The sequence below is a fragment of the Bubalus bubalis genome, chromosome 1 (genome assembly GCF_019923935.1).
Source record: "Bubalus bubalis isolate 160015118507 breed Murrah chromosome 1, NDDB_SH_1, whole genome shotgun sequence".
NCBI classification, from domain to species: Eukaryota; Metazoa; Chordata; class Mammalia; order Artiodactyla; family Bovidae; genus Bubalus; species Bubalus bubalis.
Genome location: NC_059157.1, coordinates 142649481 through 142792470, shown reverse-complemented (window position 1 = coordinate 142792470; position 142990 = coordinate 142649481). Strand labels below are relative to the sequence as shown.

General features: G+C 40.9%; 5 protein-coding genes, 1 long non-coding RNA gene and 4 other non-coding genes across 21 annotated transcripts; 7 read left to right on the top strand and 3 right to left on the bottom strand.

Annotated features, from left to right (window-relative positions):
* The first annotated feature begins 25417 nt into the window (after positions 1-25417).
* Positions 25418-25524, top strand: LOC112587348. The gene has a single exon (XR_003111843.3). It is a non-coding gene; the product is annotated as a U6 spliceosomal RNA (small nuclear RNA).
* Positions 25525-44617: 19093 nt separating this feature from the next.
* On the bottom strand, positions 44618-50211 carry ACTRT3 (actin related protein T3). Of its 6 annotated transcripts, XM_044945061.2 has the most exons (5): positions 49946-50088; positions 49546-49692; positions 47119-47262; positions 46314-46551; positions 44618-45739 (listed from the first exon to the last, which is right to left on the bottom strand). In XM_044945061.2, exons 2-5 carry the CDS (start codon positions 49559-49561, stop codon positions 44821-44823), a joined length of 1317 nt encoding a protein of 438 aa, XP_044800996.2. In that variant the 5' UTR covers positions 49562-49692; positions 49946-50088; the 3' UTR covers positions 44618-44820. The 6 variants fall into 6 exon arrangements, with proteins under 6 accessions (XP_044800996.2, XP_044800993.2, XP_006056032.1 ...); XM_044945058.2 differs by lacking the exons at positions 49546-49692; positions 49946-50088 and adding an exon at positions 50105-50211; XM_006055970.4 differs by lacking the exon at positions 49546-49692 and having other exon boundaries at positions 46883-47262; positions 49693-50037.
* TRNAV-AAC lies at positions 48185-48257 on the top strand. The gene has a single exon. It is a non-coding gene; the product is annotated as a tRNA-Val (tRNA).
* MYNN (myoneurin) lies at positions 50110-68000 on the top strand. 4 transcript variants are annotated; one of them, XR_327348.4, is made up of 9 exons: positions 50110-50245; positions 51208-51504; positions 55157-55947; positions 56926-57085; positions 60757-60935; positions 61792-61875; positions 62757-62843; positions 64493-64811; positions 66612-68000. XR_327348.4 is itself a non-coding variant. In XM_044945051.2 (8 exons), the coding sequence occupies exons 2-8, from the start codon at positions 51239-51241 to the stop codon at positions 64753-64755; spliced, it is 1827 nt and encodes a 608-aa protein (XP_044800986.2). In that variant the 5' UTR covers positions 50110-50245; positions 51208-51238; the 3' UTR covers positions 64756-68000. The 4 variants fall into 4 exon arrangements, 3 of the variants coding, with proteins under 3 accessions (XP_044800986.2, XP_006056024.3, XP_006056025.3); XM_044945051.2 differs by having other exon boundaries at positions 55160-55947; positions 64493-68000; XM_006055962.4 differs by having other exon boundaries at positions 64493-68000.
* Positions 68001-71846: 3846 nt separating this feature from the next.
* Positions 71847-74113, top strand: LOC112585646. Its single transcript, XR_003110141.3, has 2 exons — positions 71847-72485; positions 73727-74113. It is a non-coding gene; the product is annotated as an uncharacterized LOC112585646 (long non-coding RNA).
* A 2176-nt stretch (positions 74114-76289) lies between these two features.
* LRRC34 (leucine rich repeat containing 34) lies at positions 76290-91460 on the bottom strand. The gene is made up of 9 exons (XM_044945038.2): positions 91169-91460; positions 85635-85755; positions 85035-85153; positions 84874-84938; positions 83673-83756; positions 80274-80402; positions 78264-78359; positions 76830-76984; positions 76290-76467 (listed from the first exon to the last, which is right to left on the bottom strand). The coding sequence occupies exons 1-9, from the start codon at positions 91266-91268 to the stop codon at positions 76290-76292; spliced, it is 1047 nt and encodes a 348-aa protein (XP_044800973.1). The 5' UTR covers positions 91269-91460.
* Positions 91461-92415: 955 nt separating this feature from the next.
* On the top strand, positions 92416-114623 carry LRRIQ4 (leucine rich repeats and IQ motif containing 4). 2 transcript variants are annotated; one of them, XM_044945006.1, is made up of 5 exons: positions 92416-92587; positions 96716-97766; positions 103084-103257; positions 104485-104623; positions 114486-114623. In XM_044945006.1, the coding sequence occupies exons 2-5, from the start codon at positions 96747-96749 to the stop codon at positions 114488-114490; spliced, it is 1338 nt and encodes a 445-aa protein (XP_044800941.1). In that variant the 5' UTR covers positions 92416-92587; positions 96716-96746; the 3' UTR covers positions 114491-114623. The 2 variants fall into 2 exon arrangements, with proteins under 2 accessions (XP_044800941.1, XP_044800936.1); XM_044945001.1 differs by lacking the exon at positions 114486-114623 and adding an exon at positions 111968-112044.
* Positions 93488-93577, top strand: TRNAY-GUA. The gene is given in 2 exon segments: positions 93488-93524; positions 93542-93577. It is a non-coding gene; the product is annotated as a tRNA-Tyr (tRNA).
* Positions 113890-142749, bottom strand: LRRC31 (leucine rich repeat containing 31). 3 transcript variants are annotated; one of them, XM_006055959.3, is made up of 10 exons: positions 142578-142749; positions 140237-140482; positions 133735-133874; positions 131620-131791; positions 126429-126596; positions 125746-125913; positions 124800-124964; positions 121430-121597; positions 117750-117917; positions 113890-114842 (listed from the first exon to the last, which is right to left on the bottom strand). In XM_006055959.3, the coding sequence occupies exons 1-10, from the start codon at positions 142747-142749 to the stop codon at positions 114487-114489; spliced, it is 1923 nt and encodes a 640-aa protein (XP_006056021.2). In that variant the 3' UTR covers positions 113890-114486. The 3 variants fall into 3 exon arrangements, 1 of the variants encoding a protein (XP_006056021.2); XR_006551921.1 differs by lacking the exons at positions 117750-117917; positions 124800-124964; positions 131620-131791; positions 140237-140482; positions 142578-142749 and adding an exon at positions 123196-123547 and having other exon boundaries at positions 114707-114842; positions 133649-136040; XR_006551922.1 differs by lacking the exons at positions 113890-114842; positions 117750-117917; positions 121430-121597; ... (3 more) ...; positions 140237-140482; positions 142578-142749 and having other exon boundaries at positions 130408-131763; positions 133649-136040.
* On the top strand, positions 141301-141372 carry TRNAC-GCA. Its single transcript has one exon. It is a non-coding gene; the product is annotated as a tRNA-Cys (tRNA).
* Positions 142750-142990: the final 241 nt, after the last annotated feature.

Here is a 142990-nt window from a genome sequence, read left to right as displayed (position 1 = left end):
CAAAATCAGTAAAACTTCTGGAAGAAAATACATGTGTTTCTCAGAAAAGTATCCTTGGGAGAATTTATCCTTAGCAAATTATATATTTTGTTAATTGGATGAAGTAGAAGAATTTCTTAAGATGTCATATAGGACAGAAGAACAAATCTTTCCTTTTATAAATGTATCCTTACTTTGATATCCAATTCAATTAGATTAGTCTGGATGTTTTTGGAAGGGACCTGACTATAATAATACATAAAAGTTTGTCTAATAGTTGTGCATGAGCTTTTGCTGATAATGAAATCTGTTTAATTACTCTAGCAGCTCCTATATTGGCTGCTATGCTAGGGTCATTGGCGAACTCGACCCTATGGTACTTGGGATACGAGAACATCTTCTGCTGATTGAAGCCTGTACCCTGTGGAAATGTTTTAATGTGATCCTTGAAGCATGTCCTAAGAAATGCTGTCAACACATATTCTTCCTTGTCAGGCCTTTATTTGGTCAGGAATACTCAAGAGCTCTGTCTTTCTGCCTGTGGTTTACCACACCGTCTCCCATTTGCTTTCAAATCTGGTGTAAGCTGTGTTCAATGAAGCAGAGGTGGCTGAATTAGAGAGACATCAGCAACACTGCTCCTCCAGAGAAAACTTCCCATCAGATAAATCACTAAACTAGCTACCATGTTTTGAAGCACAGAAGCCACATCCTTGCACTCTGATCAAGCACTTGCAGAAAAACATGTTCTCAACATAGTGAGTGAAGGGGCATGCCCAAAGGACCATGAGGAAAGCTGGAGTTGATCACAAATGCCCAGTACAAAGAATTTTCAAAAGAAGGAAAAGGCAACAATAAAAGGACAACTTTTTTATAACTCATGCTATCACAGGTGATTTTTTAAATAACAAAAGTTTTTTCCAGCTACTATTTTATATAAGTGAAAGTGAAGTCGCTCAGTCGTGTCCGACTCTTTGCAACCCCATAGACTGTAGCCCATCAGGCTCCTCCGTCCATGGGATTTTCCAGGCAAGAGTGCTGGAGTGGATTGCCATTTCCTTCTCCAGGAGATCTTCCCGACCCAGGAATCGAACCCAGGTCTCCCTCATTGCGGGCAGACGCTTTACCGTCTAAGCCACCACTATTTAAATAAGCTAAAAGGAATGCCGTATCTTCCTGGAAAAAAGTCAAACAAAAAGATTATAATTATTCACAGTCCTGATAGCTGTGACTATTCGTATTTCATTTCTTTGCTTCAATACATTTATGTTTGTTCATGTTTATATTTGAAATAAAAAGAAAATGGAAAAAGAAAAAATAAATAAAATGTATGACATAATCCTTAAAAATCTATAACTGTATATATAAACAGACTATTGTATATTATGAATTGATAAATTAGGGTAAATAGGTATTGAAAAACATAAGAATTTGTCATTACCAAAAGTGTGTTATTTTTATTTGTTTTTAATGCATAGGAGTTCCCAAGGAACAAGAAATTGCTTTAATTGGTTGATGATCATCTGTGCAACTAAAAATCATAATGACATTTTTTTTTTTTACCAGTTCTGAGATTGGAGATGGAGAAGGCAACGGCACCCCACTCCAGTACTCTTGCCTGGAAAATCCCATGGATGGAGGAGCCTGGTGGGCTGCAGTCCATGGGGTCGTACAGAGTCGGACACGACTGAGCAACTTCACTTTTCACTTTCATGTATTGGAGAAGGAAATGGCAGCCCACTCCAGTGTTCTTGCCTGGAGAATCCCAGGGATGGGGGAGCCTGGTGGGCTGCCGTCTATGGGGTCGCACAGAGTCGGACACGACTGAAGTGACTTAGCAGAGATCGGAGAATTTCTAGCTCGCTGTGCTGCCCAAAACAGCTGAAATTTAGAATAAAATTAGGGCTTATATTTCTTTGAATAAGGGGTAGATTTCTTAGAAATGTGGTCATTGGAGAAAAATCTTGATTTCATTAAAGAAATTCTAGTTTTACAGTCTATATTAATCCAAGGGAAAACTTGAAAACCACTATCTTAACCTATTTTAACCCATTTGACCCATTTTAACCCACTTGAAGCAAACTGGAATAACTGTACTGCATTTACAATCAATTTTAGGCATTGATTAGTCCTTTCATATTGAGGAGTAACACTTTTAGAGTTGGAACTTTCCTTTGAAATCACAGAACGTTACAAGGGAATGAAACTTCTCAACTTGACTGTAATAAGAGCCACACTGGCCTTTCCCTTTTATTCTTCTTCAGTCACTAACGACTACATGGGGCAGGATATTCCATCTCCAAAACAGCTCAGAACAGTTTAAGAGTAATAGACCTACATACCAGAACCCTAAGACATTGAACTAGAGAGAGATGAAAGGATATTTCTGGACCAAAAAGAAAATAGTCACAACAAAAATTCATAAAATGCCTAGAAATAAGCACAAGAAATGTTTTGGACTCCTGTAAACACAACAATAAAGCTACCAAAAAAAAAACAATAAACCTAAGACAGACCTCATTCCTAGATAGGAAATAAGCAATTCTCAAAAATTTTCAAATGATACCTATTTAATCTATATGTTTATTCTGAAGTCAAACTGTTCAACTCCTTGATTTTACCTCCAAGGAGTTGAAGTCTCACCCATGTAGTGAATGTGCTGCCTGGGACCCTTTTCCAATTGGGATTCCAGATGTGCTGAGACACAGGACTTCCCAGTGCTGATTAAGTCTGGATGTTGGTCAAAACCCAATTTGGTGCTGCATTCTTTGCTTTTTCTATTTCTCTGTTCTTTTAATGTTAGTGTGTTGAAAGTAAGCTAGATAAATTGTATATAACAAGTAGCTTATTTTGTTAACAAATCCTTTGAACCTGAGATGAAAGTGAAAACTTTTGGCAAAAAATTAATTGGCGCTGTGAGCAGGATTTGTAAGACAGAAAGCCACTCTTTAAGAAAAAAGAGATTAATGTTGATGGAGTTTTTATTCCCAAATGGGAAGATTCACCTTATTGCTCCTTAGCTAGTGAATGAGACGTATTCACTGGATTATGTGAGATTGGAATCTTAAAGCAGGCCAAACCTTTAGAGGGCTTCCCTGGTAGCTCAGCTGGTAAAGAATCCACCTGCAATATAGGAGACCCCTGTTCTATTCCTGGGTTGGGAGGATCCGCTGGAGAAGGGATAGACTACCCACTCCAGTATTCTTGTGCTTCCCTGTGGCTTAGCTGGTAAAGAATCCACCTGCAATGTGGAAGACCTGGGTTTCGATCTCTGAGTTGGGAAGATCCCCTGGAGAAGGGAAAGGCTGCCCACTCCAGTATTCTGGCCTGGAGAATTCCATAGACCATATAGTCCATGGGGTCGCATAGAGTCGGACACCACATAGCAACTTTCACTTTTCCGAGGAGTTGAGGGCTTCTGTGGTAGCTCAGATGGTTAAGAATCTGCCTGCAACTTGGGGTTCAATCCCTGGGTTGGGAAGATCCCTTGCAGAAGGGAATGCCAAGGAGTTGAGCTGAGGAAAATACTTGCAATATGTATGATAAATTTCCTGAATAGTATTGATAAGAAAACTAACTCCATAGGAAAACACAGACAAAATATGGGACAGGTCACAGAGGAAGAAATACATATTGGTCTTAAATATATGAAAAGAAGCTTAGCTCATTCATAGGAGGAAAAGGTAAAATACGCATCTAAGATACCATTTTTCACTTATCAAATTGGCAAAAACCAAAGTTTGATAGTGCCCTTTCAGTGTGACTGTAGAGAAATAGGAACACTTGTATGTGAGCTGAATATTATGACATTCCTTGCATATTATAAATTAGTTACATTTCTATGGAGGGCAATTATATGTCTACTAAAATTGTAAATGCATATATGCTCTGATCCAACAATTCCACTTCCTACAGATATACTCACATACATGCAAAACAACACAAAGTTAATAGCTAAAACACTGTTTAAAAGGGCAAAAGATTGAAAACAGCCAAATAACCTTTGATTGGGGACTGAGTAAATGACATATGGTACAGCTATACAACTGAATATTATTCAACTGAAAGAAAAGGGAAAAATTCTTTATAAACTGACATGGGGAAAGTTCCATGACATATTATTAAGCAAAGAAAGCAAAGTACAAGAGAGTGTTTAAATATGCACATATTTATGTATGCATGCTCAGTAGCTCAGTCATGTCTGACTGTGACCCCATGGACTGTAGCCCGCCAGCCTTCCCTGTCCATGGAATTCTCCAGGCAAGAATACTAGAGTGAGTTGCTGTGCCCTCCTCCAGGGAATCATCCCTACCCAGGGATCAAACCGGCGTCTCTTATGTCTCCTGCTTTGGCAGGTGGGTTCTTTACCACTAGTGCCGCCTGCATTGCCTACTGAGAAAATTTAAACTAAAATTTAATTGGACTATTTTTTCCTCTATGAATTATTTGGAAATGAGCCTTTTTATACCAGGAAATGATTTTGTAAATATATTTATGACAATCCCTATTTTTTAGGAGAACCATATTACAGAGCATCATATTTCATTTAGAAATGGTCATTGTTTTCTCATATTTAATTTTAACAAAGTTTATCACATTACTGTAATTTGGCAAACAAAAAATTTCCAGATATTTTGAATATACCAACCCCTCTTTATACTGAGACAGGTACAGGAAGATAAAGAGGAAAATAGATGTCATATTATATTATATATATTATATATATACACAAAACATATTTTTATAAAGAAAGAGAGGTTAATTTTTAGACAATATTGCATTACCTCAATCCCTTATCGTTGATTTAAACTTGTCACAAGGCCAACATATCCCACAACAAACTGATTCTTGTTCAGGTATAAATAAATAGTATGTGTTTAAATAATGCTGTCTTTACTGACAAGGTGGGGAAATTAGCACATTGAAGTCAACAGACTTCTGCCCTTGAAGAAATGTATTGAACTTGTGTATGGAGAAAAGTTCCATGGTGCCTAATGATGAAAGGCACCGGATTTTGAAGTAAGACCCATCTAGATTGTCCACTGCCTATGTGACCTTGGGTGAGTTACTTCAAAGGGGACTATTTCCAAAATTGCTGCAGATGGTGACTGCAGCCATGAAATTAAGACACTTGCTCCTTGGAAGAAGAGCTATGACAAATCTACAGCATATTAAAAAACAGAGACATTACTTTGCCAACAAAGGTCCATCTAGTCAAAGCTATGGTTTTCCCAGTAGTCATGTATGGATGTGAGAGTTAGACCATAAAGAAGGCTGAGCACTGAAGAACTGATGGTTTTGAACTATGGTATTGGAGAAGACTCTTGAGAGTCCCTTGGACTGTAAGGAGATCAAACCTGTCAATCCTGAAGGAAATCAGTCCTGAATATTCATTGGAGGGACTGAGGCTGAGGCTGAAGCTCCAATACTTTGGCCACCTGATGTGAAGAGCCAACTGATTGGGAAAAGCCCTGATGCTTGGAAAGACTGAAGGCAGGAGGAGAAGTGGACAACAGAGGAATGGTTGGATTGCATCACTGACTCAATGGACATGAGTTTGAGCAAGCTCAAGGAGATGATGAAGGACAGGGAAGCCTGGCATGCTGCAGTTCATGGGGCTGCAGAGTTGGATATGACTGAGCCAGTGAACAACAATTTCCTATCACACAAGTTCCTCATTTGTGAGTTTTTATTAAATAAAATAATGCATATAAATAGGTAGCATAGACATCGACTTAAACTCTAATTATGAACTCTCTGTTCTTTAAATGTCTCCGCATTCCTTTCTATGCTTGCAGAGAGAAAAATAAGGAGACCACAAGACAGGTAGAATATTGGAGAAATCAGTGGCTTCTATGATACAATTTGTGGGGTTTAAAAAGTTTCTCCTAATCAGACTCCTCTCACCAAAGGGAGAGAGGTGAGATTCTTACCTCTACTCTTATGTAGTCTAAGTCAGCCAGTTCCTCAAGCTAATCCCCTGTGAACATGCAAATATCTCCAGAAGGGGATTATCCATTAACTATTCACATTCAGCATAGCACATTAAACAAACACTGCTTTTACTGCTAGTATCAGAAGTCATCTTAGAGAACAGACTCTGTTTAGTGAAGACAGCCATTTCGGCTGTGAACAGAATCCTTGGGGCATGGCGTTAATGAAGCAGGAAAAGACCAAGGAGCAAGTCTATCCTGCATAAGAGCAGACAGGGATTTGTGGACTTCTGGAGCAGGCACTGGTCACAGGAAAAAAGCCACTTAGAAGAAGGGAGAAAGGGAACTTTGCGTCCTCCTAGTCTGGAAGACTGCAGCTGTCCAGAGGCCACATAGCCAATGGGTTTTGAGAACAGGAACATCTGCAGTTCACTTGTAAGTGATTTGCATGCCTTCATGGCCCCAAGCCCTTCATAAGATCTTATGCACAAACTTGAGTTGTCAGGACTTTAAGCAGAAGATTTGAGTGATGTCCAGGAAGATTACACTTACAAAAGCAGGCAGAAAACACAGAGAGAAGGATAAATGTACAGTGGAGAAAGTTTCCAGAAGCAGAAAGGCAAAAATCCAAGGGCCTCTGTCTGGAGCTTAGGCCCTGTAAGAATCCTCAGACACGGCAGGGATGGGGTGGGGCTAAGAGATGCCTGCATTCCCTCCACGTATGGGGTTAGAGGTTGAGTCCATTTAATTAAGTCTCAAATGATGGAGTGATCTGGCTGCGTGTCAGTTGCACTAGCTCTTTTTCTTTCCAACTCTTTAACTGCTGGTTTATAGCTAAACACAGGACACAGAGGGCCTAGAACCCAGGGCTAACAGGACGAGGGTAACACAATTCGAGGTTAGAGGAGAAAACATGGGAGGGATATGTAAGGGACATAAAATGTGGACACCTTGGCAGGAGATCAGATCAGATCAGTCGCTCAGTCATGTCCGACTCTTTGTGACCCCATGAATCGCAGCACGCCAGGCCTCCCTGTCCATCACCAACTCCCGGAGTTCACTCAGACTCACGTCCATCGAGTCAGCGATGCCATCCAGCCATCGCATCCTCTGTCGTCCCCTTCTCCTCCTGCCCCCAATCCCTCCCAGCATCAGAGTCTTTTCCAATGAGTCAACTCTTCGCATGAGGTGGCCAAAGTACTGGAGTTTCAGCTTTAGCATCAGTCCTTCCAAAGAAATCCCAGGGCTGATCTCCTTCAGAATGGACTGGCTGGATCTCCTTGTAGTCCAAGGGACTCTCAAGAGTCTTCTCCAACACCACAGTTCAAAAGCATCCATTTTTCCGTGCTCAGCCTTCTTCACAGTCCAACTCTCACATCCATACATGACCACAGGAAAAACCATAGCCTTGACTAGATGCACCTTTGTTGGCAAAGTAATGTCTCTGCTTTTGAATATGCTATCTAGGTTGGTCATAACTTTCCTTCCAAGGAGTAAGCGTCTTTTAATTTCATGGCTGCAGTCACCATCTGCAGTGATTTTGGAGCCCCAAAAAATAAAGTCTGACACTGTTTCCACTGTTTCCCCATCTATTTCCCATGAAGTGATGGGACCCGATGCCATGATCTTCGTTTTCTGAATGTTGAGCTTTAAGCCAACTTTTTCACTCTCCTCTTTCACCTTCATCAAGAGGCTTTTGAGTTCCTCTTCACTTTCTGCCATAAGGGTGGTGTCATCTGCATATCTCAGGTTATTGATATTTCTCCCGGCAATCTTGATTCCAGTTTGTGTTTCTTCCAGTCTAGCGTTTCTCATGATGTACTCTGCATAGAAGTTAAATAAACAGGGTGACAATATACAGCCTTGACGAACTCCTTTTCCTATTTGGAACCAGTCTGTTGTTCCATGTGCAGTTCTAACTGTTGCTTCCTGACCTGCATACAAATTTCTCAAGAGGCAGATCAAGTGGTCTGGTATTCCCATCTCTTTCAGAATTTTCCACAGTTTATTGTGATCTACACAGTCAAAGGCTTTGGCATAGTCAATAAAGCAGAAATAGATGTTTTTCTAGAACTCTCTTGCTTTTTCCATGATCCAGCAGATGTTGGCAATTTGATCTCTGGTTCCTCTGCCTGTTCTAAAACCAGCTTGAACATCAGGAAGTTCACGGTTCACATATTGCTGAAGCCTGGCTTGGAGAATTTTGAGCATTACTTTACTAGCGTATGAGATGAGTGCAATTGTGCGGTAGTTTGAGCATTCTTTGGCATTGCCTTTCTTTGGGATTGGAATGAAAACTGACCTTTTCCAGTCCTGTGGCCACTGCTGAGTTTTCCACATTTGCTGGCATATTGAGTGCAGTACTTTCACAGCATCATCTTTCAGGATTTGGAATAGCTCAACTGGAATTCCATCACCTCCACTAGCTTTGTTCGTAGTGATGCTTTCTAAGGCCCACTTGACTTCACATTCCAGGATGTCTGGCTCTAGGTCAGTGATCACACCATTGTGATTATCTGGGTCGTGAAGCTCTTTTTTGTACAGTTCTTCTGTGTATTCTTGCCATCTCTTCTTAATAACTTCTGCTTCTGTTAGGTCCATACCATTTCTGTCCTTTATCGATCCCATCTTTGCATGAAATGTTCCTTTGGTATCTCTGATTTTCTTGAAGAGATCCCTAGTCTTTCCCATTCTGTTGTTTTCCTCTATTTCTTTGCATTGATCGCTGAGGCAGGCTTTCTTATCTTTTCTTGCTATTCTTTGGAACTCTGCATTCAGATGCTTATATCTTTCCTTTTCTCCTTTGCTTTTCACTTCTCTTCTTTTCACAGCTATTTGTAAGGCCTCCCCAGACAGCCATTTTGCTTTTTTGCATTTCTTTTCCATGGGGATGGTCTTGATCCCTGTCTCCTGTACAATGTCACGAACCTCTGTCCATAGTTCATCAGGCACTCTATCTATCAGATCTAGGCCCTTAAATCTATTTCTCACTTCCACTGTATAATCATAAGGGATTTGATTTAGGTCATACCTGAATGGTCTAGTGGTTTTCCCTACTTTCTTCAATTTAAGTCTGAATTTGGCAATAAGGAGTTCATGATCTGAGCCACAGTCAGCTCCTGGTCTTGTTTTTGCTGACTGTATAGAATTTCTCCATCTTTGGCTGCAAGAAATATAATCAATTTGATTTCTATGTTGACCATCTGGTGTCCATGTATAGAGTCTTCTCTTGTGTTCTTGGAAGAGGGTGTTTGTTATGACCAGTGCATTTTCTTGGCAAAACTCTATTAGTCTTTGCCCTGCTTCATTCCGTATTCCAAGGCCAAATTTGCCTGTTACTCCAGGTGTTTCTTGACTTCCTACTTTTGCATTCCAGTCCCCTATAATGAAAAGGACATCTTTTTTGGGTGTTAGTTCTAAAAGGTCTTGTAGGTCTTCATAGAACCGTTTAACTTCAGCTTCTTCAGCGTTACTGGTTGGGGCATGGACTTGGATTACTGTGATATTGAATGGTGTGCCTTGGAAACAAACAGAGATTATTCTGTCATTTTTGAGATTGCATCCAAGTACTGCATTTTGGACTCTTTTGTTGACCATGATGGCTACTCCATTACTTCTGAGGGATTCCTGCCTGCAGTAGTAGATATAATGGTCATCTGAGTTAAATTCACCCATTCCAGTCCATTTCAGTTCGCTGATTCCTAGGATGTCGACATTCAGTCTTGCCATCTCTTGTTTGACCACTTCCAATTTGCCTTGATTCATGGACCTGACATTCCAGGTTCCTATGCAATATTGCTCTTTACAGCATCGGACCTTGCTTCTATCACCTGTCACATCCACAGCTGGGTATTCCTTTTGCTTTGGCTCCATCCCTTCATTCTTTCTGGAGTTATTTCTCCACTGATATCCAGTAGCATATTGGGCACCTACTGACATGGGGAGTTTCTCTTTCAGTATCCTATCATTTTGCCTTTTCACACTATTCATGGGGTTCTCGAGGCAAGAATACTGAAGTGGTTTGCCATTCCCTTCTCCAGTGGACCACATTCTGCAAATCTCTCCACCATGACCCGCCCGTCTTGGGTTGCCCCACGGGCATGGCTTAATTTCATTGAGTTAGACAAGATAGTTGCTCTAAATAGAGAGGGTGCCTGTGGTTTGAGTATGATTTGTGCAGATTACAAATTAACATTTCAAATATTATTCACTTAGAGTTAAATTTGGTATATGCCATGTGGTAAGTGACCAAAAACCAAATGACTGTGATAAATTACTGAGGAGAAACTACTAAATCTATTACATGGCAAATACAATGGGAGAAAAACTGGATCAAACAAGCAAACATGAAAATTGTACTATTTCTTCCCCTGCTCTCTGTTTAAAAGAGATAATTTAAGCCATGAAATGATTGTATCAGTCTTAATTCTTTTCTGTTATTAATTGAACACCTTCTTGGAAACATGCAGATAAAAGTCCCATCTTGGAGAATTTGAGATAAGACTGAATGGAAAGAAAGTGAAATTAACAGGCTTTACCAGTTCACACTCATAATCATCACTCTTAGTTTGTTCAAAGCTGCCTACAAGTGGGTAATATTAAATCGAACCTTTAATGTATTCTGATGTGGGGAGCTTACAATCATAAGGCCTATTCTTAGGTCCACACTTTTCTTTGTACATAGTAAGGACCATAAAACCAGGTGAACAGCAAAAGACTGTTGTGAAACAGGATAGATGAGAGTCTCATATGTTATAAAGAAATTCAAGCTGCTTCTTGTGATGAAAAATATATAGATATACACTGCAGATTGTGTTCAGCTACATGCAGTAGATCCCATAATGCATTAGTTTACAAGCATATTAATATGATAAAAGAAAAGATGAAATGTAGTTTTTTGCCTGGAGGAAGACTTCTCATAAATTAAAAAATTGGCCAGATGTCCAGTGATCCTAAAACAGGTAAGTTTCTGCTGTGAAATCCATCACTTCACAGGAAATAAAGCATAGCATCTTCTATGAAAAAGATCCACCAAGAAATAGCCAAGACAATTTCCTTCGCTTGACCATAAACCCATCAAAACTCCATGGAATGTGGTCACTTTATTTATGCAGTAACTGCGTTCAGTTAACCACACATGCCATAACCTTCTTAAATAATAAGAGAGACAGACAACCATGGGACCTGTTCTTTAATAGGAATTCAAGTATCAATGTAAATCTCCAGAATCCTAAGGAATTTTCTTCTGAAATCAATAGTCACCAACACAGACTGACCTAGAAATATTGAGATTATATCTTATTTCTCCTTGGCGCCTCAAAACATTTATTTCCAAAATCTAGCTACTTCAAGTGAGCTGTTTTTTTCTACTTTATTTGTTTATTAACTGAAGGATAATTGCTTTACAGAAATTTGTTGTTTTCTATCAAACATCAATAAGAATCAGCCATAGGTACAAGTGAAACATTTTTTAAAAAGAATCCAAAAGGACTATAATCAGATATTGATTCTGAGAGGCTGATTGTCAATCACAAAACAAGGAAACAGTCATTTCCTCTGTTATGAAAATTGGCCCAATATTAATGTGGGCCATAGAAACATTTGAAGTCTGGGTCAGTATGATGTCATGGGAGTTAGACCTATTTGACACAAGGTATACCAATGCAGAAGATTCAAGAGATGCAGCTTCAATCCCTGAGTTGGGAAGATCCCCTGGAGTAGGAAATGGCAACCCACTCCAGTATTCTTGCCTGGAGAATCCCATGGACAGAGGAGCCTGGCGGGCTATAGTTCATGGGGTCGCAAAGAGTCGGACATGACTGAGCGAGTGAGCATGCGTGCATGACCCATTTTGTCTTTTTCTTTGTATGTCATATATGGCTTGATGCTTGGTGGTGCAGTAGTAGACTCTTGTCACGCTTCCCAGCAGTCCTGTCTGAAAACAGCTATCTTCATATCCACAGTCCTCCAAGGTGCAAATTCTCAATGGCACTAGTTTGACAAAAGGACAACTTATTTTAAAATACAAAAAGGAAAGTTACAGGGACTTTCCTAGAAATCTAGTAGTTAGGACTCTGAGCTTCCATTGCAGGGGGCTCATATTCAACCCCTGACCTGGAAATTAAGATCCTGCATGCCATGTGTGGTAAGGCAAGTTCAATTCAGTTCAGTCACTCAGTCGTGTCCGTCTCTTTGTGACCCCACGGACTGCAGCACACCAGGCTCCCCTGTCACCAACTCCCAGAGCTTACTCAAACTCACGTCCATTGAGTTGGTAATACCATCCAACCATCTCATCCTCTGTCATCCCCTTCTCCTCCCACATTCAGTCTTTCCCAGCATCAGGGTCTTTTCCAGTGAGTCAGCTCTTTGCATCAGGTGGCCGAAGTATTGGAGTTTCAGCTTCGGCATCAGTCCTTCCAAAGAACATTCAGGACTATTTCCTTCAGGATTGACTAGTTGGATCTTGAGAGGGTAACAAGCAGGAAGGCCAGGGGTCTTCAAACGGAGGAAATAGGCTACAAGTGGCAGACATTTTTTTTCCTCTCTCTTAAGTGGCAGGAGAAAACAAACAAGTGTTAGATTTTTTTCCCCTTCTCTACAGAAATTTAAAAAGAGGTTTCTCTTAAAATTCTGTGTTGCCATAAGGACACCGGGTTCCACATGAACTTAACTTTTCTCAAACCTTGAGCTAACCAATGCTTTTTTCTTATGGAAATGTTTGTCTTAAGCTACTTTAATGAAGTTTAAATTTACCCTAGACTCTGTCTTTCTTCAAGTCAGTTCCACCTAAGACTCAGAACCTACTTGACAAATCTGCATATTTTACTCATACATTGTTCTCCTAATCTATGTTAACGAAACTATATATTTACTTGGAAACCTGCCAAGTAAATCTTGAAGAAATTCAAGATTCATGTCAATCATGTTATGACCTGGGATGACTCACCTGGTGCCAATGTTATCTCAAAACGCACATTGTGGCTGAGGGGCCTGTTGCCCCTCTGAGTTTTGAGACATCTCCTTTCTATAATTAATATCTTGGTAGTTACATATAACATCCGGCTAAAAACTAACAGGGGGGCACTCATTCTGCCCCCTTCTGATGTCTATGTCAGAAGTTTTCTCTATCTCTTTTATACTTTAATAAAACTTTATTACACAAAAGCTCTGAGTGATCAAGCCTTGTCACTGGCTCCGGATTTAATTCTTCTCCTACAAAAGCCAGGAATTCCGGTGTCTTTTGTAGCTCAGCAACAACCTTTCAATCTCTTTGCAGTCCAAGAGACTTTCAAGAGTCTTTCTCCAACACCATAGTTCAAAAGCATCAGTTCTTCAGCACTCAGCTTTCTTTATAGTCCAACTCTCACATCCATATGTGACTACTGGAAAAACCATACCTTTGGCTAGACAGACCTTTGTTGGCAAAGTAATGTCTCTGCTTTTTAATATGCTGTCTAGGTTGATCATAGCTTTGCTTCCAAAGAGCAAGTGTCTTTTAATTTCATAGCTGCAGTCACCATCTGCAATGATTTTGGAGCCCAAGAAAATAAGGTCTTTCACTGTTTCCACTGTTTCCTCATCTACTTGCCATGAAGTGATGGGACCAGATGCCACGATCTTAGTCTTCTGAATGTTGAGTTTTAAGCCAACTTTTTCACTCTTCTCTTTCACTTTCATCAAGAGGCTCTTTAGTTCTTCGCTTTCTGCCATAAGGATGGTATCATCTGCATATCTGAGATTATTGATATTTCTTCCAGCAATCTTTATTCCAGCTTGTGCTTCCTCCAGCCCAGCATTTCACATGATGTACTCTGCATACAAGTTAAATAAGCAGGGAGAAAATATACAGCTCTGACATACTCCTTTCCTGATTTGGAACCAGTCTGTTGTTCCATGTCCAATTCTAACTGATGCTTCTTGACCAGCATACAGATTTCTCAGGAAACAGGTCAGGTACTCCCTTCTCTTGAAGAATTTACCACAGTTTTTGTGATCCACATAGTCAACGGCTTTGGCGTAGTCAATAAAGCAGAAGTAGATGTTTTTCTGGAACTCTCTTGCTTTTTCTATGGTCCAACGGATGTTGGCAATTTGATCTCTGGTTCCTCTGCCTTTTCTAAATCCAGCTTGAACATCTGGAAATTCACGGCTCACGTTCTGTTGAAGCCTGGCTTGGAGAATTTTGAGCATTACTTTGCTAGCGTGTGAGATGCGTGCAATTGTGCAGTAGTTGGAACATTCTTTGGCATTGCCTTTCTCTGGGATTGGAATGAAAACTGACATTTTCCAGTCCTGTGGCCACTGCTGAGTTTTCCAAATCTGTTGACGTATTGAGTGAAGCACTTTCACAGCATCATCTTTAGGATTTGAAATAGCTCAACGGGAATTCCATTGCCTCCACTAGCTTTGTTCACAGTGATGCTTCATAGGCCCACTTGACTTCACATTCCAGGATACCTGGCTCTAGGTGAGTGAGCACACCATCGTGGTTATCTGGGTCATGAAGATATTTTTTCTATAGCTCTTCTGTGTATTCTTGCCACCTCTTCTTAATATCTTCTGCTTCTGTTAGGTCCATATCGTTTCTGTCCTTTATTGTGCCCATCTTTGCATGAAATGTTCCCTTGGTATCTCTAATTTTCTTGAAGAGATCTCTAGTCTTTCACATTCTATTGTTTTCCTCTATTTCTTTGCATTGATTGCTGAGGAAGGCTTTCTTATCTCTCCTAGATATTCTTTGGAACTCTGCATTCAAAAGGGTGTATCTTTCTTTTTCTTGTTTGCCTTTAGCATCTCTTCTTTTCCCAGCTATTTGTAAGGTCTCCTCAGACAACCATTTTGCCTTTTGTATTTCTTTTTCTTGGGGATGGTCTTGATCACTGCCTCCTGTACAATGTTACAAACCTCCATCCATAGTTCTTCAGACACTCTATCAGATCTAATCCCTTGAATCTATTTGTCACTTCCACTGTATAATCGTAAGGGATTTGATTTAGGTCATACATGAATGGTCTTTGGCATTGCCTTTCTTTGAGATTGGAATGAAAACTGACCTTTTCCAGTCCTGTGGTCACTGCTGAGTTTTCCAAATTTGCTGGCATATTGAGTGCAGTACTTTCACAGCATCATCTTTCAGGATTTGAAATAGGTCAACTGGAATTCCATCATCTCCACTAGCTTTGTTCGTAGTGATGCTTTCTAAGGCCCACTTGACTTCACATTCCAGGATGTCTGGCTCTAGGTGAGTGATCACACCATCATGGTTATCTGGGTCATGAAGATCTTTTTTGTATAGTTTTTCTCTGTATTCTTGCCACCTCTTCTTAATATCTTCTGCTTCTGGTAGTTCCATACCATTTCTGTCCTTTATTGTGCCCATCTTTGCATGAAATGCCCCCTTGGTATCTCTAATTTTCTTGAAGAGATCTCTAGTCTTACCGATTCTGTTGCTTTCCTCTATTTCTTTGCATTGATCACTGAGGCAGGCTTTCTTATCTCTCCTTGTTATTCTTTGGAACTCTGCATTCAGATGCTTATATCTTTCCTTTTCTCCTTTGCTTTTCACTTCTCTTCTTTTCGCAGCTATTTATAAGGCCTCCTCAGACAGCCATTTTGCTTTTTTGCATTTCTTTTCCATGGGGATGGTCTTGATCCCTGTCTCCTGTACAATGTCACGAACCTCTGTCCATAGTTCATCAGGCACTCTGTCTATCAGATCTAGTCCCTTAAATCTATTTCTCACTTCCACTGTATAATCATAAGGGACTTGATTTAGGTCATACCTGAATGGTCTAGTGGTTTTCCCTACTTTCTTCAATTTAAGTCTGAATTTGGCAATAAGGAGTTCATGATCTGAGCCACAGTCAGCTCCTGGTCTTGTTTTTGCTGTCTGTATAGAGCTTCTTCATCTTTGGCTGCAAAGAATGTAATCAATATGATTTTGGTGTTGACCATCTGGTGATATCCATGTGTAGAAAAGGCAGAGGAACCAGAGATCAAATTGCCAACATCCCCTGGATCGTAGAAAAAGCAAGAGAGTTCCAGAAAAACATCTATTTCTGCTTTATTGACTATGCCAAAGCCTTTGACTGTGTGGATCACAATAAACTGTGGAAAATTCTGAAAGAGATGGGAATACCAGAGCATCTGACCTATCTCTCGAGAAACCTGTATGCAGGTCAGGAAGCAACAGTTAGAACTGTACAAGGAACAACAGACTGGTTCCAAATACGAAAAGGAATACATCAAGGCTGTATCATGAGAAACACTGGGCTGGAAGAAGCATAAGCTGGAATCAAGATTGCCAGGAGAAATATCGATAACCTTTTAATGCAGACAACACCACCCTTATGGCAGAAAGTGAAGAAGAACTTAAAAACCTCTTGATGAAAGTGAAAGAGGAGAGTGAAAAAGTTGGCTTAAAGCTCAACATTCAGAAAACGAAGATCATGGCATCTGGTCCCATCACTTCATGGGAAATAGATGGGGAAACAGTGTCAGACTTTATTTTGGGGGGCTTCAAAATCACGGCAGATGGTGACTGTAGCCATGAAATTAAAAGACGCGTACTCCTTGGAAGGAAAGTTATGACCAACTTTGATATATAAATATGATAGCATATTTAAAAGCAGACACATTACTTTGCCAACAAAGGTCTGTCTAGTCAAGACTATGGTTTTTCCAGTAGTCACGTATGGATGTGCGAGTTGGACAGTGAAGAAAGCTGAGAGCCAAAGAACTGATGCTTTTGAACTGTGGTGTTGGAGAAGACTCTTGAGAGTCCCTTGGACTGCAAGAAGATCCAACCAGTCCATCCAAAAGGAGATCAGTCCTGGGTGTTCATTGGAAGGACTGATGTTGAAGCTGAAACTCCAATACTTTGGCCACCTCATGCAAAGAGTTGACTAATTGGAAAAGACTCTGATGCCGGGAGGGATTGGGGGCAGGAGGAGAAGGGGACGACAGAGGATGAGATGGCTGGATGGCATCACCAACTCGATGGATGTGGGTTTGGGTAGACTCCGGGAGTTGGAGATGGACAGGGAGGCCTGGCATGCTGCTATTCATGGGGTTGCAAAGAGTCGAACACGACTGAGCAACTGAACTGAACTGAATGGTCTAGTGGTTTTCCTTACTTTCTTCAATTTAAGTCTGAATTTGGCAATAAGGAGTTGATGATCTGAGCCACAGTCAGCTCCCAGTCTTGTTTTTGCTGAATGTATAGAGCTTCTCCATCTTTGGCCACAAAGAATATAATCAATCTGATTTTGGTATTGGCCATCTGGTGATGTCCATGTGTAGAGTCTTCCCTTGTGTTGTTAGAAGAGGGTGTTTGTTATGACCAGTGTGTTCTCTTGGCAAAACTCTGTTAGCCTTTGACCTGCTTCATTTTGAATTCCAAGGCCAAATTTGCCTGCTACTCCAGGCAAATTTCTTGACTTCCTACTTTTGCATTCCAGTCCCCTATAATGAAAAGGATATCTTTTTTGGGTGTTAGTTCTGGAAGGTCTTGTCAGTCTTCATAGAACCACTCAACTTCAGCTTCTTCAGCACTACTGGTCGGGCATAGACTTGGATTACTGTGATACTGAATGGTTTGCCTTAGAAATGAACAGAGAACATTCTGTCATTTTTGAGATTGCATCCAAGTACTGCATTTTGAACTCTTCTGCTGACTATGATGGCTACTCCATTTCTTGGAAATTCTTGCCTACAGTGGTAGATATAATGGTCATCTGAGTTAAATTCACCCATTCCAGTCCATTTTAGTTCACTGATTCCTAAAATGTTGATGTTCACTCTTGCCATCTCCTGTTTGATCACTTCCAATTTGCCTTGATTCATGGACCTAACATCCCAGGTTTCTATACAATATTGCACTTTACAGCATCAAACTTTACTTCCATCACCAGTCAAAAAGAAAAACAAAAACAAAAAGATATAGCCAATAAGCAATCAAATTAGTACCAAATGGTAATTATTAAATATAAATTTTAATGATGATAATACTCATCCTGGGAATTCCTAAAGTAAAAACTGGAGAGTATATCAGTATGTTTCTGTCATCATGGTGCACAACACTATACATTAGCACTTCCAAAGGCACAGATGATGCTAGATGCTTGGGAGGATACAACTGCATATTATCCCTATCTTTAAGAAAGCTTGAGGACTTCCCTGGTGGTCCAGTGGTTAAGGTTCCAAGCTCCCAAGGTATGAGGCCCAGATTTGATACCTAGTTAGAGAACTAAGATCCCACATGCCTCAGATAGAAGTTCACATGCTGCAACTAAGATTCAGCACTGTCAAATAAATGAAATTAAAAAAAAAAAAATTGTAAGAAAGCTTATCTATTGACTTATCACAGAAGTAGCGCTTGGAACCTGTAAAGCACAATTCTGTTAGGCCATCAGTTGGAATTTTTGAAATTTTTGAAGCTGCAAGGCCTTTTCTTCAAATAAACATTAGAAACCTACTTTATAAGAAATGTTCCAGTTGAGGGGATCAGAGCAGGGTTGGATCTGAAGGAAACCTCTCCCAAATCCTAGTCTCAGCCCCCTACTCCTTTTCTTTCTGGAGAAGGACAGTGTAAATGTGGGCTTTGGGTACAAAACTGGCATTGTTTTCTTTCTTTATTTCTTACTTAATTCCCTCCCCCGCAAAAAAGTATGTTTAAAAATTTCTAAGCAAAACCACAGTTTGAAATTTTTTAAAAAAAATAAGCAAAAAACCTTTGTGGGTATGTAACAGGATCTGAGCATAAATTTTAACAGAACTAGCTAAAAACTGTTAGCTTAACCTCCTCATTCTTGCCTCAGATTCACTGCGTCTAGCAGCCTTTTCTTGGTGCTGCCAGCTTCTCTACCCTGGAGTGAAAAAAGGCATAGTTTCATCTACTCATATACTTCTGTACCCCTTCAACCAAAATTTTTAAAGTAAGATTATACTGGCATACAAACTGTTTCTGTGTTCAGTTTTACCATTTTAAATAGACTGATTTCATTCTACACGGTGAGAGAAAAATATAAACGCTAAGTCTATAATCATTACTATGATTGAGGTTTTTGCTACAGGTGAACAGATATTGCCATCTACTGTTGAGAAAAAATAAAATGGCTAAACTCAAAGTTTTCAGCCTTAAGGTTTTGACAGGGCATAAATTTAAAACAGAAAAAAAAGTGACCTTATGAAAATAGGATTTGGTACTCATAAGTCATTTGAAAGCTAAGGAGAATAGAAAATATAACAAACAAAACTTTCTTCCCTAAAATCACAAAAAGTGCTATGTGCAATTATTCTTATTTCTGCTTAAAAGTTAAAAGCAAATCATTGTTTTATAGATTTCTATTTGGCTCATCATTTTAGATACTAACGTGAAAAATAAATATAAATATCATCCCTTTTTAATCATCTTTCTTCATTTAAAAATTTAACTTATATGTGTTCTTAGACTCTCAGTTGTGTCCAACTCTTTTGGACCCTTTGGACTGTTGCCCACCAAAATTCTCTATACATGGGACTTTTCAGGCAAGAATACTGAAATGGGTTGCCATTTCCTCCTCCAGCAGATCCTACCAACCCAGGGATCGAACGCACGTCTCCTGTGTCTCCTGCACTGTAGGCAGATCGTTTACCTGCTGACCTATCATGGAAGTTTTAAGGTACAGATTAATTTATTTCCTTTGTTTTCTCATAAAGCCACTGGAAGTGCATAAGACAAAGTCAGTTTTAACTTCAGATTTAGCTATAAATATTCTTCAGAAAAATGGGGTAGTTAACAATTCAGCCTTTTGGGGGGCCTCTAACAGTACATAGTTAACCTCAAATGTTGGAGGAGGGCATGGCAACCCACTCCAGTATTCTTGCCTGGAGAATCCCACGGACTGAGGAGCCTGGAAGGCTACAGTCCACAGGGTGGCAAAGAGTCGCACACGACTGAAGTATGCAAGTTCAAATGTAGAGAAAGCCCTTTTAGAGCAAAAAGCTACCACAAAGGAGCTCAGCTCTGTGCTCTGTGATGACCTAGAGGGCTGGGATGATAGGAAGGGAGAGAGGCCAAGAGGGAGGGGGTAGAATGTATGCATATAGCTGATCACTTTGTTGTACAGCAGAAACTAGCACAACATTATAAAGCAATTATCCTCCAATTTAAGAAAAAGGAAAAAAAAAAACCTACCAGGAAAGCAGTGCATCTGAGTCAAGAAATCCAGACACATTTTAACTCTCCTGCTGGTAAGGGGAGATAGAGCTCTGTGCCTCCAGGTCCATCAACATGAAGAATGACCTGTCGTTTTCCTGGTGACAAGTTGGAGGAAATGATCTGGTAGCTGAAATTCAGTTGTTTTTGCACCTAAGAAAGTATTTTTCCCTTTAAAAAGTATTTATTTAACTGTCAACAGCTGAGCACTATGCGATGGCCTATGTCAGCTATCTCCCGCTGAAGAGGAGTAGATGTGAAGGGTGATACGTGGATGGTGCCAAGCAAGCCCCCAATAAACGAAAGGAAAAGAGACCTTTACTCTTTGCAGTGTGTTAATCCAAGTATGAAAGCTGACTACACACCATCCACTGTGTATGATGTATATCTATGTATATTTGTGTTGTGTATGTCTGTAGAGGACTTAACGTTTGTAAAAACTATTAATTGATTTTGCTTTATCAACCTTTCTGGTTCCAACCATTATGGTTTACTTTGCTGGATTCTTTAAGGTATTTTCATCATGTTTAATATTGGTAGAGCCTTTACTGCTTTTGAGGGGCCCTCATTCAAGTCACAATTTATTTGTTCATTTAACAAAATGTGTACTGAGCACCAGCCAAGTGCAAGCCTCTCACAAGCATCAGAAATGCAAAGCTGGAAGACAGGCTTGCCTGTCCTTCAAAGAGCCTTGAAGTCCAGGTGAGGTAAGAAGGAAGCAACCTCACAGCTGGGTCTACAAAACACTGTTAGAAATTTCCTGAGAGAAGAATGAAGAAGCACTAGGCATTAATAACATGAACAATACCAGATCTGTTTCTGCTTAGTGGATGCAGCAGAAATCAGAAAGGTGCGGGTGATAGAAAATTGAACAGTACATGAGCCAGCAGAGAGGACACTTTCTGAGAACTGAAGGTCATTGTGGCATGCCACACGCTCAGCAGGCACCAGCAGGTGAATCTAGGGAGGAATTGTCATGTGGGAGCCCCAGGCATATATGCATAGTGTCTTATATGCAGGGAAGATATAAAGTGTATAAGGAGAACAGATTATAAGCAGAGAAGTGGTGTAATGTCGTAATCCCTTGGGCTCTCATTATCCCAGAGGTTAGGCCCTGCATAGAAAGTCCACCTCCCCAACAGCTAACATACCACTAGAAAGGGGAGTCACCGCATAATGTTCTGGGTAACAGGGAATGTCTCTACTCCTTGCATGCTCCCTGGACAGAGAAACGACCTTGATGGAAAGGGAGGGCCTCCAAAGCCCACAGGTTGGTATCAGCCTCTTATGCGTGCAAACTCTGCCTTGCTAAACCAACCATCTACTAATCTACCAAAAACAGAGTGGAGAAGAGCCTCCAGGACACACAGATTTATTGCTCCTAAGAGGAGCAGAGAACAGGAACTGAAGGCTCCTGTTGGCCACACTGAGTTGATTTGAAGCTATGGGCATCAGGGAACTACCAACTGTTCATGGGCAGAGAAGTAACAGGATCTGATTCATAAATTACAGAGGACACCAGCATTGAGAAAGACAGGTAGGGGATAGGAGGCCAGTCCAAGAGTTATTTCAAAAGATCAGACTAGAGGATCTGACACAAAGCAAAGTCAGAGAGGGTGGGAGGACAGTCAGAATACAGAGATGCACACTCAGGGTGGAACCAACAGAACTTCAAGGCTGATTAGATCTGGGGGGACAGAAAGAAGAGTCTAATGTTACCTAGTCTCTGACTGAGTTACAAGCTGGATTGGAGAAGAGAGAGTCAGGAGGAAGATGAAAGAAAATCTGGCTATTTTTTTAGCTTTCTATTTTGAAATAATTATAGATGCACAAGAAGTTGCAAACATAGTACAGAGAGCTCCCATACACTCTTCACCTAGTCTCCCCCGATGGGACCATCTTGCAGAGCCCTCATACACTCTTCACCTAGTCTCCCCAATGGGACCATCTTGCACAGAGCTCCCATACACTCTTCACCTAGTCTCCCCAATGGGACCACCTTGCACAGAGCTCCCATACACTCTTCACCTAGTCTCCCCAATGGGACCATCTTGCACAGCTATAGCAGAATATTAAAACCAGGCAATTGATATTGGTAATGTATGTGTATAATTCTCTGTCATTTTATCAAATATGATTTGTGTAGCCACCAGTGTAATCAAGATTTGAAACCATTTCACAAAGACGTCCCTCATGCTACCCACGTGCAGATACATCTACCCTTACTTCCCTCCATCACCCCTATTTTTGGCAACCACAAATCTCTACCTCTATAATTTTGTCATTTTTTGAAGGTCACGTAAGTGCGATCATATTTCTATGACCTTGTGTTACTGGCGTCTTTCACTCAGAATAATGTCGGAGATATATTCAAGTTGTTGCAGGTATCGGTGGTTCCTTTTTACTGCTGAGTAACACCCCATGGTATGGATGTACCACAGTTTGTTTAATCATTCACCCAGTGGAGGATATTTTAGCTTTTTTCCAATGTTTTGGCTCTCAAAAATACAGCTGCTATGATGCAAATCTGCTCAATGTTATGTGGCAGCCAGATGGGGTGGGGGGAGTTTGGGGGACAATGGATACATGTGTATGTATGGCTGAGTTCTTTCCCTGTTCCCCTGAAACTATCACAACATTGTTAACCAGCGATTTGTTGTTGTGTTTAGTCGCTAAGTCGGTCCGGCTCTTTGGCGACCTCATGGACTCCACTCTGCCAGGCTCCTCTGTCTATGGGATTTCCCAAGCAAGAATACTTAATCAGCTATACCCCAATACAAAATAAAAAGGTTTTGTTTTGTTTTGTTTTAAATAAAGCTGCTATGAACACATGTACTGGTTTTTGTAAAAATATAAACTTTCATTTCTCTGGTATAAATGTCTAGGAGTGTAATTGCAGGGGCATGTGGTAAGTATGTTTAGTTTTTTAAGAGTTATCTTTCAACATAAATGTAATTTTATTAACTTTTTGAAAGTAAGAAATAAGAAGCATGGTAATTAGCAGCCCAGGCTTTAGAACAAATAGACTTGGGATTCAGTATGGCTCTGACATCATCAACTGTGAAACTTGGTAAAGTAATTAACTCTGCTATATTTATGTCATTTTCTCTCATGTGTAGATTTCTATAATCTTCGAATGGCTTCAGAATAGCACCAGATTGAAAATTTCCTGCTTTACTTGAATACCAGACAGGTAGAGTTCCTAGGGAAAGATTGAAGGCAGGAGGAGAAGGGGACGACAGAGGAAAAGATGGTTGGATGGCATCACTGACTCGGTAGACATGAGTTTGAGCAACCTCCAGGAGTTGATGATGGACAGGGAAGCCTGGTGTGTGCTGCAGTCCATGGGGTCACAAAGAGTCAGACTGAACTAAACTGAACTGAGAATTCCTAGGTATGAAATGTAGAAGTGTGCCAATTATCAAGTAAGGAAAAGAGAAGCTGGGCTGAATGCAACTGAGAATCTAGAGAAGATGAGTCAGTGTTTATTTAAGATGAGCAGGGAGTGTGCTGGAGACAGACAGGAAAGGAGAATGAGGGGTTGGCTAACTCATAACTGGGCAACTGAAAGAGAATCTAGAAAAGTCCAGTCTCAAGACTCACTCAGGAGGGGAAAAAAAAAAAAAAAGGAACTTCCCAGGTGGTGCTAGTGGTAAAGAACCGCCTGCCAATGCAGGAGACATAAGAGACATGGGTTTGATCCCTGGGTCGGGAAGATCCCCTGGAGGAGGGCATGGCAACCCACTCCAGACTTCTTGCCTGGAGAAACCCATGAACAGAAGAGACTGGCGGACTATAGTCCATGGGGTCACAAAGAGTCAGACACGACTGAAGTGACGTAGCATGCACACATGTGATTTAATGAAAGACACACAATCCAGGAGGGTTCTGTGACTGGTGGTTTTTTAAGCTACAGATGTTGTAAGGAATTCAGGTGTAGAAGCAATGGGGAAGAGAAAATATTTGTATGTATGATCAATACAGCAAAATTGATTTTATTTATTTTGGCCATGAGACGTGGCTTATGGGATCTTCCTTGACCAGGAATCAAACCTGTGCCCTTGACAGTAAGAACTCAGAGTCCTAACCACTGGACCACCAGGAAATTCCCATCAACAGAATGTATGACTCATGTTCCATCTATGGTTAAAGCTAAGATAAAAAATAACTGAACTGGAGTGGGGATAGCATTGATGAGATGATTATTTAAGAGGGGCCAGATCTAGGTGGGAGTCTAGACAGAGGGGTCAAATTGAAACAGAGGTCAAATTGACAACATATAGTCAAGTTCAAGGAGGCCAGCAGAGGCAAAAAAGGCATAAATATACCTAAGTCCAGGCAATGAGAAGCGACTATCAGGAGATCGCAGAATAGATAAAGCACGTGGGGTGGATGAATTTCTGATTCTAGAACATAAACTTTTTGTTTTTCTCTATTTTCTGCTGTGTGCTCCTTCTGTGAAGCCCTGTGCCTTTGGGTGTTATTTCTAGCCAGGAAGAGCTTGAAGACCTGCCATAATAGCCCAGCCTGGGACTTCCCTGGTGGTCCAGAGGTCAAGACTCCTCACTTCCACGGCAGGTGCACAGTTTCCATCCCTGGGCTGATAACTAAGATCTCAAATGCTGTGCGGCAGAGCCAAAAAAGAAAAGAGTCCAAAGGAGAAAAGTTAAATAAATTACGTGGGGCATAGTGATGTTGGAAGTACAGAGGCAGCATTAGTTAAGTGAGGAGCTCACAGACCTTGCTCACCCTCAATTTTATCCTATATAAAATCCAGATAGTAGTAGTTACAATAGTAGTTTTTGTACAAATAATCATTTTAAAGTATTCAACAACCATTAGTCTTGTACTAACAAAATAATTGTTTTAAAGGATTCAACAAAGTGTTGTTTGAGTATGAGAAGAATGAAGGAATGCTTGCACATAACCTAGGCTGTGACATCTTATGGAGGAGTCAAGGGTGGTGGGACTGAAAGTTTCAACCCCCTAATCACCTGGTTGATTTCTGTAGCAACTTTAGGTGTTTTCCAAAGATCAACTTATTAACATAAGCTCAGGTGTGGCTGAAAGGAATTTCTTGTGAATATCAAGACATCTTTGTCATTCTTACCACTTAGGAAATTCCAAGGGTTTTAAGAGCAGGAACAGGAAGGAAGACTAAATATAGGTTTCTAATTCTAAATTACAATATCATACTTCCCTAATCCACTGAAACTACTTTCACCAACACATGGGATGACTGTGTAAATATATATAAACCAAAACTTTTGAGAGTGAAAGGTAACATTAATAACTACACTGGATGGTACTCGCTTCAGCATCACATATACCAAAACTGGAATGTTATAGAGAAGATCAGCATGGCCCCTGCACAAGGATGACATGCAGATTCATGAAGCATTCCATAATTTTTGATGTATGGTGAAAACCAGCACAATATTGTAAAGTAATTAGCCTCCAATTAAAATAAATTAATTAATTAAAAAATAATTACACTGGTTGGTGGAAACAAGCAGGGCCTGTCCTACACACAAACTAAAACTAATGACAACTGTCTAAATATTTTCACTTGGATGTTTCACATCTCACTCAACATAAAAACACGGAATCATTGACATTCCTACGAAACCTAATCTTCCTCATATTATTAAATCTCATCTACATTCATCCCACTTGCTCAGGCAGAAACCTAAGATCATGACCAATTCTCCCTTCCCTTCTCTCATATGCATGTCATAAAATCCCTATCACAGACCTATCTACAAAATATCATCTGAAAATACGCAGTCCTCTCCTCCTCCATCTACTACCTAAGTCCTTCTCCCCTACTCATTATTCTCTAGCATAATCCCCTGTTCATTTTCTTTACACTCTGTAATTATATATTTATTAGTTTATTTGTCACTGTCTGTCTTCCCTAGTTTACTGCCTGGGACCCTGAGGTTTGGTCACCCAGTGCCTGGCATTCCTAGCACCCAGCATGATGATGACACATAGCAGATACTCAATAAATATTTATGGGATTAATGAATACATGAATAAACAGATGCAAAAAATAAGCAAATACCTGCAAAACACCTTCAAGAAATATTAGCATAAATAGTGTGAAATTCAAAATAATATAGCTGAGTCTTTGTGCCCTATTAAAAAATCAGCATTTGAATCTCCAAGACAAAGACCAAACAACCAAGTAAGTGGGGAAAAGCAAGAAAGAAGACAGGAGAGGAGAAAAGCAGAGAGAACTGGTAAATTCAAACCATTCCCTCTACTTACTATGATAACTCTGAGGTCCATCCATGTTGCTGCAAAAAGCATTATTTCATTTTTCTTTATGGCTGAGTAATAGACCATTGTATAAATATACCACATAATCTTTATTCATTCATCTGTCAACAGACATTTAGTTTGCTTCCCTGTTTGGTTATTGTAAATAGTGCTTCAGTGAACATTGGAGTGCATGCATCTTTTCAAATTATAGTTTCCCCCAGATCATATGTCTAGGAGAGGGATTATAGGATCATATGCCAACCCTATTTTTATTGGGTTGGCCAGAAATTTCAATTGGGTTTTTTCCATAACAATAGCTTTTTAAATTTAAAAAAAGAAACAGCCATCCCCTCTAGTCTTCTCCTTTGCCTGTCATATAACTCTGTTTTAATTCCATATCTTGTGCTAGCAGAGAAAATTACACTTGAACAGGTAAGAACAATTTTTCTGGAACAACCATCCTGTCTGATGGAGAAGGGAAGATGTGTTGACTTGAAAGTCAACAATTCAGAAGCAGTATCATCAACAGTGCTGTTCTCTAGACTCAGGTTGTTGTGATGAATGCCAAAGGAAGATTTGTTCCACACAGAAATAGCACATTAGACAATCATCCAACAGCATGTATTAACTCTTTTTAAACATTAACTTTTGTTTTTGTTTTTTACCTGTGCCGGGATTTGTTGCTGCGTGTGGACTTTCTCTATTCGCAGCAAGCAGGGGCTGCTCTCTAGTTGCAGTGCTCGGGCTTCTCACTGTGGTGTCTTCTCTTGTTGCATAGCACTGGATCTAGAGCAGGAAGCCTCAGTGGTTATGGCACACTGGCTTAGTGGCCTCGAGGCATGTGGAATCTTCCCTGCCCAGGGATCGAACCTGTATCCCCTGCATTGGCAGGTGGACTCTTAACCACTGGACCACCAGGGAAGTCCTAAACATTAACTTTTAGGTAAAAATTAAAGTAGATGGATATCCTGACTTCAGATATAACATTATTCATAGGAACTTCTCTATAATAAGCAACCAGCCAATAAAGGGACAGCCTATTCTGAGAAAAGGAAGGAATGCGATTGGGAGATGGAAAAATTCAAGTTTTCATTACTGTATATCTCATTATTGAAAAGCTACACATCAACACACAAGACACACACAGAGAAGAAAAGATTCTTGCTTCTCTTAGAGTAAGCAGTCTAAGCATTCTTAGGAAGTTGGCTCCAACTTCCTAGTCTTTAGGCTTATATCCCTAAATAGCATAAGTCTCTTGTCAAGATTGGGCTGCCTCTGCATTCCAGCATCTGTGCCTCTGCTGTTTGATATTATAAATAATCACATGCCACATTCATGGTAGTGGTAGCTACAAAACATCCCTAACAGGAGAAAATTTACTTGCAAATATAGTATCTGAAAGTTGCAAGTCCTGTCTTTAGAAAGGGCAATGCCCTCATTGCTGGGCATCCAGGCTGTGGGGGTTCCCAGTGCAGGAAGAACAGGCCCCAGAGATCTCCAAGGCAGGCCTCCTATGTCATGGAGAACATTTCCTTCTAGGACAGAAGCCACCTAGAACAGGAACACAGTACCATTACTTGGCAAGATAGCAATCATACTGCAGTCATGCCAGTCCTCCTGCATCATTACACTGATCTTAGTAGAAGCAACAAGAACCTCGACTCCAACTGACTTGAACAATAAAGTGATTTATCAGCTCATGTATATGAAAAGTCCAGAAGTACAGTACAGTCCAGTCCATTAAGGACTCCACCTTTCTCTCTGTGTGTCTCTGGGTTCTGCTTTTCTTTATGTGTTGACTCTGTCCTCAGAATGGCTTCCCTCTTTGTTGCCAAGAGAAGCAACATCAGTTTCTTGCTTCTTCGTTCCCATTGGAAGAGACCCTTACTTCACTTAACCACTAAACTGAAGTGCGGGACTTGTATCAGCTGGACCATCCTAGAACCATGATGATGATAAGGGAGATGGGATTAGAACCGTTCCAGAAAGAGGCCAGGGTCAGTCTATCCCACCTGCAGTGCATGGCTGCAGCTGAATGCATGAGTCAGGTGTGATGTAGGAACGGCATCATTGTCTCCCTGTCCAGCCTCTGCGCCGATGTTCTTTGTCCCTGTAACTTAGAACGTCAGAGCCATCCAAGAAAGAGACGCACTCTGTTCTTGGTTATTCTCTCTCTTTCTTTCCACTCTTTCCCTCTCTTTCTTTCTCTCATTCTCCATATCATCGTTACCTTCTGCCTTGTGAAAACTGATTGGCAGTGAAAGCAAGGTGGGAAAAGGGATGAGGAAAAGACAAAAAAGATACATGTCCTTCATTTTAGTAGAAGGACTCTAGAAAACTTCTAGACTTGAGAAATGAATGATTAAATCGACACAGCTACCCAAAGTCTGAAACTGTGGTCCAAACTCATGCCCTACATTAGCAAAGTGTGTGGTGATCCAGAAAAAAATTTATTATGGAAACTTTAGACGAGAAAGCAAAATAGGTAGATTACCTAGAGGTACTATACCAGTTTGGACAATTCTGCTTCAAACCAATACTATTGCTTGTGTTAGTCATGCACTCTCAGTAATTAAGTAAATGAATAGCCTAAAAATATGTCAAGAAGTTCCCTGGTGGCCTAGTGGTTATAATTCCAGGCTTTCACTGCCATGGCTCAGGTTCAATCAATGGTCAGGAAACTGAGACCTCACAAGCTGTGTGATACAGGCAAAAATAAAAATAAAGGTAAGATAGTAGGGACTTCCCTGATTGTTCAATGGTTAAGACTCCATATGCAGAGGACACGGGTTCAATCCCTGGTCAGGGAACTAAGATCACACATGCAGTGCAGTGTGGCAAAAAGAAATTTTTTTTAAAGAAAAAAATCAAAATATGGCAAATGTGCATAATAATTACTCACAATAGCAGGAAAATAGTTGAAATTAACTTAAATATCCATCAGTAGATAAAATGTCATGTAGATTATGGTTCAACCATTCAATGGACCATTAAGTAACAGTATTAAATAACAGTTCTGAAGGATCTGCAATATCAAAAAGCAATGCCTGTGCTGCCTTTACCACCAAGTGTAAAAAGCAGAATTTGAAAAATAATTCTGTAAAATTTACATGTCAGATATAATTATGTAAAATATACAGTCAAAAAGAGACTAAAAAGAAATATACTGAATGGTACTTGAGTTTTACTGAAATACTGTCATCTAGTTCTCAATGTTTTTTTTGTAATACTGTTACATTCATTTATAACTGAAAAAAAATTAGAAAGCATTATTACTTGGCAGATACCTACTTAGCATTTGGCCTTTGTGCTGATAAAAGAGCAGTTACAACTAGTGGTCTGCGGTCTGTCCCAACAGCACTCATTCATTTACTCAACACTACCTGCTATGTACTAGACACCAGGGATATTTCAGTGAGGTAAATGACTTTGTCCCTGCCCCTGTCCCTATAGCCCAGTGAGGAAGACAGACAATAAGCAAATAAGTTATTACAAATCAGGAAAACATGCTATGAAGGTAACCAACAAAATGTCGTACAAGGAAGGGGACGCTGCTTTAAAAGGGGGTCAGAGGCTTCCAAGGAGTCAGTATCTATATCGAGATGAGGCTGAGAAGGTGTCCAAAATTCCAAGTGCAGGGACAGAGCAATGCAAGCAGAGGAACTACAGTGACTAAGAGCTTGGCAAGTCCTGGGAACTGAAAGGAGGAGGGCCCTGGGGGGCTGGAGCACAGAAAAAGAGAGAAGAGGGGAGAAAATGAGGTTGAAAGGTAAGGAGGGACCAGATCATGCAAAACCATGATAAAAATTTTGGATCTTATTCCAAGTGCAATGTGAAACTATTGAAGAGAAGAAACATAGTCTGGTTTGCATTTTAATAAGTTCACTCAGGCTGCTTTGTAAAGAATGATTTGGTGGTGACCCTGGTGGGCTGCAGTCCATGGGGTCGCTAACAGTTGGACGCGACTGAGTGACTTCACTTTCACTTTTCACTTTCATGCATTGGAGGAGGCAATGGCACCCCACTCCAGTACTCTTGCCTGGAAAAGCCCGTGGGCGGAGGAGCCTGGTAGGCTGCAGTCCATGGGGTCGCACAGAGTCGGACACGACTGAAGCGACTTAGCAGCAGCAGCAGGTGATGATAAGAAGCAGAGAACTAGTCAGAAGGTCTCTGCAGGAGAAACAGTGAACTGGATTAGGGTGGTGGTAATGGAATGAATTAGAGATAGACCAGAGGATATGGTGACGCGAGGGGAGAATGAGTCAGGGGTGAGGCCCAGATTACTGGTTTGAGCAGTTGAGTGTACAGCAATGGCACTTACGGAGATGGGGAAAGTGAGTAAGAATTAGGGAAATAAAATGAAGAATTTAGTTAAACTTAGATAACACTGTGGGAACTCCCTGGTGGTCCAATGATTAAGATTCCACTTTCTTAATGCAAGAGGCATGAGTACAATCCCTGGTTGGTGAACCAAGGTCCTACCTGCCATGTGGCATGGCCAAAAAAAACAGATGCAATATATTACCTGTTTATATAATCTTACCCTCCAGGAAGATCTTTGAGGAGGGGAATATGTTTTTCACCTCTGAAGTCTCAACAATGCAACACGTTACAGACAAAGCATTTAGTAAGTGTGAAATGAATGTCACAGTTTTGCAAATATTTCATTCCTTCCAGTGTAAAAGTCTATTTATTGTGAAAAGCCTGATTTTAGACAGTTTCCCTTACCAAGGCAGACAAGGAAAAAGTGGTTGACCATTAATTATTCTTTAATTGAAAAAGAAAAAGTTTAAGATGCTTATTTTTGTAATTCTTTGTTTGTTTAGTTTTCTGTAGTTAAACTAAAATGGGAGTTAAAAGCTTTAGTGTGTATGTTTAAATTCTTGGGCCTGCTACTGACCTTCTTCAAGTGATTTTTACCTCCCAGTGTTTTAGTTTTCTCCATTTGCAAAAGGGAGATAATGGTAGTTGCCTTATCTCACAAGGATGTCATGAAAATAAGTCAGATAAATTGCTCTGCCCTCCTTAGAGAGGGGCTCTAGAAAGTAAGCATTATTACATATGATGATGAATACCCACAACTTCAAAGATATTTTTAAATTGCCCCCCAAGTCTTTGAACATGTTAAGCCTATGAATAGCACTGTGTTAGGTGTTTATACATTTCTGGCAAGCTTTCACCTCTTGTTAAAGCAGTAAATGGTCTTTGAACAAATGTATTTCTCATTCTTTGATAACTGTGCTTCCTTGTTTGTACACTTGAAAGATGATTATCACCTGGCATATGAGGTCAAGTTGAACTCCTTGGTGCCATTACAGTTCAATTGCAGCTTTAATTGAGTTTTTCTCCCAAGGTTGAAAATAAGTCAATGGTTCACTTTAGTAAGCTACTTACATCTTAAATAATTTTGAGATAAACTCAACTATTTTCTTCAAATGATATGTACAAATAATGCTTTTCATTTTAGCTATAAAATCCTCACTCAGAACTTGATATAAAAATTCAGTATTTTTATTTCTTCATTTGCTGTATTTTTTTTTCTGATGGGTTCTCCTAAAATCGGGTTTAATAGCTATAATTATTCTTTTAACATTTCTAACATAGACAGCCATGATGCACACATAAATATCATTGAAGTAAAGACCTACAGCCCTCAAGACAAAACATAGGATAGTAAACATCTTCTAGAACAACTTCTTTTCTTTTCTTTTCTTTGTTGGTCATGCAGCATCTTACTTCCCCCTGTTCAATCAGGGATTGAACCCATTCCCCGCTGCAGTGGAAACATGGAGTTATAACCATTGGACCACCAGGAAAGTCCCTAGAAAAGTATGTCTTATTGCAGATGTGAATCAAGTTCATAATCAGTGTGATATAAAAAACCTGACATTAGCACTTCCACCCTTATCCGTACATCCTTTACCTGTATACCCAACACGAATCAAAACCACTTTCTGCTGGAGTAGACACAATGCTCCCAACAGAATGCTATAAAATCATTTCTTGCAAACTATGAGAATAAGACCCATCTCTCCTCTTAAGTAAAACCATTTAAGTCTTAGTATATCCATTTGATAAATGTCGAGTCTGCAGTTAGATGACTTATACTAGATTCTTTCCGCCAGGTTAGAACCCAGGCTTAAAATGTTTGAGTATTTCTTCCTGTTTCCTTCTTCTCTTGGGGAAGAAATGAGAATTTGAAGATACTGTAACTCAACAAATTTCATGTGCCTGATGCAGAGTGAGATCAAATAAACCAAAATGTCAGAGTTTGGAGCAGAGAAAGGTTTACTGCAGGGCCAAGCAAAGAGGATGGGTGACTTGTACTCAAAAACCTCAAACTTCCCAATGGGTATGGGGGGAAAGTTTTTATAGGCCAAGTTTGGGGTGAGGGCTGCAAGGTGTGTGACTTTCTTCTGATTGGTTGGTGAGGTAACAGGGCAGTACTCCAGGCATCTCATGGTGAGCCTGAAGTTCCCGCCCTCAACCTGGGTGGGGGACTTAGTTCTGCAGAAGAATTCAAAGATATTGTTAGAAAAATTCCTTGAGGACCCTGCCCCAGGGCCACAGAACTCTGCCTCCAGGCTAGACTATTGTTTCTTGACTGCCCCTCTATTGTTTGTGCATTCCCTCTCCTCCCTGATTAGCCCTATGAAGCTCAGGGAAGGTCACAGAGGCTGAATGAAGCCTATTTCCTACAAATTAAAAAAGGGCGACCCAGAGAGGAGTTGAACCTGGGAGCCCCACAGAGTTCTACTCGGTTTCAATACTGCACACTTTGATGACTTTCTAAGAAGGAAGATCTAAACCAAGGTGGAGAAAGGGTAAATAGCCTCAACCTCACCAAGACATGGTAGAAGCCTCCTCACACCCCACCAGGATCTGACAGATGGACACTGAAGGACAGGCCTACCCCTCAGGCTGATTCACGAAACAAATGTCCTTGGTATCCTAGGTCCTAAGTGGGGAAGGAGTTCCAATTCTATTTTCACAATGTTATTAAAGTTTTATTTTGAAATTTCTGTCTTTAGTGATATTTCCGGGGGCCTATAAAAGTTGCCACGAGCATAGCCTCCTCTCAAATACAATTATCTTGCATAGGCCTTTAACTGGTGGGATGGCCCAAACTGCCCTAGTTAGGAAAATCATTCCTAACTTCTGGTATTGTTGTAGCCACACATTCCAGGAAACAAACTCACTCAGAAGGACAATGCAGATAGTGGAGTACAGTTTATTACACCGGCGGGCCCAAGGCAGAGTCTCCTCTTAGCCAAGGATCCTGACGAGTTTTTGTGAAAACCTTATATACCCTAAGTGTACTTGCTCAAACCCACCTCCCCAAATTCCCTGACAATCAAAGTTAACCTGTGCTTCATATGCCCTAAGCCTAGGTAGTTAACAGTGGACAATTATCAATAGACCTGTGGTCATACCCCAATAAGCATAATAGAATGTATGATTCTATTCCGTTACACAGATAATTAGGGTATTCTTTTAGCCCCTTCCCCGGGCCTGGTTTTCCAGTTGGTATGTCATTTCCATAGATACTGGGCATATAGCTCAAAGTCCACAGTCCGGCCCAAGATGGAGTCCTGCTTTCAAGATAGAGCCTTTTGTTTCCTCCTTCAGTATTGTTGATTTTACCTAGGCCAAAGGTCACAGATTAGTAGGTACAGTGGGCCAGATTTTTCCTCAAAATATTTTTGAGTGGCCCATTGCAATGACTTCTGACACCAACATCCAAGTTAGGCCAAACTTCACAGGTTAAGGGCACAGTTCTCCATAAGGCTGCCCTTAGTGATATAAGGGGTGATACAGGGGTTCCCCAAGCCATCCTCACTTCTGACGAGCTGGCTACAATTCAGTCAACTACTCCTCAGGTTAGATAATTCATTAGAGTGACTCACAGAACTCAGAAAAGTGCTCTACTTACGATTTCAGTTTTATTACAGAAAAAAGATTCAAATCCAAACCAGTCAAAGAGAGAGCTGTGTATGGTGAAGTCTGGGAGGGTCCCCAAAGTGAAGCTTCCTTGCCCAAGCTTCAAAATGTCCAGAGTATTTATTGGGACTTCATTATGTCAGCATGACTGGTTGAGTCATTGGTCAGTCTCTAACCCCACTACTCTCTTGAGAGGTCTGGCTGATGAGGACATGTTTGGGATCGCTGGTGTAACCAGCCTCCATCCTAGGTCATCCCATAAGCTATCAGGTGTGGTCTGGGGGGCCCACCATGAATAAGAAAGGCACTCCTAGGAAATCCCAAGGATATAGGATTCAGGAATAAAAGCCATCCAAATTCTTTATTGGGGCTTTCCCAAGGCTCAGATGTAAAAAATCTGCCTGCCAATGAAGAAGACTCAGGTTCCATCTCTGAGTTGGGAAGATCTCCTAGAGAAGGGAATGGCAACCCACTCAGTATTTGGATAGAGGAACCTGGCGGGCTACAGTCTATGGGGTAGCAAAGAGGCTGATATAACTTAGCAACTTAACAATAACAACAACAAATTCTTTATTATACAACCGTACTGAAATGGAGCAGGACCCTGTGGTCCTTCCCCCCACCACCCACCCCCGCATGTCTTCTGGTTGCCTTATGTCTGTGGAAAACTTTAGTCAAAGAATAAGTTTAATCAGAGAAGTGAGAAATGCACAAACAAAACAGAGAAAGAAGACCAAGTAATAATAACGTAGTCATTAAGCAAAGTCAAGGACCTTTAGTTCTTTCTCAAGGGCTATAAATAATATTCTGAGCTATATCCTGTGAGCTGTCTTGTAGACAGCAAAACACCAGGTGGAGAAGTTAACTACAAGATGACCAGACTGTACCCACGACATGAGCTGCCACAATTCTGAGAACTGGCTTCAAAGAAATGGGAACAAATGGACCCTGGAACCGAAGATATTAACTGTACCTAAAACAACCAAGATTACGCTGGTCAGACCACGGATGGCCAATTTGAAGATGACTGTCAGAGCTGACTGTTCTGTTTTTGCAGGTAGCCCCTTCCTTCAGTCTTTAAAAAAAAAAAAGTTCTTGCCCCATGGGTTGCCAGAGTGGGAGTTGGCCTTTGGACAGATATTTGCCTTCCCCGCCTTCCTCCCCAGTTGCCAGCATATGAAATAAAGCAAATTTTCCTTTCCACCAACCTGCCTGTTTATGAGTTTTTGAGCAGTGAGCAGCTGGACCTCACACTCTTTCAGTAACAATATTTAAATTTTATTTTAAATTAGCTATCAACATTTTGAAATCAGTCTTCACATAAATATCTCTACTTTTTGTCTCCCCCTGAAATATTTGCAATTTGGGCACTCCATTCCCACAAGGCCACCTCCCCTTTAAAAGGGATAGTTTCCCCACTATATCCACAGTCTATTTTCTTAATCTTGATGTGATTCATTCCTTTTGTTTCCTTCTGGTGCACTGCTGCTGCTAAGTCGCTTCAGTCGTGTCTGACCCTGTGCGACCCCACAGACAGCAGCCCATCTGGCTTCCCCGTCCCTGGGATTCTCCAGGCAAGAATATTGGAGTGGGTTGCCATGTCCTTCTCCAATGCATGAGAGTGAAAAGTGAAAGTAGTCTCTCAGTCATGCCCAAGTTTTCGAGACCCCATGGACTGTAGCCTACCAGGCTCCTCCATCCATGGGATTTTCCAGGCAAGAGTACTGGAGTGGGGTGCCATCGCCTTCTCCAGTCTGGTGCACTGCAGAGATTTTAATTGCGAACCTTGGCCTAAGTCTTGGATATTTTTGCTGTTTTTAACTGCCATCACACATTATTACCTTAAAAGAATAAATGGGGAAGGAATGGCAGTTACCTTTTGTCATTTCATTCTCACCTGAATTTAAAACCACTCTTTCTCTACACTTCGTGTGAGTGTGGATGCAGGTATCTTCTGTTTGTCTCTTACATCTTGAGCCAGGCCAATATGAAATTTTTGACTGCAGAATCAGGACAAACTAAATTAACACTTATGACATCCTCAAATCAAAAACTATAGCCAACCTTAGAGAAGAAGACTCTCTTTCTAAAGACAAAACAAAACCCATGTTTCTCAGTAATTTTAAATTCTCACATTCCCCTTTATAACGTGAAATTCATCATAAGTAATTAAAACTAAGGTCATAGGTAAGGAATCTTTAAGGCTATTATTTTATTTTAAGCCAGAAAATGATGGTGGGGCTAACACTAATAATCTTTGCCAGCAAGCCAATGAAGCATTAAGGTGGCACATAGTAAATACAACACTGGACTTGAAAAATCCAAGGGGCTAGTTGCTGGTCCCAACTCAGCAAAAAATAAACTTAGATACAGGAGTTTCTCCATCTGGTGAAGGGACTAAAATCTTGTAGGAATAAGAAGTCATATTTGTCATAATTATTATCTACAAAGCATTGTCATGTAAATGATCTCATCGGCTATCAAATGTTCATACTACTGAGAATTTTCCTTTGGAATGTTTATAAGACATTTGTCAAGGAGAGGATTTCAAGTGTAAGAACAAGAAAATAGCTGTAGTATTTTTTGAACTGTACTTATTAAATCACTGCTGCTGAGTCACTTCAGTCGTGTCCGACTCTGTGCGACCCCATAGATGGCAGCCCACCAGGCTCCCCTGTCCCTGGGATTCTCCAGGCAAGAACACTGGAGTGGGTTGCCATTTCCTTCTCCAATGCATGGAAGTGAAAAGGGAAAGTGAAGTCACTCAGTCGTGTACGACCCTCAGCGAACCCATGGACTGCAGCCTACCAGGCTCCTCCGTCCATGGGATTTTCACTACTTTCCTTTTTAAAAATGAGAGAGGAGCCTATTATACAGAGTGATGTAAGTCAGAAAGAGAAAGATAAATATTGTATACTAATGCATATATATGGAATCTAGAAAAATAGTACTGAAGAATTTATTTACAGGGCAGCCATGGAGAAACAGATGTAGAGAACAAACTTAAGGGCATGGGGAGAGGGGAGGAGAGGATGAGATGTATGGAAAGAGTGTCATGGAAACTTACATTACCATATGTAAAATAGATACCTAATGGGAATTTGCTGTATGCCTCAGGAAACTCAAACAGGGGCTCTGTATCAACCTAGAGGGGTGGGATGGGGAGGGAGATGGGAGGGAGGTTCAAAAGGGAGAGGATATATGTATACCTATGGCTAATTCATGTTGAGGTTTGACAGAAAACAAAAAATTCTGTAAAGCAATTACTTCAATTTACTGTGAGTATGGTTTCAGTGTGTCTGCCCTCTGATGCCCTCTTGTAACACCTACCGTCTTACTTGGGTTTCTCTTACCTTGGACGTGGGGTATCTCTTCACGGCTGCTTCAGCAAAGCACAGCCGCTGCTCCTTACCTTGGACGAGGGGTATCTCCTTGGACTGTGTGGACCACAATAAACTGTGGAAAATTCTTCAAGAGATGGGAATACCAGACCACCTGACCTGCCTTTTGAGAAACCTGTATGCAGGTCAGGAAGTAACAGTTAGAACTGGACATGGAACAACAGACTGATTCCAAATAGGGAAAGGAGTACGTCAAAGGCTGTATATTGTCTCCCTGCTTATTTAACTTATATGCAGAGTACATCATGAGAAACGCTAGGCTGGAAGAAGCACAAGCTGGAATCAAGATTACCAGGAGAAATATCAATAACCTCAGATATGCAGATGACACCACCCTTATGGCAGAAAGTGAAGAGGAACTCAAAAGCCTCTTGATGAAAGTGAAAGAGGAGAGTGAAAAAGTTGGCTTAAAGCTCAACATTCAGAAAACGAAGATCATGACATCCGGTCCCATCACTTCATGGGAAATAGATGGGGAAACAGTGGAAACAGTGTCAGACTTTATTTTTCTGGGCTCTAAAATCACTGCAGATGGTGACTGCAGCCATGAAATTAAAAGACGCTTACTCCTTGGAAGGAAAGTTATGACCAACCTAGATAGCATATTCAAAAGCAGAGACATTACTTTGCCAACAAAGGTCCGTCTAGTCAAGGCTATGGTTTTTCCTGTGGACATGTATGGATGTGAGAGTTGGACTGTGAAGAAAGCTGAGCGCCGAAGAATTGATGCTTTTGAACTGTGGTGTTGGAGAAGACTCTAGAGAGTCCCTTGGACTGCAAGGAGATCCAACCAGTCCATTCTGAAGGAGATCAGCCCTGGGATTTCTTTGGAAGGACTGATGCTAAAGCTGAAACTCCAGTACTTTGGCCACCTCATGCGAAGAGTTGACTCATTGGAAAAGACTCTGATGCTGGGAGGGATTGGGGGCAGGAGGAGAAGGGGACGACAGAGGATGAGATGGCTGGATGGTATCACTGACTCGATGGACATGAGTCCGAGCGAACTCCGGGAGTTGGTGATGGACAGGGAGGCCTGGCGTGCTGCGATTCATGGGGTTGCAAAGAGTCGGACATGACTGAGAGGCTGAACTGAACCTTCAATTAAAAAATAAAAAAAATTTTGAAAGAAAATTTACAAAAAAGAGAGAGGGACTTCCCTAACTGTTCAGTGGTTAAGACTCTGCACTTCCACTGCAGGGGGCATGGGTTTGGGGAACCCCACTGATTTACAGAGCAGCCAAACAGAAAAAAAAAAGAGAGAGAGAGAGAGAGAGAGAACCTCCCCAGCAAGAGGCTCACTTCAGACCAGCCTCCATCACAAATTTTGTAAATGTGGAGCAGCAAAAGTACCACTAGATGGAGCAGGAACAAAAGGCATCTATTTATTTATAGTTCAAGGAACACTGGCAGCCTTCAAAAGCAATCTTAAGAGATCCCTTTCTGAGTAAATGCAAGCTTAGTAAAGCTAGCTGAGTTACCTCAAAAACCTAGAAAAATCTTTAGCAAAATCAGAACTAGAACCTCATTCACTAATTTACTCCATGTTCTTTCCACAAAACCATGCTGATGGGAAGATTCTTTTTCCTTCTTACACAGAGAACATTACCAAGAACGGTGCAGTTTTCCCCACATTTCTTAACTGAAGGATAAGAATTGTATTGGACAACACTGAGCGACCTACTTACTTCAGGCAATAAGATGAAATGCTAGACACGTTCATAAAAACATATACTCCCATGGTCCTCCTGATCTTTCAGGGTCAAGATCCCAACAGGGTATCACACTGATTGCCTTTGTAATTCAGGCTGCCTGCTACTCTCTCCCAGCAACTGCTACCAGAATAGCTGTCTTAAGAGAGTGGCCTCTAGTCAAAATGGCCCTCATCAAAAAGTCTACAAACAAAAGCTGGAGAGGATGTGGAGAAAAGGGAACCCTCTTGCACTGTTGGTGGGAATGTAAATAGATACCATCACTATGGAGAACAGTATGGAAATTCCTTGTGAAACGGGGAATAAAACTACCATATGACCCAGCAATCCCACTACTGGGCATATACCCTGAGAAAACCACAATTCAAAAAAGACACATGTACCCCAATGTTCATTGCAGCAGTATTTACAATGGCCAGGACATAGAAGAAACCTAAATGTCCAGATGAATGGATAAAGATGTGGTATATATATGTGTGTGTGTGTGTGTGTGTATGGAATGTTACTCAGTCATAAAAAGGAGCAAAATTGAGTCATTTGTAGTGATGTGGATGAACCTAGAGTCTGTCAGAGTGAAGTTAAGTCAGAAAGCGAAAAACAAATGTCATATATTAACATATGTATGATATCCAGAAAAATGGTACTGAACCCGTTTGCAGGGTAGGAATCTGGACGGAGTGGGGGTGCAAACTGAGAGCAGCAGTGACACACACACACTACCATGTATAAAATATCAATAGGTGGGTAGTGGGAAGCTGCTGTATAGCACGGAGAGGTCAGCTTGGTGCTTTGTGGTGACCTAGATGGGTGGGATGTGGGGCCCTGGGGGAGGTTCAAGACAGTGGGACCGATCTATACATATGACTGATGCACTTCTGGACAGCAGAAACCACTACAACACTAAACCAATTACTCGCCAATTAAAATGTTTTTATTATTATAGAAGAAAAAGAAAGTGAAGGCATTGATTTCGGATGAATCCTCACATAACTTGAAAGTTAGGTTTTATGACAGGAGGGCAGGATGACTTGTTGGTTGTTTCCTAATGGGCCTTTTTCTCTTTTTTTTTTTTCCTTCCCTTTTGGCAAAGAAACCTAATTCTTGCGCGCGGGGGCATCGATTTCTTCTTAAATTCCTATCGTCCCTTAATACTTTGCATCCAAAGATGGAGACAAAGATGAAAAGCAACGACCATTAAAGAACATGACTTCCACTGTTTTGAGAACACACTAGATCTTCCTGTTAACAAATATGAATTAATGATCTCACACACACACACAAAATCACCGCTGTTCCACATCCCAGGAGTGATGGGGATCAAGTTCTGCAGAGGCAAAAAACCTGGACAAAATCTGCAGAGCTGGAACTAGGTTGCGATACACTGATAAAGGGCAATAAAACCAAAGGAGGGGAGGAGGAAAAAACCCTGTAAGATAGCCGACTACTCGGCTCATTGCCCATTCATTTGGACGGATTTTTGAGCTGCCTCCCCTTGTCCTTCTGACACTTTATTTGCACGCTCTCCAGTCCAATCTGCAAGATTCGAAGTCCACTGATGGCAGGGAAGACAAACGAACAGAGACGGACCCCCTCCATTCAGGGAGAAAACAGATCCCCCCGCTACCCTCCCCCTTCCCGCCCCCTCGCAGTCCCTCAGGCTGCAGATGTCTGAGCCGAGTCCCGGGTGCAAGTCCCACAGCTCAGGGAAGCGCACCGCGCGCGGGGACCCCGCTCCGTTCCTTTCCCTGCGGTTACAGCCATGCCTCGGCCCACCGAGCGACCCGCGGCTGACAGAGCCCAACTCTTCACGGCGGCAATGGACACCTCCGGAGAAGCACCGGGCCGACCGCGGCCTCAGGCGGGGCACTGGGGCTGGGCGGGCGGACCACCGCAGGTTCCCGGGAGAGGTGAGCGAGCCAGCGGCTGACATTTTTTGTTTGTTGCAGACTGGATTGTGGATGGCGGTAGGCCGAGGCTTTTCCGCCCGCTGAAAGTCAGCGAGAAAAACAGCGCGCGGTAACCAAAAGCACAGCGCCTACGCCTGTCTCAATTAGGGTTAGATGAGAAATGGCTGCCACCAACCCGGGGCCCACCCTCCGCAACCCGCCGCGCCGCCGGCTGCGTCTCCTTATGAATGCAGCAGCCGGCGCCTACGCGGATTGGCCGAGCCTGTCCACCGCGGCTCTCGCGATAACCGGTCTCGCAATTTTTTTTTTTTTCAAAAGTTCTGTTTCCGGCCAAAAGGATAGTCACCGCCCCACCCCACGTTTTTTATCCGCAGATTTGAATATCTTTACTTCCGACGTCTGACCTTGTGACTTGAAAATTAACTTGAGTGCCTCTGAGCGCTGTTTTCCACCTCTTAAAAACCAGGTACGGCGCACGATATCATCTTAAAGAAATGGAGTTCTTAGAAAAAATTTAGGGCCAATACAATGATACTCAGTTCTGATCATCGCATTTGATAGAGAAGTTTAATAAATTCCCTAGCAGCACCGAGTAAATCAGAATCTTGGTTCGGCTCATTGGGCTGCTTCTGAGATCCTAACCTGTTCTCTCCTCCTCAAACTGTCCTCTCAACTTTTTGAGCAGAGGATGTTTTTATTACATATAACTAACTACTTCATTCTTGATCTTAACATTAAGAACTGAATCTCCCTTTTATTAGGAAATAAAGGCTTTTCAATCATGGACTTTGCTTTAATGTGTCATGATCACGTTAATTAAGAACAATGCACCATAAATTGCAGCAGGTTTTCATATTCGCTGGCACGATGCTGTTTTTCACATAATTGGCTGATCTTAAAAGTTGAACTTTTCAAATGGGTAAACTCCATGGAGCTGCCACTATTGGCACCTCTACATAAGAGAAAAGTAAAATGTTATGGGGATTGATTTGATACGGGAACAACAAAAACTACTAAATGAAAATTTTCACATTTCCCTTGCCTCGATTTCCTGAAAAGAATCCTCCATAAACCTAAGAGGCTGGAGTCTATACCAGGCTAGTTGTTGGGTTAACTGCCTAAGAAGCCACAGTTAAATTAGTTAGTTAACCCAGTAAGCTACTTTGGGAATCACTTTAAATTTTTATCTCTTAATCTCTTTAAATCTCAGCTTCTTAATTTGTAAATGGGAATACTACTTGTCTTGCCCATCTCTCTGAGCTGTTGAAGTTTAAATTAAGGTAATGCGTTGGCTGAGATTTCTTATAGGAAAAAAGCACTTTAAGAACTCTGAAGTGAGGGAGTTGGGATCATTCTCTCTACAGTGCTTGTGAATCTAGTGAGTACCTCACCAAATGTTCAAAAACTGCTCTCAGATAATCATTTTCTACACCATATGCAATCTAGTAGTTTGGCTTACAATCACTATTAATTAAATGGGAAACACATTTAAATGAAACACATTTCAAAAAATGAAATGCACCTCTTCACAAATGTTTCCTTCAGGCCAAACTGAATTACTTCCTGCTGCTTGTACATACCATCATTTGTACACCTTGGAGCCTTTGCCCTAATGTTCCCTCTGCCATCAGTGTACTTTTTGTCAGTTCTCTATATCTGCATACCTACTATAGAAGTCATGAGGGAAGGGGACAGAGATGAAGAGAAAGCCCACAACTCGTCTTCTAAGAACATATCTAGTAAGGGAGAAAGACAAGCAAACCAAAAGAAAAGCCTGCATTAAATTGTGATCAATGAAAGTTCAAGTAATATAATGTGCACTGAAGGACACAATCGATTTTTGACTCTGCGAAGGAATTAGCATGAACTGGACCTATAAATTGTCTAATTCTATAAGCAAAGTAACATTTTGAAAGCACTTATAGAATCATTATCTCGTTTGTATTTCATAAGGACCCTGTGAAACAGATAGGGATCAGGATTAGCAACCCCACTTACCAATGAGGAAATTGATATTCAAAATGTTTAAACAATTTGTTGAAATGCAGCTGATAGGCTGGCAGGGCCTGGACCTGAATCCACATATACTGCCCCTAAATTCAGAGGGATGGGCAATCTGTTAGATTTATATTCCAGCTTCAAGTTCAGCCCCAAAGCCAAATCTATCAGAAAGTCTTCCTGAGCACTCAAGGTGTTTTCCCTCCTATGAAACCCCATTTCACATTTCTCTTAGGACAGTAACCCACTTTGCATCTTATTGTAGTAGGTATGAATTTCATCTCTTACACTGAACTGTTGGATTCCACAGGACACAGTCTGACCCCTGATTGAGCACTTACTGCACTTAGCACAGTGCTTTGCACAGGGCAGGTACTACACTTTGAGTCATGTCAACACTGCCAACATTCTCTCAGCCATCTTGGTCATTTCAGACCCTTCTTTCCCCTTCATAACTAATTAAGCACCAAGACTTGTCAGTTTTTTATTTCTTGCTTATAATCTTGAGTGTGAGACTTCACTTCTTTATATCTAGACTAATAACTTTTTAATTGATCATTGAATCTACAGGGCCTTTCCCAAGGCAATTTATCCTCCCAACTACCACCACATTCATCTTAATTTCTTTATGTCTCCTGTTTTCAAATCTTTTGCCTATACAACATTTAAAACAAAGCCTTCCAGCCTCTGGCCTTAATTTACATTCCTAGTCATTGCTCTTAGTCTGCTCAATAAGAGCTCTTCATTTTAACTAAACCAGTGTATTAAACATGCCTTGAATATGCTTTGTTCATCCTCATATCTAGACTCTTACTCATTTCCATTATGCTGTTCTGAATATCTGCCCTTTTTTTTTCACCCTGCCATGCCCATCCTAATGCTACCTTATTCATGATGGCTTCCCTCTGCTATGAAATCTTCCCTCATAGCAACCTTCCTTTCATAAACTTCAACAAACTGAAAGCTATATCACTCATTTGGCACATACTATGTTGTACCACAAATTGCTCTCTCCCTCTAAAGGAAATGTGAGATCTCCAAGGCCAAGAATAATGTCTCCTCTAGCATTTAACTTGCTTCCCAGGTAGCGCTAGTGATAAAGAACTGGCCTGCCAATGCAAGCGATATGAGACATGGGTTCAATCCCTGGGTCAGGAAGATACCCTGGAGTGGGGCATGACAACCCACTCCAGTATTCTGGCCTGGAGAATTCCATGGACAGAGGTGCCTGGTGAGCTACAATCTATGGGGTCATGAAGAGTGAAGACACAACTGAAGCAACTTAGCATGAGCATTTTATTTGGTTCAACTCAGTAAGTATCTGTTATTTGACTGCTTCTCCATTATTTCCCCCCATTATAGAAATACAGGAGAGACCTGGACATTCAAATAACTGAAATATTTTGTTTTCCCAGAAACATATAATATCCAAAGTTTTCTATCACATATACTCAAAACATTTTCTCCTAACCATGTTATCTGTAGTCAGAAGCATCTCTGGTGTACTATATTGGGTCCAACTTCTTTATATTCTGCAGCAGTGATCCACATGTCCTGGAAGGCAGACAGGGATGCAAGAATAGAGCCTCCCATCCACACTGATATTTTCCTTTCTGGGGGAGCAATGACTTGCACAGGGGTGTTGGCAGGCACCATCTTTGCTATGTCCTTAACTAAACGTTTCTCTAAACCAGGGAAAGAGGTTGATCCCCCAGCAAGGATAATATTGGAGAAAAAAGCATTCCTTAGATCTGCATCGCATTTCATTATGCTGCTGAAGCACATCTTATCAATGCCAGGGGTCTCAAGGTGCATAAGACTTGGAGAGAAGAGGGCCTCTGGACAATAAAAGAGCTGGTTATGGAGCTTGAACCTCTTCCCGTCAGGTAGTTGGTAAATCTTCTGTATACAGTCAGCTTTCTTGGCCTTTTCTTCTTCAAAGTTCATTGCCACATAGCAATAGGTTTCCTTAATGTCCGTGACGATCTTTCTTTCTGAAGTACGAAGCAGCATGATGCCATTCTCCTTCAGCAGCATCATAAGGTAGTTGGTGAGGTCAAGACCTGCCAGATCTAGCTGCTGGACACCATGAGGCAGACAGTAACCCTCAAAGATGGGTACACACTGGGTAACCCCAGCACCTGAATTCAGCACAAAGCCAGTTGTGAAGCCAGCAGCAAACAGAGCTAGCACCCCCTGGATGGACATAAAGAAGGCAGGAACCTCCAGATGCTCAAAAAACACCTCAGTGACCCGTTGCCGATTGGCCAGTGGGTTCAGTGCTGACTCTGTAATCAAAACTGGGCCATCACAGGGCTTTAGCCTGAGGTTGTCATCATAGATATGCTTCCACATGATCTCCATGTCCCCCCATGAAGTAATGAGACCACGTTCCACTGGGTAGCTGTAAGAAGAGCAATAAGATAAATGGAAGCTTTAAATGTTTCCAATTTTTACTCTCTTCAAACCTGGGTTAATCCTCATATTTATTAACAGTATCCCTTTATGGGCGGTGACTGCCAGCGCCTCTAGAGATGGTAACTGCCAGCAAAAGATAGCCTAACTACCTTCCTCTGAAATTCTTTTGTTGATTTCCATCTTCCCTGCCCCTTTGGAATACCCTTTTTAATTACAAAGAAAATAGGGAAATCTTCACATAATAGTAGTTTTCATATCAGTTAGCTGAAAACAAATAGCCCAAATGACAAAGGTACCAGGAATTAACATTTCTAAATGAACTGGTATTTTATGAACGATAATGTTTATACATTTGAATATATTCGAATAGATACAAAGAGCAAGTAATGTTCACTCTTTAGGTATGTGGTACCCTCAGAGATTTGTGCTCAAGCATTTGCAATAACGCTGCCTGGCAGACTCTCGTTACTCGCTTCTTATCCTTCTCTAGCCTCGGTCCCTCCCCTGCGTTCTCCTGCCTTCCCCTCCACCTGGTCCCGCCCGCCGGGAGAAGGCGGTACCTGATGGAAAGCGAGCTTCTCCGCTGCTCCGCTTGGTCTCCCACGCACACTTCGACGCCGCACGTCAGGCCTTTGGTGCGGCCCACAATGTTCGAGTAGACAAACTGAGGCTCCCGGGACCCGGCCAGGCCCGCCTTGATCACTCCTGAGCCGTTGTCGATCACCACTGGTAGCTGGTAGTAGCTCATGCCGCCGCCGCCTCCTGTCTCCCGGCTGCTCGGACTGCCCTGGCTGCGGGCTGCGCGGAGAGCGCGGAAAGTGATGTGCGGGGTCTCAGCTCCTGGAACCCCGCGTCATAGAGGCCCTGGCACCGCCCCACCGGGACTGAGCCGGGCGGAATAGGGAAGGGGTAGAGGGGAGCGGGGGAGGGGTTGGGGGCGAGAGAGTCCCAGGCAGAGGACTCAATGGATGCAAGGTGCGCTCTAAAGTGCCACCTACAATTGCGTCTCACTCGGCCTGGACCACTCCTCACCCCCTTGGAATCCAGGAATACCAATATCAGGAAAACCTGATTTTCTTGCCCAAAAGCTTAATTAAAAAAAGGCTTCACAAAAGGCTATCGCTAATACCTCCATGAGCTGTAAAACCTTTTATTTCTCAACGTCATTAAAATGAAGTCACTCAGTCGTGTCCGTCTCTTTGCGACCCCATGGACTGTACAGACGCCTTCATGGAATTTTCCAGGCAAGAATACTGAAATGGGTTGCTATTTCCTTCTCCAGGGGATCTTCCCGACCCAGGGATCGAACCCGGGTCTCCTGTACTGCAGGCAGACGCTACCATCTACATTCTAGTTAATACATACACGCCTGTCCAGGGTCCTGCGGGAAGTTATCAGATGCGCCCTTGAAATCGAGAAAAGGTGCAGAGATTTGAACCAGGAAAGTGTCGTATAAGGCGGGGCACGGTTCACGCTTTTCAAATTCTTGAAAGAGAACTTTGTCAATTTCTAAAAGGAGAAAGGGGAAAAGTGCCAGGATTTAAAGTGGGTTTAACATAAATTATATCTATACATAATCGGCAATACTTTCTTTCCCCGTGGTTTCTAAACAAAGTGTACTCAAAACCGAAATAGTACCATCTCACTTTTAAATTTTTTTTAGTAATCCCATCAGATTACTCCTCCAGTCCCCGCCCCTGGTGTAATATGGAAGCTCACTTTCATTCCCTAAAAAATTACTGATTTTTAAGGTATCAGGGTGTATCTGCTTCTTTTCAGGGTAAACGATATTACTTAGGTCATAAGAACTTCAGGCTTAGAAAATGTATGCACGCTGTGCGGCAAAAAGTGCATCTTGATGTCTGATTAAAAAAAAAAAAACCACACCTGAATTTTGCACACCCTATAGAAGACTTTAAAACTAAGTACTCTCTAAAACTAGTACAGAAGCAAGGAAGGAAATTCAAAACCAAACGACAGGTCCTTCCACCAGAGGCTGAAAGCGTCGCTTTCTCTCTAGAAACGAAGTTCACGGCTAGGGAGTTTGGTGCCCCACCCCCACCCCACCCCACACCGCCCCTGCGTGAGCGAGGACTCCAGGATCCAAGCGCAGTAGCCTCTTCCTAGCCAGCCAAAGCCCCGGAACACACCCGAGACACTCAGCAACAAAGAAGCTAATACACTTCTTTTCCATAGAAGAAAGTAAACCTCAAAGAAGGGCCAACTAACGGGTGCCCAGTTTCTAACTAGGGGCTTTGAACACAATGTACGTAAATTCCAGAAATGGTAGCACTGTTGAACTGGATATATGGGTATTTCCCGTTGGGGTTTCTTTGTTCTTTTAAAAGTTACGGCTAGTTCTGTGATCCGCATGGTACAACAGAGCTACGAAGAACTATGAGGGAGTTTCTCAACTGCCCTTCCCAGGCAGGTTTCCGTAGTGTAGTGGTTATCACGTTCGCCTAACACGCGAAAGGTCCCCGGTTCGAAACCGGGCGGAAACAGCTCTTGTTTCTTTTCTCTTTTAACACAAGCCTGTGATCCTCCTTTTCTTACCCTTTTAAAAAGCAAAATTCTGATAATTTGCAGTACCTTGGGAATTTGAACTTTCAACGTGGATGTTGTTTAACAAATATTCTTATTAATGGCTTGCACGTGGAAGAAGGGTTCCAGACTTTAAACAATTGTTTTTAAATTCAACTCACAACCTGATACTGAAAAAATAATGTACAGCCTAGTAAGAGTAAGTAAACGCCGGGTAAAAACTGGTAAACCCTGTCATCTCACCACTCTGTATTACAAGTCATTCGGTTTTCCATTACTTTTCTCATTGAGATTGTTGATTTTTCTAAACGCCAGGGACCATGTTTTGCGCTCTTCCATATACTTTGTATCTGTTTGAAACCTAGTAGAGACTCACAGCTATGCCTAAATTAATAAATTGCCGAAAAGGATTCCGACAAAAATAATCAGAAAATTATACTCAGAGACAAGACGAAATCAAGAAAGAATCAGCCTCATTTTTTTCCCTTATAAACCTAACGGTTGTGGGGCTTTCCCCCCCTCCCCCCATAAACATGGTTCTTACCGAGAAGAAAGAATTTACAAGGAGAGCAAACAAAATCTGGTTGTAAAAAAAAATCTCGAGAAAAAAAAAAACAAGTTTACAATGTTTTTTAAAATAAAGTCGTGAGTAAATTTTCCATGGTCCTGACACAAATTTTAACAAGAAAAAAATGGTGAAGTTTTGGTTTTCTTAGATTTTTGATGTCCGCGAGCACGAAAGAACTCACCCTAACATATCAGCACGTACCGTTTGTACGTCTTTTTAAATCACGGAGATAACTAGCACACCTTTCCCTCACTGTGGCTGACTGCGTGCTCAGTCCTGTCTGACTCTTTCCGACCCCATGGACTGTATGTAGCCTGCCAAGGTTCCCTCACTGTACAAAGTCTGAATAGAACGCAAATAATTGTATTAAATATTTTCTAGTCCACAGGCCGACTCCAGTACTCTTGCCTGGAAAATCCCATGGGCGGAGGAGCCTAGTAGGCTGCAGTCCATGGGGTCGCGAAGAGTCGGACACCACTGAGCGACTTCACTTTCACTTTTATGCATTGGAGAAGGAAATGGCAATCCACTCCAGTGTTCTTGCCTGAAGAATTCCAGGGACGCGGGAGCCTGGTGGGCTGCTGTCTATGGGGTCGCGCAGAGTCGGACACGACTGAAGCAACTTAGCAGCAACAGCAGCAGCAGTCCACAAGCAGAAACTTTTCCGGTATAAAGCCCACCTTTCCCCAACCGCATGCCCAGTGTGCCCTACTACTTTGCGCCGCTTTCTTGCATCTCAGACACCAGGTAAGGGTATCCTGGATACTGGGCTCCAGTTGGCTGATGCAAACAAGACTCATAGTTTCCTAAGAGCTTTCGGGTAGTACCTAAAATAAAAAAGGGTGATCAGTCTCAGCTCCAAAATTCCCATGGCCGAGAGCCAAAGTACAGAAAGTAGCTGTTCCCACTCGTGGGGCCTCAAGGAAGTGGAGGATAATGGGAGAAGACGAGCAACTAACTACAAGCCCCAGTATACAATGCACAATTTGGCTCCTGGAAAGAGGCCCGCAGGGCAGCGCCGCTCAGCCTCCGCGCAAAACGCAGGCCGAGCGCGAGATGCTGACTATCTAGAATGCTCACGGTGAGGACGACAGGCGTTGCTCCGTAAGCGAGCCCTTAGTCTCCTAGACAAGACTCTCCCTGTTTCCGGGTGTTCCCGGCATGCTAAGTAGCGGGGTCTCTAGGCACCAGCCTGCTACCCTCAGGCGGCTGTTGGACCTCCAGGGTCCTAGAGCCTACCGCGTAGCCGCCGAACGCCCGGAACCGGATATGACGTCATCATGGAGGAAGCAGGGAAAGGCGGAGCGTGGCGTGGTGACGTCCTTCCAAAATGGCGGAGAGAGAGTGAAGAAATTGTTTTCCCCCTCAGGTTTCTATAAGGTGAGTTCTGTCTTTGCCCCCAGGCCTCTATTCCCGCTCTCTCCAAACCTTGGGGCATCGTAGGGCAGGCTCCGTGGAGTTCGCATTTAGGCCGGAGTGAAGGTGTTAGGGTGGAAAACTAGGGCGAGGCAGCCCCGATGTTGGCCTTGGCCACAGCCTCTGCCGTGGGAATTGGGGGAGTGGGAGCTGGGCGAAGGGCAGGAAGGCGGAAGTCGGGAGAGACCGGCTTTTACTGTCACTCCCTTGCGGCCTCGAATAGACTGGGGTGGTGGTAGGGAGGTCCTCGGGGCGGTTGACCAGATCTTTGACAACTCTTGGCCCAGGTGCTAGTTCTCCGCCCCCTTCGGCACCCGCCTTGCTTTTAAGCCACTGTATGCTCTGCGGAAGGTAACGGGTTTCGGCGATTTGAGAGCAATTTTACACTTAATCTTGGTCGAAAGGCAGAGAAGCATTTGAGAAAATTTTAAAGAACTCGTACCATGTCCTTTGATCATTTGTCCCAAGGAATCATTTCTTAGTGGCTTATTATTATTATTATTATTATTTTTTTTTTTTTTCGTAATTTACATGTGCCTACTGAACTTGAAACTGTGACGGTTCAACTGATCTTCAGTTCAGTTCACTTCAGTCACTCAGTCGTGTCCGACTCTTTGCGATGGAGAAGTGTGAAATTTTGCGGTGCTTTATTTTTTCACTTTGTGGAAATGTTTTCACACATCGTCATTTGTTGACGTGTCCAAAGGATTGTGTTAGTTGACCAAGATGAAATAAAAACTAGGAAGGATTTTTATCCCTTCAGCATTTTTATCCGTATTTGCTTGGTAAGAATTTTCTGGGGGTGTAAAATGAGAACAGACTTTGTTCTTGTTTGGATTCTATGTCTCTTTATTCACCAATGGCTTGGGAGAAAAGTTTGATGAAAACTTAGTGGTACTGATTTACTCTCTCTCTTGTTTTTTTAGAACAAGGATAGAATTCGATTCCGATATCAAAATGCAGTATTCGCACCACTGTGAGCACCTTTTAGAGAGACTGAACAAACAACGGGAAGCAGGTTTTCTTTGTGACTGCACCATAGTGATTGGGGAATTCCAGTTTAAAGCTCACAGGAATGTGCTTGCCTCGTTTAGTGAATATTTTGGTGCAATCTACAGGAGCACTTCTGAGAACAATGTCTTTCTTGATCAGAGTCAGGTTAAGGCTGATGGATTTCAGAAACTGTTGGAGTTTATATACACAGGAACTTTAAATCTTGACAGGTAAGGTACCTATGTTATTTCCACTTACAAAAGCTGGTCAGTAGTCTTGAGCTAAAGCAGATTAGTATTTTTTCCATTCAATCCCTGAACTCTCAGTCTTCAAACACTGGTGTGCCCAGTGTTGTTGTTAATAAAGAGATGAATATCACTGGTTTGCAGTAAACAGACTACATTTCATAAGTACAAAAAGTACAGATGTTCATAGGATTACAGCATGGTTTTTGACATATTTGACTTATCTACTGAAACAAAGGGTGTATTTTGAGGAATGGAAACTTAAAGATCATTGAATTCCAATTTGCCCTTGCTTTTTGGTCTTTAGGTTCCCTCTGGTCTTCTCTCTCACTCTTCATCCCCTACCTTATAAGGTGTTTGGGTGGGAGGTATAGGTGGAGAAAGAAGAAAGAATCTGTTCTTTATTAGTGCCCCCTTTTCAGGACCTCTTCCTGATCTTGATTCAGAAAAATACAATGCTTAAGTCGGCTAGAATGCTTCTCTGAGATGTTGAATGCTGTCACTGCACTGACAAGAAGTAGGTTCTGAAGAACCTGATAACTCAGGCATTTTATCTTTCATTTTCGATGAACTGTGTAGTTAGATTAATACTGATATGTTTACTGGTTGTTGTAGAGAAAGGTGATGGGGATAAAAGGAAAGAGAAACCCATAAAATTACTCCTGCCTTCTCTTCTCCAGCTTTCTTAAAAGTGTAAACATGAATAGGTCACCATCTGACATAGCACAGTTATGAACTTTAGGTCTTGCCTGTCAGTCACTATGTCTCTTGGATCAATATACATTTTCTTTAGGCCTCAGTTTCTCCATCTGAAAAAACAAGATGATACTACATGGGTTGTTACTGTGAAAATTTAGGATTTATTATCTCCCAGTGAACATTAGTTTCCTTCCTTTATTTCTTCTTTTCTATCCCACTCTCCAAATCCTTTGAATCTACATTTATTGGGGAAAATTTAAGGAAAAAAACAAAAAAGGAAACATCTGAAATTCTGCCATACACATGTAGTTACTCTTAACACTTTGATAAATATTCTTTCATTGTTTTCCAGATGATCTCTATAGATACATACATGTACACATTAAACAAAATCCTTCCCTCTTTTTACATTGCAGCTTATCATGAAAATATATTTCTCTAAAAAGCTGGAATCAGGATTTTCCTTAATCCTATTAAAAAGGAAGCATTCATGCTGTTTGGGATTACTTTTAAATTTTGATGTAATGACATTTTTGTGTCAGTTCTGTATAAGTTGCTTAAAGGAACAGCAGTGTCACAGATAAATGTCACATGATATTATTTAAGTTTACTGAATATTTGGCTATACAAGTGCCTTTGATCTAAAAATTTAGAATGTGTAATATAAAGTAAACAATCACAAAACCAGTGAATTTTGGTTGATCTTTAATTTAGTGATTTCCCTTTCTCAGTTAACTTTGCCAGAAAAATGTTGAATTGATTTGAACACACTGAAGGGCACCTTACTTTGAGCCTTCATGCAGAGGACCAGTGTGAAGAAGAGCCAGATGTTTGGTTCAATCTTTTTTGCTATACATCTTTCCTGGAGAGCTGGGGAGTTAATTGTTTGAGCCCAGCCACAAATGTAAGAGAAGATAGAGACCAAAAATGGAAAGTCTGTACAACTTATTAAGAAAACAGAATAATAAAGAATTAAGTGGACTCAGGAGCTAGTTTCCTTGCTCAAATCTTAGTTCTAATGCTCTGTGATCTTGGACAAGTTACTTCTTTGAAACCTCTGATCCTTTGTATGTAAAATGGTGATTACAATTACCCATATAAAGCAGTTAGCCATAAATCTGGCATAGGTGATTAAATGATTTTTAGTGACTGTTCAAAAAGTGAAAGCAAGTTTGCAAACACTTTTAACTTCATGCTTATAAACAAAAGCAAATCAGTTATTGACATAAATGCTGACTGACCTTCTTAGCTGTAACTGAGCTTATAGGCTGTCAGTGAAATAGGTAAATAATTTGTATGAATTACCGTTTCAGTTCTGAACAGTTCATGTGTGATTCAGTACTAGTTTGTAGTGGTCTTAAAGGTTATCTCATCTAGTTTGTGGTTCATTTACTAAGAACAATTGTAATTTGAGACCGTGGTATAATAAGTGATAGAATAAATTTGGGTTTCATTCTAGTACTGTCTCTCACTTTTTATAACTTAATAATAGACTGTGTAACAAAAATCAATTAAAATGCTTAAAAAACTGTTTTTACAGACTAAGTGGTATATACATGCACAGAAATTCATATGGAAGACTAATAAGATTTTACTTATTTTGGGGGCATTCATGTTGTACCTTTGCAAACAGAGAGTTAACTTGATTACAAGGATCATTCCTTATTTGTTCCCAAAATTATAGCCAAAGGCCATAAGAATAGAGTAAGTGATGTATTCTTAGCTAAGGAAGTCAGTTTGCAAACAGATGATTGTCCAAAAGTTGGTAGTATAGTTAGGAATTTGGGATGGATTTTCCCAGAATAAAATGTTCACTAAAACTGGTGATTAGGTTTCCAGACTAGTCTATAAATCTACGTAATGTTTTCTGAAACAAATTTCTTTCTGGGGAAAAATGACAAATAGGAAGGTTACTTGAGGGTATATATATATATGTGTGTGTGTAAGTATATATTCATTCTCAAATAATTAAAAGGGTGTGTTTTTGGTATTAATACCAACTCAGCTCTCTAACTTTACAACCAAGAAAATTGAAGCCCCCAAAGATGCTGACTTACCCTAGTTAAGTCACCTAGTAGTCCAGAGCCGTTGCTAACGTAAGTGAACAACCAGCCTTCCCCTGCATTGTAAACTTCTGGAGGGCAGAGACTATTTGATATGTCTTAATATCCCTCTGAGTACCACACATGGTACATGCTCAATAAATATTGATTTGAATGTTGAAAATTCAAATTGAACGTTAAATTTTTCTACATAACTCTAATATGACAAATTCTCCAGCTAATTTGTGTTGAATCTCAAACACAAAAAAGGTGGGAAGGTTTCTAGAGAGAGCTTAGTGCATTCTAAAACCTTGTTCCTTCAGCTGTGATCCATGGACCAGCAGCATTGGCATCACCAGGGAGTGTGTTAGAAATGCAGATGCTTGGGCCCCAAAACAGACCTACTGAATCTGAATCTACATTTAACAAATTCCTGGGTAATTCAAGTGCACAGGAAGTTTCAAGAAATACTGTTCAGGTTCCTCATAGAGGAGCAGAGGAAGATAATAGTTTTTTAAGACTCTTCTAATTACAAATAAAGAAAAGTTGGTTGCTATCTGAAGAGGCCCCAGGATAAATGGGAAGAGGCAGTAGGTTGCCAGCAACTCTTTTTGTGTGTCAGGTATTTTTTTAACAAGTAGAGATATTAACATTTTTGTTTTTCCATGGTTGTACATATGAATGATCCATTACTTTTTATCTTTTCAACTTCTGTAAAACTGAAGATTTTTTCCTAAACATTCTGAGTGAATAAATTTTAAAAATTTGTTCTGTTAATCATTTTTCATCATTCTACTTCATTAGGTCTTTAAAAGACAGAAATATCTGCATAGTTGTGTTTCAGAAACATTTTTTCTTTGATCAGAATACTGTCATTTAGCCTTGTTTCCTTACAGTTGGAATGTTAAAGAAATCCATCAGGCTGCTGACTATCTCAAAGTGGAAGAGGTGGTCACTAAATGTAAAATAAAGATGGAAGATTTTGCTTTTATTGCTAATCCCTCTTCTACAGAGATATCTAGTATTACTGGAAACATTGAATTGAATCAACAGACTTGTCTCCTGACTCTGCGAGATTATAACAGTCGGGAGAAATCAGAAGTGTCTACAGATTTAGTTCAGGCAAATCCTAAACAAGGAGCTTTAGCAAAGAAGTCATCTCAAACTAAAAAGAAGAAGAAGGCCTTCAATTCCCAGAAAACAGGGCAGAATAAAACAGTGCAATATCCCAGTGACATTTTAGAGAATGCATCTGTTGAATTATTTCTCGATGCAAATAAGTTGTCCACACCTATAATAGAACAAGTTGCACAAAGAAGTAATTCAGAACTTGAGTTGACATCAGTTGTGGAAAATACTTTCCCAGCACAAGATATTGTGCAGACTGTTACAGTGAAACGGAAACGTGGAAAATCACAGCCAAACTGTGCTCTGAAAGAACACTCTATGTCTAATATAGCCAGTGTCAAGAACTCTTATGAACTGGAAAGCTCTGGGGAAGAGCTGGATCAGAGGTATTCCAAGGCCAAACCAATGTGTAACACATGTGGGAAAGTGTTTTCGGAAGCCAGCAGCTTGAGAAGGCACATGAGAATACATAAAGGAGTCAAACCTTATGTCTGCCACTTATGTGGAAAGGCATTTACCCAGTGTAACCAGCTGAAAACTCATGTAAGGACTCATACAGGTAAGACTGTTTCTGGGAAGTATAGTTTTTATATTGTGACTGAAATGTTTTTTAACCATTAATATATAGTGTTGACTATATCTAAAATTTAGTATATACTTATATTCATAAAAATATTGAGCATGTTAGACTTGAAAATACCTTGTAATTGTGACCAAATATTTAATGGCTCTTTGTTTTGTTGTAATTGGTACTCTGAAGTCCCAGTGCGTGAACGCTAAACCATTTTTCCTCACAGTTAAAATAAGCATAAACTTAGTTCTAGCTTGCTAACTGTTTAACAGACAATATATTAAAACTTATAAAGAGAAAAAGTACTTACAACTCAGGCTGATTATCAGATTTTGCCAATATATCTCACTACCTGCTTCCTTAGACTTTTTCAACTTCTGAACGTAAATTATATGTACAGTCCTTCCTCAACCTTTATTGGTATGCTAGATTTGTACTTTTTAGAAGCATTATATATTTCTCTCATCACCTTTCACTGTTATGAAATAAGAAACACTAATTTCTTTTAACTCTATTGGTGTTTTCAATAATCAGTCTGGAAAAAGATCCTATATGCTTTTTTACTTCTGCTGCTGCTGCTAAGTTGCGTCAGTCGTGTCCGACTCTGTGCAACCCCATAGATGGAAGCCCACCAGGCTTCTCTGTCCCTGCGATTCTCCAGGCAAGAACACTGGAGTGGGTTGCCATTTCCTTCTCCAATGCATCAAAGTGAAAAGTGAAAGTGAAGTCGCTCAGTCATGTCCGACTCTTAGCGGCCCTATGGACTATAGCCTAGCAGGCTCCTCTGTCCATGGGATTTTCCAGGCAAGAGTACTGGAGTGGGGTGCCATCGCCTTCTCCTAGCAGTTAATATTTTCTGAATACTGAAACTACTAATACTGTTGAACTCTTTTGAAAGCTTGTATGAATTAAGCAACTAAAACAATATTTCCTTCTAAATACAAATTTTACTTACTTTTCTTTTAGGTGAGAAGCCATACAAATGTGAATTGTGTGATAAAGGATTTGCTCAGAAATGCCAGCTAGTCTTCCATAGTCGCATGCATCATGGTGAGGAAAAACCCTATAAATGTGATGTATGCAATTTACAGTTTGCAACTTCTAGCAATCTCAAGATTCATGCAAGGTAAAAATAAAAGCAAAAAAGGATATTTGATCTTTAAGTCTGTCATTCAAAGTAGCCTTAAATAGACTATTATATGAGAATTCAGGACATAGAGTTCTAATTGTGGTACCGTCACACAATATTATTAGCACAGTGAAAGAACCAGAAGGAAGCCATAATGCCTGGAGGGGAATAAGTAAGGGAGGGAAATAAGGTCTGAATGGTGTTACGGTGTTCAGAAGGTGAAGGTTTTGTAGGCCATAATGATGCTTTTAAGTTTGAGAAAGAAATAAGTGATGTGAACTTACTTGCATTATAAGATCACTCTGGATGCTTTATTAGCAAAAGATTGTAAGATTGCAAGAGTGGAAGCAAAGTTACCAGTTAGGAAGCTATAGATAAAACCCGAGTGAGAGGGGTGATGGTTCAGGTCAGAAAGGTAATAGTGGGAGAGATAAGTGGTAGTCAGATTCTGCATGTACTTTAAAGGTATAGCAAACAGAATTCTCAGCACATTTGGATGTGGGGTATAAAAAAGAGTAGAATTAAAAACAATACGCAGGTTTTGAGCTTGATCATATGAAAAGATGGAATTACCATTAACTGAAATGGGAATTTGTGGATAGAGCAGTTTAAGTAGGAGTGTGGGAGTTTAGGAGTAGAGTTCTGATCATTTTAAATTTGAGGTGACTATTAGATACCTGAATAGAAATGTGTAAGAGATGGTTCAGTCTGGAAGTCAGGGGACTGGTTTGAGCTGAAGACATAAATTCAGTGGAGAAGGAAATGGCAACCCACTCCAGTATTCTTGCCTGGAGAATCCTAGGGACAGGGGAGCCTGGTGGGCTGCCGTATATGGGGTCCCAGAGTCGGACACGACTGAAGCGACTTAGCAGCAGCATAAATTCGGAGTCATTGGCATGTAGGTAGTATTTAAAGTCATAATGTTGGAGATGAGGTCACCAGGAGAATGAAGATGGACAGAAAAGACATCAAAGGATGGAGTCATGAGGCACACTAACTTTGAGTTCTGAGAGATAGGCAAGAACCAGCTGAAGTGACTAGGAAGAAACAGCAAAAATAGGGGCAAACCAGAATGTTGGGCAGTCTTGGATTCCAGGTGGAGGAAATGATTTCAGAAGAGAGCTGTCATTGTGTCAAATTCTGATGATAGGGCGATTAGGACCGAGAATTGACTATTGGATTTGGCAAAGTAAAAGGTTAGCAGTGGTTTTGACGAAAGCAGTGTTAGCAAAGACTGCTACTGCTGCTAAGTCACTTCAGTCGTGTCTGACTCTGTGTGACCCCATAGATGGCAGCCCACCAGGCTCCCCCGTCCCTGGGATTCTCCAGGCAAGAACACTGGAGTGGGTTGCCATTTCCTTCTCCAATGCATGAAAGTGAAAAGTGAAAGTGAAGTCGCTCAGTCGTGTCCAACTGTTCGCGACCCCATGGACTGCAGCCTACCAGGCTCCTCCATCCATGGGATTTTCCAGGCAAGAGTACTGGAGTGGGGTGCCATTGCCTTCTCTGGTTAGCAGAGACCAGTGGGGAAGAAGTGAAGTAGAACTGTTGGAGACTCAGGATCTTACTAAAAGGAAAGCAGAAAAATAGAGGAACAAGTAGGGTCGGGGTCTTTTTTTTTTTTAAGATGGGAGATATATCAGTATATTTGTATTCTATAATCCAAAGGGGGGGAGGAAATTGATGATACAGGATGGAAGAAATTTCAGGAGTGAACCTGGAGTAGGCAAGGGGGGATAGTGTCCTAAGTATACAAATAGGAAGAACTACCATTCTTGTATTAAAGAAAAGCAAACTCTGTAGATACAGATGCCTGTAGGTGGAGGTTTGTGATGTAGAAATTTTCTTCTGATTGCTAAAATTTTTCTTAGCAAAACAGGAAGCAAGGACATCAGCTGAGAGCGAGGGTGGGTGCTGAAGGTTTAAGGAAAGTGAATGGACAAGCAAAAATCATTGCCTGTAGTATTGTGGGCATACTTGACTACCACATATACCTGATGGGAAAACTTTGAACTAATCTCAGAACTAATGTTTTCATAACAACTGAAACATTTATTCTTGACATTATACATTGAAACTGTTGATTTTATTTAAAAAATTTTTTAAACTTTTTATTTTGTATTGGAATATAGCCAATAAACAATGTTGTGATAGTTTGAGGTGAACAGGGAAGGGACCCAGCCATACGTATACATATATCTATTCTCCCCTAAACTCCCCTCCCATCCAGGCTACCACAAAACATTGAGCAGAGTTCCATGCTCTCTACAGTAGGTCCTTTTTGTTTATCCATTTTCAGTATAGCAGTGTGTATAGCAGTGTGTACGTGCCCATCTCAAACTCCTTAACTATTTCTTCCCATCCTTCCCCCCCACCCCCCTCCCGCATGACCATAAGTTCTTTCTCTAAGTGTGTTGAGCCTCTTTCTGTTTTGTATGTAAATTCATATGTATCATTTCTTTTTAGATCCCACATATAAGGGATTTCATATATTTCTCCTTCTCTGTCTGACTGACTTCAGTCTGTGTGACAGTCTCTGGGTCCAATCTTGTTGCTGCAAAGGCATTTCATTCTGTTTGATGGCTGAGTAATATTCTGTTGTATAAAAGTATCACATGTATCCATTTTTCTGTAGATGGACATTTAGATTGCTTTCATGTCTTGGCTATTGTAAACAGTGCTGCAGTGAACATTGGGGTGCATGTATCCTTTTGGATCTTGTTTTTCTCTAGATGTATGACCAGGAGTGGCTTGCAGGGTTATGGTGGCTCTCTTTTTAGTTTTTAAGGAACCTCCGTACTGTTCTTCATAGTGGCTGTACCAGTTTACATTGCCACCAACAGTGCAGGAGGGTTCCCTTCTCTCCACACCCCCTCTTCAGCGTTTGTTCATGGATTTTTTGATAATAAGACATTCTGGCTGGTGTGATGTGATATGTTGTAGTTCTTTTCTTTTTATGTCGTAGTTTTGAATTCCATTTCTCTAAGTGATATTGAACATCTTTTCACGTACTTCTTGGCCATCTTTATGTCTTCTTTGGAGAAATGTCTATTTAGGTTTTCTGCCCATTTGTTGATTGGGTTGTTTTGATGCTGTTAAGCATCATATGAGCTGTTGGTAAATTTTGGAGACTAATCCCTTGTTGGTCACATCATTTGCAAACATTTTCTCCCAATCTGTGGGTTGTCTTTTTTGTTCCATTTATTGTTTCCTCTGCTATGCCAAAGGTTTTACATTTAAGTAGGTCCCATTTGTTTATTTTTGTACTTATTTCCATTATTCTGGGATGCAGATCAAAAAAGATATTGCTGAGATTTATGTCAGAATGTTCTGCCTGTGTTTTCCTCTAGGAATTTTATAGTGTCTGGTCTCACATTTAGGTCTTTAATCCATTTCATTTTTTTAATGTAGCTGTTCAGTTTTCCAGCACCATTTGTTGAAGAGACTGTTTTTCCAATATTGTGTAGTCTTGCCTCCTTTGTCACAGATTAATTGATCATAGGTGCATGGCTTTATTTCTGGGGAAAACTGTTGATTTAAAATACATATTCTGGATCTGTTCAGATGAAATGAAAATGCTGCATGAAAAATTGTACAGAAAAGTTTGCTATATGATCCTCAGATTGTTTTACTTGCCATCATATATCTCTATAATTATTTACTAATAGGAAGCATAGTGGAGAGAAGCCATATGTCTGTGATAGGTGTGGACAGCGATTTGCCCAAGCCAGCACATTGACCTACCATGTTCGAAGGCATACAGGAGAAAAGCCTTATGTGTGTGATACCTGTGGGAAGGCATTTGCTGTCTCTAGTTCTCTTATCACTCATTCTCGGAAACATACAGGTAAGAATGTGACATAGGGATTGCCTAAAATAAGGACAGTTGTAAATAAAAGAAAAAGGGAAATCGAGCCTTTGAAATTGTGCTTCTTGAAACTTTTTATGTTTCTGATTTTCACATAAATATTAGATGTAAAAACAGACTTATTTTCTAGAATAATACACAGTGGGTGAAATTTTTTTTTTCATGTAACTTACGTACATGAAAATCAGGTAATTTTGACAGTATGTAAGTTTGAGTTAAGACATTTTTTATGGCGTTAGAAAAACGCCTTAGCCTCTTGAAGCTTCATTTCCCTGGAATAAAGCTGTAAAGTTAAGGGGTTGGGATGAGTTTGGATAGAACATCAATTTAGTAGTTACTAAATTGTTTTTAGGACTTTTTCTACAAAACATTCTAAGATTTGTAAATTAGATACTTAAAACCCAAAGTATCAATTTTGAAGCAAAATCTGTTGTTCAAAGATTTTCATTTTTTTGTAGGGTAATTTTTAATAGATCTTCCTAAGTGATTTTAATTCCCCTTTAATAATCTTGTAGATAACAAGAATTGAAAAATGGATTGATGAATTCTCATGTTTTTAATTTTATAAAAATCAGACTTCTTGCCCATTTTTAGTCTACTGGAAGGGTATTTGGAGAAAGTTTTATTATATGAAAAAGTATCAGGTCATATGAACAGTGTAAAATAATTACTAATGTTCATTTAAGTTGGATCACACTGAAAATACCTCTAAAATACAATATAAAGAGGTCTTAATTTAAATTATATTTTAGAACAGCTTACTATAGATTATTGTAACTGATAAATATTATATTGGTATAGTACACCACTTCGCTATCTTTTATTTTCCATCTAGGTGAAAAACCATACATATGTGGTATTTGTGGGAAAAGTTTTATTTCCTCAGGAGAGCTCAACAAACACTTTCGATCCCATACAGGTCTGTGTTTAGGGAGAACGTATTATTTTTTGTTCTCTCTAATTTCTTTTTATGTAAACATTGACTTTAAACCATTATGGACTATATGGTATCTAGTCATACTCTAGCTATAGCTATATTTTAATGTATGAGTATCAGTTTTTATTTGTTTTTTGTTGTTGTTGTTTGGAGTATGGATTAAATTGGGTCAAGAATTATGTAGATTTTCTAAGATGTGTTCCAGGTAATTAGTAGTTTTTAAATGATTTGGGTAAAATTGCACAGATATGCCAAAAAATGCAAAGGGATAGGTAATACTAAGATAATATCAGATTTCCTTATGAAACAATATTCAGTATGCAAATTTTAGGGATATTTTCTAACAATGACATGGTTATTCTAAAAGGCAGTATATAGATAGTATAAGAACATATTAAATGTTCAAGGTTTTTTAAAACAAAGGAAAAGACCACTTTGAAAATGTACTGTTCTTTATCTTTCTAAAAGTTATTCCTCATAATAGAAAGGATTTTTTAATTTATAAGCTACCTGAGAGTAGAAACCATAATTATGCATTTTTCCCCCTCAGCTACATCTCTTAGCCAGAGTCTGGCATATGATTGGCACTCACTAAATGTCTGATAGAGTTAATTTTTTAGTTTGAGGTTTCTGTTAGTGAAAATGCTTCATTTTTCCTTGAAATAGGGAAGCTTTGCATAAAGGAAAGGAGTGCCTATGTGTGGAAGTTTTATTTTGCTATGTTAGAGCCAAGAGATTAAAATGGTAATTTGAAAGAAATTAAAGTAATGTAATAATGTTAGCACTGTGTTCATGAACGTTGATATTTTTGCCTTCGCAGTTTCTGAAATACTGAGGCTTTGATTTTTTAACTTATTTTTCAGGAGAAAGACCATTTATCTGCGAATTATGTGGAAATTCTTACACAGATATTAAAAATTTAAAGAAGCACAAAACAAAAGTACATTCTGGTAAATGCTTGTGTTTTTTAAAAATTTGGAGCTCTCATATTTGTGCTATTTCTTAAAATGTTGAGATACACATTGTAACAGTTTAAATTAGATATATATTTTTTAAAACAAGGTGTACCCATATGAGGAAGGTAGCTTTGTAGTGTGCAGGTGAGTTCACTCTTTCCATATTGATCTTGTAATAAACATTGCTTTAAAATATTTTCTCCTTTAAAAACCTGATGTATGAACAATTTCAAGAATGAAAGAATTCATAAACAACTGTATATCACTCTTTCCCATACTAGAGTCTGGGTTACCTGGGGTTTATTGTAGTTATGCAGAGAAAGGAGCATCATGAACGCTAGTCCAAAAATTGTATGAGAGGAAATAGGGAAACAGATATCCCCAAATTGTCATATGTGGAGTGGAAAACCATAATACAGAATTTTTAGTCTGTTGCTTAGAAATGAATCCTTGAAAAAGTTTCACCGTGCTTACCATTCTTTTATGCCTAGAAACAAAATTAATCTTCCTCACTGTGTAGAGATGATAGTAAGTTTTTGGTAGTAAACATAAACATCATAAAGATTAAGGTAGTAACATCTGAAAACGTCAGTGAGTCATAAATTCGATGAGCATTTATTAAGTACCTCTAAAGTACACATAACCATGCAGGTACTAGGAAAGTGTAGTCCTAGTCCTCAAAGAGCTTACAGTCTAGTGTGGGAATCCAGAAATCTAAATAAATAACTATGATTACAAGACAAAATGTAGGATATGGTAAAGACATAAGAGTACTGAAGAAGAGATTAAGTCCTGACATGAGTATTGGGAAAGCTTAATTCTAGAGAATCTGAAACATGGAGGATGGAAATGGGAAAGGAAATGTTCATCCAGGCAGAGAGAACATTGTGAAGAGAGTCACTGCAACAAGAGACTGCAGGTTGTATTCTTAACTGGTTGAACTGAAGAATAGTTTGGCAAAAATAAGAGTTATAACTTTACAAAAGTATGCAAGTTTGTCTAATGAGGGTAGTGAGATTGAAATCATGTTAGTACTTTTGGAGTGACAAGAACATGGGAAAGCTAGTAGAAAATTTGAAGAGAAAAGTGTGTCTTTAGTCAGCTGGATAATTAATCCCTTGAGTAATGCAGAATTTCTTCTGAAAATAAATGAAAGTGCCATACTTCTGAACTTGAACTCACAGAATGATATGAATTATTCACTAATACATTCAGTGAATTAAAAAGAGTACTTATTTATGTAGCACCGTGAGGTACTTGGAAGTAGAGAAGTGTAATTAGACATTTGCTCTAAGGAATATATAGTCTGTTGAGCATTCAAGGCATACCTAAGTAGGATGCTACATAGCAGTAAGATAGATAGCTAGGTGTCCCAAGGTGGTATATGAAATATTTACAAATGAGTGATTAAGAAACAGCTTACTCTGGTCTAGAGCAATTAAGTCCATTTTTGTAGTGGAGTTGATGCGTGAGCCTAGTCTTGAGGCCCAGAATGGGTTTGTGCAGGTAATGAGAAGGGTAGATCAGCAAAAGAGAAATGGTGTGACTAAAGGTGGGGTTAGAATGGGAATGGTAAGTAGATGAGTCTTCCTCGGGGTTTTTGTTTTGTTTTTAAAAGATAGTGAGTTTTTCCCCTTCTTCAGGTGCAGATAAAATTCTAGATTCCAGTATAGAGGATCATCCCTTGAATGAACAAGACTCCATACAAAAAAGTCCTCTGTCAGAAACTCTGGATGTGAAACCTTCTGATGTGACTTTGCCACTGACTCTCCCACTGGGGGCTGAGGACCACCACCTGCTGCTGCCTGTCGCAGACAGCCAGCCTCCTGCGCCAGACGCGTTGCTGAGGCCAGCCGCAAATGGGTATTCAGAGCCACAGTTGATTTTTTTACAACAGCTATATTGACTTTGAGGAATATGGAATTGCTAAGACGTCTCTGGTAGTAAACATAAACATTGCTGGTAAGGTGCATATATTCATATTAAATTGACCATTCATTTGAGTTGTGACCATTATTTTCATTCACCAAAGTAAAAGCACCTGATGCTGCATCATAGCTGCAATGCTTGTTTTGATGTTTGGCTTTTATGTCTAGGTTATACACACAACTTCTAAAGCAATGAATTATACTGCAGTAGCACTATTTGGGGTGAATAAGGATAACGTTGTTTTAGAGCTGCCTTAATTCCATTTCTGTTTTTCATTTCAGATTGCCTTTCATTTACTGAAGTGAAATCTATCAGTTTATGATTGAGTTTTGACCTGTAGAATATGTTTATTTTCTTCTCAAAATTTAAACAAAATCCATAATAGTATCAGCCCATGACAGTGCTGTTAGCAAGCTCCATAGACCAGTATGTAAACTATGAAAGTTGCTCAGTCGTGTCTGACTCTTTGGCGAATTCTCCAGGCCAGAATACTGGGATGGGTAGCCTTTCCCTTCTCCAGGGGGTTTTCCCAACCCAGGGATTGAACCCAGGTCTCCCACATTGCAGGCGGATTCTTTACCAGCTGAGCCACAAGGGAAGACTTTCACATATAAACTGTGAGGGGGGAAATTCATATTTCTACTATAAAAATTGAGGTACTGAATAAGAATTGTGCTATTTCTCTATTAATATAGTCCACTGAAGGTAACTTTTCTAATGAAACAAAAAAGTGCTTCTCTTAAAAACTAGAAAACTAGATATAAATTTTGTTGTGTAGAACTCAGAATTCTGGAGAAAATCAGTGGTCAATACTTTTTTGATTTAAGTTATCTGAGACTACATTTTCAAAATGAATTTTAGATAGATATTTGGTGTTTTTATCTTATTAAAAGCAGTTTCAAATTTGATGCAGATTGTTTTAATAAGTTTCTAGATTATTGGAGATGAGGGAAATATACTGAGTTGTGAAAATTTTTGATAAGCTTCTCTTATACCTCGTATGCACTTTTTAAAAAATAAAACCCTAAAGAATTTTCTAAATAGAAACTTAGTGCATAGTATAAAACACTTAACTTCTGAATTTGGTACATTATATTCATAAATTGTTAAAAAATTAACTTCAATTATAAGTAGACATTTGAGTTATCAGAAAGCCAGTTTATTAAACATTTTATATTTGAGTTTTTTTATAAGTTTCAAGTTTGAAATTTTTATAGATTAAACCATAACAGTTGGTGGTGGCTGTAGTTTCACATTAGTCCTTTTCCTTCTTAATGAACTTAGAAAATTCAAATTTATTCTGGTACTTACTACCACTTGCCCCTTCCATTTTCCCCACATATTGATTTAGTCTCACTGCCTAGTCTTTGGACATTAAATTTTTAGTTCCACAAAGTCTGTTCCTATACTACTGATTAAACACCATGGTGACATTATTTCCTATTTCTGCCATGCATTAGTTATGGCTCATTTGTTTTCTGCTTTTAAACTACACCTATAATAAAATTAATATATTTTCTGTTGGTATTGATTTCTTTAATTGTGTTTTCTCTGGGGTCCTAGTCATAGGAACCAACTGGAAACTAAACTCTTGTAAACTGTGCAGATCATCACCATTTCACAGCACACTCAGCATTTTCACAATAAACTGCCACCAGTGGAATTGACTTAGAGTTTGAAATACTGCCTTTGTACAATGTACATCAAACTTAGTATTTAATTTATCTAAGAAATCTAATTATTCATATGTATTAATATAATATACAGGATTTAAATACAATTTATAAAGTTATAAAAATGTTCAACTAATCTGTTCTGGCTTAAATTCAATAGGAATTTATTGGAATGTGAAGAAATTAAAGAAAATTAAGACAGCCTTTTTAAGAAGTCTGCTGAAATGGAGAGGCTATATTTAATTCACATCTTCATTAATCCAAGCATCTAATGAACAAAATTTCTTTTTAAAAACTGCTACAGTGATGTCATAATTGTGTAAGGGTAGTAGTTACCAGATTTCCTCTAACATGATGGTAATTAGTATTTTGTCTTTACATAAATTAGCCTTTACATTTATTAGATTTATCAGATTAAAGGATTGGAGTGGCTAAGGTTGATTTATTGTGTTTTTCTTCATCACATTATCTGCTTCTTAGCTAAAATAATTTTATTTTAAATTGCCATGGCATGACGCTCTTCCAGAATGACTTGTAAAGACAGTGTGAAGACTGAGTTTTTCTCCTGTCATCTTCTAATGCTGTATTACTATCATATGCGTGTATTTTAGTTGTATCTGCTATCATTGTAACACTCACAATTATCAGTTAAGTTCATCTTTAAATATATTTGTTACAGTGCAGTGTTTTGGGAAAGGTCTATTCTAAATTATGTAAGTATTACTACGTTTTTTGAAAGTTTTTAGAATGCTGAAGATCTTACTAAGAAATTATTTTCTAAATTAATTTTGTTTTGTATTTGTATTAGATAATTCCTTCTGTATTGTTAGATTTTAGGCTTTTTAAAAAGAAACCATAGATTATATATAAAGGATTTTTTGCTCGTATGTTTTATGTTTCATTTCATAGACTGATTTTGATAAACAGATTTTAGAAAAGTGTTTTATTTTTTTCCACAAGAAAAGGTCCTGTCCTGTTGCAACAGTAGTTTGTCACTTTTCTGTATGTTTCATGTCTACAGAAATTATACAAATGATAGTTGAAATGTGCTTATATAAAGACAGTTAATCTACATGTACTCATATCCTAGTACGATAGCTCTAACATTTGATACACATCAAAAACATTTTTAAAATAGTTGTGTCCAAGTCCCACCACACCTGGGGCCCTCTGAATCAGTCTCCAAAACATGCTAGAAAAGCTCCATAGGTGGTCTTAATGCATACCAAACATAGAAAACGATTATCCTAAACACTTCCTGGTGTTCTTCCTTTCGGCTCTTGATATGTGGTTTGTGGGCACTATCTTTTTTTTTTTGGCTGCACCCTGCAACCTGTGGATCTTAGTTCTGTGACTAAGGATTGAACCTGGGCCTTCGGCAGTGAAAGTGTGGAGTCCTAACTACTGGACTGCTAGGGAAGTTCCTATATTGTCTCTTGATAAATGAAGCTCTTAATATGGCTTTCCACTTTTTATTCAGATTTTGAGTCTTTGGAATTTGGCTAGAAATACCACCAAATAAATTGTATTTTAATGCCATTTCTGTAAATTCTATGTTTTTACTCATTATTTATGAACATTATTGATAGTTATCAGAGCATTTCTTGAGACAGTGACATGATTTACTTACCTGTCCTCTGCAACCCCCACCCCACTTCATTCAGCAGAGATGTGATGTATTTGCTTAAGGGATTTGGATAATTATCATGTAAACATAGTAGTCATTCAGAAATAGGGTGTTTATTTTCAAGAAGTATATACTGAAACAAACACCATGGATATGAATCAAGTATTTGAATTAAAATATCTGGCTATTACTTCAAATGCTAGAAAATTATTGAAATCAGAATACATAAAGATGAACAAGATGATTTCCTCTTTTAAGTTTACAGTCAAATGGGAAAGACAGGCCTGAATGCCAAGTGTTACAACAGAGGAAGGCAGGAAAGGAAATGTCAAGCAGTCAGTAGAAATTGAACAGACAGAGAAAGAGCTGTTGCTCTCCTGGATAGGCAGGCAAGAGGAGATAGCTATTGGGAGGGATTTGTTCACAGCTGACTGAGGTAGGGGAATGGAGAGAAAATCTGAAAGGTGTTGGCAGAGATCGGAATCATCAAAGACACATCTAGGACTATACCCCTACCATCTTGAAAGAGTCCTCTGCCTTTCACTTGTGCTGGAAGAATGGGATTAGTTAGCCAGGTTTACACTCCAGGATCTCACACCCTCAACTACAGTTGAATGCTAAAGGGCCACGTTTGTAACATGCTTGTGATCACCGCTCATAGAACACCTTACGAGGAAGAAAACAGTTCTTAACCCAAACGAGCTACTTCAGACACTTGGTTTATGTGTACATAAAAGAGATCATTTAGATCTGGTCCATAGTTAGTGAAGCAAGCGAAAAATCTAAAGGAAATAGTGAAGAAGCAGAGAAAGCTGATCTAGAGAACAAAGCAAGGGGATGAAGTAGGTTTGCAGAACCAAGTGACCACGACCCTGTGAGAAACCAGAGTGGCCTGGGGCTTTGCAGTCCCCAGTCCCACTCGAGGTGGCATAGCTATGCTTGTTTCCTTGTGCCTGAATGCCCATGATTTTTGCCTATTAAATCCTTACAGTAAATCCCCCTTTTCTTTTTTTGGCTTTGCTGCTCACCTTGTGGGATCTTAGTTCCCCAGCCACGGATTGAACCTGCAAATTCCCTAAATCCCCCTTTTCTTAAGCAGGCTTGAGCCAGTTTCTCTTCCTGTATCCCCAACTTAGTAACCTAAGTTTTGATCCTTAGTGATTGAGTAGATGGTGATGCTGTTAATTATGATAGGGAGATAAGATGGAGGTTTATGGAAGAGAAGAATTTTTATCTGCTGAATTTGATTGGGGGTGAAACACCTATGTGAAAATGTCTAGCGGTGGTTGGAAATGGTGACTGAAACCCAGTTGAGGTTAAAGCTAGAGATACAGATCTTGCAGCATAAGGCTAATAATTATTGTGACAGAAATGATTTAGGCAACCCTGGGAGATGGTATAGAAGAACAAAAGATGAGGACAGAATCATAGGGGAAAATACATTCTTAAGAATGAGCAAAAGACAGAACAGGAGATGGAAATTGATAACAGGAAGAAAACGAGGGTGGTGCAGATTTCATGAAGACAAAAGTGGCTTTGTACTGAGCACATAGTACAGAGAAATCGGATTCCAGTCAAAGACAAAATTGGGTTGGGTAACTGGAGCATGATGATCCTTTGAGAAAGGCAGCTGCAGTAATAATCGTGGGTAGAAGCCAGGTGGATACAGTTTGAGTAGATGTAAGGATTTTTCAGACTACTTAGTTTGAAAAGCAGAGTACAGCAAACAATCATTTTATCAAATATCTGAAAAGTATAAACCACTTTATTGCTTCCAAACTTGAAACATTGATAAGTGATGAGCATAATAGAGTCTGCAGCACTGTAACAGAAGTCTGGATTTGCATTGGATCGTAAAGGATGACTGCTAAGAAGGAAATGGAAGAAGTAGTTGCAAATCTACTCATTACAATTCAGATGTGCAGAAGAAGTAGAGCTTTCCTACAGAATTTAACATGTTCATCCCCTTGAGCTCCCACCCAGTGGGAAGTCTGGAAAAAAATTAAAAACCTAGTCTGATGTAAAGACAATTTATATCTTAAGGGAGTGCTTAAACATTTTAAAACTTGTCTTATCTCTACCCTTTGTCTTCTCTCTAAAATGGTGTCCACCTATGTGGAGGACAAGAGGCTTATATAACCAAGGGGCATGAGGGAAAACACTGTTCTTTCTTTTCCATTTTCTGGACATCCTGCTGGCCTCTGATGCAGTAGGCAGCAGCTTATAAAATATGTGATCAGGTTTTTTCCTAGCCTGCTCAGAGCCCAGTACTTCTTGGCTGACCTGGCTTCACTTTAGTTCTCTTGGATATTAAAAAAAGAGAGTCCTGAGACTTCTGCATAAATGCCTCAAACAGTCCTGTTTGGTTGCAGGTTTAGTACATGGCACCCCACTGCAGGCTCCAGATAAGCCTACTTTCTTCACATTCACCTATTTGCTTCCCATTCAGCTACCTTATGAGTCTCCTCTTGGGAGAATATTGGAACTTGTGGGTCCCCTCCATAGCACAGAGGAACAGAGAGTAGCCTGGGAAAGTAAACTGCATCACAAAGGTTTACTTTGATGTGACTGTGTCCTAGCCTGGGAGAATCTCTTTCAGAATCCTATTGACACCCCTACTACCCAGCATATTATGGAATATTTCAAAACAAAAGCTGAATGGATTACTGCTACATTAAACAACATGAATGAATTGCACTTATGTACAAAAGTAGTTGGATACAAAGAGCATATACATGATTCCATTTATTAAAATTCTAAAACATGCAAAACTATGGTGTTAGACATCATGATGATGGTTCTATTGGGAAGGATGGTTGGAAGCAGTTCTGACATTTACTCTTTTATCTGTATCGTGGTTAACACAGATGGGTTAGCTTTATGATAATTCATTTAACTATTAGATACTTCCATTTAAGAGAAGTATATATTTTAAAAAAAATTAATTTGAAGAATGAGAAAACCAGAACGTTGGTTTATAATCTTCAGTGAGATTAAAGATGACCTGGATTGTAAAAATGCAGGTTCCCCAGACTGTTTGGAAATTCTGATTCAGTAGGTCTGACTCTTAATCTATTTTTAACAGTTCCCCCATTTGATTCTCATACTCCATACTTTAAAAAAAATGCTGATTTAGCATCTTCAGTTTAAACTATACTCTGGACAGATGTTCGAGCGTAAGAAGTATGTCATACTGTTAACAAGTCTGAGTTTATTGGCTATCTTAATTGCTAAAAGTAGCACTTCCTCATCAGCTTAATGTTTTCCAAATGTAATGACAGTTGTTAAAAATTTTTTTATTTTTTCTTATAGCATGGTTTTCTTACACATTGAAATCTGTGTGAAAAGCCACATCTGTGGCTTTTCAGATTTGATCAAAAAATTTTTATTTCCTATTGCATTTTTAACAATATAGAAACCTGACTTTCCTCTGACATGCAACTTTGTTTTAGATAACATTTATTTAGTTCTAGCTATATTCAGCATGTAATGTAAAAGTGCCAAAGAATTGATGCATTTGAACTGTGGTGTTAGAGAAGACTCCCAAGAGTCCCCTGGACTGCAAGGAGATCAACCAGTCCATCCTAAAGGAAATCAGTCCTGAATATTCATTGGAAGGACTGATGCTCAAACTCCAATACTTTGGCCACCTGATGCGAAGAACTGACTTGTTTGAAAAGACCCTGATGCTGGGAACGATTGAAGGTGGGAGGAGAAGGGGACAACAGAGGATGAGATGGTTGGATGGCATCACTGACTCAATGGACATAAGTTTGAGTAAACTCTGGGAATTGGTGACGGACAGGGAGGCCTGGCATGCTGTAGTCCATGAGGTTACAAAGAGTCGGACATGACTGAGCAACTGAACTGAACTGAATGTAAAAGAACTTTGTAAAAAACAAAGTCTTTATGTCTTCAAAGAAGAAGCCTTAAAGTGAAAAGAAAAAGTCTGAAACATGCAGCAAATTAGAAACTAAAGTTTGATTAAGAACTAAACTAAGAGTCAAATCAGTAAGTCAAATCAGTCATAAGTGTCAGGATACATAAAGTCATACTTAGAATTTTGTAGTCTGTACAGTTTTTTGGTTCCATTGTAAACATTTGGTGACAGAAGATTTTCAATAAGTGTTTTTTGCAAACAATGGAAAGTCATGTTATTTCTAAAATTCCATGATCGGATGGTAGTAGTTTTCTTTTAGTATAACATATGAACGATACTTATTTCAAAAAAAGCCCTGAAACCCATTTCACACATTTTGTTGTTATTAACGTCAACTAATGAGTGTATTTCTCAAACAACTGCAGATGTTTTTAAGATTTTGTTTTTCAGCACAGACTCAACCTGATAGCAACCATCTGTCCTGGATGATTCAAGTTCATCTCTCTGAAAGTGTGAGAATGGATTTGGTAAGGCATTTAGGTCTTTTCTGGCTCAGTAACTCTAGAACATTAAGTGAAAAATAATGGCTCGTATAATTTACTCAGATGTTCTTCCCATTTCATAACCATTTCCACCATCTGTGTCTACCCCTCAACACCCCTGCATGCACACACACATTTCCCTGGGGAGTAAGGAAATGTGGTATTAGGTGATGAATATAAGGAAAAGCCTGATAAATTTTAAAAGTCATTAATAGGAAATTTTTATCTTAATTCTTTATTAAAGGAATGGAGAATAACAGATTTGGGTTTTTTGTAATGTTAAATTTTTGGAATAAATTCAGCTATGATATGAGGAATTCATAATAATAAAGTGAAGGCAATACTTTGACAACTGTAAACCTGAACACCTTTATTTCACCTCATTACTCACAACATTTAGAGACAGATGGTTTTTCCTTTTAGATGCAAAACTTAGAGTAACCTCTTTAAATTGTCCACAGTTGTTTTTTTTTTTTCCTCACTTTGCCTGGCTTTAGCAGTAATAAATCATTCAGGTTAAACAGTTAAGTGGTATATATGAATTAATAAATTTGTGAACGTGAGTCTGTAATCAAAGGATTGTAGTGTCTGTTGCCTCTTTGTAGAAATCTTAATTTGAAAACAATTGGCCACAAACAAGGGTAATTATTTGCCATCAAATCATTAAAATGTTAGTGGCATCCTCCAAAAGAGAATTCTCTTTAAATATTCACTGGCAGCACTGACATGTTTGGAAAGTATACATTTATATGTATTTATATGTGTGTCTGTTTATATATATTTGCCTGTATTTGTGAAATTGTACCAAAACCCATCTATAAAATACCTTAAATACTTTTTCAATCTCTAAACCCCTTGATGGTCCCTGGAATCTGCCCCCTGAAACCTTTTTACTTCATGACAACTTTCAGTTAGGATACCTAAAATGACCTTTCCTTCTATACTGCTTTACTGTTTGGGAGTATTTTCTTTATAAAAAGAAATTAGTTCCTTGATTTCCTTCTCCAAGTGTTCAAATTTTGGTCCCTATTTTGTAAAATTTTTTTGAAAAAATTACACTACTCAGTTTTTCACAATGGACAGTTACTTAGAATTTAGTATCTTTTACCTGTCTAACAAAAATAACATTATAATCTTTGAAAGAATTTAATAGACAATAAAATATTAATATCTGAAAAGTAATAAGACACATAGGTGAAAATTACTTTAAAGTTTGTCTTTCATAGATGTTGACCTACTGGTGCAAGAGAAAAACCTGCATTAGATGACGGGCTGCAAGCTTCTCCATAACCTGGTGTCCAGTAATAATGCCTTTTAAGGCCATTGGAGACTTCTGCAAGGTACACGTGTCCATCTACCACAAACGGCTCCACATCTGTATTGTCTGATTTTAGACGGCCTGTGTGAATTAAATCTGAATATGCCTAGGATTTTTAAGAAAAACTGTATCATTAAGAAAATAGTTTATTCACTTTACAAATTTCAACATTCACATTTAGATGTGATAATTTATAGTCTGAAATATTCTGAATAACTGCTGAATTTTAATATTTTTCAGGTATTGTTCACAGTGTGTAAATTACAATCTTATAAAACTTATTTCTGCATTTTAACTTTTAAGTATGTTTTGTTGTCTTATGACTCACTGAGGTAACAATTCTATATATATTACCAATTTTGTGGACCAGAGGTTTCAAGTCAAAATTTTCAAGTCCCAAGGTGACTCATAAATAGGGGTGGAGTGCTATTGTATATGCCCCCTGAAGATCCAGTGATAGCTGGGGATCCAGTTTTTAGAAAAATAAACACCCACAGATTTTGGCTTAAAACTTTTGAGTTCATGGACTCCCTGAAGGTAACCAACAAATTTAGGCTTAGAGACCATTCCCTTAGTATTAGATGCTGGTGTAGCTGGCCACACAATTATTTCTTCATTGTAGAATTTTCTTTGTATATCTTGTATGGATCATTGACACCTACATAAAGGTGTCATACAAACATGTTAAACTAATTTGTCAGTAAGGGTGTGATTACTGTAGAGAAAAGGAGAAATTAGTAAAAGATTCAAGTCGAACTGCTTTCTGCTATAGCTTGTCATTATTAGTCCAACTCGATTCAGCTTCTAGTGTTACAGAATGTGGATGTGGTGTTTTTCTGAAATCAAGCTTTTTTTTTTAATAGTGTACATGTTATTAATCTTTTTAGTGATAGAATTCTGATTAGTCTTTTGGCAGTTTTTGAGAATTCTGACACTTTATTTTTCTATTCTTTCTAACTGAAAACTATTCATTATGATGCTTTTTGTGTGTTTTGAAACCAGTATTAAGGGTTCTATATATTTACATAAGCAACATACCAAATATTTTGACAACCTGTACTGTATTTTCAAATTCTGTGTCTTGGTTTAATTATTGGGTAGCAGATTAGATTGGGTAGCAGATTGCCACATCAAATTTATAATGAATCAACAATTGTGATTTTTTTTTTTTTTTACAAAGTTAACTTTGGAGTAAAATTAGGACTGTATAATTTATCGTTTTATTTACTTATTTCTTTTCAGCTGCACTAGCTCTTTGTTGCTGTGCACAGGCTTTCCCTGGTTGCAGCAAGCAGGGGCTGCTCTTCACTGCGGTGTGCGTGTTTCTCACTGTGGTGGCTTCTCTTGGTGTGGAGCACAGGCTGTAGGCGCACGGGCTTCAGTAGGTGTGGCACATGGGCTCAGTATTTGTGTTACATGGGCTCCGTTGCTTCATGGCATGTGGGATCTTCCCAGACCAGGAATTGAACCCATGTCCCCGGCATTGAAACGTGGATTCTCAACCACTGAACCACCAGAAAAGTCCCTCAGTGATATTTATACTAACATGTAGTATTTGATATCTTTCACTGTTTCAACCACAGAACTTTCCAGTAGCTAATTTTTAGAATGTATGTTAAAATTTATCAAAACTGAAGTGTCTCACTATACTTTGTAATCCTGACTAACTCATCAGTAAATAACACCTGATGTTGGAGGGAAAGCCCCAGGAAAAAACCTCAGTAAAGACAAACTTACCACACATGTAGCTTCATCAAATTTGTTTCCCCAGATGTAGATATGAGAGAGTGTAGGATTTGTTTTCATTGATTGTGAAAGTGCAACAAGTCCTTTTCCCTCTATGTTGTTGCTCACCACAGACAACCTGTGGAGAAACAAAAAGTAACCCTGGAAACAGTTCCACAGAGAGAATGGATGAGCTACCAACAGCATTTATTACACACATCTTATTGTGTTATCTTAGCATTCAGGGTATTCAGTGTAGTAGTTAAAATACTGATCTTATAATTCCTGAAATCCAAGAAACTTTTCTAATTGGATTCTTTATGTACCTAAGTAGAGCTACCTACATTTTGGAAATGAACAGACTCTTGTTCTACTTATTATTCAGTAAAGGTTTGGAGTGGATTACAGACATATTTTTCAGGATAAAGTCACCTGAGTAATATTTTCTTCTTGATTCATTCTTATTTTAAAGTCATTATCATATTGAATGATTTTAACTTTTCTGTTAGAATTCGGGATAAATTATATAAGTGATAAGAATTTTCTCATTAACCTTAAGCATTCATAACTGGTATCCATCTAATTTTAAAAAGACATTCCTTTAAAAAGAAAATAGAAGATACTGAAATGTTTTCTGTAACTTAATATGTCAGTTTAGAAACTGAGTTTTCATATTTCACCGTGAATCTTAAGTGATAAGAGGTTTAAGTTTAGAGTTCTAAATAGCTTTTTTTCTGTTATTTTGATTAAATGTAAACCCATACTAACGCTTTAAGAGTCCTGTTGTGTGAAGCAAGAGCATCACTGAGATAGTTTGCTCCTGCATTTTCCATTCTGTTAAAAGAAAGATCTATTACTTCCAGGGTAGTATTGCTTTTCAGAACATCGGCCAAACACTTCATTCCATCCTGAGTTATTTTATTGCTGGGAAAGGAAAAATATGTAGTTATATATTAAAATATGAAGTGTCCTTTTATTCATTGAGATCACAGGCTTAGAAACTTTTAAGCAGTACTTTCTATTTTAGTTAAGATTTATTTTAATCACTCAGTTTCTAAAAATGTTAATGAAAATTTGCCATAAAATGTTGCTTCTGTTCTGGTTTACATATTTAAATTGCTCATTCCAGTTATTAGGAGATACTATATCAGTTTAAACTGAATAATAAGTGAAGCTCAAGATAAAAAGATAAAAATGGTTTTATTTCCTAATTTTTGGATTTAGTGTCTAACACAGAATCATACCTACTATGAATCTTTACATAGATTATCCAGATTATCACTTACCAGCTTACATCAAGGTATTGTAGGCTCCTATTCAGATGCAGTGCATCACATAACTGTTTCATACCACAATTTTTTATATCATGTTTACACATGTGTAATTCAACAAGGCACTGATTTTCTTTCAACATGTGGCCTAGGTGAACTGTAGACTCTTCCTAAAAATAGATAAGCCTTTTTTTCTAAAATATAATTTTAAAGCAGTACATGTTTATTTCAAACATGGTCAGTAATTTAAATTAGCTTTTTAAGAAGATTTTATCAGTTAAGACTGTTAGTCTACAATTTGCTGTTTGTTTAGCATGGCTTTTAAAAAGAAATCATTTTGTCACAAATGATACCTTTACCATCTTAGAAATAGGCAGTGGGCACTTGTAAAGTACAATGACTAAGTGATGTAAAAGAGGTTAGTTAAAGCTGAGCGCCGAAGAATTGATGCTTTTTAATTGTGCTGGAGAAGATTCTTGAGCGCCCTTTGGACTGCAAGGAGTTCAAATCAGTCAATCCTACAGGAAATCAGCCCTGACTATTCATTGGAAGGGCTGATGCTAAAGCTCCCGTACTTTGGCCCCCTGGTGTAAAGAGCTGACTCACTGGAAAAGACCCTGATGCTGGGAAAGATTGAAGGCAGAAGGAGAGGGGGCAACAGAGGATAAGATGGCTGGGATAGCATCACTGACTCAGTGGACGTGAGTTTGAGCAAACTCTAGGAGATAATGAAGGAGAGGGAAGCTGGCGTGCTGCAGTCCATGGGATTGGCAAAGAGTCAGACACGACTTAGCAACTGAATAGCAACAACAGAAATAATTATTTAAAAAATATCAATCATCCCAGAAGGGAAAAAAATCACAATAATTGGTACCATGGTTAAGCATGAGGGAATTCCCTGGCGGTCCAGTGGATAGGACTTTTTTTTCACTACTGGGCCCAGATTCAGTTCCTGGTTGGGGAATGGAGACCCCTCAAGCTACAGAATGCAGCTTATCTATAGGATGAAGTCCAGATCTCCCAGACTGCTATTCTTAGGCAGTATGCCATTATTACTTATGATTTCAAAGATGCAGTGGTTCATCACATCAATATAACAAAACAAACAAATGACAAAACAGTTCACACTGGGCTCTTATAATTCTGTAGCCCTTAAACTTTAATCATATATGTGTTCATCTTAAGCACTCTGCCTCTCACAGGTTTACCCACTGAGAATGAGTTTATAAGAACAAAAGACAACATATTTGCTTAAATAAGCAACATCTAAAACCATAGTTATAAAACTCTTAACCCAGAATTTAAAATTTTCCATTCAAGTTTTCATTTGTAAATGGTAGTTTGCAATTCTAAAAATACAGCGCATTCATGAACCTTGACATAACCCCCAGTTAGTACCTTCGTTTTATTCACATACAGCATTATTAACTGCTCACTTAGAATACATACCTGTTCACCATACAGTATGGGTCGATTTAGGTTTAATCCCTTAATTGTTTGGTTTTGAGTTAGGACTGTAGCAAATGCTATCACACTTTGCATTCCCTAAAAACAGATAAATTCATTAAGGAAACTGACAAAGTATATAAAGTAACCTCCTTAATATTTCAGGATCAGTAAAACTGGGCTCTGATAAATCAAAACCGTGCTCTTAAAGGTTTAATTTCCTAGTCCTTGAATGTAGGTTGATAAAATTCAGAAAAAATCCATCTTTAACATGCACAGGGAGTTTCTTAAGGTTTCCTCGGATGTTTACCTCTAGGTTTGCTCCTAAATCTTCAAGATTCTATATGATGCAGACGTCAGACATGCGGACACACAAGTGGATCCCAGCTAGGGCTCTATGCTACTTACATATCCTTAATGCAAACCTCCTTTTATATTCATACTAACACACTTTACATGTGTGATTATGGCAGCAAACTGTTACTAATCACATTTTTCACAACTCCAGTTGGCCCCCTCTGCCTTTTGGAAGGGCCTGATCCTCTCGCATCTCTGTGATAGATACATACCTAGTTGTCACACCAGAAAGCCTGGGCCTCTTCCCACTCCACCAGTCCTCTTAGCTTCCTGTCAGTTGATTGCCAGATCTTAGAAGCAAATCTTACAGATTCTGCTTCCAAAAGATGTCTCTAATTAGTCCATCTCTGTAGCTACCACCTCACCCAGGTTCTCATCACCCACCTGAACTAGTGCAGAAACTTCCTAAAACTGTTTCACTTCTTTAAATAGGAAGCCATAAACCCTTGAAATAAATAGAAAGCATTTGTAAAAATAAATACATGAGTATTAAAATTACTTCAATCTCTGTCAGTCATGCTACACTTGGGGAAGCACTCTCTTAGCACCATACCACACTTGGGGGAGCACTTTCTTAGGGTCGGCATGTTCTGGATCCCTTGCCTGGAATATTCTGCCATATCCCTCCTGAAGGCAGCTCTTTCTCATCCTTCACAGATGAGGCAGCTTTCTTCATCCTAGAATTACTTCCTCAGATCTTAGGGATAACCATCCTTTCACTTAGATGACCTCCTACCTCCTACCATTATCAGAGTACTTTGCCATCTTTGTAGCACTTTGCTCTAATTTACTGATATTTTCTCAACTAAAATATAACCTTTATAAAGGCAGAGACTATATCTGATGCACTCCTGTATCCTTAGAATCTAGGATTGTGACTATTACGTGCAGAAAATACACAGTTGACCCTAAAGGGTCAGGGGTCAATTGTATACCTTGGTATCCATGGATTCAAAGAACCTTGACTCCTGTAGCAATTGTAGTATTTACTATTGTAAAAAGTCTGCATTTACCTGGACCCAGCAGTTCAAACCCATGTTGTCAAGTCAACTGTATATTGAATTAATGCTTTCCCCGTTCCTTACTTACTGTATCTACCCACTTAAACTTTAGAGCCTATTATACCAAAGAGCCTCCTTGGCCCATCTTACTGACATCCTGTCCCAGTGATTTTGCATTAACCTTTTAACTAGGTTCCTAACAGTAGGCCTGAAGGTTTGAAGGCATGTTTGAAAAAATGAAGCCTGGACTTTGAAGACATATCAGGTCAGATGAGGGCTCTTAGAATTGTCTTAGGTTTTATGCTATAAGTACTTACTGAAAAATGTTTCCACAAATAAAAAATTTATATTATACAAATGAAGTATTAGTTTAATTAAAAGGAACATAAGATTCTTCTTTAGAAAATCCCATGCAAGTTAAGAAGGGTAATAGATGGAAATTTAGGAAGATTTTTATTACACTGGATAGTCTTCCATAAAATTATTATAATCTGATTTTTACTTAAAGATTTTTTTTCTCTGATACTAGATCTTAGAGATGAGCTTAAATCATTCATAAGACTGTCATGTAGCTGGTCTCTTGACACTTCTCTGTGCTAGTTTCCAGGGAGAATGATCAAACACGTGAGTGACTCTCATAACCAGTTTAACTCACCAGATCACAGTCACCCAGATCTAATTTCTCTAAGGATGAATTAATTTGTAGCATTGCAGCAAAAAACATTCCACCCTTATTTTCAATCTTGTTTCCAGTCATTCTTAGGTGTTTCAGAGTTCTATTCTTCTGAAAATGAAAAGAGGCAAAACTGGATTAAAATTTTAACCCACAGAATTCTCTTCTGATTACGTGAGTTAGGAGACTGTATTACTATTTGCAGACTCAGTCAGTTTTTCATGGAGATTGAACAGAATATATTCCATAAAGGTAACATTCAATTTCCCATAATAGGTAAAAATATAAAGTGTACAATTTGGGGATTCCCTGGTGGTCCAGCAATTAGGACTCTGCACACTCACTGCTGAGGGGTTCAGGTTCAATCCCTGGCCAGGGGACTAAGATCCTATAAGGCACATGGTGCAGCCAGAAAGTACAACTCACTGGATTTTACTACATTCACAGTGTTGTGCAGCCGTCACCTCTAATTTCAAAATATTCTCTCTACCCTTAAGGGAGATCCTATACCCGTTAAACACTCACTTCACATTTCCCTGTATTACTTTGAAAATGACAATTTCTCAGACATTTGCAAAGTTTAATTCCTTCTCGTAATTCATTCTTTCGATAAATCGTTCACAAAATTACAGACATTTCATTGTCCTAATGAATAAATATTTGAACCATAAGTGTACATGCTGCTGCTGCTGCTGCTAAGTCACTTCAGTCGTGTCTGACTCTGTGCGACCCCATAGACAGCAGCCCACCAGGCTCCCCCGTCCCTGGGATAATTACCTTTAAAATTAAGTCAAACTCCGCCCTGCCCCCGCCCCACCCCAAGAGTGGGAAGAAGGAAAGGATGTCCACTCTCACCACTTCTATTTTACATTGTACTGGATGGAGCTAGATAAGGCAAGAAAAAAAGGCATACAGGTTGGAAAAGAGGCAAAACTTCTTGCATATGACAATCTTATATGGGGAAAATTCTAAGGAATCCACCAAAACAAAAAAAGACCTGTTAGAACTCATATATGAAGAAACACATCCCATGTTTCTGAATCAGAAGACTATTCAGTTCAGTTCAGTTCAGTCACTCAGTCGTGTCCGACTCTTTGCGACCCCATGAATCGCAGCACACCAGGCCTCCCTGTCCATCACCATCTCCCGGAGTTCACTCAAACTCACGTCTATCGAGTCAGTGATGCCATCCAGCCATCTCATCCTCTGTCGTCCCCTTCTCCTCCTGCCCCTAATCCCTCCCAGCATCAAGTCTTTTCCAAAGAGTCAACTCTTCGCATGAGGTGGCCAAAGTATTGGAGTTTCGGCTTTAGCATCATTCCTTCCAAAGAACACCCAGGACTGATCTCCTTTAGAATGGACTGGTTGGATCTCTCTGCAGTTAAAATGGCACTATTCCTTAAGTTGATCTAAAGATTTAAAGCAATCCCTCTCAAAATCCCAGTTTGTTTGTTTGCTTTGCAGAAATTGATAAACTGATCTTAAAATTCATGTGAAAATGCAGGGGACCCAGAAGAACCAACACAACGTTGAAAAGAACAAAGAAGACCCACACTTCTTCAAAACTTAACTACAGGACTACAGTAGCCAAGATAGTGTGGGACTGGCCTAAGAACAGATATATAAATTAATAGTACAGAAATAAACTCACATTTATAATCAACTGACTCTTGACAAGGATGTCAAAATTAGTTGTCAAAATTAGGAAAAGAATAGTTTTAACACAAGGTGTTGGGTCAACTAGATAGCCACATGAAAAAGAATGAAATTACTCCTATGTCACTTCATATACAAAAATTAAAATATCAAATAACTGAATGAGTCAAAAACTTAGAAGAAAATGTAAGTGTAAATCTTCATGACTTTAGGTCAGATATGACTTTAGATATAACACCAAAAGCATAAACAACAAGAAAAACAAAATGCATTTTATTGAACTTCTAAAATCGTGTGCTTCTAAAGATACTACTGCTAATGCTAAGTCACTTCAGTCGTGTCCAACTCTGCGACCCCATAGACGGCAGCCCACCAGGCTCCCCCGTCCCTGGGATTCTCCAGGCAAGAACACTGGAGTGGGTTGCCATTTCCTTCTCCAGTGCATGAAACTGAAAAGTGAAAGTGAAGTCACTCAGTCGTGTCCGACTCTTCGCGACCCCATGGACTGCAGCCCACCAGGCTCCTCCGTCCATGGGGTTTTCCAGGCTGGAGTGGGGTGCCATTGCCTTCTCATACCCACTAGGATAGCTCAAATCAAAAAGTACCAAGTATTGGTGAGGATATAGAGAAATCCAAATACCCATACATTGTTGGTGGAACATAAAAAGGGGCAACCACTTTGAAAAACAGTCATTCAAGATGTTAAACAGTTTCCAAATGATCCATCAGTTCCACTCCAAGGTATATACCCTAGAAAATTGACAACATAAGTACACAGAAAAATGTGTGCAAATATTCATAGTAGCATTATTCATTATAGACAAAAAGTGGAAACCCAAATACCCATTAACTAATGGATGAATGAAATGTGCAATGGAATATTACTTGGCAATAAAAAGGAATGAAGTATGTTACAACATGGATGACACTTGAAAGCATTAAGCCAGTCAATAAAGGCCACATATTATATGGTGATTCTATTTATATGAAATGATCAGAATAGACAGGTAGAAAGCAGATACGACTGCGGGGTGCTGGAGAGAGAGGGAGAGAAGCATAGAGGGGGATTTCTAACAGGGTCTCTCTCCTGTGGGGAGGAGGTGTTCTAACAACAGTGATAGTGGTGATGGTTACAAAACTGTGAAGATAGCTGATCATTGAACAACACGGGGGTTAGGAGCCGCGACCCTCTGTGCTGTTGAAAACGAGTTTAACTTCACAGTTGGCCCTCCATATCCAAGTCCTACACTCTCAGATTCGACTGACCATGGATTGTATTGTACTGCAGCATGTATTTAGTGAAAGAAACCCACATGAGTGGACCCATGCAGTTCAAACCTGTGCTGTTCAAGGTGTCCATTGTATACTAAAAAAGCCACTGAACTGAACACTTCCAAAGGATAAATTCTGTATGTGAATGATGTCTTAATAAAACGATTTTTTTTTATTGAAGTATAGTTGATTTACAATGTGTTAATTCCTGTTCAGCAAACTGTTATATATACTTTTTTTATATTTTCCATTATGGTTTATCCATAAAACTGTATTAAAAGTGAGTTCAAAAGTACTCATGTGATGTCTAAATGTTAATGAAGTGCAACAAAAAATATACATTTGCACAATATTAAAAGAAGTTGACATTAACATTTGTTTCTGTTGGTTTCAAGCTAAAATTAAAGAAATTGAAATCCCCAAATTGTTAGTTTGAGGTATATGAATGCTTACATGTAGGGCTTTAGCAATCAGTTCTCCACCTTCAGGCCCAATGTCATTAAACATAAGATTTAAGTAAATGAGATTATGTTGTTTCTAAAATAAGAGAAAAGAAGTTACTATACATGTATTACTAGAAATCAATCAAAAATATATGAGCTGCTTTTTAAGTAAAAGTGTTTACCAGCAAAGAAAATCTTTATAACCAGGAAATTTCAAGGTCCAGCAAAACAAAGGACGATTAAGGGAAAAAAATCAACATTCTCATTTAAACAAATATAATTACAGGATAAAGAAAAAGACTGTTCATTTTTTTAGTTTTTTTTTTTTTTAATTGGAGGATAGTTGCTTTACACTGTTGTGTTAGTTTCTGCTGTACAACAATGTGAGTCAGCTACTAAGTATACACATATCCCTCTTGAGCCTCCCTCCCACTATATTCATTTTTCATCAATGATTCAAAGTATGGATGTGCTTTATGTACTGAACCATAGTGTATCACTTTGCAAAAGATGACTCAAGAGGCTCTAGGTATGAGCTCTGCTGAGACCATATACACAAATGTGTTTTTACTGTATTTCAAGTGTTCTAGCACAGTCAAGACCCTTGATATTTTGCAAAACTATGTTTTGTGTATATGTAACTAGACTAGGTGATTTCACCATAAACAGATCTGAGAACATGTTGGTGGCTATGATTTTTGCAGCATTTTGATTTATGGTTGTTGAAAATAACTTGGTTAGTTGTTTGTTTTTTAATCTTCACTCCATCCTTATATTCTGTGCTATTTCATGGGTATGAGAATTTTAAGATCTTTTTTGGCTCAATAGAGACACTTGCAGCACATGAGAATGGGACAAATAGCTAGGAAATTAAAAAGCCAATTTAAGGGAAGGATAAAAAATGATATATGCTGCTTTAAACATTTTAACGGAAAATACAGACACACACATGTATATGCCAATCTTCTGAGGTTGAAACAAAGCCTTTTCTTGGAGGACACCTGTTCTTATTGGTGGACCACACTACCTTTCTTAAATAAAATGCAACCATAAAGCATCATTTCAGTTTGGGTGTCTCCAAAGTGAAGTCTACAATAAAGGGTTAGTTAGCAGGCTAGGGCTGCTGAAACCCTGCACATTCCAAAGAAAAGACTGGTTCTTAACTCGGTCCTGGAAGAAAAAAAAAGGAACAACATTTTGCAGTAAGATACCTGGAGCAGTTTTGCAGCATAGTACGCGCCAACATCACTCAGGAGGTTGTATCTAACATCCAAACCTGAAGAATACAGATGAGTAGAAGCTGATATTCCTCCTAATGAATACTTAATCAGGAGAAGGAGAACAGGAAGGAATGATGCTTAAGGAAACATACCATTAATATATGAATTATTCTTTAAAACTCTGCAAAGGATCCAGAAATCTTCACCTGTTACTCTTTCTCCTGATACTGAGCGACTGTTACCAGCAATATTTAATGTGATTCCTACTGATCTGTTAAAATATTAAAAGGAAATCCAGTAAAGAAATAAAAATATTTTCCCTTCATGTTTAGTGACATCATTGGATAGTATTTACTGGAACCAAGTACCACAATACAGATTTTTATCAAGTGTAACTTAAAACTACCGAATATATACTACAGCTTTTGAAAAGCACTTTATGCATAATTTAATTTCTCAACCACAGAAAAAAAGTATTCCCACTTGATAGGTAATGACATTGAAAAATGTCATTCAATGATTTGCATAAATAAACCCAGCTCACAGGAGTTAATGACCAATCTGGAACTCAGACTTGGAGAATGCTGTTCTAGTGCAAGACCTGTGTCAGTCATCTATGCTGAATCAAAAAAGCATGTCCATTTCATCCAGCATTTGCAAATGGCTTTCAAATCACTCAGTATTCCAAGAGTTTTCACACAGATGAGTATCAGTGACTGTTCCTGATGTAATCAAGTACATGTCTTCCTTACCCTTTTTCAATTTCTTCATCCACTTCTTGGAGTATTTGCAATATAAAAGGTTTAATTTCCTGGGACTTTTCCATACATAGGTCATAATAATATTCCTGGAGACCACCAATAGATGCTGAAACTTTTGAAAAATAAATGCAATACATTTCATCACATATAAATTATCCCAGGTGCTTCCTCCCACCAAAATTAGATTTCTTTCAAAGATACAAATATGTGTGTAGAGTCAGGGGTGAGGGGAAGAAAAGGAAGAATAGAGAAAGTAAAATAAGGAATGGGAGAGAAGAAAAATGCTGTTTGGAGAACTAGGGCCATAGAGGTACCCACTGAGGATGGGCAGACACTTAACTTGGAAGTGGCACAAAAGGAGAACTAACTTCTGTTAAGTAATAGGCCTGGCAGCTGAGGAAAATGACATCCAGAAAAATTAAGTATTTTGCCTGAAATCATACAGCAGAGTATTGAATCAAACGACTCCAAAGCCTCTTTCCATTCTGCCATAATGGATTAGGGTAACTCATGTTTGCTTATAATGGCTTCAGATAAAGACAGTTTAATCATAGAGTCTAAACTCAAAAGGGATCTGAAAAATCAAGTCCAACAGGCTTCTTGAAGACCTTCTATACCCTGTAAGTTGATAGCATCTTTGAATACAGCTCTGTCTGTTCTTCCTAGAAGAACAGGTCTCTCCAAGTTGAGACCTCACTCATAGAAGTGCTTTACCTACCATTGTCTTCTATTTCCTCTTTCTAAAGGTGATTTTTCCCTGTTAGTCGCTAATAGGGAAGACAGATACAAAACAGGAGTTGAAGTCTTCTTCCTCTGTTATACCTGCAGCTTTCCTTGATGCATCATCTTATTATTGTCGATACTACTTTTTTAAAAAACTTTTATTGGAGTATAGTTGATCGACAGTGTTGTGTTAGTTTTAGGTGTACAGAAAAGTGAATCAGTTATACATAAACTGTGTGTTGTGTAGTGTGTTAGTTGCTCAGTCCTGTCCGACTCTGACCCCATGGACTGTAGCCCACCAGGCTCCTCTTATCATGGGATTTCCCAGGCAAGAATACTGGAGTAGATTGCCATTCCCTTCTCCAGGGGATCTTCGCGACCCAGGGATCAAACCTGAGTCTCCTGCATTGCAGGTAGATTCTTTACTATCAGAGCCACCAGGGAAGCCCACATACACATACATATATCCACTCTTTTTAGGTTCTTATCCTTCAGTCCCTGGTTCATTTCTGGCTCAAAGGAGGTACTGCTTGCTTTGGGCTTCCCTTGTGGCTCAGCTGGTAAAGAATTCGCCTGCAATGTGGGAGACCTGAGTTCGATCCCTGGGTTGGGAAGATCCCCTAGAGAATGGGAAGCTACCCACTCCAGTATTTTGGCCTGGAGAATTCCATGGTCTGCATAGTCCACGGGCTCGCAGAGTCAGACACGACTGAGCAACTTTGACTTCACTTCACCCATATAATTTACAGTGTATCAAGTAGAGTTACAGTAGGTCCTCATCTATTTTATATATAGAAGTGTGTATATATCAGTCCCAATCTCCCAGTATATCCCTTCTCCCCTCCCCTTTGTTATTATTTTAAAAGCATCTTTTTCCAGGCCCAGGCTTTCTAGTTAGAAGGTATCCTAACACTTTTCTTACAAGCACATACCACTCCCTGTCTCTTTTCTGTCTTAGCTTTTGTGTTTGCATGTCTCTCTAAGAGAGCTCAGTGATCTTACTACTCAGCCACCCTGAGATCTTGAGGATCCAGCTTCTCTAAGTCTCTTAATCTCAAAAATGTTCCTTCATGAGTGGATTTCTGCACTATATGAACTAAAGAGTTTGCTAAACAAATGTGCAAAACAAGATTCAAGAGAGAGAGCATTATGTTAAAACTGAAAGCAAATAATCTTTTCTTACAGTTTTTTTTTTTTTAATAAACTTAAAAAAAATTAGGGGAATTCCGTAGTAGTCCAGTAGTTAGAACTCTGTGCTCTCACTGCCAGGAGTCCTGGTTCCATGCCTGGTTGGAGAACTAAGATCCTGCAGCTGCATGGTGTGGCCTAAATAAATAAATTTAACCTACATTTATTTCAAATAACTTGGAAATTTCAATATCAAAAAGAAACATTGATCAGCAATCTCATTCCCAAAGAACCACTGCAATTGAGGTCTGGGAGTGTTCCCTATTTTCTTTTTCTATATCCTTTTCAGTTAACATTATGAGCATCTTTCCCATTTCATTAGATACCCTCTGAAAATTTGTAACAGCATAATTGTACGTAAGAAATCTTTCACTTACTAAGCATAAAATAATAAGGACCTACTGTATAGCACAGGGAAATATATTCACTGTCTTGTAGTAACCTATAATGGAAAAGAATCTGCAAAAGAACATACATATATATTCTGTATGACTAAATCACTGTGCTGTATACCTGAAACTAACACCATTGTAAATCAACTATACTCCAACTTAAAGACAATTTTTAAAGAAATCTTTCACTTATTTTAGGACATGTATTTATATATTTAAATAATACTTTATTTCATGTACTAAATAATACTTTAGCACAGTATTTCCCAAACTGTGTTCTGTGGAATACTAATCTACTGCATGATCAAAGATATTCTAAATAGAATGGGGTTTATTGTAAAATAAATTTGAGAAATGATGAGTTAATGCTAAACAGATTCCCATCTATAGTAATTCTCGGGACATTTAAAACTCTCAGGTACACAAGGACTTCTCAAGTTGTTGAGCCCCGAGGGGAAGGAGGATAAAAATGCTCCTAGTCGGAGAAGGCAATGGCACCGCACTCCAGTACTCTTGCCTGGAAAATCCCATGGACAGAGGAGCCTGTTAGGCTGCAATCCATGGGGTCGCTAAGAGTCGGACATGACTGAGCGACTTCACTTTGACTTTTCCCTTTCATGCACTGGAGAAGGAAATGGCAGCCCACTCCAGTGTCCTTGCCTGGAGAATCCCAGGGACGGGGGAGCCTGGTGGACTGCCGTCTATGGGGTCGCACAGAGTCAGACACGACTGAAGTGACTTAGCATAGCATAGCATAGATTTAGGATTTAGGAGACTGTGGTTCACATGGAATACAATCCAAAAAAATGCTCCTTTAGCATCCTCAACAGAAAATAAAACAAATAGACCTCAAATGAATTTACTTGTTGGAACTGGGCTCCCACTGGGTTTCTTCCCTCTCCTCTGGCTCCTAACCTTCCTTGGTATTAAAAATGTTAAAACAAAATCTCAGAAATGGAGACCCAATTGAAACAGAGGTAATTATTTGGTGTTTGTTAAAATTGCAATCCAGGAGACACAGATCCAAGAAGCACTTGAACTGTGTTCCAACAGACTACAAAAAGGTGGCGATTTACAAAGGCAAAAAACCCAGGAAGTTACATAAATGGTTCATCAAGAATTGGGATTGGGGTTTGAGCTGGCAAGAAATGAGGTTGCTTGTTAAGCAAGGAATGACTGGGAGTCTGAAATGATTACAAAGTTGCAATGGTGGGAAGAAATTTGAACCTAAGGGTGTAGCTAGCAGTTCCTATTTGGCAAACAGCTAGTAGTGTCCTTGAGTCTGACACTGTGCTATATAGACCCAATGGACTGTAGCCCGCTAGGCTCCTCTGTCTCTGGGATTTTCCAGGCAAGAATACTGGAGTGGGTTGCCATTCCCTTCTCCAGGGGATCTTCCCTACCCAGGGATCAAACCCATGTCACCCACATTGCAGGTGGATTCTTTGTCGTCTCAGCCACCAGGGAAACCCAAGAAAACTGGAGTGGGTAGCCTATTCTTTCTCTAGGGGACCTTCCCGACCCAGGAATCGAACTGGGGTCTCCTGCATTGCAAGCAGATTCTTTACCAGCTGAGCTACCAGGGAAGCCAATTCAAGTTCTCAGTGATAAAAGGAATGCATCTGAAATCATATCCACAACAGCCACCCGGCTCCATTTTTTATGCCTGAACCACAGTTACTCCATTTTGATTTTTAATTAAAAAATAATAATAATTTTAAATACATCATCAAAGAGAAGAGAGGGTTGCCTTGAGAATTTCTCAGGTTCATTGCCTGCCCTCAGCTGGCAGAACCATATCCAGGACATGCAAACAGATGTAGACCTACAAGTCATGTTTATGTGAAGGCATGAAGGAATCTTAGATTACAGGCTAAACAAAGCCAAAGAATATGTATATTTAACTACCTGGCCATGGATTTAAAGTATTTTTGAGCATCAGCTATATTTTTCTGCTACTCTTTTATTTAAAATTCACCCAAGTATTGTGTCAGGATTCTATGGCACCAACAGTTTATTTCCTATACTGTATTCATTTTAGGAGAAAATAATAAACTGGTTTTCAAATGGTAAAAAAAACCCTAGGAATAACAATTCTACAAGAAAATGTCAAGAATTTAGCCTAGATTCATTTTTAATCCACACCTGACTAGAATTCCAAATAATTTTTACCTAATAACCCGTTTAAAAATTACTAGATACGGGCTTATTTTGGAGGTGGTTACCCTCTTCTATGGTGGCTCAGAGGGTAAAGCCTCTGCCTGCAATGCAGGAGACCTGGGTTCGATCCCTGGGTCGGGAAGATCCCCTGGAGCAGGAAAAGGCAATCCACTCTGGTACTCTTGCCTAGAAAATCCCATGGATGGAAAAACCTGGTAGGCTACAGTCCATAGGGTTACAAAGAGTCGGACACGACTAACCAATTTCACTTTAACCTTCACCCTCTTCTATTGGAACAGTCAAGTGCTGGGAGGTTGAGGACTGAGGGTCAGTCAGACTTTGGTGCTAATCCGGAAGGGCTGTGTGATGTCAAACAACTTACTGAAATTCTTCGATCTTAAATTTCCTTTTATGCTAAAAGAGCATGTCAATGCCCACCTCACAGTGCTGCGTGGAATATGTAAGGCCTGTGGCATAATTCCCTATCTACAAGCACACACGCATCCAAAATGTAAATTGTGAAGGGAGAGGGGTGTACACTTTCCGCTTCACATGAGAGTGAAAGTGAGTCACTCAGTCGTGTCCGATTCCTTGTGACCCCATGGGCTGTAGCCTGCCCGGCTCCTCTTTCCATGGAATTCTCCAGGCAAGAATGCTTAACATGCTACCAGATAATTCACGGGTGCAGAAATACTTAGAACCGTGCAGGCGTGAACGTGCAAAGAGTGGTCTCCAGAGCCTCTAGCCCACCTGTGCCCTGCTCTCTGGAGACTTCATAAAAAGGGGCCCAAGTAGTGCATGGAGACAGAGAGAGCGACACACACTTGAATTCAGGACAACCCACCGCGAGAACCGCGCACCCACCGCGGAAGCTTGGGGCTGCCCTCTCGCCCACGTTTGGGGGCGCCCCGAAGTTCCGGGCTCAGTAAGGGTTCCTAGGGGCCCTATCCCGCCGGGCAACCTCTGGCCCAAAGTCTGCTCGGAGGACTCGGCCTGGCCATGACGCCCCTCGCGCGTTTCCTCCGGGCCAGGCTGGCGCCGAAGGGACCCCCTGTTTCTTACCACTATCGTCCGCCGCAGCCCAGGCCGGAGTCGGGGTCCTAGAGGGAGCGGGAAGTGGGGACCCGGACGCCGGCCCGGCCTGTTTCTGGCTGAGCTCCATGCTCCCTACATCCTGCCGGCAGCGTCGGCGTTGTCATGACGACCACGCGCGTGCTCCAGCTCCGTCCGCCGAAGCCGAAGAGCTGCAAGCGGTGTGGCCCCACCTCGCGACCCCGAGCGCCTATGCTGTGCAAACCTCTGTCATTACCCTCTCGGTCCCGGAGGCCTGGTTGGGCAGTTAGTGACCGCCGATGCTGTCACTACCAGGAGGCTTCTTGTTCACCATCTGGGTCCTGGTCCCCTGCCGTGGATTAAAGACACACGGAGGCAGGGCGTCCAGGTTCTTCTGCAGAGAGAAGTTCTCCAGGTTTAGGGGGCATGACTGATGAACTAAGGGCCGGGGGTACAAAGATGATTATGACACAGTCCGCTCCCCAAGTTGTGCTCATACCTGCAGAGGGTAGGTGCAAAAGCTGAGTTGCCCACCACAGCTAGGATGGGCGGAGGTAAGGGAACTTAAAGGGGCTAGTTGATCAGTCTTGTGGAGGGGCCGGGCCATCAGGGAGGGCTTCTTGGAGAAGGTGTCGTCCTGACCCGTCCAGGTGAACTTGCCAGAGGGCGGAACTGCTTTGTGCGTTAGGGTTAGGTTAGGCTCATCTCCAGATGAGCAGGTACTTGCTGCTTCTAAGTCACGTCAGTCGTGTCCGACTCTGTGCGACCCTATAGACGGCGGCCCACCAGGCTCCCATCCCTGGGATTCTCCAGGCAAGCCTACTGGAGTGGGTTTCCATTTCCTTCTCTACTGCATGAAAGTGAAAAGTGAAAGTGAAATTGCTCAGTCGTGTCCGACGGCGACTTCGCGACCCCATGGACTGTAGCCTACCAGGCTCCTCCATCCATGGGATTTCCCAGGCAAGAGTACTGGAGTGGCAGGTACTTAGGACTGCCCAGATGAACAGACTGGGTGTGTTTTAGAGGCGAAGTCAGTCAGACCGGATCCACGTGGAGTCCTGTGCATCCTCTGAGAAGCACAGCTGTTATGGGGCAGGGAGTTCTCAGATTGAGAACAGCTGATGGAGGGTGGATTTGGTGGCGCTGGTAGTTTAAAAAAATAAAAATAACCCGCCTGCCAATGCCGTAAACATAAGAGAGGCAGGTTTGATCCTTGGGTCGGAAGATCCCCTGGAAAAGGAAATGACAACCTACTCTAGTATTCTGGCCTGGAGAATCCCATAGACAGAGAAGCCTGACGGGCTACGGTCCATAAAGTCACACAGAGCCGGACACGACTGAAGTGACTTCGCACACGCACAGGGGAGACATCTGAAACATCTCAGGAGTTTGAGGAGTGAGGAGACAGAACCCAGCGTTAGTTACCAGGTAAATGGGTCAGGATTTGGTACGTGGGCCTGGGGGAGAGGACACAAGGAAGGAAGAAAGGAAGGCCTTCTGTCTGGGGTTGCCACAGGTCAAAGAGAAGGAAGTGAAAGGGCCTTGCAGACGACTCTGGAGCCAGAGACTCCTTGTCTGAAAAATGTGCGAGGAAGATCCTCAAGGTAAAAACAGGTCATTTATGAAGTTTATTATTTTCAAAGGTGAAAAAGAAAATATCTGAGTCCTCTCTGCCTCCCACTACCCAGCCAGGCATGAGCTCCAGACTGTGCTCCACTGCTGAGAAATTGTGCCAGGCAAGGTAGATGTCTCTTGAAACACTTTGTAACCCGCAGATTTTAAGCACCACTGCAAGTAGTTCTTCAGATTAAACATGATGGTAGAAAAGACAAGTATGTTTTCATTTACCCCATGTGCTACCAGCAAAGTTGAAAGGTAGCCTGAAATACTGAGATGTGAATGTAGGTACCGTTCAGCACATTCCCTTCCCTGTGCTGCTGCTGTTTAGTCGCCAAGTCGTGTCTGACTTTTTGTGACCCCATGGAATGTAGCCTGCCAGGCTCCTCTGTCCACGGCAAGAATGTCGGAGTGGGTCGCCATTTCCTTCTCCAGGGGATCTACCCAACCCAGGGATAGAACCTGCATCTCGTGTCTCCTGCATTGGCAGGTGTCTTCTTTACCACTAGTGACACCTGGGAAGGCCCTTGAATTACTCATAAACTTCTCAGTAATACTGGGTTGTAAAAGTACATCCAGAAAGCAATCCCTAGTTAAAAATAGCCAATAAAGAATCAATCTTCCCTATTCTTATTTACTGGCAGCTGTTGTAAATCCTGGCTTTATAACTTCCTTTATTAAGTCCACTAAAAATGCACATACAGTGCAATTCCTTCGATAGCTCAGTTGGTAGAGCGGAGGACTGTAGTGTGAAGTTTCTCAGGCATCCTTAGGTCGCTGGTTCGAATCCGGCTCGAAGGAATTGACATTTTGGACTTCCCTGATGGCTCAGAAGGTAAACAATCTGCCTGCAATGCAGGAGACCTGGGTTTGATCCCTGGGTTGGGAAGATCCACTAGAGAAGGAAATGGCAACCCACTCCAGTATTCTTGCCTAAAGAATTCCATGGACAGAGGAACCTAGTGGGCTACACTCCATGAAGTCACAAAGAGTCAGACATGACTGAGCAACTAACAAGAATGCATATACAATATAAACAGCTTTCATAGGGCTATCAACTTGATTCCAAACACAAGTGGGATATGATTCATGTGAGCTAATACACACACAGAGACCTTCTAGGCAGATCTCATCATGGAACAGGCTGAATGTTAAGAGAAATAAGTTCTTTTATCTGTCTGGAAGCCCAGACATACTTGTGCTGCTGCTGCTGCTAAGTCACTTCAGTCATGTCTAACCTTAATTAGAGTGGCCAGTGCACACAGATTTTCCCCAGATAACTCTGTTGGAAGACTGAAAAAGAAAAACCAAGCCTGAACCTTCACATCCAAGAAGATTTTAATTAAAACCAGGTTTCTGGAGAACAAATGATGTTAAAAACCCAGGTGAGGAAGTGACTGTGGGTCAGTCAAATGCTGTGCTCGTTCTCCCACTTCCTACTGTGTCTTGAGAAGAGCCTTTCGGTGGTTCTTTACTTGTGAAACAGGGATTGTAATAGTACCTCCTTCTTAGAGTTCTTGTGAGGATTAAATAGGTTAAGTAAAACCTAGAACAAGTAACTGTCCTTGGTATTCTCTATTTCTCTTTTATTTATAATTTCTTATTCTTATTTATATTATCACCTCAGTCTGAATACTGTCGATTGCCTAAAAGCCATCAGCACTGTCAGTCATTCGTATTTAGGAAGTGAGATTTTATCCTGTAGGACTCTACACTGTTAGATAAAGACAAAAATGTTAGAGACAACTAGTCCTAGACATAATTTAATCCATGATACATCGTCTCTCTTTTTTGGCCACATGGCTTGTGGGATTCCCTGACTGGGGGATCAAACCCTAACAGGGAATCAAACCCAGGTGCATGGCACTGAAAGCAAGTAATGCTATAACCACTGGACCACCAGGGAATTCCCCATCTTTTTCTTTCTTTAAATAACAGCCACACCATCTCATAACTCTTTGGGGGGCTGTTGCTGCTGCTGGTAAGTCACTTCAGTCATGTCTGACTCTGTGCGACCCCATAGACGGCAACGCGCCAGGCTCCCCTGTCCCTGGGATTCTCCAGGCAAGAACACTGGAGTGGGTTGCCATTTCCTTCTCCAATGCATCAAAGTGAAAAGTGAAAGTGAAGTCACTCAGTCGGTCCGACTCCTAGCGACACCATGGACTGCAGCCTACCAGGCTCCTCCATCATGGGATTTTCCAGGCAAGAGTACTGGAGTGGGATGCCATTGCCTTCTCTGTTTGGGGTGCTAGGTATATAGAAACAAGGATCTGAATCACACACTGCTGTGCTGCAAGGAGCAAAAACATTAAGTGTGGGGCTGGGAATTCACCCCTCTCCATCTTGACTGGGCCTCTATGCTAGATGGGAGGTCTAGTCCTCCAGCACAAAAGACCCCACCCTAGAAGGCAACTCAGAGATGCCACAATCAACCCAGCCACCATCATGTCATAGTCCTTCCTGCCTTCCCCCTTAGGCTGTGCGTGTGTATGTGTGTGCATGTATTCATAACCAAGGGCTTGGTTTGGTTTAGTCACTAAGTTGTGTCTATCTCTTTTGCAACCCTGCGGACCTATTGTTACCAAGCCAGGTTCATTTGCCTGAGAACAAAGCAAGGCAAACAATGAGAGGTGGAGGTTTGCAGCAAAAAATGAGTTTATCATGAATCAGTCAAGTGAGGAGAAAGAACAAATCACAAATCTACCTCCCCAAAGACAAGGGACTCAGTATATTTATGAGACAAAGAAGCAGGGTGGCCTGAGGTATGGGGAGCATGGGGAAAGGTGATTGTAGATTTTAAAAAGTGAGATAATTGTCCTTCTGTACAGGCACAACTAAGCTATCCGCTGCCTCCTGGGATACATGCTCAGAATTTGGTGGCATTAGCTCACTGGGGGCAGGGTTCTCGAGCTTCTGATGGCCAATGGTCACCGATCAAACACGCATACCCAGGTACATGGTCAGTACTGCCAACCAGTCTTAACTGGCTCGGGTGCCAACTGGTCAACAGCTGACTCCAAGTTCCTGAAAAACAAACTGGGCAAACATCTCAAGACTCTTAGTGAGAGATACAATCCATAGTGGTGGTGAAGGGTCTTAAAATTGTTTAGGCTACACAATGCTTTTTGTTAAAAAAAACAAATTGAGCTTGGTCGGTGAAAACAGGTTAGTTTTTTATTTATTAAGCAAGTTATAGTTTAATGGATCTAACTGATAACTACCCTTGGTTTCACAGATTCTAATCCATCATGCCAACTCGCACATGGCTGTTACCTATGCCTATAGAAGGCTTGATCATCCACCTGCCAGTCCTAAAACTTAAAAGTTCTACCAGGCACGAAGGTGCCCACTGGTCTCTCCTTATTTAGAAGGGCAGTTCATCTTTTGAATTTAATTCTATTGGCCTTTACATCTACAACTTTATGCTGGATTTAAGGGAAAATGCAGTTTTTGTTTTGTTTTTTTTGGCTACATGGCTTGCAAGATATCAGTTCCCCACCCAGGAATTGGACCCGGGTCACAGCAGTGAAAGCCTGGAATTCTCTCCTCTAGAGCACCAGGGAACTCCCCCAAATGCAATATTTTAAAATGCTATTTTTTCCTAGTGTTTTCTCAGTGTTTATGGTAAGAGCAATGATCTTTTGCAGTCTTCTATACCTCCAACCTGAAAATAGAATCAAAATAGGCATTTCTAAAAACTGAAATTAGACAACCCAATTTTTTTTTATTAATATGAGTCAACCTAGGTTAGGAGAAAGAGGAATCTACACTTCGATGTATCTTCCAACATGAAACACAAAAACCTACATTTTATGTTGTGTCACAGTGAGCACTAAATTTAATCAACTAGATTTTAATTTTGTTTCTCTTAAGGATACTAAATCTGGTGACAGGTAAAACTCTGATACATTTTTCTTTCTTTTCACAATATTTCAGATTTTGAATATTTGAACTTTCCATCAGAATAATGTCAAGTGACAGCGAAAAATACGAACATTCGTCTAGAATTCACCAGAAAAGTGATCCACAGCAGGTCTCTGATAGGATATTTTTCATTGACGCTTCGAATCAGAGCTTGCTTACTATTCCAGAAGACATTTTAGCATTAAGAGAATTAGAGGAAGTGCATTTGGAAAACAACCTGATTGCAGAAATCCCTAAGGATATTCAGCATTTAAGGAAGATCAGGGTTCTCTACCTGAACAAGAACAAGTTGAAGAGTCTATGCCCGGAGATGGGAAGGCTGAGCAACCTAGAGGGCCTGGACCTGAGCGACAACCCGATAGAAGCCTCGTCCCTGCCGGTGCTTAGCGGCATCCGCCAGCTCCGCGAGCTCCGCCTCTACCGCACCGACCTAGCGGACATCCCCGTCGTCATCTGCAAACTCCTTCACCACCTCGAGCTGCTCGGACTGGCCGGAAACCACCTGAAATCTCTGCCCAAGGAAATAGTGAACCAGACCAAACTGAGGGAGATCCACCTGAAGCATAACCAATTTGCAGCGTTCCCTCTGGAGCTGTGTGGTCTCTACAACCTGGAGATCATCGACCTGGATGAGAACAAACTCACGGTCATCCCGGAAGAGATTGGGAACCTGACAAAGCTGAAGAAGTTCTACGTGTCCTACAACAGCCTGGCTGTTCTCCCCGAGTCGCTGGGCCGGTGCACCAGGCTGTCGGTGCTGGACCTCTCTTACAACCGCCTCCACGCCCTCCCGCACACCCTGGGCGAGCTCTCGCAGATGACGGAGGTGGGGCTGAGTGGGAACCACCTGGAAAAGATCCCGCGCCTCCTCTGCAGGTGGACCTCGCTCTTCCTGCTCTACCTGCGCAACACCGGCCTGCGGGTGCTGCGCCGCTCCTTCCGGCGCCTGGTTAACCTGCAGTTTCTCGACCTCAGCCAGAACTTTCTGGAACATTGTCCGTTGCAGATCTGTTCGCTGAAGAACCTGGAAGTCTTGGCCCTGGATGATAATAAAATATGCCAGGTACTGATTCCTTTCCTGGCTGTCACTATGCTGCCTGGCCCTACATTGGTGTGGTTCCGTGTCTAAACATCAGAAAATTCGAGCTGAGTTTATGAGTGAAAATCGGGATTGACAAATCTCTCCAACAAGGTCATCATGTTACCTTTCCCGCCTGAATAGCAGTAGTAATCATAATGGTAGCTGATGTTTATTTGCAGTATGTAGGTGCCAGTCACTGGGCTAAATGTTTTTTGTGTGTTATCACATTTAATCCTCACAATGACTTTTTTTAAATTTAAATAGTCTTTCTTTTTTAGGATAGTTTCAGATTTATAGTAAAATTGAGGACATATTTCAGAGAACTTTCATATATTCCACACTGAGATTCCCCAACAATTAACATCTTAGATTACTATGGTACATTTGTTACAATTAATAAACCAATATTGATACACTTTTATTCACTGAAGTCCATAATTTATCCATGTTTCCTTAGTTTTGATCTAATCTTTTTCCGTTCAGGATCCCATCCAGGTTTCTGCATTACGTTTAGTTTTTGCGTCTCCTTAGCTCTTCTTGGCTATGAGGGTTTTTCAGGCTTTCCTTGTATCTGATGACCTTGCCAGTTTTGAGATGTACTGGCAAGGTATGCTGTAGGATGCCCCCACTATTGGAATTTGTTTGATTTTTTTCTCATAAGACTGGAGTTATTGGTTATTGGGAGGAAATTAATTTATACATTTGTAATACAGTTATATTGTCTTGTTACACTCTGCTTTCCTTCCTGAGATCTTCTGACTTCCTGCATGATTTTTTTCTTAAATTGCATACATTACTCACAATGATTTTCTGATGTGAGTGATATTATCCTCAATAATATAGGAGGAGAATGAGGCATGGGGCTTTTAATGTGTCAAGGCCACACACCTGTACCTGATAGAGTCAGAATACCAATCCATACAATTAGACTGCAGGGTTCATCTTCCAGAGTTCTGACACATGCAACCTTAGGCCCTAATGTTCCAAAATCAGATATCTGCAAAACCAGATCAGTCCCCAGAGAAGCTCTCCCATATGTGTGCAGGGTGGTGTGTTCAGACATTCATCATAGTATTGTTGATAATCATGGCTTATGGGCAATAATGTGAATGTCAGTTGGGAGAGGAATTTGCAAGTAAATTGTGATATATTTATAAAATGGAATACTATACAATAATTTAAGTGAACTGGAGTTATATGTGCCAATGTGGATAGATCTCAAAACTGTGATGTTTATTAAAAGTAAAACACCTAATTACAGAATATTATGCCACATAGAAATCTTTAATCACACAAAACTACATACACAACATATAAAACATATTTTATGTCCCCTGCATTGCAAGGAAGATTCTTAACCTCTGGACCACCAGGAAAGCCCCTTATTGTTTTTTAATATTTGAAAATTTGAAAGAACAGAGTTCTTTTAAAAGCAAAAGACTATTCTGGAGAGAAAGAATAGAAGGTTTAGAAACCAACAACGCTAACCAAATATCATGTCTGTTTTTCCTGGTTGTGAACAACACTCTTAATGTGTATCTCATACATTGTAAAAGTCCTAGCTTTAAAGTTGTTTTTTGTGTTTTTTTTTTAATCTTTTACTTGATTTTCAACTTTTAGAACTTTGGGATTTTTTGTTTTGTTTTCCTCATTGTTAGAGAGTTTCAAAACTGGAAGTAAACATTTTGATGATGACTTTAAGATTTAGGAAGAGGATCTAGTACTTAATTTTGACTTATTATAGGTAGCAACCCATCTTGGAGGATTTTAGAGGTTCTATGAGAAGGCCTCTGCCTATCCCCAACTCTTCTGCTGCCGATGTAAGAATTCCTGTTACAGTGAGCAAAGTCTGTCATTCCATAGTGGGAGTGAAAGTATCAGAATAGAAAGTGCCCTTGGGAAGTATAACACAGTTCACTTAAATCCTATTGAGTCATGAATGATACCTAATCCTTTCCTGTGACTTTTTAAGAGGTCAGGGTGGAGGAGAGAATCACACACAGATGTGTGTGTGTGTGATTAGCAAAGATTCAGTTCAGTTCAGTCGCTCAGTCGTGTCCGACTCTTTGCAACCCCATGAACCGCAGCATGCCAAGCCTCCCTGTCCATCACCAAAGATTTCAGTTCAGTTCAGTCTTTCAGTCATGTCTGACTCTTTGCGACCCCAGGAATCGCAGCACGCCAGGCCTCCCTGTCCATCACCAACTCCCGGAGTTCACTCAGACTCACGTCCATTGAGTCAGTGATGCCATCCAGCCATCTCATCCTCTGTCATCCCCTTCTTCTCCTGCCCCCAATCCCTCCCAGCATCAGAGCCTTTTCCAATGAGTCAACTCTTTGCATGAGGTGGCCAAAGTACTGGAGTTTCAGCTTTAGCATCATTCCTTCCAAAGAAATTCCAGGGCTGATCTCCTTCAGAATGGACTGGTTGGATCTCCTTGCAGTCCAAGGGACTCTCAAGAGTCTTCTCCAACACCACAGTTCAAAGATTAGCCTCATCCAATATCAAGCTTTACTGCAAGTCAGACTGCACCGAAACGTGGATATGTTCAGTGTTACTATGTTGAACATGGAAATTTCCATGTACCAGTATTTATGATTCTTCAGTTTTTATGATGGTATTACTGTGTTTTTTGTCTTCCTTTCTGAATTTCCTATTATTCCAGTCCCTCTAGGAACCTCCCAATCATTTCTCTAATGACATGTGACCTTTAAGCCAGCTTCTTCTCTCTCTCTCCCACCAGCCTGGTAGGCTGCAGTCCATGGGGTCGCTAAGAGTCGGGCATGACTGAGCGACTTCACTTTCACTTTTCACTTTCTCTCTCCCACCCCAATTTACCTCATGGACTTTTGGCACTTGAAGCACAAGGACTTACTGGCACTTTAGCCAGTAGCTTTTTCTTGCCTAGATGGAGGCAAAAATAGCTGACTTTTCATGTATACCTACATGGATTTTATGTGTATGGTCCATTCCTATTGTTGACTGAAAAAGTGATGGACAACCTAAAAGTTGAGAACTGTTTTATTTGGTGGACAGAACTGAGGACTTAAGCCCAGAAAGCAGCCTCTCAGATAGTTCAGAGGGACTGCTCCACTGAGATAAGGGAGGAGCCAGGATATGTAGGACTTTTCACAACAAAGAACACGTGGTCCGAACTTCATATGATTTAACTGTTAATTAAAGAAATTAATTAACAAATTCTGACTTCCCTGGTAGTTTAGTGGCTAAGACTCTGTGCTCCCAATGCAGGGGGCCCAGGTTCAATCCCTGATTGGGAAACTAGATCCCACATGCCACAACTAAGACCAAGTACAGTCAAGAAACAAAAACAAAACAAAAACATTCATCCCTAAAGAAAACCAAATTCTCAAGTTAATGAATTCAGTACTTTTCTATATATGGGAAGATGCAAGAGTCTGGGTTCATTGAAATCATGTATTTCAATGACTTCATTGAAATCATTCTTTTGATATGAGCCTTAGCTATCTAAGGCCAGTATTCTGTTCTTCCCATCCTGAGTTGCCTCAGGGTTCATGGTCCAGTGGCTGCAGTGGCGCAATGGTTGCTACATCCTTTGTTGACTGATTTGGCAGGCAACATTTTACGTTCACACAATTAAGGGAGAAAACTCAAGTTTCAGAATGGCTACGGCTCAGTTATACTGTCAGCAATAATTGCTCTCCCTTGATTCTCTGCAGGCTTTCTGTACATCCAAATATATTTCTGCTATAATATGACTATGATGGTATTAATTATTGGCTCTTGAATATCTTGGGAAAAAAATCTTTAGATATTCAGTGGGCTTTTGAAAAAGTAATGCTAAACCCATGAGCTAAGAATATAGCAGTACAAATGAAATGACTGGGTTATAATGAAGTGGTTAGGTTGATAAATCTTTCCCTGTTATTTAGGACTGCATTAAATGCAGACACTTTGCATTGAAAGGATCTAAGGGCCTGATGAAGAATTTGGAAATAGCAAAGAAGGAAAGCTTAAACATCAGTTTCTCTGGACTTTGACTTGTTCTGAGTTTTCTTTTTCTAGATGTAAATAAAACTGAAAATGTTTTATAACTTTTTAAGAAAATGAGCCCTCACCTTACATAACAAAGAGGAAAATGCCTTATGGTTTATTCCAAGTGTTTGAAACTTTTGCCTATAGGACAAAAGAAAGCCTACTATGGGGATAATCTATTCACTAATTATTTACCTATTCCACCCATCTAGGGAGAGGTTGGGTTGAGCTGAACTCTACTAACCATTCTCATGAAAAATAGAATGGCAGGTTAGGGAATGGGTGGAAGGAAAGCCAAGGTTTAAGCAGGGACCTGTGAGAAAAGGTTGCCCAGTGAAGAATCGAGCCAGGTAACAGAAGTGGTTCAAAATGAATTAAGTTATTAACATTCAGAGTTGGGCCTTTTTTTCCTACAAGAAAATAGGCATCTACGTAACTTATTCCGTAGGGTGATTGTGTCATGTATTTAAAGAATGAGATTTTCCATGTGGCTCCAGAGGGCCAGCAAGAGGTCAATAGGGGATGTATTAGTGACACAGATTTTGACAGGAGAAGGAAATCCGAGTATGTAGAAGGAAATCCAAGTGGTCTTCATCCAATGATCTTTTCATCCCAGGAGGTAGTGTTTAAGTAAGAGCTGGATGGCTAGCTATGGAACATATCCAACCACCATAGTAGAGGGTAAGAACAGGGACCTTTTTAAGGCCTTCCAACTCTGAAAGTCTAGGAATTTGTGCAATGCCTGCCTAATACCAGGGCACATAGCCTTGGGATTCACTGCAGGGCAGAAGATATGATTATAATGGTCTTCATTGTTTCCTTCCAACTGGTATTTTAACTAAGGTTTCCAAATTGCTGACCTAAAGCCTTTTAGGATGGACATCACATCACTAAATTGATCAGTGCCAATAACTGAATTAACTATGAATATTATAGTTGCAATGGTATACTAATAAGCTTTGTACTTTTTCTTTCAGTAGTGTCAAGCATTTGCTACACCATAGTTGAAAAATTTGCAATAACATAGGTTAAAAATTGCTCTAACTTTATCCAGAGCATGAAAGTAAAGAGCACAGAGGTTGGGGAAAAGGTAGAACTCCAGACTTTAGATCTACAAGTACAAATACTATAGATGGCAAACATATGGGCCAACTTTGCATCTGCAGGAGATGCTAAATTGCTCCCTTTAAAAAAAAAATCTTCCTCAAAACTAAAAGCCCAATTTATTTTCTTACTTTTAAAAATAATCCTGATCTGAAACTTATCTTTTTGAAATATTTCCAGTTACCTTCGGACTTCGGTTCACTTTCAAAACTGAAGATTCTTGGACTAACGGGAAATCAGTTCTCTTCATTTCCGAAAGAGATCCTTTCTTTAGCATCTTTAGAGAAATTATACATTGGCCAAGATGAGGGAGCCAAGCTTACCCATCTGCCAGTATGCATTCAGAGACTACAGGTAAGCCTCCCCAAATGAGCAGGCAAAGAAGTATATGCCCACTGATTCCTTGGCTGATATGAGAAAACATGGCTGTATTCTCACAGGTTGCATGTGGAATCATCTATACTAGATTTCTAGCTCCCAACAAGTAGTCATTATTACACTTTGAGGCTTCCACTGTCTTCCTGAACAACCACAGGATCCACACTTGAACGTTTTATTGTGACTGGTCTTGGATATGTCAGGGCATACTCATTCCTTCTGTGTGGTTTGGCATGTTTTATTTGCAAAATTGAGCCATACCGCTCTCCAATTAATTTCCACTTTTAAAAAGTATTCTCTGAAAGTTGTACTACTTTGAAGTTAAAGTGTCATATAGATGATGTGGCCAGGAATCTGCATTTTACATGAGTCTGATTCCCCTTCCTGCATGGTGGAAAGCATATCATGGTTGATTTAACCATTGCAACGGGTTCATGCTGAAGATGGGTCCACAGCACTATGCTAAACCCCAGCAAAGCAACATAGCATTATTCAAAGTAGCTATACCAATGTGTCTTTATGTATGCATGCTTTAAAGCATGATTTTTTTCATGTTCCTGGTGCTACACTTTTAATAATAATAAAGTAGGTGTAAGCCACTACATAGCTCCCAGCCATGGAACTGAGTAATGATATACACAGCATGGGTACTTCTCACCTCTTCCTAATTCTTCCTTCCTTTGCTCTGTGTTCACAGAACTCCTTTCATCAATTTGCTCCTTGTACGTGTCATGCCACACTCTCCAGAATCTTAGGGTGAAATGCAAACATTAAATTTTTATCCAGTGAATCTGAAAATAGTCAACCTGTTCTCTGTACATTTTGGCTCCTTCCACATGGGCGATGTTGGATTGATAACTGAGGCAACTGCAGTTCTATAGCAACTGCCACAGATAATTAGCTATTAAAAGGGAACAAATTATATTTGTAGTTAAATGATCCAAATTGTTTTTCTGCATTAAGTTATAGTGAAACAAATAAACACTAGATTCCCATGTTCTCTTTTCCCTACATACCTGGGAACCATGACTAATGGCTTAACTCAAGTATAATTATATTTTTTTGTTGACGATTCTTTAAATGTGTTTTCCCCTTAATCCTAATGAATAATATTCCCATTGAAAGAACATGGGAACTCATAGGTGGTTCTAGTTACCATAATTCTTTTATTATGGTACGATAACATACTCTTCTGTTATTCAGAATCTTAAAGAGCTGTATATTGAGAACAATCATCTCGAGTACCTGCCTGTATCCTTGGGATCAATGCCTAACTTGGAAGTTCTTGACTGCCACTGCAATCTAATTAAGCAACTCCCAGATGCTATTTGCCAAGCACAAGGTGAGAAATCTTTGTAGATCTACAACCCAGTGGAGTTTGAGTAGCATTTCCCATGATGGAAGACATCTTTGTACTACTAAAGATCAGTCTCAATGTTGAGGAGACTTCCCTGGTGGCTCAGATGGTAAAAGCTGCTGCCTACAATGCAGGAGACCTTGGTTCAATCCCTGGGCTGGAAAGATCCCCTGGAGAAGGAAATGGCTACCCACTCCAGTACTCCTGCCTGGAAAATCCCATGGACGGAGGAGCCTGGTAGGCTACAGTCCGTGGGGTCGCAAAGAGTCAGACATGACTGAGCAACTTCACTTTTCAATGTTGAGAGCTTATACCTACCCTGTAATCTCCTTGCAGAGCTTCTTAGGTGGTAATACGGAGAAGGCAAGGTACCTGATTGGTACAGCTAAAAGCCACACAAAGGCAGTTAGTTTACTGGGAATTGAAAAGAAAATATCTACTGCTATTAAGATTGGCATTCATCCTCATAGCCATTATACTGTGAACCAGAACTTACTGAATACCTATTATCTGCCAGAATTTGCAGAGAAGGCAATGGCACCCCACTCCAGTACTCTTGCCTGGAAAATCCCATGGACGGAGGAGCCTGGTGGGCTGCAGTCCATGAGGTTGCTAAGAGTCGGACACAACTGAGCAACTTCACTTTCCCTTTTCACTTTCATGCATTGGAGGAGGAAATGGCAACCCGCTCCAGTGTTCTTGCCTGGAGAATCCCAGGGACGGCGGACCCCGGTGGGCTGCTGTCTTTGTGGTCGCACAGAGTCGGACACGACTGAAGCGACTTAGCAGCAGCAGCAGCAGCCAGAATTTGGGCTTGGGGGTCCTGTAGTAAATTTGCATTAGATCACTAAGTCACTTACAAGAGAAAGGAAAAGGATTGACCCAGAGTAATAAAATTATCAAGGCAGTTGGGGCTGGGGGGGTTGGGGGTGGACCTATTTGATTGCCATGAAAAATCATACATCATTCATATTTGAATATGCAAAGATTTTCCACTAGGCTAAACCACTCTGTATTTGTAAAATAACAGGTTTTTGCTGAGATCCTCCTAGAACCAGATTTTTAAAAATGTTTATTTGCCATATTGTGCTGAATCTTCAGGTTTATAGATATATTTTCAAACTGTGACTATTCTTTAATGAAAGAAAGATGAAGGAATATGAGTGGATTCTGTTGCCTACTCATGGGACATTCCAAGATTAGCAGCAGGACTTCCCTAGTGGTCTAGTGGTTAAGAATCCACCTATCGATGCAGGAGTCACGGTATCAATTCCTGGTCTGGGAAGATCCCACAAGCAAGTAGGCCCATGCACCACAACTACTGAAACCCAAGCTCCCTACAGCCAGTGCTCTGCAGCAAGAGGAGACACTGCAATGAGAAGCCCACACCCCACAACTAGGGTGTAGCTCCCACTTGTTGCAACAAGAGCAAGCCCACATGCAGCAACCAAGACCCGGCACAGCAAAAGATAAATTCAAAAAAAAAGCATGGCCACAGGGTTGGATCTGCGACACTCCTTAGTCATCTCCTGATTCTGTCCTTAACCTCTGGAGGAATGGAACAGTCTCAACATTTTTTAGTATTTACTATTTTCCTGTCTCTAACACTTATTTACACTGACTTCAACAACTCTGAGTTGTTATAAAACATTAAATTTTTTTGTTACATGGTCTAACAGGAAATACACATTTCAAAGTGTTTGGACTAAGCAATGTATGCTTTAATTTTGCTAGTTTTTAAGACATTATTTTTTAAAAAATAATTTCAGCTTTGAAAGAATTACGCTTCGAGGACAACTTGATCACTTATCTTCCAGAGAATTTGGATAGTCTAGTGAATCTAAAAGTTCTGACACTAACGGGCAACCCCATGGAAGAACCCCCAATGTCAGTGTGTGCCAAAGGCACTGAAGCTGTATGGGAATACCTTAAAGAAAGGAGAAGTATGAAAGAATTGGCAACAAAGGTAAAATAAGCAATGATTTTGGAGAACATATTCACAGTTGCTTGGAGAAGGGTATTGCTAAACTTTACAGATTATCCTATAGGGCTGCTCTTTGCACATCTACATTTTGAGAATTGTGATTCTTACTTATTGAATATTTTTACATCCCCAGGCCTAAGCAAGAGATTTTTAAACAAAAATCCTAGCATTTTTTTGTCTTTTCTGTTCCTTTTCTCTTTGTCAGATAAGAAGCCAACAAACAGGCAAAAGAAACCAAAACTTCAAACCCCCAAATGATCTAAAACTGTTGGACTAGTCACTGGAGTGAAAGGCTTGTGTTAACTCAGTCAGATAAGCCTGAAAAGTTAAAAATGAAAGCACTGTGGAGCACAGGTCTAGAGGCCAGAGTTGTGCTCTGCCACCAACATAGCTTCAAAGGGTTAAGATGTTCATTGCCCACTAAGCCGTGGAGACATAAGGACACCCCAGAGCCCAGGAATGTGTCCATTACAATCAGTATGCAGTATTCTCCATTCAGCTGGTCCAAGCCTGCATCATCTCACACCCAGATGACTGCATTAGCCCTCCAACTAGTGTCCCTTGTTACTTGCCTGCTTCCCCTACCATATATATTCTTCCACTGAGCAGTCAGACCTACGCTGTTGAAACCTAGGTCAGATCTTGCTGTACTTTGCTGAAATCAACAACTGTCCATTTTACCCCAAATAAAAATTAGTCTTTTGTCTGTAAGACCCTTTATCAATGGCCCTCAATCAAATCAGACCTAACACCCTCCCTTCTCTAATAAACATTATGTGAAACTTCCCTTACTCTTTTTAAATTAGACTCATAGATAACATAAACTACCACAAACATAATTTTAATAAATAAAAACAATGCCCAAACTGTAATACAAAAGAAAAGTAGTTTATATTGAAATATTAATTTTAGTATGTATATACTCAGGGATGACTACACTGGAAGAATGAAATTACTTACCGTTTTTAGGATACTTCCTAGAAGTAATTTGAACAATGTACCCTCTTGCACATTTTAAAATTGATATTAGACCTTTTTGTGTCATTAAGTTTAGTCATTGCAAAGGATTTACTTTGATATCAATAAACATCAATTTACAAAATATTTGAACAAACTCTTGACATGCAAAAATTTTGTCATTTATTTTTCTTCTTTTTTTTATTTTTATTTTTTTTAATTTTTCTTCTTGAACATGTATTTCCATTCTACTTTCCCTTTAGAATTGACCTTAATGTGTGTGTGTGTGTGTGTGTGTGTGTATAATCTAAATAATTTACAAATCACCTTTCATATTTCTAGGCTACAAAAATTTTATGTAAATTAAACTTTTTTCCTATGATCATAACATTTTAACATTCTGGATTGCGTCTTTGTGCAATTAGTAGTAGTATAAAATTGACCAAAACAATATAAAATCTAGTATAAATTTTGATATTCAATTATTTGATGTATAGGATTTTTGGAAAGATTTTTTTTCACATAGTTTATATGTTGTTGTTGTTCAATTACTAAGTTGTGTCCAACTCTTTGTGACCCCATGGGCTGCAGCAAGGCAGGCTTCCCTGTCCTTTATTATCTCCCAGGGCTTGCTCAAATTCATGTCCATTGAGTTGGTGATACTATCTAACTTTCTCATCTTCTGCTGTCCTCTTCTCCTTTCTCCTTCAGTCTTTCCCATCATCTGGGTCTTTTCCAATGAGTCAGTTCTTCACATCAGGTGGCCAAAGTATTGGAGCTTCAGCTTCAGTCCTTCGAGTGAATATTCAGTGTTTATTTCCTTTAGGATTAACTGGTTTGATCTCCTTGCAGTCCAAAGGACTTTTAAGAGTTTATATGTCCTTGCATAAATATTACTTATTGCTAGAATGAAATAGGGTTTGGCATCAGTTCCATTCCTATTTTTTATTTTACAGAGGAAATGCTGAGAAAGCTTGTTCAAATTCATAAGTTGACAAGGAAAAGAATGGAAAAAATTTGTTTGCCTGTATTGTTTTGCTTTAAATGGCAGTGCTTCACACATCTCTGAATTCCTTCCAGATATAGCCCCCCGAAATTAGATAGTAGGCTCTCAGCTGACAAATCAACTTCAATTTTCTTGAAGGCAAAGAGCTGGAAACCACCTGTCTTATAAAAGGATTGGTTATCCAGTCCTTAGAGCCAACATCAATACTACTATTTTGAATTATCCCTTTTTCAGTGCCCCCAAGGTTTTTGGAGTCTTGGGCAACCCACCCTGGTCAGATTCAAATGGATGAGGGGCTGCCAAAGGGGGAGTTGTGAAGGGGCGGTGGGACTCGAGGTGGGACTGGAGGGTCAGAAGTTATGTTCCTTGGCAGACACATTTTAAGGAGGGGGACGGATGAGAGTTGAAGCTCTGGAAATGAGTTTCTTCCAACCTATCCAAGCCTGCACAAGCTTGGAAAGTCTCTGTGGACCAGAGTAAGGGGCGCACAATTGAACTCTGTTGAATCTTAACACACAAAAAGCCTTGTGAATTTCCGGAATCCCTCTCCTGGGCACTGCTGCTTCCCTGGAAAGTCACCACCTTAGCTGGTCTGCTGCTTTCAGGCTCTGTCTCATCCTTCCCATTTTCGCTCTACTTCAAGCCTCATGCGTGCTTCTGCCTCTCTGTCCAGAGGTGCTTCCCCCCGGGTGTGGGCAAGACTGTGGCCCTCACTTAGTTCAGTCTCTGTTCAAATATCCATACACCTGTCCTCAAGCCCCCTTATATAAAACAGCATACCTCCACCCACCTCATTCATTCATTCATTCAACACATATTTATTGAGCTGCAACTATGTACCTGGCACTGTTCTAGGCACTGGAAATACATTACTGAACAAAATGGGCAAATATTTCTGTCCTCATATTGCTTAAAGCCTGATGTGGTGAGAGTAAGAACATGAAGTGTAACACATAATATATGTTAGAAAGTGATTTCTAAGTGATGTTAGAAAGTGATTATGTTGTTTCTAACATAATCATATGTTAGAAAGTGATTAAGTAGTATTGGAAAAAAGTTCAAGCTAAGGGGAACTGAGGTTGCCAGAAGTTGTGTGTGTGTGTGTGTGTGTATTATAGGGGTTTTATTTTATTTTATTTTTTGGTCAAAACATGTATTTAGATAGGAAAACCTGGTGGGGTTCAGACTGCTCTTCCATTTCACTGGACATCTAAAGTAGCCACTTACTCTATTTAGTCTCCTTCCATCTGATCTTGCTCTGTTAGCTGCTTCTTCCTTTTATTTTTTTAAAATTTTTATTTTATATTGGGGCCTAGTTGATTAATAATGTGTTGATCTCAGGTCTACAGCAAAGTGATTCAGTTATACATATACATGTGTTAATATCCTTTTTCAAATTCTTTTCCCACTTAGGTTGTTACATAACATTGAGCAGAGTTCCCTGTGCTATACAGTAGGTCCTTGTTGGTTATCCATTTTAAATATGCAGTGTGTACACGCCCATCCCAAACTTCCAATCTATCTCTCCCCACAACCCTTCCCCTCTGGTAACCATAAGTTTGTTTTCTAAGTCTGGGAATCTATTTCTGTTTTGTAAATAAACTCATTTGTATCTTAAAAAAAAAAAACATTTATAGAAGTTTCAGTTTAATGAGATGGTCAGTGTAGGATTCTTTGGGAAATTGACTGTCTCAAGCAACTATTACAATATATTACAATAGATCATAGACTGGGTGGCTTGAACAACAGAAATATATTTTCTCACATTCTGGAGGCTTGAAGTCCAGGATCGTGGTGCCAGTATGGTGAGAGCTTCCCTTCCTGCCTCACAGATGCTGCCATTTCACTGCGTCCTCCTATGACAGAGAGAGCAAGCTGTCTGTCTCTTCTTGTAAGAGCACTGATTCCATCATGAGAACCTCACCCTTACGAGCTTATCTAAACCTCATTACCTTACAAGGCCCCGTCTCCAAATACCAACACATTGGGGTTTAAAATTTCAACACATGAATTCGGGGGAACATAACTCAGTTCATAACAATGACAATCAAGCAGGTTATTGAAGAAGTGGAGGCACGAACCATCTGAATATTAGGAAGAGTGTTCCAGGCAGAGAAAGCAGCAAAAGCCAAGGCCCTGAGCTGAGATGGTGCCTATGTGCATCTGAGCAGCAAAGAGGCCTGCATGGCTGGAGCGAGTGAGCAAGGGGAGAGTGAAGAGGTCCGGAGGGTGGGGGAAGATCGATAGGGCTTTGTAAGCAAATGCAAGGACTTGAATTTTGGGTTTTTGTTTGTGTTTTTAAGAAGTGGATTTACTTAGAGAGATACACATTTCAGGTGGTGCAGTGGTAAAGAATCCATCTGCCAATGCAGGAGACGCAAGAGACACAGGTTCAATCCCTGGGTTGGGAAGGTCCCCTGAAGAAGAACACAGCAACCCACTCCAGTATTCCTGCCTGGAGAATCCTATGGACAGAGGAGCCTGGTGGGCTACAGTCCGTGGGGTTGCAAAGAGCTGGACAGGACTGAACTGACTGAGCACACACGTATACACATTCCACAGACAAAATGCTGTTGGTCTCAAAAGGTGAAAAGGACCTTGGGAGAAACACTCCACAGAGAAAGCATTGGCTGTCTCAGAAGGCAAGAGATCAGGACTTGAGTTTTATTCTGAGAGAAATGGGGAGCCACTGGCAGGTATGAAGAGTCTACTAGAGAAGGGATGTTCCTGAGTGGGTATTAGGAAAGAAGATCTCAAGAACACGTGAGGGCTGTATAGCACAGGGGACTCTGCTCAATATTATGTGGCAGCCTGGGTTGGGGGGGAGTTTAGGGGAGAATGGATATTTGTATTCGTTTGGCTGAGTCCCTTCTTTGTTTACCTATAACTATCACAATAGTAATTGGCTATACCCCAATATAAAATAAGTTCAATTAAAAAAAAAGAACAAGTGATGATTACCTGTAGGTAGGAGCACAGGTGGTCCCAGAACAAGAGAGAAGGCAGAGTACAGGCACACCCATTCCCCGTGCTGTGTACTGTTACCTCCATGGCACTTGTCACCATCTGTCAAATTACACAGTCATGTGTTTCTTGTTTATTGTCTTTTCCCCTCACTGGAATGTGAGCTCCACTGACTCAGCGATACTGATAATTCAACTGCTGTTTCCCTAGAACCATGCCTGGCATGTAAGAGCACCAAATACTTCCAAAAGTCTTTGCCTGGATGACTGGCCAACTGAGAAAGAGAGAAGATGAGGTTTAGAGCTTTAGCCATATTCCATTCTCCATATGTTGAAAACCGCGTATCGCATACCAGAACAAAGAGCTGTAACCGTCCCCAGTCCACTGTGATGAGAGCTGATGCTGTTCTTATTTTCAGATTCAGGCTTGGTGGCGTGGCATGATGGTACGCAAAGGACTTGGGAGATTTGAAGAACTGCTAAAATTGCAAAAGAAGGGAAGGAATTCTCCAAAAGATAAGAAAGGAAAGAAAGATGTGAAAGGAAAACCTGTAAAGAAAAATAAATAATTCTATAAATGTACGAATTGAGGTAATGAAACCTGGTGGATTAAGAAGGCAAAATCTCTAGGAATTAGATGCCTATCATACAAAAATTACTCACAGTGTTACAGTTACATAGAAAAATAAAGATTCTTTTACTGAAATGTTTATGGATTAAATGCTTTGATGTCCTGGAATTGCTTCAGAATAAAATCAGAGAGAGATAAGTGTGAATGATCCAAATGAACCAATATGTGTGCTCAGTCACTCAGTCATGTCTGACTCTTTACGACCCCATGGACTGTAGCCCACCAAGCTCCTCTGTCCGTGGGATTATTTTCCAGGCAAAAATACTGGAGTGGGTTGCCATTTCCTTCTCCAGAGGATCTTCCCTACCCAGGGATCAAACCCAGGTCTCCTGCATTGCAGACAGATTCTTTACTGTCTGAGCCACCAGGGAAGCCCTAGAATGAACCAAGATCAGCCATAAATTGGTAATTGTAAAAGCATGTGATAGGTACAGGGAGGTTCACTATACTATCGTGTCTGCCTTTAAAACTCTTAATTATGAAACAATTCATAGGACGATCCAAAGAAATGTACAGAAAGGTCCATGCACCCTTCACCCTTCCTCAGTGTTGACATCCTGCATGACTATGGGAATGGACATCAGTACCACCCACAGAGCTTGTTCAGATTCCATCACTTATACACGCGCTGGCCACGTGTGTGTGTGTGTGTGTGTGTGTGTGCAGTCCAATGCAATTTCCTACATGTAGCTTTTGCGTAGCCGCCACCACGAGCAAGATACGGAAGTGTTCTACCACCGCTTGTGCTATTACTCTCAGGCCCACCTACCACCTTTCTCTCTTCCAGTCCCTAACCTGTAGTTTTATTTCAGGAGGATCATATAAATGGAATCACATAGTAAGTAACATTTGGGGACTGGCCTTTTTATTTTGCATAATTCGCTTCCAGTCCATCCAAGTGGTGCATGTAGCAATAGGTCATTCCTTTCTGGTTGCTGAGCGCTATTGCATAGTTTGCTCACCATTCACCCGTTGAAAGGTGTTTCTCTGTTTCCAGTTTTTGGCTAGTTTGAATAAAGTTGCTCCAAACATTTACTCAGAGAAGTGAAGAATTATTACCTAAAACATCCCCATTTATACTAATCAAGACCCCCTCACCCTGATGACTTTTTCTTTTGGAATAATATTGAGTTCAAATTCAACATGTCCTTCAAGCAATGATTCTAATATGAATTATTAGTGTAGCAAGAAAAAAGCAAAACATAATCTGATTAGAATATATCAGAATAGAAATGTGTGAGCAGATCCCTCTGCCATGCAATGAATTTCATGCTCTAGTAAGAGAAAACCAGAAATTCCCCAAATCACGGACAGCAACACAGGAATTTTAATGAATTAAATAGATTTTATGAGGCAAATTCCATGTCAAAGAAATGCTCACAAGTATTAATAATATGTTAATTTGTTTATTTTAGCAACAAAATATTTTACTTTATTTTAACAAGGTATGTTTTTGTTACTGGGTGTTGAGTTTTTGATCACTTTTAATGAAGATCTGTGTGTCAGTGACCATTATTTGTATTCATGGTTTGTATCTGAGATAAAAGGCTGCTGCTGCTGCTAAGTCGCTTCAGTCGTGTCCGACTCTGTGCGACCCCATAGACGGCAGCCCACTAGGCTCCTCCGTCCCTGGGATTCTCCAGGCAAGAACACTGGAGTGGGTTGCCATTTCCTTCTCCAATGCATGAAAGTGAAAAGTGAAAGTGAAGTCGCTCAGTTGTGCCCGACTCTTAGCGACCCCATGGACTGCAGCCCACCAGGCTCCTCCGTCCATGGGATTTTCCAGGCAAGAGCACTGGAGTGGGGTGCCATTGAGATAAAAGGCAAGAGAACATAAAACAATAAACAACTGAAGGGCATACTTTCTGATGAAAATTACATTTCCATCAGACCACATTGAGACACATATAATGATAAAGATAACATGAAAATGTTCCACAGTTAGAGCCTTTCACATTTTACACACTCACATAAATACACACCCTTATATTTAAAACATTTAGTAAAAGAGGCATAAAATTCTAGGGAAAGAAAAAAGGACATGCGTTACTGGAATCTAAACATTTTGTCAGGCCTAAATAGAAAGTGAACTAACTATATATCCAAACAAATGAAAACCCATTGAAAAATGTCACCCTTGTTTCATAAAATAGAGCATAAAGGCATGTTCATATTAGATTATCCTAGGCATATATTTACAAAGCTCTTGTAACATAAATCACATTAAACAGCCCAGAAGCTGGTATTCCTTTGACTTCACCAGGATTCACTCATGTTCTTTTCTTCTTTCTTTGGGTGACGTGTAGCTTAGTTGAGCCTTGGAAAGTCAGCTTCCTGAAACCCACCATGGTCAAAGTGAATGCTGCTTCTGTGATCTTGGTCAAAGCCTTGAGGTTCCTCCTCCTGTGAAGCTGGGAGAAGCCACCTCTTCATTGCTACCTCAGTGGTCTTGGGAAGTTTGGTCACGGCACTTAGCAAGCGTCTAAACCATTGTCTGCACTTCCTAAAAGTTGATGGCCGAAGGCTGATATCCAGCTCAGTTAATTCCTTGAGGAGCCACAGGTTTTGGCAGAAGATGGTCCATCCTGCCTCACAGATGCTGTCGTTATAACTCAGGTCCAGCTTCTGCAGCCTGGCCAGGTGACCTGTCTGGATTACCGATGCTGAAAAACAAAATCACTCTGCTAAAAGCCAAGAACACTTTCTAGTGCAACTGTTTCCCACTTCCAATAACACAACACACTGGCTCCAGGATTTGTAATAAGAGTGGCACTAAGTAATAGAATGTTATTAGCTAGCAGTTTTTTTCAGGGCATTTGAAATTACTCTGGTAACACCTCTCTGCATCCCATGTACAGCTTGAAAATGGATTTTTTTCTCTTTCCAAATTCCAACCCAAAGAATGTCTTTTCTGGTTGAGTTTATGCTCTCCGCTCTCCTGGAGCCCCAGCTCTTGCTGCAGACTTTCTCTAATTAAATGTGAGGACTGCTCACTGGTTTTAACTCAGGATCATTTGTGAATAGTCTTCTTGCTGTTAAATGCTGTTTCATTATTCATTGTTTATTTATTCATTTTTTATTCAACAGTTATTTGAGTACTTTCCATGGACAAAATATACTTGGATAATTTCTAATTCATGGGTCAATTAGAACCTTTCACACATGGGCCAATTTTTCCTTTGAATAGCACACATTAGGTAGTATCACAGTGCTACCTAAAATGGCTCTTAATAAATAACAGTTAATGAGGAAGCTAAGAAAAGGAGCAAGGAGAGACAGCCAGAGCAGACATGTGCTTCCCTTTTCAGCCAAAAGCAGGAATGGGTTATAGAGATGAGATGGGCAGAATCTCAGAGCTGGAAGGGACCCTGGAGGACTCCTCATTCAACCTCTAGATGGATGATCAGAGAAAAATCCCTCTCACAGCTTCTCTAAGGCGGACCAGCCCAATTCTGCTCCTGAAGCCCCTTTCAGGCTGCCCCAGCAGAGGGAAGCAGCTCTCAGCTGGAGGAAGCCATGCCTCTGGGCCCCATCTGAACTTGCCACTGCCTATCTGCTGGGAATCTCAGCTCCCGCCATGTGCCAACCATGCAGTGTTGGACAACAGGTCCCCTCAATGTCCCCCTGTTAGCACTAAACATGCCCTGGTCCTTCAATCATTTGCCACACATCATGGCTTCCAGACCGAGCAGGATGCTCCATTCCCATCAAGGCTTACTCTAAAGCTTTAGTTAACCAAGACAGTATGAAATTGGTAAAAGAATAGATGCATAGACCAATGGAGGCTTCCCTGGCAGCTCAGTGGTAAAGAACTTACCTACATTTTCCTCTCACTCCCTTAACAGTATCTTTTGCACAGCATAACTCACAGTTTTGATAAAGATCTATTTATCAATTTGCTAATTTGGTGGGCAGAGCTTTCTGTGTTAAATCTTAAAAACTTTTTGCAAAATTCAAGTTCCCAAGTATTTTTCCTAGATTTTATTCTAAAGGTTTTACAGTTACATTTTGCTTATCCATTTTGAGTTATTTTTGTCCAAGTTGTGAGATATAGGCTGAAGTTAATATTTTTGTGTATGATAGCTCAGTTAATCAAGCATTGTTAGTTGAAAAGACTTACTGAATTGCTTTTGCATTTTTGTCAAAAATCAATTGACCAGTTTGCAACCCCATGGACTGTAGCCTGCCAGATTCCTCTGTCCATGGGATTCTCTAGGAAAGAATACTGGAGTGGGTTGCCATTTCCTTCTCCAAGGGATCTTCCCGACCCAGGGATTGAACACACGTTTCTTGTGTCTCCTGCATTGGCAGGCAGATTCTTTACCACTAGCACCACCTGGGAAGGCCTCATTAGTCATTGCTACTGCTGCTGCTAAGTTGCGTCAGTCGTGTCCGACTCTGTGTGACCCCATAGATGGAAGCCCACCAGGCTCCACTGTCCCTGGGATTCTCCAGGCAAGAACACTGGAGTGGGTTGCCATTTCCTTCTCCAATGCAGGAAAGTGAAAAGTGAAAGTGAAGTAGCTTAGTCGTATCCGACTCTTAGCGGGCCCATGGACTGTAGCCTAGCAGGCTCCTCCGTCCATGGGATTTTCCAGGCAAGAGTACTGGGGTGGGGTGCCATCGCCTTCTCCCATTAGTCATTAGGGAAATCCAAAATAAAATCACAGTGATTTGTCCCCATCTTCTAATTACGGTGTTTGGCCATAACACTTGTTTTGAAAACACGTATTTATTCCAACTAGATTGAAATATCAGAGAACAGTGTGAATGTAACACGAATTTCTTGTTTGCTTACACATAATTCATTCACAGGAAACACCAGGTGAACAGAAAAAAACTACACCCAGCTGAGCAAAGCCAGGAATAGGCGTAAACAAAATCCATGCATGCACAGCCCTCCCAAGGACAAGGAGCCTTGCCCATCCACATCCGGTTCCAACTTTCTTTCTATGTCAGATAATCCTCCTTCTTCCACTGCCATATCTGTATCTATCTCCTTTTTCTATTTCTTAATGGTTGGCTGCACCTGGTGGCTTGCAGGATCTTAGTTCCCCAGCTAGGAATAGAACCTGCACGCTCAGAGGTGAAAGCATGGAGTCCTAATCACTGGACCACAAGGAATTGCTCCATCTTATTTTATGAACCAGTCTCTTCTGTGTATTTGGTTTTAGAATTGCCTGTGTCTATTTTAGGGCTTCCCAGGTGGCTCAGTGGGTAAAGAATCTACCAGCAATGCAGCAGATACAGGAGATGCAGTTTCGATCCCTGGGTTGGGAAGATCCCCTGCAGGAGGGCATGGCAACCCACTGCAGTGTTCTTGCTGGAGAATGCCATGGACAGAGGAGCCTGTTGGGCTACAGTCCATGGGGTTGCAAACAGTTGGGCATGACTGAAGTGACTGAGCACAAACCAGCTTTCTCCCAAGCATATGTCAGGGAGCAGGGAATATGCACAGAGGGCTTAACTCCAGGCCTCATTGCCTCCTCCGCCTCCCTTCCCCCAGGCTGGCAGGGCAGGCACACTGGGCTCTGAGTGTCAGGACAGCTTTGGAACCAGAAGATACAAACCCAAGAGAGCCATGTCCTCTGTCACCAGGGAACAGCTGCTCAGCCTCAGCATTTGAAGGGACATTGAAAGCTTTAATGTTTCTAGGAGCAGCTTCAGGTTGCTGCCAATACACTTATTCCAAGAAAGGTTGACTATTTTCAGAGCAGGGAGGTGAATGGTGGCTTCAGCTGAAATTGACAGCGATAAGAATAGTAATAACTTAGACTTCCTTAGAAGTCATAAACTTTGAACTTGAGCAACCTAGGCTAGGGCAACATATTATCACTGAGTTAAGACAGTTGTGGGCTTCCCTGGTGGCTCAGATGGTAAAGAAACCGCCTGCAATGCGGGAGACCTGGGTTCTATCCCTGGGTTGAGAAGATCCCCTGGAAGACCCACTCTAGTGTTCTTGCCTGGAGAATCCCCATGGACAGAGGAACCTAGTGAGCTATGTCCATGGGGTCACAAAAAGTCAGACATGACTGAGCAACTAACACTTTCACTTTCAGAGACGTCTTAGTTGCAGCATGTGGGATCTAGTTCCTGAGTAGGGATCGACCGTGGGTCCCCTGCATTGGAGGGTGGAATTTTAGCCCAGGGACCACTAGGGGAGTCCTGAGATCCAACAGTCTTTGGATTAAATTGGGTGAAAGAGGGATATCATTTCTGGGTGTGGGCAGTACCCTCCACAATTCCTTGTTTCTCCTGCCTGAAATCCATGGATTCAAATTTAAGTTGTCTATTTTCATTTGGAAGAAATTTTGGAAACTTTAGAAAAGTAAAACTTGGTTAAATGGTTAATTCACTATCAACTGGCATTTCTCTCCTTCATCTCGCGTTTAAGAAGGAGAAAGAGATAAACAGTTTTCTCATCTAGTCAAGATTTCCAGAGTGTGTCCTGGTTTTACATATCCCGGTGGCTTCTGAAATTGAGACAAGGCCAAACCTTCCTAGAACTCTGAAACACCTAAATGTATTGTGTTTACTTAACTGCAGTTACAGAAACAAGGAAGGGAAATAGTGTATCTTGGAAAGATGTTTAAAGGAAATTGAAAGATTTTCTGCCTAGTTCTCAGTTTCCCCTAACATTAAAACTAACCAGAGCAACTTATTCACAAGGTATAGTCATTAATTACATTTTATTTTTCTTTCTAAAAAATGTTTGAGGGGTAGATATATATTCTTTTTATAATATCTAATAAGAACACCTCTCCCACTCATATGATACAGAGACCTATTAATAAGAAATTGAACTTTTTCTTCTAAAAATGATATAGAGAAATATGTGTATATTTACTTGATTTACTTTTTTTTTTATTGTTGGTTTACTTCTTAATTCAAATGGAATAAAACAGATCTTTCTCGATTTATGGTGGGATTGCATCCTGATATGGAGAAGGCAATGGCACCCCACTCCAGTACTCTTGCCTGGAAAATCCCATGGATGGAGGAGCCTAGTGGGCTGCAGTCCACGGGGTCGCTAAGAGTCAGACACGACTGAGCGACTTCACTTTCACTTTTCACTTTCATGCATTGGAGAAGGAAATGGCAACCCACTCCAGTGTTCTTGCCTGGAGAATCCCAGGGACGGGGGAGCCTGGTGGGCTGCCGTCTATGGGGTCGCACAGAGTCGGACACAACTGAAGCAACTTAGCAGCAGCAGCAGCATCCTGATAAGTTGAAAATATCTTAAGTAAAAAATGAATTTAATATACCTAGGTCATCAGTATAGCTTTGCCTAACCTGGTGGGCTACAACAGTCCATGGGGCTGCAAAGAGTTGGACACAACTGAAGTGACTTAGCAAACACGCACACAACCTTCCTAAACGTTCTCAGAACACATATTCATCCACAGTTGGGCAAAATCATCTTACACAAACCCTATTTTATACTTAAGTGTTAGATATTTCATGTAATTTATTGAATACTATACTGAAAGTGAAAAACAGTTGTCTGGGTACAGAGTGGTTGTTAAGTTTGCCTTTATGATGGCATGAGAGAGTATCATACCACATTATGTATCACTAGCCCAGGGGAGAAGGCAATGGCACCCCACTCCAGTACTCTTGCCTGGAAAATCCCATGGACGGAGGAGCCTGGTAGGCTGCAGTCCATGGGGTCGCTAAGAGTCAGACACGACTGAGCGACTTCACTTTCACTTTTCACTTTCATGCATTGGAGAAGGAAATGGCAACCCACTCCAGTCTTCTTGCTTGGAGAATCCCAGGGACGGCGGGGCCTGGTGGGCTGCCGTCTATGGGGTTGCACAGAGTCGGACACGACTGAAGCAACTTAGCAGCAGCAGCAGCAGCCCAGGGGAAGATCAAAATTCTAAGTGTGATTTCTACTGAATGTATATTGCTTTTAGAAAGTAAAAGTCACTCAGTCATGTCTGACTCTTTGCAACCCCATAAAATATATAGTCAATGGAATTCTCCAGGCAAGAATACTGGAGTGGGTAACTGTTCCCTTCTCTAGGGGATCTTCCCAACCCAGAGATCAAACTCAAGTCTCCCGCATTGCAGGCGGATTTTTTACCAGCTGAGCTACCAGAGAAGCCCTTACCACTGCTGCTAAGTCGCTTCAGTCGTGTCCAACTCTGCGAGACCCCATGGACTGCAGCCCACCAGGCTCCTCTGTCCATTGGATTTTCCAGGCAAGAGTACTGGAGTGGGGTGCCATTGTCTTCTCCAAGAGAAGCCCTTACATCATCTTAAAGTCAAAAACTCTTAAGTTAAACCGTTGTAAGTCAGGGACTATCTGTAGATTAATGTCACATGATGCAATTTAGTGTAATATCTACTTGATTATGATTTTTTTATTGTGTAGCTATAATTGAAAAGAGTTATGCCTTCTGATGGCTCATCAGACTCATAGCAATCCCAATTTATATTGACCTCAGTGGAATTACAAGGTACTACAAATGTGAACCTCCAAAGTTGGTTATACAGCCATCCCTCCGTATAGACAGGAATATTGTTTCCAGAACCCATCCATACTGAAGTCCCTTATGTAACGTGGCATAGTATTTGCACATAATATATGCACACCCTCCCATATATATACTTTAAATCATCTCTGTGCTGTGCTAAGTTGCTTCAGTTGTGTTCAACTCTTTTCAACCCTATGGATTGTAGCCCACCAGGCTCCTCTGTCCGTGGGATTCTCCAGGCAAGAATACTGGAGTGGGTTGCCATGACCTCCTGCAGGGTATCTTCCCAACCCAGGGATTGAACTCGCAACTCTTATATCTCCTGCATTGGCCTGTGGGTTCTTTACCACTAGCACCACCTATATAATACCTAACACAATATAAATTCTATCTATATAAACAGTTGCCTGAATGAGGCAAATTCAAGTTTTGCTTTTTGGAGCTTTCTGAAAATTGTTTTTCCAGAAATTTTTTCCAAATTATTTTTGACCTGCTGTTGGTTGAATCCATGGATTTGGAACCCCTGGATACAAAGGGTCAACTCTGCACACTTTAAATGTTAAAGGTTAAATTTGCAAAAGCTGGAAATCATCCATATAGCCTTGAAAGTCACTTTTAAAAGAGCATATTTCTTGAAAAAAAGACAGATTGATACTTCAATGTGCCTATGGCTGAGCCTTGGAATGAAATTCACTTGGAGGGAAACAGAGGTCTCCCTTTCCGGTGTTACTGTGCCAGTGTCTGCAGGGACCCGGAGAATCGCTTACCCAGGGCAGTAAAAGTCTCACTCTCCAAAGCACAGTTGCTGATTATCAATGACTTCAACGCTGGTAAAAATTGGAGCCTGCTGAGTAGGTTTTCAGAATAGCTGCCCATCTCTTTGTTGGCAGATAAATCCAGTTCCTGAAGACTCGAGAGTAAAGGGATAAGCTGAGCTGTTAAAACATCAAGAGTGACATGGCTTAGGCAGCATCTCACAAAGGGTCTCGGGAGGTGCCACAGTCTTCTTGATCAACAAGCATGGCTCTTGCCTATGTGACCACTGCCCTTCCTTACACACCATTCCTCACCACACATGCCAGCCACTTTCCCCAGCATGCAGCTTGGGCTCTTCTCTAAGCCTCTCTCCAGGCCGGAAGTAAAGAGCAAAGACTTCAGAGACAGAAGAAACTGGGTTCTCATCCTGCTTGTTCCTGAAGAACAGTGTGACTTTGGGTAAATTGCTTAACTTCTCTGAGCCTCAGTTTTCTCGATGATAATAAGAACAATAACTACTCCATAGAGACAACGGGAAGATAAAATGACTTGGTATATATAAAGTGCCTGGTACAGTGCCCGGCACACATTAACTGCTCAGTTAATGTTTGATATGATCATTCTTTCCTCAGAATATAAGTCAGAAGTACTAAGAAGGCAATGAAATCAAGCAATCAGAACAGATGTCTGATGGAACTTCCCTGGCAGCCCAGTAGTCGGGACTGCACGCTTCCAATGCAGGGGGCCCTGGTTCAGTCTGGGTTGGGGAACTAAGATCCCACATACGGCTACATTTTTTTTTTAATTAAGGTATGTACATTGGTTAAAAAAAATAATAATAACCAGATGTCTGTTGGTAACAGCACCAGAGTGGGGTCCTGAGGGCCCATGTTGTGCCAGGAGGGACCCCCGTTTCCCTGTCTTTCTGCTGCTTTTTGTGCTTTCAGGCCTTTGCCGTAGCTCTTCCCAGTGTGGGAAATATAGTTTCCTGGGACCCCTGTGGGGCTGACTCACCTCCTCAGAGCCTTCCAGGGCCACCAAAGCCACAGGAACCCTGTGGTCACAATTACATCGCCCTATTCTCTTTTCCTCCCAGCACCCCTATTACGTGACTTGTTTGTGTATCTTTTGTTCATATGCAAATCTTCCACCCTCCCTCACTGAAGGTGAGCTCTGTGTGCAGCGGCTGCTTCCTGCCCAGAATGTGCATCAGAGTCTGGAAATCTGAGGCACAAACGTTAGTGGAAGGAGAGGACAGGAGAAAGGAAGGGGAAGGAAAGGAAAAAAGAGGGCAGGTACTTGTGATCCCCACAGATGCAACCATTTCTCCCTCGTCTGATGCCCACAGCACGTTGTATTCACCGTGTATACCAAGTCACTTCAGTGGCATCTGACTCTTTGTGACTCCATGAACTGTAGCCCGCCAGGCTCCTCTGTCCCTGAGATTCCCAGGCAAGAAAACTGAAGTGGGTTGCCATTTCCTTCTCCAGGGGATCTCCACCATGTATTTGGTTTATTTCTGCCCCCACCAAACTGAAGCTCCTGACTCTGAATTTCCCTTAGCCTGCAGCACAGGGCCTTGAACAATTAGATGATTAATCAGATGTCATTGGCTAAGTGATCCATAATTCCCTTTCTTTGAAGCCATTGAGAATGGTCAGATAAAAGAACCGTTCAATTCTTTAACATCACAAGGTAGAAAACAGGATGTATTTTCAATTCTGCCTTTTTAAAATTAAGCAGGAGGACCATGCAATTCTTACTAAATAACCATTACCTTTCTGGGGCCATTTACTCCTGTTGGTGGCTGTGAATCCAGATAATAGAGGCTGATCTCTCGGTTGCCCTAGCGGTGACAATTCAAGTCCTCTAGCACTTTAATCTTCATCTGAGCAGCAAGATGAGATGTGAGGTTTGTGTTATTCAGTTGTAGCAGGGGAAATTCATTATTTGGAATCCGACGGACTGATAATTCAGGGGTGTCTCCACAGGTATGACACTCATAAGTAAAAGAGATGCTGATCCCATCACACTCTCCATTTGAAGCTCAAAAAGGTATTGTTTACTATTTTTAAATCTTCATGCAAGACTCGAACTCATCTCATTTTCCCAAATTGAAGGATAAGAGTCTAAGAAACAAATTAGCAGGGCTAAAAAAATCGATATTAGACCCAAAGACCTATTTTGCTGTTTTCTTCCCCCAATTGTACGAAAAATGACAAAAATTTCTTTTTCTCGTTCTTTATTGATTGATTCATTCAATCACACATTCAACAAGCATTTGCTGGGTGCCAACTATGTGCCAGACCTTGTGCACAAGCAATAGAGAGATACTGAAGAAAACCATCCCTACCTAGGAGGAGCCCATAGATCGGAGAGAAAGCAGAGCATGGCTGGTGTGCGTGGGAGTCAGCACAGTGTAGTTGGAGAAGTTGATGGGGGAAAGAAATAGAGAATGCAATCAGAGTGACAGAGGAGCAGGAGAGCCATCTAGACTCTTGCAGTAATCTAGGCATGAAGTGACAGTGGGCTGGAGCAGGACAGTAGAGGTCTAAACAGTGAGCCATGGTCAGATTCAGGATATATCCTGAAGGTTTATTGTGGCTGCAGATGGAATAAAACCCTTCATCTCTACGGCTATGCTTGCTGTTTGTTAGGGGAAACTGCATATACGTTGCCTGTTACAGGACTATATCTGTGGTAGGAAAGTAAAGGTAGTGACTTAAAACTGTAATTATGCACTCTCCACGGACTTTCTGTAACTTCACCTTATCTAAGTGCCTTGGCATAACTTGTGAGAGAGTGTCTCAACACCCTTCATTTTGGCTTTCCCTCTACATCCTTCTTTGTAATATGCTTTGTGACATTAACAGATTCATTTCTAAACAGCCACAGGAATTCAGAATTTCTTCCTCGAGTGCCACATCTATCCTTCACAGATGTGTATAGGAGTTTAGATTCGCTAACATCCACCAACTCAGTGCACGTAAGTCTGAGCAAACTCCAGGAGATAGTGAAGGACAGGGAAGCCTGGCCTGCTGCAGTCCATGGGGTTGCAAAGAGTCGGACAAGACTTAGCAACTGAACAACAACAGTTATTGGGCACATAATATTTGCCAAATACTATATTGGGACATTCACAGAACTTTTATGATGTGATCCTCCCAGTAACTTCATAAACAGTACATCTCAGATTTGCCAGTTTCCCAAATGGCAACCCACTCCAGTATTCTTGCCTGGAAAATCCCATGGACGGAGGAGACTTGTAGGCTACAGTCCATGGAGTCGCAAAGAGTCGGACACGACTGAGTGACTTCACTTCACTTCAAACATATGCCAAGGCTCTGAGAGCCCTCCCTCAGCTCTGCAGCACCTACTCGCTCAGGGACAACACGTCGTCAGCCATCAGCGAGCACTGGCGGAGATCCAGCCCCTCCAGGTGCTCCAGCGTGGCCAGCCCTGCGGTGTCTTCAAACCCTCCACCCAGCTCCTTGTTGCAGGAAAGGTCTAGTGTCCTCAGCTCACACAAGTATCTAAAGGCAGCATCTACAAAGAAGGTCAAAATCCCACTCTGACATATTACAGGACAGTCAGCAGGAGTCAAGCAGGGCAGGGGGCAGGCATGGAGAAGCGAGACTAAGAAAATACATACACTGTGATGACAGAAGCCCAAATGGAGGGATAACTGTCTGCTTTGCACCACTAACCGCTTTGGACCTGACAATGGCTTTGAACACTCTCCCCATGACCTGCATTGATTGCTAGTGCTTTTGCTCAGATTTCTGCAACTAATGGTTCTTCCTCTACTATCCTTGAGCATTGGTACATTAGCAGCATTCTAGACTTAAACTGCCAAGGAGAAGGATAGGACAGGCTCTAGAAGATGCAAGGATAAAAATACATTTCACTTCGTATTCTCATGTAATGTGGGTACTCTATATAGCAGAGTAAATTTTAACTACAGATGTCACTGAAGTTGCTTTTATCAGCACCAATTCCTTCCTACTACTAAGCATAAAATAATGCTGGCACTTTCAAAAGTAAGAGAGAAATGGAGAGCTTTAGTAGCACGCTTTTATTTTGCTCACTGTCTCTCTCAAATCTAAAATACCCTGGCCTTTTCGGAGCTGGCCATTTAGTTTTGTGATTGTAAAAATACATACTCACTGTAAAAGATGTGGAAAATCAATAAAACTTGAAGATTTAAATTACTCATGATCTCATTCCACAACCTAACCTCTGTTTCTAGTTTGTTATATTTCCTAACAGCTTAAAAAATTAAACATAAAATAAAATTATATAGAAGCTTCAGTCATTGCTAACTCACCTAGTAGCTTGACACTCTTTTGTGACAATCCACATGAATGTAATTTTAAGACTTTCAGGTTTGAAGTACTTTTTAGTCCATGAGCAATACTATTGAGACTGCCACCAATGTTTCTGTTAATAGAAAGATCGAGTACTTCAAGGTTTTGCAGTCTAGGTAGCAACTGACCTGGAAGGAAAGAAATCCAAAGAACAACTCAGTAAAGATGCAGGGTGTGGGACTTCTCTGGTGGTCCAGTGGTTAAGAATCTGTCAGCAATGCAGGGGACATGAGTTCCATCCCTGGTCTGGGAAGATTTCGTAAGTCATGGGGCAACTAAGCTTGCAAGCTGCAACTATTAATACTAAAGCCGGTACTCTGGAGCCCACAAGCTATAACTACTGAGCCCAGGCACCCTAGAGCCAGTGCTCTGCAAAAAGAGTGGCCCCACTTACTGCAACTAGAGAAAGCTCACTTGCAGCAATGAAGACCCAGCACAGCCAAAAAAACAGATGTGGGTATGAAAGTTGGGGTGGGTGGGGGTGGGGTGGGGGGAGTGTTACATCTTCATGTGACCTGGGATATAGTGAACTACTTTTTCAATTCAGGGTGAGAGGAAACATGGCCAGTATCAGCTCCCAAGCTCTCCAGTTATGGGCATCTTCACATTTTTCCTGGGAAGGACTCTACCAAATTCTACTTACCTACAAACACCCGATCTTCTGATGTGAGGGTACAGTCCACGAGCTCAAGTGTTTGTATCTTGCTCCCTTGTTGCAACGTCTGGCGGATCAGAGGCAAGTTTCCTCCCACTTTACTGTTCCAGGACAAATTCAACTCTTCAAGTTCAGGCAGCACTTTAAGTGCTTCTCCTGTTTAAAAAAAAAAAAATGGTCCGAAGATCAGGTTGGTTGCCAGGTTCACAAAGCAGGGAATTCATTTCAAAGTCAATACAACCATCATTTATTGAAGCTGGGCCAGGTCCTGGTTAGATGCCAGGGAACAGGGAGAAAAGGACCCAGTTCCTACCCACGACCAGTAGGATGAGCTTCTAGGCACAGCCAGAGTTCTGAAGCCACGCTCATAAGCAAAACTTGTGAAAAAAAAAAACAACCAAAAAAATCCACCTATCGGTAAGATGTGTGTGGGTGTGTCTTAGTCACTCAGTTGTATACAACTCTTTGCAACCCTATGAACTGTAGCCCGCCAGGCTCCTCTGTCTGTGGCATTCTCCAGACAAGAATATTGTAGTAGGTTGCCATTCCCTTCTCCAGGGCATCTTCCTGACCCAGGAATCAAACCCAGGTCTGCATTGTGGACAGATTCTTTACCTGAGCCACCATGATTTTACCAAATCGTTTTTATGGTAGTAAATATTTCTACCAGTCCATCTACTTTCTCTCATCCACCCCCTTTAGGGATCATTATTGCTGAGAAGCTTGCCCAGAGGTAGACATATAAAAGATTTAGAAAATAAAACATGAAGATTTAAATCACCCATAATTTTATTCCCCAACATAAACACTGTTATATTTCAGCCAGAGGTAGAAGCAAAAGCAGGGCACTGGCCATCACAGAGGAAAAGCTCACTCTGACATCAAGAATGTCACATACAACTGATCCAACCCCGGCAGGGAGGAATGAGTAAGAGAGCACTATAGGCATTAGCAGCTCATAATGCCTTGGGATGCAAGCAGCTCATGACAGCCCTGGGGTAAAGAAGGATGCGGTGAGCAGGGAGGAAACTTAACATTTCCGGGACCACTTCACACAGGAAACACTTGAGGGCTACAGAGTGGAAGCCGGGAGAGAATGGGGGGTCAGCCCTTAGGAATGATTGTCATTGCTTTGGGGGCAGAACAGAATGGTGAGCTGCACACACGGAAAATGTACTTTCTCAACATGTGGAGTCAATCTGAACACCAGTTAAGAGTGTTGGAAGGTCCACTGAGTCCAGAAACCTCTATTCTACTGCTGGATACTAGGTGTGAACTTCTGCCACTGATTATTTATTCTATGGTTTAAGGTTTTTCGGGCTTCCCTTGTGGCTCAACTGGTAAAGAATTCACCTACAATGCGGGATACCTGGGTTCGATCCCTGGGTTGGGAAGATCCCCTGGAGAAGGAAAAGGCTACCCACTCTAGTATTCTGGCCTGGAGAATTCCATGGACTATACAGCCCATGGGGTTGCAAAGAGTCGGACTTGACTAAACAACTTTCACTTTAAGGTTTTTGGAGTCCGAGAGCCCCACTTAAAAATGCAAATTCTTCAGGAAGTTTAACAACATTAGCCGATAAACAGGTATCATTTTGTATGCCATTGCCAGTCAAAGCGGAGAAGGCAATGGCACCCCACTCCAGTACTCTTGCCTGGAAAATCCCATGGATGGAGGAGCCTGGTAGGCTGTAGTCCATGGGGTCGCTGAGAGTCGGACACAACTGAGCGGCTTCCCTTTCACTTTTCACTTTCATGCATTGGAGAAGGAAATGGCAACCCACTCCAGTGTTCTTGCCTGGAGAATCCCAGGAACAGGGGAGCCTGGTGGGCTTCCATCTGTAGGGTCGCACAGAGTCGGACACGACTGAAGCGACTTAGCAGCAGCAGCCAGTCAATGGGGTGTGGCTTTGAATAGCCCTGAGGCATGTCCAGGATCAGCGAGAAAGGGCATGATTGTCTGTAGTACATCTAATATTGGAGCACTATACACTTGCCATCCTACACTAAGCAATTGTAACAGGTGTAATAATGTTGCAATGACTCCAGATTTATGCTTTCTTAACAATAAACCATTTACTCTCCTACTCTTCTTATGCCCCATCTGCCATTAAGGCTAAGTAGAGTATGGATGATAAGAAAGCTCCTCCTGGTAAAGAGGATACAGAAGTCCTTCCAGAGAGGATAAATTCTTGAGGAGAGGGAAGAGGACACAAAACATCAGTGACAAGGTTGCAGACTCTCCTGGACGAGATGAGTTTGGAGTGAGTCCCAGGGTAGAAATTCCACTTGCTGGGTTTCCCTTGTGGTCTGTGGTAAAGAATCTTCCTTGAAATGCAGGGGACACTGGTTCGATTCCTAGTCAGGGAAGATTCCACATGCCTCGGGGCAACTAAGCTCCTGTGCCACAACTACTGAAGCCTGAGCACCCTAAAGCCTGTGCTCCTCAACAAGAGAAGCCACCACAGTGAGAAACTCATGCACTGCAACTACAGAGTAGACCCTGCTTGCCACAACTAGAGAAAAGTCTGTGCAACGAAGACCCAGTGCCTGCAAAAATAAAATTAAAATTGATTAATTAAATTTAAACACTAACAAAAAGAAAATTTAATCTCTGGTTCCCTTAGGTTGGAGGATCATGAAAAAGATTAGATTAGTCCAAAATAAAGAAACTATACTTCTTTTCATGACTGAGTAACAGTATGTTAAATTTGAGACTCTGCTACATGATAACCAGCTGCTAACCTGTGAGGCTAGAAAGGCAATGCCAAAGAATGCTCAAACTACCGCACAATTGCACTCATCTCACACGCTAGCAAAGTAATGCTCAAAATTCTCCAAGCCAGGCTTCAGCAATATGTGAACCGTGAACTTCCTGATGTTCAAGCTGGTTTTAGAAAAGGCAGAGGAACCAGAGATCAAATTGCCAACATCCGCTGGATCATCAAAAAAGCAAGAGAGTTCCAGAAAAACATCTATTTCTGCTTTATTGACTATGCCAAAGCCTTTGACTGTGTGGATCACAATAAACTGTGGAAAATTCTGAAAAAGATGGGAATACCAGACCATCTGACCTGCCTCTTGAGAAACCTGTATGCAGGTCAGGAAGCAACAGTTAGAACTGGACATGGAACAACAGACTGGTTCCAAATAGGAAAAGGAGTACGTCAAGGCTGTATATTGTCACCCTGCTTATTTCACTTATATGCAGAGTACATCATGAGAAACGCTGGACTGGAAGAAGCACAAGCTGGAATCAAGATTGCCGGGAGAAATATCAATAACCTCAGATGTGCAGATGACACCACCCTTATGGCAGAAAGTGAAGAGGAACTCAAAAGCCTCTTGATGAAAGTGAAAGTGGAGAGTGAAAAAGTTGGCTTAAAGCTCAACATTCAGAAAACAAAGATCATGGCACCTGGTCCCATCACTTCATGGGAAATAGATGGGCAAACAGTGGAAAGAGTGTCAGACTTTATTTTTTTGGGCTCCAAAATCACTGCAGATGGTGACTGCAGCCATGAAATTAAAAGATACTTACTCCTTGGAAGGAAAGTTATGACCAACCTAGATAGCATATTCAAAAGCAGAGACATTACTTTGCCAACAAAGGTCTGTCTAGTCAAGGCTATGGTTTTTCCTGTGGTCATGTATGGATGTGAGAGTTGGACTGTGAAGAAAGCTGAGTGCCGAAGAATTGATGCTTTTGAATTGTGGTGTTGGGGAAGACTCTTGAGAGTCCCATGGACTGCAAGGAGATCCAACCAGTCCATTCTGAAGGAGATCAGCCCTGGGATTTCTTTGGAAGGACTGATGCTAAAGCTGAAACTCCAGTACTTTGGCCACCTCATGCGAAGAGTTGACTCATTGGAAAAGGCTCTGATGCTGGGAGGGATTGGGGGCAGGAGAAGAAGGGGATGACAGAGGACGAGATGGCTGGATGGCATCACTGACTCGATGGACATGAGTCTGGGTGAACTCCGGGAGTTGGTGATGGACAGGGAGGCCTGGCGTGTTGTGATTCATGGGGTCGCAAAGAGTCGGACACGACTGAGCGACTGAACTGAGCTGAACCTGTGAGGCTAAATTGATCATAGAAAACCACAGAAAGGTAATTTTGGATGGGGAAGTAGGGAAAGAAGGAATTATCGATTATTGAGTGCCTACTATGTGTCAAGCATGTAGTAGGTACTTTATAAAATTATTTAATCCTCACAATTTTTTGAGGTGGATATCATCCTCATTTCAGAGATAATAAAACCAAGGCTCAAAAAGGTTGTTTTGTCCATGGTCACAAAAATAGTTATAAGTGGGACCAGGATTTAAACTAGGATCTGGCCATTTTCTAGGGAATTATTAGAGAGAAGTGCATCTGTGCATGCTCAGTCATGTCTGACTCTGTGACCCCCATGGATTGTAGCCCACCAAGCTCCTCTGTCCATGGGATATTTCTGACAATACTGGGGTGGATTGCCATTTCCTCCTCCAGTTTAGAGAAAAGACATTGGCATAAATTTTGTTGCTTTTACAGAAATCTTTGCCGAGATGTAAATGATCAAAATACATAATTGAAATAAAGACGAGATGAAAAGAAGACTAAAAAAGTATGTCTGGCATCTAAAATTAGCAAGCATTCCAGTAAAGCAGCTGGGTTAACAGCATGACAAATTTTAGCCTACATTTTAGGTTATTCGGTGTTCAACATACAAAACTAACTTAATTGAGGTTCTGGTTCTACTTAAACCATTGCTTTTATTTGAAAAATCTTGTTTTGATCAATTTTTTAAAAATAGGAATGGGAAAAGAGAAAAGCATTTTGAGATTGGAAAGGATCTTAATTTATCTATCCCAACTTCTCTGTGTTACAGATGAGGTAACAGATCCAGAGAGAGCAAATTTTGCAATTATTATTACCATTTAAACTCCCTGAGACCAGAGGCTTGGTCAGCCTGTTCCCCTCTTTATCCCAGGGCTTAGCGCAATTATGGGTGCAGGTTACACAGTTCTCTAGAAAGTGCAAACGCTCAACACAGCATTTGATCATGTACGGACAGCGCTCTCATCCTCATCCATGGGAATCCAAGGGGAGTGGTCACCCAGGTAATTTGCCCTTGAGGGTTTGGATTGCAGAGAGCACTCTCTCTCTCAAGCACTCTCTCAAGGGAAGCATTCATCATACCCAGTGCCCAAACATCATTAGCGGTAAGTCTGCAACTACTCAGCCTCAGGATTTTTAACTTGCTGACAAGATGCATTTGCTGGGTGAGTACATGGAGGTTTCCACGTGTGACATCATTCCAGGAAATATCCAGTTTTTCCAAGTCTGGGAGAGAAGGCAGCAAAGCAAGTAGAAGTGAACACAAGAAAAGACAGATTTACATGTGAAATTTGTGATTTGTAGTAAACAGGATTCATCTACTGCCTGTTGCTCTGTAACAGGATAGAAGGAGGATGGATGGGCTGACTTTCCGCACAGCAGGGCTCCCTCAGGTGTGCAACTGGGGACGTTGTGATATTACATATCCTATTTCTTGGGACCTTTTTTATTTCTGCCAAATAACTGCATTCTGAAAAGGCAGTGGTGTTTCTGTGAGATTTCATAAGAATTCCTTTACTGTAGTGGGAATGGCAGTTCAGCTACAGCTGCTACTACCGCCATCAGTGTGTATCCTGGTCCCTTTATTTTGCAAACCCTCTAACAACCATCACTCTGTCATTCTATTGGATCCTCAGGCCGAAGGCCGGGGGAACACTCCGTTGGCCAGGACTGCTCAGACAGTGCCCGTTAACTATTTATTCTTATCTAGATCACCTGGATATCACCATCTTACAAACCTCCTTTTATACCTACATGGGCCCACATGTGGAGGTTTAGACAGGCACAAAGCCTGACCAGAACCTTCTCTGAGTCTCCTCCATTGCTCACAAAAAATGAAGTCACTCTCTGGGAATAAAATTCTCCAAGGTTATCTTTATCTCCTGCGGCAACAAGACTTGAGTGGAAATGCCAAAATCAAGGCTGGAAGGTGTCTTTGCTTGCTTGCTTTTAAATCTGTCTTGGGTGTAAAAATAGTGGCCGCAGTTAGACCTCACATGGTGAGCTTCTAGAGTTACAGGCCCAGCAATTCCTGACCTTCCACCATTCTGAAGAAATTCTGAAGACACACTTAGGGGCAAAAAAATATGTTTATGTTTTCTTTTTGCCAGCATTCAAAGTGTTAGTCACTCAGTCATGTCCTCCTCTTTGCAACTACATGTACTATAGTCCACCAGGCTCCTCTGTCCTTGGGATTCTCCAGGCAAGAATACTGGAGTGGGTTGCCATTTCCTTCTCCAGGGAATCTTCCCAGCCCAGGGATCAAACCCAGGTCTCCCACATTACAGGCAGATTCTTTACTGTCTGAGTCATCAGGGAAGCCCAAAGCACTTCAGCAATTTAATTTTGTTTACCATGATGTTAACTTTACAAAGTATGAACGTCTATTGAACACATTAGAAGGCAAAAAAACTAGGATTCCTGGGACCCGCTCTGGAAGATTTCAGTTCAGTGGGTTTGGATTGGACTCTTTTATGCATTTCCACAGGTTCTGCAAGATTCTGACACGTACACAGGCATTTGAGAACCACGGGCACGGTTACAGTTTCCTGTTAAGAGATCCGTCTCAAATGTAATGGCATGGATTTTAATTAAAATAGTCAAGGACAGCGCCCCCTCACTCAAAACACAGTTCTTTTGATTCCTCTGTTGGTAGACACATTTAATGTGATTAAATACTTGACTTAAGATTTCCGAAAAAAGAGAATCTTTAAGAAGGTGATGATGGTGGTGTTGGGGAGAGGGTTCTTTGCAATCAAACTCCTGCTGGAGTGTCACAAACAGTAATCGTTCTTTTGTATAAAAAAAGGTGTGAGCAATAATCACTAGGAATGATACTTTTCATTCCACAGACAACAACCTGATGCCCCTTTAAACTCCCAGCAGGGCTTGGTTTTATGGATGAGTTTATATCATATACAGGAGGAGATGAGTTTCAGAGAGAGGTAATTAGTGGAGAGGTAAAAGTGCTTAGGAAAAAACAAAGCTCCCTCCTAAATTTGGGCTCAAATCTTTGAAATTTGAGAAAGAATCAATTGACTTTTTTTTTTTTTAATAGTGATGTAGCTGCTCTTCCCGAATTCTCTAGGCCACCCTGCAGACCTCGGCTTACCAAGTGAGGATGGAGCGCTTTGCCTGCTCATCTCAGCCCTCTGTGCCCTTGTGCCTCTGGATAAGGTCAACTCCATACAGACCCGTCTCCCTCACATCCGCTGTTGTCTGTCTGCAGTTGTTCAGGTCTAGACACTTGCTGATGGCTTTTCTGCCCAGCTTCTGCAGAAACCACTCATTTTCCTCCATCCTGGATCCCAGTTCTGTTTCTGAAGTGAGAGTCTTGGCTGTATGATAAGAATAAAGAAGAATTTGCTGTGCATGACAGTATGAAGATGAGACACATGAGAAGACAGACAACTGTGAACTAGTTCTTTGTGAAACTTCAACTCAGAAGGGGACAAAACCTGACCTCTGTCCCTGTGGCTGGTGCTCAACACTGGCTGCTCTAGGGACCCATTTCCTACAATGGAGCCTGAGGAGCTCAGGGGCTTCTCTTTCATGGCCTGACCTGGGCTTCTTGCATGGAGACTGAATCATGTTCCTAGACGAAGCGGTAAACTTGTTAGCACGGCATTTAAGACCGCTGTGGTGGAAGGATGCGCAGACATCTTTGGTGAACGTACTGCTGGGGGACGCGCCCACATGCTGGCCTCCTAACAGGACAGACGGGGAAGGGGGAACATTGCAGTCCCCCCGATGAGCCTCAGATGGCCAAAGGGAGCAAGTGAAGCACTTGCTGCTCATTTCCTAGACCCTTCAACTAACAAATCCAGAGACGGTAGTACCTACAAGAGCTTTTGTATTTTCTCAACTCCTGCCAGAGAATATATTCAGAAAACCTCATTTGTCTTTGTTATTAGGTACTTTTTTTTTTTAGGGACATATGTGACACCCTTGCCAAGTTCCTCTGTAATAATGCTGCACTATGTCACTAACATTTAAAAAGATTAAATAAAAATAAAAAGCTATAATTTTGTGTGTGTGTGTGTTAGTCTCTCAGTCGTGTCTGACTCTTTGCGACCCCATGGACTATATTAATTTTATTAATAATTTTATTGTCTTCTACTGCATGTGTCAACATGTAAGCCACATGTGAAACATACTTTACTTTTGTAAGACAAAATGAATAAGCATGTACAGACAGTGACTTTAATGAGGTCCCGTAGTGATAATACATATAAGGACTTCCCTGTTGGTGCAATAGTTAATAGTCCACGCTCCCACCACAGGGGGCATGGGTTCAATCCCTTGTCAGGGAACTTAAATCCTGCATGCTGTGTGGTGAGGCCAAATAAATAAATAAAATATATACAAACAGTATGCATACTGGAATCCAATAGGAAAGCATAAGTTCCAAATGTACAGTAATACTCTAACCCTGAGAAAAAAGTATACAAATCATATAGAGAAAAATGAAATATATTGGCACCAGTGAAAATGAAAAGATAGCAGCATTACCATAGTAGTAAATTTAGACTAAAATATTAGCAGGAGAATAGACTCCATCTCTCTTCTGCAGCGGGTCTAGTGGCTTGCCATTCTTAAGAAAACCGCCTACAGGCTGTACGTCTTTGATAGGATGGTTGGTGTTGCCACATTCTACCAGTAAGAGGCAGCATCATCCACCCACCATTTACCTCTTCACTCTGGCCTCCAATTTTTATTATAGTAAGTTGTATACAAGGTATTTTATTTTGGGTAGGGTTGCAGATTTAAGAAAAACAAAAATACCATGTCCAATTAACCTTAAACTTCTGGTAAACAAAGAATCATTGTTTAGTAAAAGTACATCCCAAATAATGCAGGTATTTTTCTTTTTCTGACAACCCTAATTTGGGGTGGATCAGAGGAGATTATGGATGAGGGGGACGAGGAAGGACTGCCTCTTACATGCCAGTGAGGACAGAACATTTTGTGTACACTTGATGCAAGGAGTCGTCAGCACACTGTCTCATAGATTTGGAAGCCGAGACTCAGACTGTTAATTGGTCAGCAGCAGAGTCAGAATTTGAACCCAGAACAATCTGCTCCAAAGCCCATTATATGTGTGTGCTTTTTAAATTTTTGTGCTTAAAAGTTTTTTCTCTGCATTGTGTCTTATTGCACTCCTTTTTGTCTTTTAGCTTTTTTATCTCTGTAGGTTCAGCCTACAACCATGCTCAAGTTCCAGCTTCACCAAGCCTTCTTTTTCTTTGTTTTCTCCTCAAGCCACTGTTCTGTCAATCATTTCCTTTACTGTCAAATGTTTGAAAAGAGTGGAGTGTGCTTGCTGGCCCCACTTCTTCAACACAGCTACCAATTAGTCCTCTACATTCTAGTTGCCACGCTCACCTGACCAAATAAATTGTTTCTCCAAGGTCACCACCACCAATGATGTATGTATGGTCAGGCCATTAAGGATGGTTGTTCTCTTGATCTCTATCCATCCCCTACTTGACCAGGCCCTGCTTCCCTCACATGACTATCCAATCCTCTTAATTACAGGGCTTAATCAGTAACTGCCTGCCTGCTTGCCCCCTGCCCCAGCTGCTGGTTTCCCTGGTTACTGATGAGCCCACCTCCCCTATAGATGGTAGCCTCCTTCTCCTGGTGAATATCAAAGACTGCTGCCATGTTCTGCCTGTTGTCTGTCACACATGGTGGGGTGTGACTCCAGGACCTTTGTGTAAGATGCCCCTAACCAATGAACACTGATGTCTCTATTGCTGTCACCAGGCTTTTTCTTTGGTCTTAAGTCTGGGCAACTACAAGATTTGCATGCCAGTGGGGTGCAGCCCAACAACCAACCAACTGACAGATTCTGAAATCCCTTTGCAGACCACATCCTACTTGGGTGCTCTGTAATATATATTTTATATGACTGACAAGTCCAAGGCAGCACAACTGGAAAACCTAGATCAACTCATGGGTCTATCAGGTAAGCAAGTCATTTAACTTCTCTGAGCCTTGGTTTACTCATCTATAAAATGGAAATTATAGTTCCCACCTGGTTCATTTATCAGGAGTGTAGTGACTTGAAGTTGCTGAACCTTCCCAGGAAGATGGGACTCTACAATACCTTTGACATGATACATACTTTGTAAACACTGTTGAATGAACAAATAGCTAAATGAGTGAATGAATGAATGTTAGCTTTATAGTTCCTCAATTACCAAAATCGAAATGATAAATCTTTATAACACCTAAGTACAAATATGAGTACCCATTTTTGAGGCCCCCACATATTGCCTTACATACCGTATGTATGTTTTTTTAAATCTATGAAACTTTTCCTTCAAAAAATATCTTATGTCACAGCTCAATATATACATAACAGATGAATCAGATCTGCTACAGGTTGGCTGTTGCTAATGGAGGGCTGGCGCTCCGTGGAGGGGGCAAAGTGACCACATGTGAGCAGCTCCGTGGAGCGATTCGGGGCCTTTTCTAGCTGCTGTTCTGCTGAACCAAATTCTTGCTTCTGGGGAGATTCTGCGAGCCAAGCAGGATCTTCTCATTAGGTTCTTTTCCAAGCTAAACCTGGAGAGGTTGGCTTCTGTTGTTTACAACCAAGAACCCTAATGGTCTCGTAAAACATGATTATCTGTTTGTAACATGGGTGGTGTGGTACAGGGAATGAAGATAACAAGTTCCTGTTATCAAGGAGCTACCTGTCTGATGCAGGAGACAGAAGAGCCGCAGCCACAGTGCAGCGGAGACGTACAAGGGTGGAGGCCAGCAGCGGTGCCAGGCGGCCCAGGGCAGAGACGGTAAGTGCTTCAGTTCTTGGGATGGGTCTTGGCAAGCTTCCAAGTGAAAGTATGAGTCGCTCAGTCATGTCCAACTCTCTGCACCCCATGGACTGTAGCCCACCAGGCTTCTCTGTCCATGGGATTCTCCAGGCAAGAGTACTGAAGCGGGTTGCCATTTCCTTCTCCAGGGGATCTTTCCAAGCCAGGGATCAAACCCAGGTCTCCCGCATTGCGGGCAAGTTCTCCACTGTCTGAGCCACCAGGGAAGCCTAAGTGAAAGTGGTAGATAAATTGCACCTTAAAGATGAGTTGGAGTCAGCCAGGTGGGTGGTCAGGAAGGAGAGATAAGTAGGGGAGGGGTGCAAAGGGAGGGTAGAGACACAGGGAAGGTCTTTTTCGGCACAGGGAACCACTCCGGGGGAAGGTGGCCAGATCGGGAAACTGCAGGTAAATCACAATGTCAGCAGTAGGGGATGAATGTGAGGTTGGGGGAAGGCAGAGGCCGTGAAGAGATATTCAGCTTGCCACAAACACCATGAAGATCGTGCTTGAGAATATAGACATTCTCTTCAAGGCAAGAAAGACTCAGTGAAGAATTTCAAACTGGTGGAAGACATCTGTGGTTTAGAAAGAGCACCCGGCGGAAGTGTGGGGGACAGGCTGGCAAGAGAGCAAGACCAGGAGGAGAGAAACCAGGTAGGAATCAGCGGCAGCGGTCCATGCAATAGACAAGAAAGCCAGGACAGCAACAGAGAGGACCAGCTAGGCCCCAGAGCCATTTGGGGGACAATTCATGTAACTCCAGGGGCCACTGAGTTTGGGGAGAAATGAAAATGGAGACGCCATGCACATCTTGAGGGGCTGGTATTGGCCAGCTGAGATAACCAGCTGACCGCACTGTTAATTTAATCATGATAATAGGTATCCACTGGGGCTTCCCAAGTGGCTCAGTGGTGAAGAATCCGCTTGCTGATAGAGGAGATGCAGGTTTGATCCCTGGGTTGGGAAGATCCCCTGGAGGAGGAAATGGCAACCCAATCCCGTGTTCTTGCCTGTGGAATCCCATGGACAGAGGAGCCTGGCAGGCTACAGTCCATGGAGTTGCAAAAAGTCAGACATGACTGAGCGCTACTACATGGGTATCCATTAACCATGTTCCTAAAGCTCCAAATCATACTTTAGAACATAGCAACAACCTTCTGATTACCTTCTTTTAAAGATAGACTTCTTAATTTTCTACTTTCAAAAATGTGTTCAAACTGCTCACAGGTAAAGTGATATTTCTGGTATTTGGTGCAAATAATCTGACAGACATGGGGGTAGGTATAAATGAAATAAGACTGGCCGTGGGTTGATAATTCTTAGAGGGAGGTAATCATGGGGACTCATACTGTTCTCTCTTTTATATGTGTTTGCATGAAAAGCATAAATGTTTTAAAAATACGTTTACTCGAATAATATACCGATGACACTGTATATGTCATGAGTTTAGAGAGAGAGTGGCAATATTTTCATAACCCTTGAATTTGTAATCTCTGTGCTGGGAACTTTCAGCTATTTAGTGTAACACAGTGAAGCAGAAAACAAGGGAGAGGGAAAGCCAGATATTCCCCAAAGGGCAAAAAAGGGAACTTAAGTAATTATGCCATAGGCATGGAATGGAATATTATGCCACTGTCAAAAGTAGGCACATGAACATCATGTAACCATGTGAGAACTGAACAGTATAATAAATCCCAGAAGTAGGATCACAGCTCCATGTAAGCTCAGGAGGGTTTTATAAGCTCTTCTAATTGTACAAAGTATGTCTGTTTGGCCTCTGCTAGCTCTCTGACTCGGAGAAGGCAATGGCAACCCACTCCAGTACTCTTGCCTAGAAAATCCCATGGATGGAGGAGCCTGGTGGGCTGCCATCCATGGGGTCTCACAGAGTCAGACATGACTGAAGTGACTTAGCAGCAGCAGCAGCAGCAGCAGCAGCAGCTCTCTGACTAGTCTCCTACTACTCTCATCCTCTATCCCTCTCTCATCCTGCTTCAGCATCTCTAACCTCCTGGCCAGCTCCAAGCACTCCAGGCTCACTCCCATATTGGGCCTTTGCATTTACAGATCCCTTTGCCTGGAAAGCTGCTCCCTAAAATATCTATATGGCTGGCTTAATTCATTCTACGTGGCTGCCTTTCAGATCTCTGCTCAGAGTTTCTATTACTAAATCAGAAACTCCTTCCTGCCAACTGCATCTAAAATTACCCCAGCCCATCATTCACTATCTCCTTAGATTGCTTATTGGTCTTCATATGACTTATCACACAAAAAGTATGCCTGCTTTAGTCCTTTGTGTACATAAGGTTCTCTTTTTCATGGCTATATTTCTAATAAGTGACTGGCATGTAGGAGATACTCAATATTTGTTGGCTGGTTGGTTGACCATAAATATATGTGTATGAAAAGAATCTTGAAGAGATAGCACTTTGTGTTAAAATGAAAGGAAACTGGGTATTTTTCTCTAAACCTTTCTGCGACATAATTACTTTTGATAATTTAAAAGTAAAATGAGCAAATTATTTAAAATATTCAACAAAATAAATGTTTAGAACAGATTTCATTATATTAGGTGTTATTTAACTCATGTCATCTCTTTAGGGGAGAATGCTAAGTCACTTCAGTCATGCCCAAATCTTTGTGACCCTATGGACTGTAGCCCACCAGGCTCCTCTGTCCGTGGGATTCTCCAGGAAAGAATACTTGAGTGGGTTGCCATGCCCTCCTCCAGGGATCTTTCCAATCCAGGGATCGAAACTACTTCTCTTGCAACTCCTGCATTACAGACTGATTCTTTACCTCTGAGCCACAGGGGAAGCCCTTTGGGGAGAAAATTGATCTAAAAAATTAAGAAATATCAGGCAGAAGCTTACCAGCGTCTAAGGAGATTGTCTTCAGTGTCTTGTCCTGGGGTTGGGAATCAGTTGTTTTAGGGTCAATGCTCTCTTTTCTGCTTCCAGCTTTGGGGAACCTGGATTTTGATCCCCTGATGCTCTTGTTGACAAGTGGAGCCTGGGGTGTAGTTTCTCCATCTGAGGAACTTTTCTTCCCTGTTTGACTCATGGTCAAGTTGAATAGCGTCTTTCTCAATAAGCCATCTTCCTGTGGTTTTCTGTTTTCTAGGATTTCAGAAAGAGAAGAGAATAAGACTGTCAAGCCTCTGTGAAATCCAACTTCCCTACACAGGTTTTTGTTTCCCCTTTCTGTTATTGCTGGTAATGTTTAACATAGAAATAAGAAGGACGTATCCCAGGATCCTGGAACTAACAGATGGCAGCAGATACAAATCCAAAGCAAATATGAGTTTGAAACTTTGCCCTATTTTATTGTGAGAAACAATTCTTTAAACACCTCTTTGACAAGTGCATTGAATGTGTCGATACCTTTTAAATTTCAACAGTCATAGTTACCTTCTGAGAGAGATTGTATAGAAGAACTTGGCATGCCTCTAAGCTCCCTGGCCCTTTGCAAACTGTCACCCAGAGGAGACTGCTTCAGGGACTCCAGGTGCATCTCTTGGCACACTGTTTTTTTTTTTTTTCCTCTTGGCATTTTCACCTTCACTACTCAGCCCTGCACTTGTTCCCATAAAAACATATCGGCAGTCAGGAATTAATTCACTCCACGAAGTGAACGTACTCTGGGCCAGATACTGTTCTTGACGCAAGAGAGTCAGTGACCAAGACACAGCTCATGTTACTTAAGTCTTAACCTGGTAGAAAGATGGCCCCATATGCCAACAATTACCCTGGGACAAGGGCCGTCAGGGAGGAGAGACCCCTGTGGTCAGGGAACCCACCATTGGACTAAGCCTGGCTTGGAGCATAACTCTGAGCAATGAGTGACATTACCTCGATTTTGAGATAGTTAAAAAGAGAGAAGGGAAAGTGTCCCAGGTAGGAAAAATCAGGCTCAAAAGCTTCCAGGTATGAGGGCTTCCCTGGTGGCTCAGATGGTAAAGCGTCTGTCTGCAATGCAGGAGACCTGGGTTCGATCCCCGGGTTGGGAAGATCCCCTGGAGAAGGAAATGGCAGCCCACTCCAGTATTCTTGCCTGGAAAATTCCATGGACGGCGGAGCCTGGTAGGCTACTGTCCATGGGGTCGCAAAGAGTCAGACACGACTGAGCGAAGGGAAGAAGAAGATGAAGACCTAAAGGAGCCTGGGGTTGCCTCTAGGAGTGGATTCTTGGTGCTTGGAGCAAGGGATGTGGGGGATGGAGGTTAGGGGTGGGTCTGGTGTGACTTGAGGCTCAAGATTCATGAAGGTTTAATCTATTGTCCCTCCTGGGATCTCCTTACATTTTAAGGGAGGATTAAAAACTGAAACAGGGTTTCCCAGGTGGTGCTAGTGATAAGGAATATGCCTATCAATGCAGAAGACCCACGAGAGATACTGGTTCCATCCCTGGGTAGGAAAGATCCCCTGGAATAAGAAATAGCAACCCACTCCAGTATTCTTGCCTGGAAAATCCCATGGACAAAGGAGTCTGGCGGGCTACAGTCCATGGGGCTCCAGAGAGTCAGACACAACTAAGCAAACGATTAAGTACTAAAGACTTAAACTAAAGGGATAAAACTATAAATGGAATTTTAGATTCTGCTATTAAAGTTTACATTCTGTCCTTAGGCTAGGGCCTAATAGATATTCTTGAAATAACAATGTTCATGGCTCCCTCCCTATAAAATAGGTCTTTCTGTAATACTACATTCCAGAATGGTTCAAGAAACATTTTGCACACAGGGGATCTTCAATGACCTTGCAGAGCCCACCTCCATGCTTGGAGGATGGAATGTTCCTAATACCTAGAGTGCTACTTTAATTATTTCATTTATTTATTTTTGGCCCTGATCAGGGATGGAACCCATGCCCCCTGCAGTGGAAGCTCGGAGTCTTAATCACTAGACTGCCAGGGAAGTCCCCTGGAGTACTATTTTAGAAGTAACAGCTAGGGGTATTTTTTTTTTTTTTTTTTGGTCTTTTCAAACTAGAGCAGGATTCAGCCCAGGTTTATACAGGAACAGACAGCCATGGGACCAGACAGTTGTCCAGCTACAGCCCCACAGCTGACCAAGCCTCAGAAGGTTAGGTGGGAGAGACCTTCAGCTTGTGAATCGAGCCACAACCTGCAGCCATGCCTGCCCCGTTTCAATTCCACCATCACCCAAGTGCCCTTTTCCTTTCACTGCTTCTCTGGCACCCACCCACGACTTACCTCCACGGTCACTTTCACTCAATTTCACTTTTTGGAGATGTATACACAGCCATTCTCTGGAGAGCCATCCCAGTAAATGCTTTCCCCTTTTCTCCCTCCTCCTTAAATGTTGTGACTTCAACTCCCAAGTCTCAAGAAAACACTGCTGGATGGTGCTCCAGGATGTGGTCATTTACCCACAAGAAACCCTGCCCAACTGGTGAGGCCCTGCTGGGTTCTCTGTGTACACGAGGACACGACAGAGCAGAACAGGAAGGGCCCGCAGAGGAAACAACACACAGTGGGGAACGAGGAAAGCAGAAAGGAGAAGAAAGCTGCTGAGAGCCAACAGGGAGTCAGAAAAATTCCAAGTATGAGGAAGGCGGGCTTGTGAGAGCAAAGGGGAAAGCACCCGCCTATTTCTTGATACACTG

Bases quoted from the DNA above. Each gene is read 5' to 3' on its own strand.
- ACTRT3 (XM_044945058.2), bottom strand. From the start codon at position 50,147: ATGATGACGTCATATCCGGTTCCGGGCGTTCGGCGGCTACGCG. The intron at 46,552-47,118 runs GTATGTATTAAC...CTCTCCGCGCAG, and splicing joins GCAGGACCCTGGACAGGCGT to CCCGCAGCCAGGGCAGTCCG. The intron at 45,740-46,313 runs GTACCGCCTTCT...CTCTTCTTACAG, and splicing joins AGAAGCTCGCTTTCCATCAG to CTACCCAGTGGAACGTGGTC.
- MYNN (XM_006055962.4), top strand. From the start codon at position 51,239: ATGCAGTATTCGCACCACTGTGAGCACCTTTTAGAGAGACTGAACAAA. The intron at 55,948-56,925 runs GTAAGACTGTTT...CTTTTCTTTTAG, and splicing joins TCATGTAAGGACTCATACAG to GTGAGAAGCCATACAAATGT. The intron at 61,876-62,756 runs GTCTGTGTTTAG...CTTATTTTTCAG, and splicing joins ACACTTTCGATCCCATACAG to GAGAAAGACCATTTATCTGC.
- LRRC34 (XM_044945038.2), bottom strand. From the start codon at position 91,268: ATGGAGCTCAGCCAGAAACAGGCCGGGCCGGCGTCCGGGTCCCCACTT. The intron at 80,403-83,672 runs GTAAGCATTCAT...TTTCATTTTCAG, and splicing joins TGATTGCTAAAGCCCTACAT to AAGAATAGAACTCTGAAACA. The intron at 76,985-78,263 runs GTATGTATTCTA...ATCTATTTTTAG, and splicing joins CCATACTGTATGGTGAACAG to GAAGAGTCTACAGTTCACCT.
- LRRIQ4 (XM_044945001.1), top strand. From the start codon at position 96,747: ATGTCAAGTGACAGCGAAAAATACGAACATTCGTCTAGAATTCACCAG. The intron at 97,767-103,083 runs GTACTGATTCCT...AAATATTTCCAG, and splicing joins ATGATAATAAAATATGCCAG to TTACCTTCGGACTTCGGTTC. The intron at 103,258-104,484 runs GTAAGCCTCCCC...TCTGTTATTCAG, and splicing joins TATGCATTCAGAGACTACAG to AATCTTAAAGAGCTGTATAT.
- LRRC31 (XM_006055959.3), bottom strand. From the start codon at position 142,749: ATGACCACATCCTGGAGCACCATCCAGCAGTGTTTTCTTGAGACTTGG. The intron at 131,792-133,734 runs ACGGGTCTGTAT...TTGTGTTCACTT, and splicing joins CAACAGCGGATGTGAGGGAG to CTACTTGCTTTGCTGCCTTC. The intron at 117,918-121,429 runs GTAAGCGATTCT...TGTCAATTTCAG, and splicing joins TGAGACTTTTACTGCCCTGG to CTGAAGCCACCATTCACCTC.